The following is a 142,997-nucleotide window of genomic DNA, read 5'->3' as shown; positions in this document are numbered from 1 at the left end:
CTCTCATCTCTCCCTCCCCCAGAAGGGACTGGATTGGGTCTCTTCCACGAGGACCCAGCAAGTGAGCTCCGGGTTAGGATGGCATGGCCTGTGAGAGGGCATTGAGCTGGCCCAGCCTCTGCACCTGAGCCTGCAACTTCTGACAGGAAATACAAGGCATAAAAAAGAGCTAGACATCACGTGGCTGCTCCTTGCCCGACAAGCAACGAAGAAATGCTTCTCAGTAAATCCTCAAAAGCAGAACGGAGCAGTGAGGCAAGGGAATGCGGGGCCACCACTGACATTACCTACCTGGATTAGTCCTTCGCTTCCTTCCGCTATTAGTTTTCCTCCCCAAATTTTCAATCCTTTAGAGAAGAAACAAAAATAACTGTTTAATCCTCAACACTGAATTTCTGCTCAACGTGTTTTCATAGAAAGCCAGTGTCAGATGCAAAAAGGATATGACATTAAAAGTGAGCCAGGATCCCAATAGTCCGTTGCTAGCCTTTAAGTTGAACAGACAGCTCTGTCGTAATGGAAACCTCCCCTACCTAATGCGCAGCAGTTCACTAAATTACACTAAACTGTAAAGGTGAATGAAAACAGGAACATACATATGCCAGGTAGTGTCCTTATCCTTAAAATATACATGTACTAAGGGCAACACATATACTGTACTTAGAGTAAGCATTTTTCTTTTCCTTTTTTTTGGTACTAGGGGTTGAACCCAGGGACAACTTAACCACAGAGCCATATTCCCAGCCCTTTCTATTTTTATTTTGAGACAGGGTCTTGTCAAGTTGCTGAAGCTGGTCTCAAACTTGGCATCATTGTGCTTCAGCCTCCTGAGTTGCTGGGATTATAGGTATGTGCCACCATGCCTGGCAGCGTAAGCACTTTTTGAGAGCATTTCTACATAACTCAGAGTAAGTGCTTGTACCTACAAAGCAAGCCCATGCAAAGGGCCAACAATGAGTTCTGTCCTGCCACCTACAAACTTGGAGAACCTGGGCCATATACTCAAGGTCTCCCTAAACTTGCTGGGGGAAATTCAAATTAATAAGGAATGGTAGAAACTTGAGATAGTTGTTAATAACAGCAGCAAAAACTTACATAATGCTCACAATGCTTCAGGTTTATTCTAAATCCTTTTCAAGAATGCCATATTTACAATTCACAACTACCCACCCACACATAACTTGTACAGTTCTCCTGACATCTGTGGGACAGGGACTTACCACAGTCATTGTACAGATAGATGTGGGCAAAGCAAAGTTCAAGTACTAGTCCAGGCCACCTGCCCAAGGAGCCAGAATGTGAACTCTGGGCAGCACTGATCCTGCACTCTTGACCACTAGGCCACAGGGCCTTTCCAGAGCAAAGTGATGCTTGCACACATGGGCTCAGAGTTATCAAGTTTCACACTTTGGTTAAGTGACATGGTACAAGTTACTTAACCTTTCTGTACTGTATCCACATTTAATTGTGATGATTCCAACAGTGGTGCCTACCTTGCAGGGTGGAGAATCAGTATGAGAGGCTTAGGAGAGCAGGGTATGGGATAAGCAATCAATACACTGCCCCCTGCTGTCTTCGTCACAATAGGTGCCAGAGTTAGTTTTACTCTCCCCTTTGTGGTACTGCCTTAAGCTGGCAATTCACATTACCATGCATTTAAGAAAAGGCCATGCTACTAATTATCTTATGAGAAGCACCAAGACAGGGGCCCCGGGCCAGGAGCACGAGCCATGAGCTTGTAACACACAGATCTACTGAACTGGCACCCAGTACCTTGGCTGGTAGTGCCAGGAGCCTGTGCATTAGCCAGCTCTTTAGGTGGCGTCTACATGGTCAAGTGTGCCTGTTCCCAAGGTGTTGGGGTGCTTTATCCACTGTTCTCCCCAAACTGACACCCAAAGTTCTCACTGGCAAAATCTGTGGCACTTAAGATACATACATTGTTCAAAACACTGCAGATGCTCCCTGTCCTTGCCATATGAAGACAGTGATGCCAACAAACAGACCCTTAGGTCATGTCCTGCCAGACCAGAAAGTAAAAGAAATTTGCTGCTGGAATATTTTAGTTTCTGCCTGGGTAAATTTTTCACTGAATGTGTGACTGGTTCAGCTAAAAAGGCAGAGAACGAGGATTTCTCTTGATTTCAGCAGCAGTTTTAAGAACCTTTTGTGCCTGTCTGTCTAGTGCTGGGCAGAATGTGATCTGAGACTTGCTTTCTTTAGTAGGTAAAAATGACTTGGTAATAAGGTCACATGGGAGCAACTGCCTCCATCTACTGCAGAAGCTCTCCCAGTCACTTACCAAAGAGAATCCACTTAAGGCATTTTACAACATCTGCATGTTCCAGCACAGTGGTCAGAACCTTGAGGAGGATGTGACTACCCAAGTTACACACTGACAACAACAGTTAATGAGTGTCACTAGTGCCTAGCGGTGCTCCAAGAGTCTCATAAGGGTTCTGCATAACTGCTACCACATCCATGAAGGGTAGGTGACTGTCATTATCCTTCCTCTCTTACAGATGAAGAGCCTGAGTCACTGAATGGCTAAGCTGAATTGCCAACCCAGGAAGGCAGGGGCACAGGAGGAATCTTTGTGTCTTCAGGAATTCTGCTAAGTTAGATAAGCAATCCTGTTGGCAGTACATAACATACACGTTCAAAGGAACGAGTAATGTTCCGGGCCCAATGGTAAACCGGGTCACTTTCCTACGAGGGCGGGGACAGCATTTCAAATCGCAGTCTGCACTGTTCATTCATAACACTCCACCGCAAACACTCAGGACGTTCCCTACCCTGGGGCGTCTGGTAGGTCAGCGTGGCCATCTGCACCAGTGGGTCGTCCTCGAAGGGCTGGTCATACTGCGGGGAGGAAGGGGCTTCGAGTCAGGTCCCCCGGCCGCACGGTCGGGACCCGGGAGAGGAGGTGCCAGCCCGCCCGCCAGCGCCCCTCCACCACCCAGCGGCGGGGACCACCTTCTCTATCAGCTCCCGCATGCGCCTCTGGAAGCGGCGGCGGCTGTCCTTGAGCTTCTGCAGCAGCGCGTCTTCCTCCAGGCCCCGGCCCTCCATGGCGCACGCCGCTCGCCGCCACCAACCGCGCGATGCCGGACGGCCCTGCGCGCCGCTCCCACCGGCTGCCCGGTCCCCGCCGCCTCTCGGGCTCCTATTGGCTGGGGCCGATGGACTGCGTTGATTGGTTCATTCGAAAGTGTTTGCACTACTTTCTCTCCGCCAATCCGCGTCCGAGCTTCAGGCCCCGCCCCGGGCGTTGCGTGGAGCGGAAAGAGAGAGGGTGGGGTGAGCTGCGGCCAGGCAGAGAAGTGGCGGCCTCAGTCCTTGGGTGCTGCTGTCGTCTCTGCGCTCCGAGGAAGCCCGGCCTGCTCTGTTCCTTTCCCTCACTCCCTCGGGAGCGCGTCTGCAGGACACTCCTTTATAAGCTTCCTGTGCACTAACTCAGCTTGGTTGCGCCCTGGGGAACCCGACCTACTGCAAGTGGCCACCAAACCTGTATAATGTGCAGCTTTTCCGGTGTCCTGGAGCGGATGAGGCACCTCCTCCTCCTTAGGGGCTGTTCTTTTTCTCCACACATAAATTAGTTTTTAGACATCTAATGCCACACATTTAGAGACTTGAGGCCTTGGACAAGGAAGTTTCCTTTATGTTTTGGAGAACTTTCTCTTCTGTGCCTCACTGGTGTGATAGTGCCACTTTTCAGAACTGGCCTCTCCCAAGGCTTGTTCCTCATCCCTGGGAAACCACCCTCAGACTCCAAGGCTTTTCTGACTGGTTTCACTGACAATCCAAGGATCTGCCTCTGTCCAGGGGATCCTGGGCAGCTTCAGGAGAAAGACTTCTCAAGTCTCAAGCTCAAGACTAATTGAAGTTTAAAGCAGGTGTTCTTGCCAACCCTTCGTGAGCACCCAAAGCCCTTGTCCCATTCTGGCCTGCTAGTCTTTCAGGTCCCTCTGACTGGCTTTCCCCATCCCTTGAGTGGTGGTCCAGCAAAGGAAAGAAGAAACCTAGTGATGCTTCTCATTTGATGCCATCCCTACAACTCCCTACCCACGCTTGGCAGCCTAAACATGTGCCTTCAGGAACCCAGGCCTGCTAAGCAAACTCCTTCGCCATCACCTCCCACTCCCACGTAGAGGGGAAGTATCACAAGTCAGCTTCTTCCCCAGGAGCAGGAGTTCCTGGGTGTGGCACTGCAGGGTCTCAGGGTTCCCATGGGCAGCAGAGTTCAGGGCAAGAGGGTGTGGCCCTGGCTTCAGGGTCTTTTCTGTCTGCACTTGCACCCTGCTCTCAGCTAGCCAAACTAGGCTTTCCAAACCTCGAAAAGCCATTTACAATAACTATGCCTAGAAAATCGTTCTCATTGGAGTTATTTTATGGCTGCTCTCATAAAACGTGCCTGAATTTTGCTTCAAATAAAATGGAAGGAGATTTATTCTGCATAGAGTTGCCACATAAATAATTTTATGTTGGTAAGGTGTAGAAATATTACCCCTTTGTATTTTTTTGGGAAAAGCACAGCTTTTGGCTGGTCCCAGGGTTGACACAGAAATTGCTATGTAACAGTGAGAACCGCAGCCTGAGATGAGTTATCAACCACAGAAAGGAGGCCCCAGCTGATGCTAACAGAGACTGGGAAATAGCTGGTAACACTTGGATTGCCACAAGATGTCAGTCAAAGCTCATACAAATGTGTTTATTCTTTGATTTAATGAGTCTACTTTTTAAAATCTGTCAAAGTAGTTCATGATTTTGGCAAGGATTTAGCCAGAGGACTGTTAGCAAAACAATTGGTAATGTCCAGTAGAAGGTCACTTGAGTAAGTGATGGTGGGTAATATCTGCAGTCCACTCACCACAATTGTGAAGTACTATAATTATTGACATCTAAAATGTATATGATATTTTTATAAAGAAGGCTATGAATATATGCTTTACATGCCTGCATTTTAGAAATATACATTATATGTTTTAAATGTTTATATACATATGTATATATATGTATATATTTATACACATACCATAACCACGTGTATATATTTATACATGTGTACGTACGCTTGTGGTGTATATATAAATATATGCACATGTACATATGTGTATGCATGTGTATATTTATACGTATGTGCACATATATGTATATATGGATGGATGTGTATATGTATATTTATTTTAGAATTATCTCTAGATGATGTCTGATGGGTCATTTTTAATATTAGTTTTCATTAGTTGCATTTTCTAGAATAGGCATGTACTGTGCAAGTATAAGTGCATCACTCATGTAATGAAACAATCAATTGTTTTAGTACATTTTGTGCTGCTGTAACGTGACCAAGACTGAGTAATTTGCAGTGAACAGAGATTTATTTATAGCAGTTATGGAGACTGAGATTTCCAGGACCAAGGATCTGGCACTGGTAAGGGCCTTCTTGCTATGTCATCCTATGTGGAGGACAGATGGGCAAGAGAGGACAAGAGAGAGCAAGGGGGCAGATCTGTCCTTTGAGAAGGAGCCCACTTGCTTGAAATGGCCTGGTCACCTCCCAGCTCTGTTTCATTGTGAAGTTTCTAAGACATTCTTCTGGGGGACACGTTCAAACCATGGCACCAATTGTGTGCTTTTACCTTGGTGCTACAAATTCAGAAGCCACTTATCCAATCAGGACAGATGTGGCTCCAACCACTCTAGGTCAGCAGGGAGCAGCACATTGCAGGTAGAGCCCCCTCCAGCTTTGCCTTTTGAGCTAGATAGTGAGAAGGCTTCTTCTAGGGCAACCCAGAGTGTCTGCAGAGGCTGTTGCCGAAGGTGTGCATCAATGGGGTACTTACTCTCTAACTTCCTCTCTGTGGCCAGGTCATCATTTCAACAATGATCCGAGTTCTCTGAGCTCTCATTGGTGAATTCATTTTGCTACCTTATGATTTGTGACTGCAGAAGTCTTTGTTTAAAATAATTAGATCATTAGACCTTTTGGTTTGGAGATAAAACATTTGGAAAATACCTTTGTTTATTCGGCTGCATAAACAAAGTGCATGCTGGGGCTCAACTATCTTTTTTGTGTGGATTTGTCTATGTAGAAATCTCAGATTCCTGCAAGAGAGTCTTCTTCCTATGGGAAGATTCACTGTGATCCCAAGTCTTGCACTTTTTTCTTGGATGCTCTAAGTGGGAAGTTTTTGAAGTGCTAGGTTTTGAAGATATAGTATGTTAAAATGAAGGTAAAGGATCTCATTAATAATTTTCAACATTGTTTATGTGAAATTGATCATATTTCAGATAAATTGGCTTGAATAGAATGTAATTCAAATATGTTTACATATTTCTTTTTACTTTTTGAAACCATCCCTGCATTCCACACTTCCTCAAAACTCTACATACAGTCAGAGGGTACCCTCCCTGGGCAGCCCTCTGACCAGCACTGCTCTCTGTCACCACAGTTAATCAACTTCCAGCTCTGTCCTTTTATTCAGTACTGAGCTGTGGCTCATCCTTGCACATCCTCCTCCACACTGCCGAAGCCATAGCTGGCAGATGTGCCTCTTGGGATCTATTAGGAGAGCAGAACGTGTCTACATCCCTAACATGGCAATCTGTGGGCTACACCTGAGAGAGAGGCTCTGACCCCCTAATAAATTAATAATAATAATAATAATATTTTATTTTATTATTTTTGGTGCTAGGGATTAAACCCAGGGGCAAGGAACACTGAGCCACATCCCCAGCCCTTTTCATATTTAACTTTTAGACAGGGTCTCACTAAGTCGCTTAGGGCTTCACTAAATTGTTGAGGCTGGCTTTGAACTTGCAATCCTCCTGCCTCAGCCACCTAAACCACTGGGATTATAGGCATGTGCCACCATGCCTGGCCTAAAATTTAATATATATCTGTCACAGGGTGCACAATCCCAGATACGCAGGAGGCTGAAGCAAGTGGATTGAAAGTTCAAACCTAGCCTGAGCAATTTATTCAAAAAATAAAAAGGGTTGGGAATGTAGCTCAGTGCTAGAGCATTCCTGGGCTTAATCCCTAGTACTTAAACAAAAAGGGGGGGGGCAGCATATGTGGGTTAGTTATAATTTCTACCCTTGGGGCTGTCAGTTACCACAGTCAGGAATGAGGAGCCAGCTTATATATACATACATATATATTCTAAGTAATCATTCATCTTGTCAAGTTTTCAAATGTATTGGTTTAAATGAATGTACAGAGTTCTCTAACATTCCGATCTTCACTGTATGTGTGGTGATGACTCCCTCTTAGTTTCTAACATTATTTCCTTATACATTCTCTCTCTCTCTTTTTTCCCAATAAACATATTTTATTTTTAATGTTTTTCCAAATGTTTATTGGTACATTATAGTTGTACTTAATGGTTGTATTTGTTGTTACATATTCATACATGCACACAATAGAACAATATAATTTGGCCAATATCATTCTCTAGTATTTCCCTTTTCTGGCTCCTCCTCCCACCCCCCAGTCCCTTTCCTCTAGAGATCTCCCTTCGATTTTCATGAAATTCCCTCCACCTTTCTTTTCCTCCAATAAAGATATTTTTTCTTGGGCTGGGGTTGTGGCTCAGTGGTAGAGTGCTTGCCTAGCACACGTGAGGCCCTGGGTTTGATCCTCAGCACCATATAAAAATGAAGTAAAGATATTGTGTTCACCTACAACTAAAAAAAAATTCTTAATTCTAATATTTGTAGTGTAATACCAGCAGACATTGAATATTAAATAATTAAAGCTTACAGTCCTGGCATTTGGCTTAATAACAAATACTAGAAGCATTTGTCAAGAATTAAATCATTTTATGTCTAATTTTTAAATGAAATATGCAATACATATATAAAAACTTTTGGCCAGCATAATGTATAAAGATTAGCAAACAGGTGTGTATGTGAATTTTTATCAGCCCACACTCCTGCCAACACTTAGCATTGGATTTTTGCTTATAAGTGCAAAATAGTATCTCCTTGTGGTTTTAATTTGCATTTCCTTAATTGCTAACAAGACTGAAACACAATTCCACATTATATTTAAAGTTTCATTTTTCTATTTCAGTGTTTCGAACCACATTTAATTGTTTTTAATTGAATTTTTATTGAAATAATTATTGACTTATATGTAACTGTGAGAAATAATGCAGAGCTATTTCCTTAACATTTTGAATAGTTTCCCTTAAGGTAACAATTTACTTGTATTGACTTTAATTTACTCTTATTTTTCTAATTTCTTAAGGTAGGAATTTAGATTACTGATTTTTAGCATTTTAATGCTGTGAATTTCCCTTAAATTACTATTCCAGGAGCATCCCAAATATTTTGGATATGTTATTTCTTTCCACTCGATTATGTGTATTTAAAAAAAATTTACTTTGAGGCTTCCTCTTCGATCATGGATTACTTGAAAGTGTATATTATTTAATTTCTATCTGTTTAAAGATGTTCTGTTGTCTTTCTGTTATTAATTTCTAGTTTGCCAGAGAACTATTGATTTTTAGTTTGATTACTGCCAGCGAACAGAATTGATATGATTTCAATGCTATTATATTTGTTGATTTTTTTATGGTGGAAACGGTTTTAAAGTAGTAGTTCAGTTATTAGAAAATTAGTTCAACCAGGTTCATACACATAACAACAGATTTGAGACTTGGGCTCAAATATTATTATATGGTGGAGCACATGAAATGCAGGGATCTCACAAAGTTTTCTTCATAAAAGCTGCCTTAAAATCTTTTATACTCTTTCCAATATGTATGTCACCAATTATTAAAATAGTTTTATAATAATGCGATGAGAAAGTTTATCATGAAAGTTAAAAACTGAAGTAACATGCTTTTGGATTAGTGGTTCAGATCCACCACACAATCCCCATGTGGCTGCCCAGTGGCCCGCGATGGAGCTCTTCTCGTGCGCTTGGACCCTGGTTCTTCCTCAGATCATTCAGTTCTCCATCACCTGTTAAAGGATAGAGTTCCAGGATCTTTCTAGGGCCTCAGCACTTGGTAGGATTGTGAGTTTGTGACATGTCATTTTTACTCCACACTATGACCTAACTCAAGTAAATTCTTTGACATGATTCCAAAAATAAGGTCCAAATCATTTGTATAAATAATCAAAACTTCCCAATATTCTGCACTTCATCCATTTGTAATTTTCCTCATCATTTTTTTCTTCCTTCAATTCAAAGTATTTCTTTTCTCTCTTATCACATTCACATTAGCACAGCCTACTATCAAAGAACATCAGCTTTCCATCCCAGTATTCATCAGTACCTCAAGTTTTTAATATTAGTGTCCACTGGTATCTCAGATACTTAATTTTCTGTATTTGTTCATACAGAATGGATTTTAATTTTCTTTTTCTTTTTTTCCCTTTGGTGGTGCTGGGGATCCAACCCAGGTCTTGTGTATGCTAGGCAAGTGCTCTACCTCTGCCCTATGCTCCAAACCCCTCTTTTCATGACAATCTTAACTGCAGCTGAGCTCAGGTATTTATATTCATAAATACATATTATTGCATCATGAATCACTTTATTCCTCTTTTATATTGTCATTCATTGGTGTAATTTTCTGACTTAAAAAGAGTTTGTATCTTTATTTTATTTAGAGTCCTTACAATATAAAGGAACTTTTTTTTTTAACGATCATTTTGGTATCATAATGAGGTCAGGGAAGTCTTTTCAAGGATGACAGCTAAGGCAGAATATTTTTTTTTAATTTGTTTTTAAAATGTAAAAACATAAAAATGAAACATTTTTGTGACAAAAAAAAACCTAAGAAAAATTCAACAGGCAAAAACAAAATGAGAAGAGTAGCAGAATTAAATATTACGAAGGATTAATAATAAAAACATGTAAAAGAATATCATGAAAGCCCCTAGTGGGAAGTGGGCAAAGTTCTTAAAGTGTTGCCAACAAGGGATGGAATTCAAACGCATGCAGGCATAGAGAGTGTTCCGACTCGAAACTAAACAAAACGCCACAAGCTGATCAAATGAGTAAATAGAACAATAACAAGTACCAGCAAGGGTATTTGTTTTATTCTAAGACTTCAGGAAAGCATCAGTCATGCTTCCAAGTTCCTTTTGGTGGCATGTCTGAAAGGGACATGTCTGTTTGGGCATGGTGGTGCACACCTGTAATCCCAGGGGCTTGGGAGGCTGAGGCAGGAGGATCTCCAGTTCAAGCCCAGCTCACGTCTCTTCTTCCCTTTAATGAGTCTGCTTTCTGAAATCCATTCTAAGTCATTAGCCTGATGGCGAGGATGTGGCTGGAGGCCTTCTAGTGAAGCTCCGTTCACAGCGTCCAGCACAGGAAGGGTAGTTAAGCAAATGGTGACAGACACCTGTCTGTGCTCCATTGATCATTTTGAAGAACCGTATTGATTGGCATCTAAAATGTGTGTATAAATATACATCATACATTTAAAAAATTTGAGTGTGTATATCTCAAAGTGTTTCCAGGGTTCTCTCTGCTGGGGGTATGATGGGTCGTTTCTGACACTGCTTTTCTTGAGCTGGTTTTCCAGAGGGAGCATCTCGTGCAGTTGCACAGTGTGTGCCTCATGAGTACACACACATGATCAGTTGTGTGTTTTTACCTCAGCTCTGCAAAATCAGAGACTTTTTATCCAAACAAGACACGGGAGGCTCCAGCGTTCCCAGCTGCTGCCCCACAGCTGGACACGGCCTTGCCATCTGGATGCCCAGAAATGGGTTTTCCTGGGAAAAGTGGGGTTGCAGCTGTCTTTGTGATGTTTCTGCTCCAGTTTCATGTGGTGGGAAATTGCTTTTTATTCTTCATCTTAGGCTTTTTGCAATACAAATACACTTTAGGGTCATGATTAATGTGTTTTAATGGGCTACCCTTTTGAAAATCAATTAAAAGAATTTATGTTAAAAATAGAAGGCAATTAGATTGATTTGAATGACCTATTTTTAATCAATCCCAGTATTTATGGATCTGAAAACTCTCAGGACATCTTTCTCCAGAGCATTCAGGGATCAGCCCTTCTGCCCTTATGTGTGAATGATTTTAAAACAGGAGGCACCAGGATGATGGATAATTTGCTAAATCAGTCTCTCTCTCTTTCTCTCTCTCTCTCTCTCAACCTTTGCAATGTTCTGGACTTGCCCTTTGTTCATCTTTCCTCCCCTCGGAGCAGCACCTCCTCACCTCCCGTGATTTGCTGGAATGAGCTTGAAATGTATACCAGATGTTCTGTTCTGTTTCATGCAAAGTTTGGGTGCCTCTAGTTCTTATTTAAAACTAAGTTTTAAGTTAAATAATGCTAAATCTTCTCTCAACTATCTTTATCTCTTTATTCTCAGTTACTTTCATCATTGCTTCTAAAGTTCTTATTTCTGGCAAGAAATATCTATTTGCATCTCTTTTATTTATCAAAATTAACTTTGTTATAAATCACAGGATTAGGCTCTGTAGGGATTCACTTGCTTTCTCATCTTTGGTATTTTAAATATTTTGTTATGTCCAAGAATTTTTTAAATTGTTGAGAAGGATGTATATTTAGAATTCATATATATATATATATATATATATATATAATGTCGGTGGACCTTTATTTTATTCATTTATTTATATGCAGTGCTGAGAATCAAACCCAAGGCCTCACACATGCTAGGCAGGTGTTCTACCACTGAGCCACAGTCCTCTATTTAGAATCTTTATGAATTTTCTTAATTCTATAGATTCAGAAAAAAAAGCAGTAACTCCATTTCCTTACCTTCTCTTTTCTCTGGTCTCTGCATGGTATTCTTACTATGTTTTTGCATTTGTATGTAAAAATGCTGGGCTTGGTATTGCAGTCATTTCTCTGAAATTAATAGTATAATTTGCTAGTGTGCTGAGGAGAAGAAATTATAGAAACCAATGGAACTGTCTCCTCTACCTGGAATAATCAATAGCCGCTGGCTGTGAAGCCTGATTGGGGGCCTCAGAGGAGCGGTGAACTGAAGGCTCCTGGAGGTCAAGTTAGTGTGGCCAAGGACAGACACATGTGCAGACCAAAGCCAAGCCAACCTCGATCCCCCAGGAGGTGGCAGCAATGGTTCTGCCCTCCTGGGATGATCCAGCTAGTATTTCCTGAAGGTTCACAGTTCACCAGGCTGCAAGGTCACGTACACCCCGTCACTTGGTCCCCAGCACAGTTCTGAGGGTTGACACTAGTATCATCCACGATTTACGGAGTGGAAGCTGAGGCTGGGGACGGGGTGGCAGAGGTGATGTGACTAGTCCGGGGTTCCTGAACAGCTGTTAGTGGAGATGGAGTTTGAAACTAAATAATAGGTTTTGGGACCCACACACCTATAACCCATGAGTACCCCTGGCATATGTCTTATTTCAAGTTTTCCAGCGCTCATATGACAAGGAGACTGGGATTCTCAAAGCCAGAGACTCATAGCCCATCTGTTCTCTCCTTACATCTAACACAGGACTAGCAGAACCAGGGCTGTGGTTGCCTGTCTCTTGAAACAAGAACAAAAACACCAACATTTGCCTTTCTATTATTCCAAAGTCCATGGAGGGAGATTCCAAATACTATATGTAATGGTCTGATGAGGAGAAATCAGTTGCTTTTGTCATTATAGGAAAGTTGGCCAAAGATCAGGAAGGAATCTTCTTGGGCTCTAAATTGACTATTTTTTTTTTTTTTGCTGGGGGTGGGGGGTACTGAGGATTGAACTCAGGGGCATTCATCTACTTAAGCCACATTCCCAGCCCTATTTTTTTGTATTTTCTTTAGAGACAGGGTCTCACTGAGTTGCTCAGCGCCTTGCTTTTGCTGAGGCTAGCTTTGACCTCAAGATTCTCCTGCCTCAGCCTCTGGAGCCACTGGGATTGCAGGCTTGTGCCACTTCTCCTGACTCTAGATTGATTTTAAGATCAGTATTAGGTTCATAACAAAATTTAGCAGAAGGCACAGAGTTCCCATGTGCCTGTCACATTCTCACTGGAATACACTTTTCATAGCTGATGAACCTGCTGTGACACATCATTATCGTGCAGTGTCATAGGTTCACATTGGTGTTCACTCTTGGTGCATGCCTTCTGTAGGTTTGGACAAGTTTGTAATGGCATGTAGCTACTCTTTCAGTATCATATGGAGGAGTTTCATTGCACTAAAGGTCCTCTGTGCTTCTCCCATACATTTCTTCCTTTCCTGTAACCCCTGGGCATTGCCAAACTAGAAAAGGCAAAGGCCAAAGAACTTGCCACCAAACTGGGCTAACTGTACATTATTGCCTTTTTGGTGAGTTTAGCCATTTATATTTAGTGTAATGATTGGTAGGGTTGGAATACCATCTACCTTCCTCCTAGTTGTCCTGTATTGTTCCATCTACTATTTACTATCTTTTCTTCTATTTCAGTCTACTTCTAGATTATTTTCTATAAAAACATCTTATCTCCACTCTTGGCTTAAATTTTTTAAGTGGTTTCTTGGGGGTTTATAATGTGCATTTTTGATTTATCAAAGTCTATTATCAAATGATATTACACAACTTCAACACAGCATTAGAGCCTCCCAACAGTGTGATTCCAGTCTCTCCCTTTTGTTCTTTCATTCTTTGGCTGTTGTCAGAAATTTCACTCCATAATACATTGTTCCTATTTTTGCATCTTTTAGAGTAATTAAAACATGCACTTTTTTATGTATCTTCATTTTTGTTATTTCTGTAGACATTCTCTGTGCCTAAAGGATTTCCTTTAATATTTCCTATAATATGCCTAATGGAAAGAAATTTTCTCAACCTTTTTGTCTGAAAAAGTATTCAGACTCTAAGCACCCTTTTTGGTAAATATGAAATTCTTACATCCCCCCTTTCAACATGACCTCATTGTCTTCTGTGTTTTTAGTTTCTGATGAACTCTCTCTCATAATTTGTATCTTTGTTCCCTTGAATCCTGTTTATCTTTTCCTGTCTGCTGCCAAGATTTTTTTCATTGATTTTTAATAGCTCAACTATAATGTGTCAAGTTTTGCCTTTTGCTCAGGGTGTAGCTGTAGCTGTGTTGCTACAGAGTTGTTATATGTAAATATATATACACACATATTTACATATATATATATATATATATATATTTATGTGTGAATATATGTATGTGTGTGTGTATGTGTAAGCTTGCTTGCTTGCTTATTTATTTATTTATTTATTTATTTATTTCTCTATCTATTTGGTGGTGCTGGGGATGGAACCCAGGGCCTTGCTTATGCTAGGCAAGTACTCTGCACTGAGCTAAAGCCCTGGTCCAGATTTTTTTTTTTTGTTACTCTGTGCTGGCCTTTTATTGTGGGTTCTCTGTTGTTGTGGTCAAGCTCCCTTCTTAGGGAGAAAATAAAACTTTTACCTTAGAGAAGATATTGTAAATAAAATAAATGTTAAGCCTCAGACTCGGAGAAGATACTTTCAATGCAACAATAACAACATGAACTCCCCCAAACCAGAACAGAAACCCCAACTCATCAACAAATAGTTAATCTTTAGAAAAAGGCTTTTCTTTAAACAAATAAGAAAGTAAATCAATAGAAAAACAAAGGGCAAAAGAGCTGAGCAGGAACTTCATAGAAATAAGTCTTTCTTATTATATGTCTCATCACTGTTGGATTGGGATTTTTTCACAATTAAGAATGGTGTCTGCTATGAAAATATTGTACACAAATTTTGTCTGAATTTGAGATGATTTCCTAGGAGACATTCCTAGAAGGAAAACCATCAAGATATTGAACAATTAAAAGCTCTTGCTTGATGCATGATGCCCTATTACTTTCCAGAACTTGGTCCAATTTGCATTTTCATTACTGATGTTACTGATGTTCAAGTTTTCCTTCTGTTATCAGCACTGAACATAATAATTTAAAAATATTTACTAAATGCAAAAAAGGCATCTCTTTGTGCATTACACTGAGAATGAAATTTACTTCATGAAATCTGGCTGGGCCGAACACTTATCAGGCATTTATTAGGACTTGGTGTCTATTGTAAAGCCTGTTGCTTTTATTTTTTGAATATACTTTTTTAAAAATTTATTTATTCTAATAGTTATACATGACAGCAGAATGCATTTCAACTCATAGAACATGTAGAAAAGACAATTTTTCATGTTTCTGGTTGTACACAAAGTTGAGTCACACCATTTGTATTTTTATACATGTACTTAGGGTGATGATGTCCATCTCATTCCACCATCTTTCCTACCCACTGCCCCTCCTTCCCTTCACTCCCCTTTGTCCTATCTAAAGTTCCTCCATTCCTCCCATGTTCCACCCCTCTCCCCCTGCCCCCAATTATGGATCAGCATCCATGTATCAGAGAAAACATTCAGACTTTGGTTTTTTTGGGATTGGCTTACTTCACTTAGCAAGATATTCTCCACCTTAATCCATTTACCTGCAAATGCCATAATTTTATTCTCGTAATGCTCAATAATATTCCATTGTGTTTATATACCACAGTTTCTTTATCCATTCATCTACTGAAGGGCATCTAGGTTGGTTCCACAATTTAGCTATTGTGAATTGTACTGCTATAAACATTGATGTGGCTGTGTCCCTGTAGTATGCTGTTTTTAAGTCTTTTGGGTATAGACTGAGGAGAGGGATAGCTGGGTCAAATGGTGGTTCCATGCCAAATTTTCCAGGGAATCTCCATACTGCTTTCCATATTGGTTGTGTCAGTTTGCAGTGCTAGCAGCAATGTATGAGTGTGCCTTTTCCCCCACATCCTTGCCAACACTTATTGTTGTTTGTATTCTTTTTAAAAATATATTTATTTTTTAGTTTTAGGTGAACACAATATCTTTTTTTTTTTTTAAAATGTGGTGCTGAGGATCAAACCCAGTGCCTCATGAGTGCTAGGTGAGCACTCTACCACTGAGCCACAACCTTAGCCCTGTTGTCTTAATAGCTGCCATTCTGACTGGAGTCAGATAAAATCTGAGTAGTTTTGATTTGCATTGCTCTGATTGCTAGAGATGTTGAACATTTTTTCATATACTTGTTGATTGATTGTATATCATATTTTAAGAAGTGTCTGTTTATTTCCTTGGCTCATTTATTGACTGGGTTATTTGTTTTTTTGGTGGTAAGTTTTTTAGTTCTTTGTATATCCTAGAGACTAGTGCTATATCTGATGTGTGGGCGGTAAAAATTTTACTCTTATTCTGTAGGCTGTCTCTTCACCTCACTGATTGTTTCTTTTGCTGAGAAGAAGCTTTTCAGTTTGAATTCATCCCATTCATTGATTATTCATTTTATTTCCTACGCTATAGGAGTCTTATTAAGGAAGTCAGGGCCTAATCCAACATTCTAAAGATTTAGGCCTACTTTTACTTCTATTAGGTGCAGGGTCTGTGGTCTAATTCCTAGGTCCTTGATCCATTTTCAGTTTGATTTTTGTGCGTGGTGAGAGATAGGGACATAATTTAATTTTGCTGCATATGGATTTCCAATTCTCCAGTGCCATATGTTGAAGAGGCTATCTTTTCTCTAATATATGTTTTTGGTGTCTTTATCTAGTATGAGATAACTGCATTTATGTGGGTTAGTCTCTGTGTCCTCTATTCTGAATCATTGGTCTACAAGTCTATTTTGGTGCCAGTACTATGCTGTTTTTGTTACTATTGCTCTATAGTATAGTTTAAAATCTGATATAGTGATGCCTCCTTCTTCACTCTTCTTCCTAAGGATTGCTTTGTCTATTTTGGGTCTCTTATTTTTCCAGATGAATTTCATGATTTGCTTTTTCTATTTCTATGAAGAATGTCATTGGGAGTTTGATTGGAATTGCATTAAATCTGTGTAGTGCAATATTAATTCTGCCTATCCAAGAACAAGGGAGATCTTTTCATCTTCTAAGGTCTTCTTTATTTTCTTTCTTTAGTGTTATGTAGTTTTCACTGTAGAGGTTTATACTAAAATGCATATCTTTGTCATATTGTTGCAGTTATTTTTCTATATCATATTGCTTCTTTTAAATTGCTTGCAATTTTTAAAAATAGGCAAAAGGTTGAAATTATACTGAAAATCTGCCCATCTTTTCATTTGCAATATCATTATTGTCTTAAAAATCTTTTTCCATTTCTTGACCAAGATGAATTTACTGATACGTTCCATAAAAGTGCTTTGATTTCCCCCTGACTCTTTATTTGTCTGGAATGTATTTATGTATGTGTTGATAGGCAAGATTTGACTGAGGTTCTTTTCCTCCTTCAAACCTACTCAATTATGCTGGCACTTTTAAAAAAATGAAACTAGCAACCAGAGATTAATTTACTGTGAGACCAATACCTCCTTTGTACAGGCTTCTCTGTAGTATATTGACTTGGCTATAATTTTTATAAAAATTTCAATAATAAGATGTCTTAATTACAATCATTTATGACATCCAACTCTTCACCTCAGTTTCCCCTCTGTCACAACTCTGCTGTGTTGGGTGGCTTTCCATTGGCCATCCCATTTTTGGGTGAGAGAAACAGAACTGGGATAAGGGGCTAGTGGGGTACACCTTGGTGCAGTTGCCTCTGCATATATCTAACTCATTGTTGGTTGTCCTGGAACAGGAAGGTCTTCGGAGAAAATTCTTACTGCTGAGATTCACTCAGGGTCATGTAGCAAAGAACTGCAGATGATATTACATCCAGTACCTGCGTATATGAGAGGAGGTGAGAAATATGGTTGGAAATCCTTCAACAGAAACTTCTTCTAATTATGAGGTATGTTAATTGACATTGAGGATTTTGATCTCATCCATGCCTCATTGAAACGGACATTTCTGTCCTGTGGGATATATGAGATGAGGCAGCATATCCTACTACAGGCATGTCCTCGTTTTTATTTATTTCCTTTTTGATGAAAACTGTGCAAAGTGGAATTTATCTGGATTTATTTTTCTAGCTAACACTAGGTCTAGAGATACTGGGTGGTGGTGGTGATTTTGTGGCTGGTGATGGCCCGGGCAGTGATTCCTTAAGTTCTGCTTCTCTTAGGTCGTAAAATGGTTTCCTCTCTTTCGTGGGTCACAGCTGTGCTCATGCCAGGAGGCGTGGGGGGACAGTGCCGGCTCTAAACCAGGGGTCAAATTTGTGCTTTCTCCATTTATCTGACCTGGCTAGATCATCTAGTGGTTTATAGTTCCTTCACTAGCTCGGAGATTTATTGATTATAAGTATTTTTTTTACATCTGCAATTATGGGGTTTGACTTTCACATTGAACTCATTCCCTTTGCTTTGGTAACTTAACATGCTTGCCTACTTCAATGTATAATCCAGATCTTTGATCTTTGTTAATGTGATAGGTTAAGTCTTACCTTGTTCCGGTTTTTCCTGTTATGTGGATCATATTTTTATGACCATTGTTTCATGGTCATTGTTTTTCCTTTCTTCTGTCAACTCTAATTTTTTGTCCTTTCCCCATTGTGTTAGTCAACTTTCCATTACTGTATCAAATACTAGAGATAAAGCAACTTAAAAAGGGGAAAGGTTTATTTTGGATCACAGTTTTGGAGGTGTCAGTTCAGGATTGAGTAGTCCTTCTGCTTTGGGTCCTGTGGCAAGGCAGCACATCGTGGTGGAGAGCATGTTCTACCACTGTACCCTTCAAGGACATACCCCCCATGACTGGAGACCTACCACTAGGCTCCACATTTTAGGTTCCATGATTTCCTAATAGTACCACTGGCTGGACACCAACCCTTTAGACGTGGACCTTTGAGGGCATTCCAGATCTGAACCATAGCACCCATTACATGCACTTCTTAGGGAGTCAGTGAATGTCCTTGCTTGAATGACTTTGTCTTGAATAATGTGATGTGATTGGGAGACAGATCCTGAAGCAATCCATTTTCTGCAGCTAAATTACTAATAGCAATGATATGTTCATTGAGCAGATGCTGTGCTAAGCAGTTGACATACATGACATTCTTCCAGCACCCTAGCAAAGGAGGAAGTTGACCTGTGTTAAGATCCTAATTCTGCAACCCTGGGCAATGTCTGAAGTAATTGAGGCTCAGTTACTTCACCTACAAAATGGGAAGAGCATCTCTTTTGCAGAGTTCTGGGGACGAAATAAAATTACTTTCCTCTTCTCCCTCTTGAAGGGCAGTACTCCGGCATTTCCAGGTGCTGCTGTGTGCTCTCCTGACCGTCACAGACACCTACTGTGTTGCAGATGGAGACTGATGGACCATTTTGCCCTCACACTTCTTTGCCGCAACTCTGAAATGGCCGGGACGGGGAATGTTACCTTGAAGGCTGTGGCTTTCTTCTTTATGGGAATGAGAGGCTTTTATTAACCTTTCTGATAGCTCTGAGGATTAGGGTGAAGACATTTCTAAACCACTGTGTTTCCTTGGGCTGAGCTCTCTGCAGCAGCTCATCTTGGGGAGAGTAGAGGGTCAGCTCTGAGTCCCATTCACATTGAGGGTTATACATCCATTTTGAGGTCCACATGTTCTTTAATTGAATACAAATCCTGGGAGGAGAGAATGTCTATTGCTGTCACATAGAAGGCTATTTGTTGTGAAATTAACATCCTGAAAGTTGGCTCATATATCCCATTGCTGGGAAGAGCAGGTAATGAGGGAACTCATTTCATCACTCCTGGAAACACTTAGACCTGGTGCAGGTCAGAGGGGAGCCAGGGACTTCGTAAGACCACCAAAAGGGCCCTCATGACTACTTATCTACCTTGTTCTTCTCTACAATTCCACCATGTTGGAAAATGTTGCTGAGAAAGTTTGGGGACACAGTTGTCCCACAGCTGAAGAGCACATGGCAGAGTTTATGATTCCAAGAAAACTAGATAAATGATGCTTCCTTTTCTACGCTTCTGTGGTGATGCTGCTGTCTCAGGTTGGTTTCCCTGGAAAGTGTCTCTGAGAAGGTGTTGAACACAGATGGGGTGCACCTTGAGGAAGGGAAAGGATGGGAATGGAAGTGACAGAGGGGGAACTTGGGGGGTTGGAGACCCAACAAAGCCTGACCCAACAAGGGGCTCTGGAGCTCAGTGGTTCTCCAGAGTTGTCCTGTTGGACTAAGATGGCAAGGTCTTTGGATGCCTACATAGATCAGTCATTGGGTTTGGACCACCCCAGAAAGGGGTACCACTTGGGCCAGGGCACCTCTTCAGCTGAAATCATGCCCAGAGTTGTTGCTGTGGAGGGTGTCTGTGATCTCAGCAGCTGGGAGATACTTCACATCTGGTGGGCTTCTTTATCAACATGAGAGGCAGTGTTAGTGCCTATAATATTTTGGGGTCCCAGAAATATTTTGTTTCCAAAATTGGAAAAATAGATGTAGCCCATCCTGGATTATTTTAGTCTTTATGAAAGCATATGATTATATATTTTTATATATCTATATGTTTTACGGAGGAAGAGGCCCATGAAGACAACAATAACTGGCCATCATGAAAGTCCTAACGTAGCTCCAATCATGAAAGCTCCTAATGTATTCTTTCATAAAGGACAGTATTCTTCACAATCATTGAAGGCAGCATTTGCTTTTGGCCATTCTTGTTATCCTTTTAAGATAATTTCTTCTTCTTCATTTTATTAAATCTTTTGATATGTGATATGGTCAACTTCTATTTTGACATATATCAATATGTTCACACTGTTTTTTGCTTTTGTCTATCTAGTATTATAAATTACAGTTCCAAGTTTCCCAATGTCAAACAACCCAGGAATAACCCAGTTGGTCAAAGGACTTTGCTCTTTTTTTCTTCTGTATTTTATTTTCATTAATCACTGTGAAATTGATCCATAGCACAGATGTAGACTGCTAAAAAAACCAGCCAAATGTATGTTTCTGTGTCTTTGTGAAAATAGTTTATATCTTTAATGTAAAAACTTCTTATGACTCAACAGTGATAGCCCAGCAGGAAAGTACAAAAACGAGTGAAGGTTGAGAGCAGGCAACCCAGAAAGAATCAATAAACCTAAGGACTAGCCATCAAGTACTGTATGTTAAAATAGTCCTACCTATTAAGCTATGAATTGTTAAAAACAAATCCTAGATTCCCAAGCTAGTTATGGATCATAAGAGGGATGTGTGAACAAAGGAATTTACTGTCTCCTGTTTCCACAATCTGGAAGTCAGAGATCAAGATGGCGGCAGCATTGGTTCCTCCTGAGACCTCTGAGGGAGATTCTGTTCCATGCCTCTCTTCCAACATCTGGAGGTTCACAGAGTATCACCCAAGCATCTGTGGCTCATAGAAGTATTACCCAAGTTCTTTCATCTGCATGCCAAGGTTTCCCTGTGTATGTCTGTCTCCAAATCTCTGCTTTTTGTTAAGAACACCAGTCATTTTGGATTAGGGTCCACTTTAGTCCAGCACAATCCTCTCTTAACTAATTATCTGCGACCACCCTGTTTCACATTCTGGGGTCACATTCTGAGGTAATAGAAGGTAGGAGACTTAGAAAGATTGATGTCTAGACAGCTGGACTCCACCTAGATATTCTGCTGTCATTGGTCTTGGGTGGTGTATTAGTTGGGCTTCTCCAGAGACAGAGAACCAATAGTCTGTCTGTCTACCTAGAATACTGTCCTAAGGGGATTGAGTTGTATGATTATGCAGGCCATCTGCAGTCTGGAGACTCTAGGATGCTGATAGTATGGCCCAATCTAAGTCCCCAAACCTCAGAAACAGGGAAGCCAATGGTGTAATTGTGAGCCCAAAGTCAGAGGCCTAGAATCCAAAGACTGGAGGATGTGGAGTTCTGATGTTTAGGATCAGGAGGAGGGTACCAGCTCCAAAAGAGAGGGAGGAAACTCCGCACCTCTCCTTTTATGTGCTCTTTTGTTCTACCCAGGCCCCCAGTAGACTGGGTGATGCCTGTCCATCCCAAGGGTGGACCTCCTCCGCTCAGTCAACCAGCTGGAATGCTGACCTCTCTGGAAACACCCCACAGACACAGCCAGAAGTCATGCTTTACCAGTTCTCAAGGTCTTCCTTAATCTAATCACGTTGACACCTAAAAACCATCACAGGTGGCCTGATACTAGTGTGTGTTTGTTACTTTTTAAAGCTCTCCAATGACTGCAATATGTAGCCTCGCTTGAGAATCATACATTAACTCATTTTATACTTCACAATAGAAAAGTCAAGCACCATTTTATTGGTGAGAGTACTGAGGCAGAGATGCAGCTTGCCTGGGGTTCACAGCAAGACCGTGAGGGACTTAAAACCAGACTAGGAAGTCTGGTTCCCATCACCAGCGTCCCTCACGGTCTTGTGTGATGGGAACCAGACTTCCTAGTCTGGTTTTAAGGCTGACCTCTTGGGCAAGATCTGCCCGGAAGTGTGTACCTGTGCAATGCCAGCTGCCTGGGTTTAGTTTTATCTACTGTAGCATTTAACTGAAACATGGGTGAATAAAGGGCATCCATATTCAAAAGTACTTTGTTACTGACAAGGAACTATGTAAATATGAGAAATTATTATTTTTAGTCTTACTAAGTCCCATTTGCAATCTTGTTCTCTTACTAAAAGGATGAATCTATGACCAACATCATTTGCTTCATCCCTTTTTAAAAAATAAATTAGGTTTTCAGTCCTATTATTTTTTTCAGGCTGTTATTATTATTGCTACCAACTAGCTAAGTTTGAAATGAAACTACATTTGTTAGAAAATTTGGGGAAGGAGTCTAGTGTGAATCATTTGGAGAAAAAGAGTTCACACCCCAGGATTTGAGGCCAGCAAGGCATGTCTGAGCTTGTCCTCAGGTAGGGTCTTCTCACAGGGCTCTCCAGGATTTGTTCTCTAGCTCTCAGTGATGTACCTTAATTACTCTGTGACTCTCTGCAAATACCAGGATGCACAAGACATTGTTTAAACCCTACCAGTCGTGACACAGTGGGAGAGCCTGAGGATGACATGGCAGTTACTGTCACCAGGATGCATGGCCGAGGGAAATAAAAGAAGGGAAGAGACGGGGACCATCTGAGAAAAATTCTCAAAATAGGAAGTGCTCACGATGGAGATAGACCCACCAGGACTGAGTGAGAGACAGCCAGGCAGAGAGGAGAGACAGTGCCGGAGTGAGAGCAACCACATCAAGAGCATGGAGGAGGGAAGATTCCAGGCGAGGGGAGTCCTGGGGTTCCTCTCGCTGAATCAGGTTCCAGGCAACAGTGAAGGGAGAAGGCACTGGTCATCAGTGAGTGGGTCAGGGTCAATGCAGCAGGGAGGTTGGGGGAGGTTGTAAGGTAGTTGAGCCAGCGGGGGGCTTGTCCCCTGGGTGGCCCAGGAAGTCAGCTCATCTTGAGGTCATACGAATGCCCCTGATGCTACACATGCCATTCCTGCTGTCTTGGCACCACCATCTCCATCTGGAATGTTTTTCTTAATTCTTCTTCCCTGGAATTCAGGGAGTTTCTATTCAACATAGAGCTGTCACTTTTTTTTTTTTAATCATTAGACTCAAGAACAGAAAACAGCACAAAAGTAGCAAGAGTAAGACAGCAGGAAGTTAACTATCGCCAACCAGATCTGAGTTTTGAGTTTTTGTGTTGTTGGTGCTGAGGACCCACTACCACCCCCTGTTTTGGTGGCTAGATGTCATGAAGAAGCCTGGGAAAGATCATCTTATGTTGATGGGTGTGGCCAGGGCACCCAGTGGGTCATCTAATCAGCCATATGTCTGAGTCAGGACTGTTCCTACCTTGTCCGTCATTTGTGTCCATCAATATTCTCAAGAATGTTCTCAAGAACAGCAACATCTGTGCAGTCAGAGAAGCTAATGGCAAAAACATTGTAAAAACTCACGCCATAATTTTAGGGGGTGAAAGCTGGGGAAAATAACTTTGTTTTAAGAATCGGATTGATTTTTTTTTATCTTAAATGCTGATTCTTTCTTTGCATGTCAGTCATAGGAAGAAAAAAAAATCTTGAAGTGGAATCTATAATCTGTCCCTTTAAAGAACACGTTTCAGCGCCCAGTCCTAAGTGGTTCTAAGCACACAGCAGCACAGGGCTTGATTAATAATTGATATAAATTAATGGCCAATGAAAGAGACACAGCCAGCCACACTGATCTGTAATTACTGGAAGCAGCCTCATATATTTTTCATTAAAGTGTCGTTTCATGGGTTTCTTTTTCTCTCAAATCCAGTGTATTTAGACTTTAAATTGCTTTCAATAATTGCTTTCTACTGCTTTCAGAGGCAGAGCTCTTCTCCATGTGGGCATCTGAGGAGCCTGGGATTCGTGGTCCTTCCTGACCTTCTCTTCCTGCCTTTCTAAATGGGTTGGTGACACCAGAGAAGGAGCGGGGGATGGCCAGGAGGCCCTGGGGCACCCTTCAGTGGCCTGTCACTCCCAGGAGGCTCCCACCGAGCCTCCACAGAAGGTCCTTGCCTCAGAAACCTGCAGAGCAGAAGCCAGCACTGACTGGCACGAGGCCAGTGGACAGCCCAGACAGTGTGGTCTGCCGGGGAGGCCTGGACCAGGGTTCCATAGGGAGTGAGGCTTCGGCATGCTCTGGATTCAATGAGATAGCCATCGGAAGAACAATACTACGTGCAGGCAAGTGGTAGCAGCAGTAGCAGCAGCAATGACCACCTGGTCCTGATCAAAAAAAGGATTTTTTTCATCAGAAGCACAGTGTCTAGAGCATCAGGCAAACTGTGGTCCCATTGTTTTGGCTCTGACGCTTGCCAGCAAGCTGAGACTTGGGAAAGTTATGTTACATGTTTGAGTCCTGATTTCCTCATCTGTAAACTAGAGTCCTGATACCTGCTTCACAGGGCGATCCAGAGAATTCCATGAACTGAAGTCTAGGGCCTTGGTACATTCCCATGAGCATTTGAAAATTAGTCAGGACAACCTACACTGGAAGTAAGAGAAAAGATCTGAACCCAGGGTGTGCCACCTGGCCCTTTGGTCCGTATGTATCATATAGGGACAGTGATAATGAGCAGAGGCTCTCTGGACAGTTATGAATCATCCAAAAACTACAAAGCTTTAGAAATCAAACCTACCCGTGAAGACTAGTTTGGAAAACACAAGTTACAGATTTCCTTTCAAGCACTATGTGTTAGTTTTCCATTTCTGGGACAAAATGCCCAGTGAACGACTGACCAGGAGGAAAGGGTTATTTGGGCTCATGGTTTCAGAACTCAGTCCTGTTGCTTTGGCCTGTGCTGGCACAGTACCCCACGGTGGGGGCACGTGGCTGAGGAGGCCCGTCACCTCATGGCAGCCAGGAGGCAAAGAGAGGAACAGGAAGGGCTGGGCCCCCAAGGACACACTCCCAGTGACCTAGCCCCACGTTCAGAGGGATTAAATGCTGATTCTGGCAAGAGGCTGGCAAGCAGGCCTTTGGCACACAGGCGTGGGAGGACACGCAGACCCAAATATAGCAGATCATGCTAGACAATTCCATTTCCTGCTACCCAAAATAATTCCTTCTCCTCTCCTAGGCAACTTCCAACATTATAACCTTAGCCCGAGGATTTGACCATTCCTAATGTGAACAGGAATTCCAGGAGACAAGTGTTTGAGCAATAAATTGTGTTTTTTATTCTTATCTTATTTCTTTTTCTTCCTTCATGATTGGCCTGGGAAAGTGAATCCTTGGTATCTAAAGGGGAATTTGTCCTGATGCTGATTTTTCCATGAATGGCGGCTGTCATATTGAGGCCACCGAGGCACAGGTGTGGAGCCTGGGACCACTTGCTTTCTGGCTCTGGTTGGAGACCAGCTAGTGGATGGTGAATCCCGTGTTCCTTTCTTCCTGTTGACTCAGCAGAACTACGTGTCCCAGCCTCTCTTCCAGGTAGGTGTGGACGTGGGCTGAGTTGCGGCCAGTGTGATAGAGTTAGGAGGATGGCTGCCCCTTCTTGGCCCACCTCCTCAATTTCCAGCTCCTCCTCCTTGTCTGCTGGGTGTATATGACCTTACAGGGGCCTCTAAGGTCCTGGGGGTGCCAGAGCCTCAGAATGGAGGATTTTGCATCCTTGAGCACCCTGTGCACAGATGCCTGCCAGACACTCACATTCACCTGGGACGTGAGTGAGAAACAGACTTTTTTGGTGTCACTCTTCAGAAATAAGGATTGCTGTCACAGCAATGAGCCCTCACTGACGATTACAGAAGGGCCTCCAGGTTCTTGTGGGCCCACAAGCCTGTATCCTCCTGAGGTTCAGAACCTTGCCCAAGCCCTGTGATTGATGTTTTGCTAAACTAAAGCCAATCCCCACGTCCCATGGACCCTCTGAGAAGGTTCCTTCCACTTGTTGACTGGTAGATAAAGGATACTAAGGATAGTTCAATACGCATTTTTGTATGTTCCCTTTATGTGAAATACTCTGTTAGGAATGGGGACATAGCAGAATATGTCCCCAGAGATATTTAGTTCAGCTACACTGAATTCTAGACTTCTAACTATAATAGTGTCCAAAATCAAATATCTGCCAGGATCAGAGTGGTATCAGTTTGTAAATCAAACTAAGCAAAAGAAAGAGGTCTTGCTGAGACTGGGGAGTGGAGGAACCAGCCGAAGGTGTTAGATGTTACAAGTAGATATCTCACACACCACACTGACCTAAGAGGACACATCTCTGGGCTGGATTCAGTCCTTTGGCTCCCAGTTGGTAACCCCTGTTCAATAACATCCCACGGGGAGGGCTTGGGGTATTTGAGTTGCAATAGACACGTGACTCCGGCTGGGCTGATCAGAACCCTAAAGAAGTCAAGTCCAAGCCCTCTGTTTGTGTGATCATAGATGGACACTCTTCTCCTTGGTTTTTTGTTTGTCTGTGAGATGATGTTAGACCTTAGCTGCTTTGGCCATCTTGCAGCTATGAGTGGAAAGCTTATCTGAAAATGAACCAGAGAGAGAAGACTGGAGCCAGGAGAGAGAAACCAGGCCCAGGGGTTGGCAGCTGCTCCTTCAGACACCAAGCCTGTGTACTCAAGCTAACTTGGATGGGCAGGTTGTTTGTTTACTTGGAAACCGACATGCTGCTTTCTTTAGAAGATGTAGTGAATATAACGTCTTCACTCCTTAAATACAATAGATACGCCACAGAGGGGCCAACGAGACCCAGCAACTTCCGAGCCTGAGATGAATGTTGGCTCAGTGGTCATACTGAGGTTGACAAGAATTCCGACACATTGATGCAAGTGAGAGGAGAACAGGAACAGTAGGAAATGCTGGGAGGGAGAGGGGACAGGGATCATGCTGGTTGCAGAACTTATTGGAGCCTAGGTTATTTACTCCATTGCAGATGAGCCCATTGCAGATGCCCCTTTATTGATTAGGAAAAAGTCAATCAGGGGTTCCAAAGTAAAACCCACATGAATGCAGCTACTGTCCCCAAGACTCCATGTTGATGTGATTTCTGTGTTGGTTGTCAGCAGAGCTGTGACTTGTCTGGTGTAAAGGCTAAAGGTGGGTAAGCTGGAGCCGATTCTTAATCCACAACCTGCGATTGGCCAAAGACGAGGTATTCAATAGAAAATCTCAAGCTTTCTTCTCCTGTGTTCTGTGGTCTTGTGGTCTCTGTTCTGAAGGACTTTGGAGTGGCTTCAGATCATGGTGGCCCTCTTCCTGTGTCCTCCCATGAATGCTGGGAGAGTCCTGCTGGCGCTTCAGCTGAGCTTGACCGAGCATCTCCCCACCCCCCATGACAGGTGCTGTGCTGGGTCTTTGCAGGTACATGATCTTGGGAGCATAGTGACAATCCAGGGAACAAAGAGAGACCGAGTGAAACAGCATTTCCCTACATGCAAAACTGACCCAATATAGTCACATCTGTGAAGGAGGCAGGTGTCCCTGCTTCTGCTCTGCAGGGGACAGCATGGGTTCCTGGAGCGCTCCTGGGCCACCCACAGCCAGCATCGGGGCAGAGGTGCTCAGGCTGCCGTCCTGTGACCCTGTTTTGTTGACTTCCTTCAACCAAGCCACACAGCTGGCAACAAATGTACTGCCTGCCGTTTGCACACTTTCCATCTTTTCTCGGTTATCACAATTAATGCAGTGATGGCAATCAAGGGGAACCGGCAGAGTTAATGAATTCATTTCACAGAAGCAGTGTTGTTAATTGGCCTCCACTTAGCGAGTCACCAGATGTGATACAGTCTGCAGGGTTTGGCCCATAAAACCCTAAACCTTGGTTGCTACTAGTCGCTCTCCAGAAAGCCTTTGAGCTCTAACCACTTAAAGGGTCTGAGGGGAAGCAAGAGGCAGATATGTCGCTTCCGAATGTCTGTTTCTGCCAGCTTTATTTGATGTTATAGTGATGTAAATTAATTAAATACTCCAGAAATAGATGAAAAATGAACGTGGGAATGAAACCTGCTGCTTCTATGAAACTATATTAACTTCATGTTGCTGCTCCAACTAATGACCACGAATTTGGTGGCTTGGAATATCACACATTTCTTTTTCTTCTTTAAATTCAGTTGGTAAGTATGTACTGAGCATCGACTGTGTGCCAGGCTCTGTTTCGGGCACTGCAGGTTCAGTGGTGAACACAAGGGACAGCTCCTGCTCCAGAGAGCTTGCTGTTGGTGGTGACAGGACGTGGACGGCAGCAGAGTAGTGTGGGCGCTGGTCAGTGTCGTGAGGAGTTCCTGGGCTCTGGGGCCTGCACAGGCCTCATGGTCACAAGTTCCTTTGTGATCCAGTATCGGCCTGTGGCTCTTCGTAGCCTCCACCTTGCCCGATGTCATCACCTCTGTGTGTGCTTAAGGAAGGAAGCAGGAAGGGGAAGGCGGGAGTTTGGAACACACTCCGTCCTCTCACCAGCAGTGGCTCTGCCTCGCTCTTTGCTTGTTAAATGCAGAACTAAATTAAGAGGACATCCTCACATCGCATTGGTCAGCTTTGTGATCCCAGGAAGTGGCCTTGAGTGTGAGAAGGTCACTCGAAATAGGTGAGGCGACGGGGAGCAGGAAGGGCTCTGTGCAGACCAGGATTCGGTCCTGCTCCACCAGGTCTCGTGGGGAGGTTGGGAGGAGGTTTTGTCACTTCCTCATTTGTGAAACGTGATGCGAGAACTGCTCCCGAGTGAGGAGACCAAAGAAGGTTGTGCTGTGGTTGGACGAATGTCGTGTCCCTGGTCCTCAGGGCGCTGCTATTGGGTGGTACCATGGATTGCACGGGAGGTCCTCGGGTCACTGGGGGTCCCCTCAAAAGAGGTTATACGTGGGATCCCCGTCTTTCCTCTATGTTCCCTGCTTGAGACATGACACTCCTCTGACATGTGCTCCTGCCATCAGCTCACGAGAGGTCCAGGGGCTTGAAGCCTCCAATGCTGTGAGGTATTTCTGCATAAGAAGCCTGACTCAGACATTCTGTTTAGTAATGTGAAGATGACTAATTAGGTAACGTGAGAAACCTTCATTAACTGAAACTGACTCAGTGTGAATTTCCCACCGTACAGTTCTACCTGGTGTTAGAAGTCCAACATGGGTCTGGTCGGGATAAAACCAAGGCTCTGGCAGGCTGTGCCATTCTAGAGGCCCTGGGGTGAATCCATGTCCTGGCCTTCCCAGCTTCTCAAGGCCACCTGGGTTCCTGGGCTCGCGGCCCCTCCCCCTCCTCAGAGCAGCCCTGCAGCATGTGGGCGCTGCCAGCTCCCAGGCCACTGTCTCCTGTGTCCCTTCTCACTGTGGTTCCGTTGGATCTACCCAGGTAATCCAGGTAATCTCCCAACTTTAATATCAGCAGATTAGCAACCTTAATCCCATCTGCCACTTTAATCCCCCTGTACCAGGGGGCCTGACGTGATCATGGGGATTAGGATGGAGACACCTCCCGGGACCATGGTTCTGTTAGCCACAGCAATCTACATGGAATGCTTCCCAAGAGCCTGGACTTCTTGCTACTCTGCAGAGAAACCCAACCTCCCCACAGCTTTGGTCAGAGCCTTTCTGCCTCGATTGCCTTCAGCACCGTGATAGAGAGTGAGAAGGACCTGGGAGCAATCCCCCTGGGCACGGAGCAGCCCTGCTCCCCTCCTCTTCCTAGGTCCCTCCAGCAGACCTCCAGTATTTGAAGCCCACCCCTCTCTCCATCATGACCCCGCTTCCCTTTCTCATTGGGACCTATGTGCTACTCACAGGGTAGATTCCAAACTTCTCTGGCAGGCTCACAAAGCCTCCCCCGCCCACTCACGGTGCTTCCTCCAAACACCCCACCCTACTCTGAGCTCCAGTGCACCCACCTGGTGGCTGTCCTCCTCCCGTGTCTGGTTCCTGCCCAGTGGAGGGGCACTCTTCTCTCATTTCCCTGGAGGTTGCTACCCCTCTGGGGACTCCTACGCAGCAGCCCACATTGCCGTCAGTGCCCTTGGCCTGCTGCATTTCAGGTGTCCACTTCTGAACCTTCTCCTGGGCTCTGTGGAAACTCCTTGCAAGCAGGCCCCGAGTCCTGTCAGTCTTGGTAATTTCAGTGCCCTGCGTCAGGCCTGTATTAACTAATAAGATGTATCCATGTATTAAGTAATGAAATCCTCACAAAATACCTAGGGAATGTGTAAATTATCTGCATTTTATAACTGGGAAAACTCTGGTCTCTTGACACTGGGCATACTCTCTGTGACAGTCACTGATACTTGCTGAGTGAGTGTCTAGTAAGTGCCAGGCAGCTCCCAGTGTTGCACATGAGCTGAGTCACAGAAACTCCGACAACCCCCCAGGTGGGTGCCCCCAGCACTGCCAGCCCTGTGCTACAAATGATGCAACTGAGGCACAGAGACATTGAGTGACTTACCCAAGGTCACATGAGCAGCAGGGGTGGATCCAAGACTGGAATGCAGGCCGTCTGTTTCCAGGGTCTGAACAATGGTCTGAACCTTCAGAGTCCAAGGTCATAATCAATCAAAATGATGATGATGATGATGATGATGATGATGATGATGAATGATTCTAATAGCAACAGCAAACATTTCTTCAGAAAAGCATTGCTCTAAGTGTGTAATGGAGTTGAGAGGAGCTGAGAAAAGCATCTGAGACAGCTTTGACTTTTATTTGAGTTTCAGCAGGACCAGCCTGCCCCGGTGTCTTACTTTGAGTAACTCTGCATGCAAATGTGTATGTGTGTATGCCTGCATGTGCCTCTGATGGTTCAGCAAAGGGATTAAGCAAAAGCTCCCTGGAAACAGACGGCCTGCATTCCAGACTTGGATCCACCCTGCTGCTCATGTGACCTTGGGTAAGTCACTCAATGTCTCTGTGCCTCAGTTGCATCATTTGTAGCACAGGGCTGGAGGTGCTGGGGGCACCCACCTGGGGGGTTGTCGGAGTTTCTGTGACTCAGCTCATGTGCAACACTGAGAGCTGCCTGGCACTTAGTAGACACTCAGCAAGTGTCAGTGACTGTCACAGAGAGTGTGCCCAGTGTCAAGAGACCAGAGAGCCTGTGGCTGAAGTCTTGTTTGAACAGGAACTCCTGCTTGAGAGCGCTCTGGTGAAGTACGAGTGTATGTGTGTATACCCTTAACAGAAGCCTGCCCTTGGTCGTTGGATGGGATGTCCCCACATAAGAGACCAGGATCTTTTAATGCAGGCACCTGTTTCTTCCTCCCTATGGGTTTGGCCTGAGTTCCCTGTGTGTGGGCTTCCTGCAGGTCTGTCTGAATCTGCAGCCCCCAGCCCAGGGCCTGCACCAGTCCATACTGAGCTGATGAATGGGGACAGGGCTGTGAGGGCCAGTGGACCCGATGCTCCTTCTCCTCCTCTTAAAAAGTGTCTTTCCCGTCAGGTTACTTTGGGGGCACGTGTTCAATCACTGTCTGGGGTCGCTTGGCTATTTTCGTCTCTGTCATTTGAACCTTCTGTACCCAGAGACCACTCTGTGGGCTGGTAATACTTCTAATAATCCTAATTGTCCACAGCTCCTCCTGTGCCCTTCCCATTACCCTCGCCACCAGCCAGCAGGCTTTTAAGCAGCGATCGGCCTCTGCTGAGTGGGAATGGGTTTCTCATGGCCCGGCTCTGAAGACAGACGCAGCAGTGCCGCTGTCGGAGCTGGCCTGGCCGCGCCATGACCACACAGGAGTGGTCAGAAGTCGCTCAGAACTTACTTCACCTTCTACAGCCAAGTTTCGGTCATTTGGATAAAAGGGAAGAATGTGCTCTTATTGTCTGGGGCTCTAAAGTGGGACCTGCAGGTCAGATAGGGCGAATTGACCACGAGTGAATTTTTAATACACAAAGTAGTTTCATTTTCTGTCACGCTAAGAGCACTTGGGCTGGAAGCAGGGCAAAATTAGTTCCTCAAAAGCCGGCTCCCCCCACCCCCTTGGCTTTGCCCATTTGAAGCAGGTATCTGAACGCCATTTCCTCTGAAGTCCCTGCTGTTGGGCGAATCTATTTTCTCTCTCTGTGTCTCTGTCCCCCTCTCTTCCTTTCTCTCCTGGGTTTCTGTGTGGACATCCCCCCCTGTTCCTTCTCATGTCAGTTTCCGACCCCGGGCTCACAGGAAAACCGCAGGAACTGTGTGGCCTGGGTCTGGCGGACCTGGGGAAGAGTCCCCGGGAGCATGGCAGCTGGAAGCTCCTGCTTCTCACCGTGGCCTCCTGCACCCGAGTCTGCTGTCACGCTGCCCCTCTTCTGGGCTTTCCCAGCTGTCCCTCCACCCCCAAGCCCCCAGTGTCCCTCTCCAGCCTATCAGCACACTGTGCCGGCTCTCGGCCTTCACGATAGTCCTGATCTGAGGACATCACATGCCACATGAGCCCACCCTCGGAGGTCCCAGACACTCTCCTCTGGAGCCGGGACCACTGCAGTAGCACAGAGCCCTGTGAGCAACCCCCCCCCCCCAGTCACCTGTGCATCCTGCAGTCAGAGGGCTCTTTTAAAAACTAACCAGATCACTCTTTCTCTAATTAGAAGCCCCCAGGGGCTACTGATGTTTACCAGAATAAAAGAAAAATCTTTCTAAGGATCTGTCGTGCTCCACACAATCTGACCGTGTTTATTCTATCGTGATATGTGTGTATTGGTGTATTTTTTTCTCTCAGAGAAACAAGTGAGTGGGTGAGAGATCAGCTGTCCTTTGTGCTCGTTGAAGGAAGGAAACAAACTCCAAATTTGTTTCAAAAAAGGGTTTAGAAATAGAACAGCATTGAGTTAAAAATGAGAGGACAGGGGCGAGGGGACACTTCTGTGGGTGCAGTCATAGAATTCAGGTACATTCTGAAGAGTAAGTCAAATTTGTCAAGCTTGGATAGAGTAGGAGCCGGAAGACGTTGTTACACTATCACTTGAAAGAAGAAATTGTGAAAAGCTCATTAAAATGACAGCCATTCTACAAGAATAAAAGGACCCGTCTCCTTCATGTGCAAGTGAGAATGCCATACTTTATCCTTCAGACTCACGGAGAGGGCTTTTTTTTTTTTAAAAAAAAAAAAATATTTATTTATTTTAGTTGGACACAATACCTTTTTAAAATTTTTTTTTTTATGTGGTGCTGAGATCAAAGCCAGGGCCCCGCACGTGCTCGGCGAGCGCTCTGCTCTACTGCTGAGCCACCCCCCACCCCCGAGTGCTTTGGCACAGGTAGAAGTATATTTCCCGTCAAGGTTCCCAAATCACACAGCGCAATCTATAAAGAGACGCTGCCCCTACGACCCCTGGTCTCACCCGGGACGGACTTGGCAACGGCAAAGTTTAAATAAGGGGTGGGGGAAACCCAGGACCAGGCTGGTGATGCTCATCTCACCCTGAACCTCAGTCAACACTGGAGCAGGACCATCCTGCTTGAGCCCAGCAGGGACTAGAGAAGGGGCCTGAAGCCTACACTTGAATTTCTCAGGGAAAGCTCAGTTCCTAGGGTCGAGGAAGCTTCTGAAGGGCCCCAGAACCCAAGGGGCCTCGTTTCCCCTCGGCAGGCAGAGAGGGTTCTGCTTCACCAGCCTCTTTCTCTGACCACTGTCCTGGCTCCTGCCTTTCTCCTTGCTGCCGGCCTGGGAGCTGGCCATGGTGCTGACAGGAAGAGGGCGCTTTCCCAACCTTACTGTTGAGCGTGTTCTGTGACCAGCAGCTCCAACTGGCAGCCTCCTCTGTCCCCCTTCACACCTGCTGGGCCCACATCTGTATCCACCAGACTCTCAAGGGATTGCAAGAGAGGTTGAGAAGCACTGCTCTCTTACTCCTCTGCAGAAGCCCTGGACTTCAAGGGAGGGCTGAGGGCACGGGGTGTGGAGTTGATTTTGCTCGGATTGATCCCGAGGGGCCTGGTGTGGAGGGTCCTACGGATCTGTGTTGGCTAGAAATTTGTCCAGGTTCAAAATCAACACGTTTCAGAGGAGGAGTTGGGATGGAAGCTACCGTTCCTATGGGATGGTGATTTTGGTGGTGAATTTGCCTAAATCATAAATGATTCTGAGCTAGTGAGATCTGCCATATGGATCTCGGGAGCAGGGCTAAGTATTTGGCTTCTTTTTAACCATCATTGGAGGGATCATGGGTGGAAAAGGGAGGAGCACTTTCTGGGACCCAGATGGTGAGGGCTGTGCTCAGCATGTCTCTCAGGGTTTACTACACCTTTTACTGGGGACCATGAAAGGGATTGAGGAGCTGTGACTTGGGGACTGAAACAAGCAAAGAATAAGAGAAGCTTGGCCACCAGGGGACACAGAGGGTGTTGTTGCTGTGGGAGGGAGGAGCTCCGAGATAGGACACAAGAGCCCAGAACCTCAGGGTGCTGGGGGCGGGGGGTGATGCTGCCAGCTTCCTGCACCGTGGTCATGCTTGGGGACCTGTCTGAGTCCCCGCCAGTGCAGTAGTCTAGCACTTGTGATCGGCTCTCTCAGCCAGCCCCCTTGGGGGAGCAGATGCCTATGCTTCCTGCCCTCAGGGTCACGCTGAGATGTCACAGGTTGTGAGTGAATACACTCACCGGAAGGGACTGCTGGCCCCACGCCTGTTGGATGTTTGCGCTTCTGGTGCCATGGTCACCTTTCTCCTTCCTCAGGAGTCACACCTCCTTCAGAGGTCGCAGAGGGTCAGTGGCTGGAGGACGCAGGTGGGCCAAGCCTGGCAGCTTGCAAAGTGACAGCCATGCTGCTAACCATCCTAGAGAAGGCAGGGTCTTGTGTCTCCTGCCTGCAGATGGCTGAGGACAGCACCACTCACCCTTGCTCTAGGGGAGGGGTGGATCTGTGGGTCAGTGGGCTCCACAGTTGGTGTGCTCGTCGGCTGCGCCTGTTCTCCCTGGAAGTCGGTTTGCAGCAGGTGAGAATCCATGCCTCTTGAGCAAGGTGACCTCTTATTACCGGTGTGCAAAATCCTCTCCTGTGTTTGGCCAGAACTAAGATTCAGTGGGAGAAGCAGAATGGGCCAGGTCCTCCCTCTGTCACCAGACTGTGGTCTTCCACCAGTGGGAAGTAGCCTCTGGGCCACAGGCCTGCTCAACTAGACCTGAGGCTTCTTTCCTTGACAAAGCCTCCGGGGGCAGGAAGCCTGGGCTCCTGGGAAGGGCTGGGCCAGGGCCCATAGGGACCTGGATCGAGAGTGACATAGCTCATGGGAAGTCAGAAGTGTGACCTCTACATGAAGGACAGACTTTTCACGTGACCACCAAGGGGGGAGCTTCCCTGCCCAGGACCAGAGGGCCACATCCTTTCAACCAGCTCCCATGGAGCGAGCTCAGCCAGAGGGTAGGAAGGCTGTGCTGACCGTGGGCCATCTCCACGGTGGGGAGGAGTCTGGCTTGGGTGCCTGGGGCAGCGGGGAGCCATCAGACCCAGAATCCAGGCCTGCAGTGGGAGGTAAAATCCAGAGGAGCAGTCTGGGGAGTGGGAGGGGACCCCAGTGAGCATCTTGATCCCTGCTTGTGTCTGGCTCCTTCAGGGCCTGTGTCCCCTACAGGGCTAGTGGCGTGGGAGGCCCCTGGCTCTGAACTGCCCACTCAGCAGAACTGGAGAGGCCATCTGCTGCTTTCTAGAGGGATTCTGGGGGTGTACAAGTGGCCTAAGAACATTTCCTGAGACCCAGGGGTTTCAACGCTGAGACGCATCGTGCAGAAGAACTCCAAGCTCGGGTGAATCACCCATGTTGACCTTTTGGTTCTCTTCTCTCCCCTTTATCTTGGCCTTCCCAGACCTTGAGTCTTGGGGTGGAATTGTGGTCACTTCTCTGTCACTGCCCAGTTCCTTCCCGCTCTGCCCTTACCCCAGGAAGTGGGCCGAGCTTTGCCTCCTTCCCTCTGAGTGACTGCATTTCTCCTGATGGCACTGTCTCGGAGCTGTGGGTCTTGGACCCTGCTGAACCTGAGCATCATCAGGTCCTTCAGGCCACCCCCTCCCCAGAGGTCCTGCACGTCCAGGGTGAGCCCTGGGGCTTTGTTTTCAGCCCACGTTCCCTGAGGTACTGGTGAAGGTTGGCCGTGGGCTGCTTGGGGCTCACAGCTGATGGCAGGCGGATTCCTCACTGTCTCAGAGTGGTGCTGGGCAGCCGGAAGGAAGGCCGCTCTCCCTGCTACCCTCTGCAAAACAAAACCCCAACACACAGACACGGAATTGCAGGGGACAACAGAAATCAGGGGGAGGAGGGATTCTAATTCAGAGTTTCACACAAAATCTTAACCTGGCCTGAGACACAGGTGACAGGGTCCCCTCTTATTGAGCTCTAAGTTACTGACTATGAGTAAGTCCTGGAGGTACGCAAGTGTCAGAGCCCAATTCAAATCGAGAGCTGATTTCGTTCAACCTTAGAAAATGTTATTTTTAGCTGGGTGTGGTGGCACATGCCTGTCATCCCAGCGACCCAGGAGGCTGAGGTAGGAAGACCACAAATTTGAGGCCAGCCTCAGCAACTTAGCAAGGCCCTAACCAACATAGCAAGACTCTGTCTTAAAATAAAAATAAATAAATAAATGAAAAGGTCTGGAGATATGGCTCAGTGCTTAAGTACCCCTAGGTTTAATCCCCAGTATAAGCAAACAAACAAATAGATTTATTTTCATTGTAGTAAAACATGCATAGCTTTGGCCACGTCAGCTAAGTGTGTAGCTTGGCAGGATCCCGTGTGTTCTCATTGTTCTGCCATCTCCAGTTCATGCAGTGTTGACAGGTGTCCTCATGGCACAGACACAGGGGAAGCGAATGCAGAGCCTGGCTCTAGAAAGTTGGCAGGGAGCCAGCTCAAGGCTCTGCTGGTCTCAGAGGGGGAACGGGCTCGAGAGAGCCAGGCCAGTACCTTCCCGCCTCTGAGAGCTGCTTTGAGGATGTTGGGAGTGAAAATGGCTCTCTCCACTGACTTCCCTGGGGGAAGCCGCCTCCCGGCATTGGAAGGTAGCACATTGAAAACCTCTCCTGTCGCCCTGCTGGGTGGAGCTGGGCATTCTGTTCAGTGCTGGGTGAAATGGCAAACCTGTAGGTGACCTGCCTGCACCTCCCCTCTCTGCCTCTCTCCTCCGTCTCCCACTCTCCTGCTCTGCAGATGCTTGCTGGCTGCTGGGATCCCCTCACACACCACTCTCGGGGTTTGCTAGAGACCCTTGGTCGGACCTTGTTCAGGCCAGAGCATCTTGTATTTGTTGTAGAAAAAACAAGTTTGGAATTAGACTGAAACCTGGGATAGAACAAAGAGCTTGACTGTTCAGCAACCCAAAAATGAACGAGAAAAGCCCATCCTAGCTTAGCTAATTCCACTTTGAGAACAAGGGGGTGACGCTGGGCTCCTGATATTTCTGTGGCTACGGTGAAAGGCCACGTCTCTGTTCTCAGACGGAGGTGCCCCCTGTGAAGAGGTGGCAGGGGATGGTGCCAAAGCTCCCATTGTGATCCTTTGCCTTTCTTGGGCACCTCTGGGGGTCCTGGCTGTCCCACCGATAGGCTTGGTCAAGTAACCTACACTTGACCTTGGAGCTGTATTAGTTTGCTAGGGCTGCCATAACAAAACGCCACAGACGGGGTGCTTAAAGACAGGAATTTTCTTCCTCACACTTCTGGAAGTTGGAAGTCTGAGATCAGGTTGTGGTCAGCGTTGGTTCTGCTGAGACTCTCCCCGTGGCTTGCAGATGTCTGTCTTCTCCCCGTGTCCTCACAGGGTCTGTCTGGGTCAGTCTGCCTAGAGGGTCTCTTCCTATTAAGATAAAGCCGTACTCCATCAGGACCCAAGCTCATGGCCTTAGGGGTCCTCAGTCACCTCTTTGAAAATCTTGTCTATAAATACAGTCACAGCCCAAGGTTCTGTGTCGGGCTGGGTCCTCTCCATGTGACTCTCAGAGGACACAGTTCAGACCATACGGGGCCACTCCAGCATTCTGGGGAGCAATGAAGCTGAGCTACATTTGCAGGAAGCGTGAGGCGGGTGTGTCACCCAGGCCTGGGGTTGATTTGACACACCTGCCTGACTTGAGTGTGGACCCTCCAGCTCATCTCCAGGTGACCGTTGGTGTACACCCCGCAAATCAAATCCAAGTCCGCCATCCAGTCTCCAAGTTCTCGTCAGCCTTTGATTCCTCAGAGCCACGACAGCCTCCAGACCCCGCTCCAGAGCCCCCAGCAGAGCCCCCATGTTGCGGACCCCAGGGATAATCTCCTTTTCTTTCTCTCTGCGTTATTTTAAACCTAAGGTGAAATTGTGCACCTTGTGTCGTGACCTGCACCTCCCACTGGGCACCTTCCTTTGAATCTGTCTTGGAAATGCAGCTGCAGATCAGTGTGCTCGGCCTTGCCTCGAGCAGGAGTCGTTCTTTGGCCATTTCTCTCACGCACACCTCCCCGTTCACTCCCTTCCCACCACCTTGGGCCCGTTGCTCACTGGGAGCGTTCCTTGGTTTAACCCGATTTCGTTTTCATGGTGCCCCAGCCTGCAGTGTAGATGCAGGGCCTATTTGTTTCTTTCTCATCCTTTATGGCTCATTGGTTTGTTTTTCAGACTGGGGTTTGGGTTCTGCCTTCTAATTCCTAGGCAGGATCCCCGAGGATACCTGGTGGGCGCCGGCACATTGCAGGCCAGGGAAGAGAGGCCTGGTCCACTGCCTGGTCAGAGCATGCACGTGCAAGAGGGTGTGGAGGTGTGGGAAATCAGGGGGCCATGGGAGCTTTGGGGCCGAGGGTCTACTTTGAGGCTGATGTAGAGATTTGCTGATTCTCTCTCCCCCTCTCTGGCAGGACCTTTTCTCACACGGGTCTTCATTAGAGTGTGGCACCACTGGTTCCTGATCAGCACTGTCCCCACCCTGACCTGTTGGCCTTGCACGTGGCCATGGCCTTCACCTCCATGTCCTGGAGCATGTGAGTCGCAGACCTCTGTCCTAAGTCCTTCCTCTGTCTTCAGGGAGGGGTGAATTGGAGAACTTCCTGGAGGGGTTAACACCAACTTCCCACCCTTCCCTTCAGCCCCTGCTCGAACCTCTCTTCACTAGAATATCCCCTGACACTCATCCTGCTTAACCTGTCATGTTTTTGCAGCTGTATTCCCTGTGTCATTGACTTTTAAATTAAACCGTCCTTTGTGAACCTGGTATAGTGTATGCTTCACAGCGTGAGAGAAGTAACAGCCGACACTCTAGAAATAGTAGCCAACACTCTAGAGATAATAGCCAACACTAGGGCCATTAATTAGAGACAAACTATTATGTTCATACTGCATCATTTAAACTGAAAGTCACCACTGGCAATTATTTCTTCTCTTCTGGAAGAGTTTTTACAAAGAAAATAGTTTAAAGGGGACCTAGAAATAACTACAAATTAATAAAGCCAGTCATGGCCTCCTCTCAAGCCCTGCCCAGCTAGCCCCATGCTGAATATATGTTGGTGTAGAGAAAGTTAACAAAATCTGGAAAAAAAAAAAAAGAAGAAGTCAATGTTGTTATATTTCCTCTACTTAAGAATTTTTTCCTAACCTGTATTAAGATTTTTTAATGTATTAATTAATCTTGTCATTGCTTTCCAAAATGAGCATTTTCCATTTCATTTGCGGTTTTTAAAATATGCCATAACTGTAGAAATTAAAACGTGGTATGATTTAATACTATAGTGCTACTAGCAAGCCAGGGTGGGGGTGTCACTGCCTTATTAAGCATTTAAACTGCCACCTTCTTGACTGTGCTGCGTGCTGTGGCTGTAAGAATCCTCTCTTAGAGTGTTCAGTTTTTTTTTTTTTTTCTCTTCTTTAAAGGAGAAGGCGGGGCAGAGAAGGCTCCAGTTATAAAAGCCTCCCTCCTCCTGAGAGGGAGCAGACAGCAGGCTCCTTGGGGTGAAAGGAAATCCTGCCTGAAGCCACCACTTACGGTAGGTTCTCAACTTCTGCTTTTCTTCTTTCCATAAGCATTACCCTCCCTGTTACTTGCAGCATTGATTCATGTTTAATGTCTCTGGGAAGGATGTCACTTAGTTTTCCTGTGAAGATTTGAAACGATTTAAAATTCCTCAGAGATGGGGGCATAAGCAAACTGCAGCTGGCAGACACCTCTCCTCATTTGGACTTCTTTAGAAGTACATAAATCTCTGCTAGACTTATGAATGATTTTAAATATGCCTACAGAGTCCTTTTTCTGATTGACAGAGTTTGACATTTCCTTAAGTGAGCTCTAGTACAAAATTCACCGTCAGCTTGGCGACTGACCACCTCTCAGTCTATGTTCTCACATCAGCTGGGGACAGAGTTTAAGTTTTTCTTAAATCAAGACCACGGTGAAACATAGTGACCTTTTTGATGACCCGGGAGAGGGGCATGTTCACCTGGCTCTCACGTGCTGTGGTTCCTGAAGTCACTTTTGTAATATTTAGAAACAAGACCGAAGCACTTGCTTGGATGAATAATCAAAGGTTTCATCTCGGTGTGTCTCAAGTGCTCTGTGGCTGTGCTCGCTTTTTTGGTGTTAAGCTTCTGAAGCCGAGCGTAGAGCTTGTTCCTGAAGTCTCTTCTCTCTGCTAATAGAAGCAGACCTGTGTGATGGGCAGTTCAGCTGATCAGATCTTGAGTGGGAAGAGCTTCCTTTCAAGGTTGTGGCTTTGGGTTGATGATTCTTTAAAATCTGGAACCAAGTTGTTACCGTTTGTGATTAATTTTCCATCTTGCCTAAGGATTGATGTCATTCTCGGCTCCCGTGGAGGCCGGAGGGTCCAGGCTCCTTGGGGACCCTGCCTTTCCCCTGGTTCCAGGAGGCTGAGGCCTCTTGAGCTTCCTCTGCCGTCTGTCCCCCTCCTGTCCCCTGCCTCTCTCTTTGGAGCAGGGCCTCTTGGGGTCAATGACCTTAGGAGCCTCCACCGGCTCTGGCCTTGCTCCAGGTTCCACCCATTTATTCAAACCTCAAAATTTTGGCTGCCAGAGGTAAGTGGAAAGCCAGGTTCTACTCCTGCCAGGGGACAGAGGAAGAGGCCAGGTGCACGTCCACCCTGCGGGTCCCTGTGTCACACCACCACCATGTGTTGGGATGGGGAGGAGGACAGCTCCAGAGGGTGTCATTGTATTTGAAATTCTGCAAGTGTCCCATTCACCATCACCATGAATAACAGAAGGGAGTGGAGGAGGAGAAGGCGCGGTTTGGTGCTGGGCCCTTTGGAACACCCTCCCCAGAGCTCTGTTCAGCACTATGTAAGGACGCCTTTCTTATAAAAGGACTGTGTGCTTCTTGCTTGAAAGCAGCATCTTGGGACTGGTTTGGTCCCTGTGAGGGATGAGATAAAAGGCAGTTTTAAAAACATGCCAAATCCTATTTCATTCTGGGACAGTAACAAACCAGACTAATTTTTCCCTGGGCTTAAAGAATGCAAGAGTCTGCTGTTAATGGTGACTTCTAGATTATTGAACATTATTTGTGAGCACCAATAAAAAAAGCAGCAGTGGCCAACCTTTGCTCCAGCAAACAAATGAGGTTCCTAATTATTTAGAGTTTGGTAATATATTAATACAAACGAAATCACAATATATTCCTTCCAAAAGAATCATGGAAGTGGAACAAAGTGACTTAAAGTTTAAAGGTTGGGCCCTCAGGTCAGCCTGCATGGATATGAATCCTCTACTGGATTTGAATCCTGTGACTTTGAGAAAGTCACTAGCCTCTCTGTTTTGTTTATGAGATAATAATTCATTTGACTCACAGGGAGATTGGAAGAACTGGTGCATGAAGAAAGAGCACAGGGCTTGGCACACGGAGGGCGTAACAGGGAGGGTTTGGCACATGGAGGGCGTTACAGGGCACAGCTGCTGTTGGTGCCTGAGGTCTGGACGTGCTCCTGTCCTGGTGGAGGTGTGATTTTCTGTGCTAGCAGAACCAATTGCATTGTTCATAGATCCAGGCTGGATTGCAGAAGGCCCCTGTGCTGAAGTTTGCCCGATGCTGCCTCTTCTGCAACCCTTTAGTTTCGTGCTTGTGTTTCTGAAATATTTGATCATGAGTCATGAGAGCTTTTCATGGCAGTCCTACAATGAGGGGGTGGCTGGCATTACTTGTAGCACCCTGCTGTGGACCATGTTCTCTAAGTGTGGCCCCGAGACCAGTGTCCTTGTCAGCGCCTGCAAATGTACTGTAGATGCTGACCTGGGCCAAGCCCAGAGCTCCCGAGCACAGAGGGGGCCCAGCCATGGGGTTCAGTGAGCCTGGGGAGTGAGCCTGATGCACTTACCTGCGTCCTGGGTGGAGGTTGGGCACATCTTCAGCATCTGGATTGAAGCTGTGAAGACCGTGGATGGTGTTTCAAGAGCCCATTTGATGGCACTTTGACTGAGGGCACCCACCTTGGTGGTGGGTGATCAGATTCCGCTAAATGCATCAGACACATCTGCGGTCCTTGAGACAGAGGTGTGGGGTGAAAACAGGAAAGCAGAGGTTTCACATGTTTCGATAAGTCCCAGGACTGGCAGGGCTCTCAGGTCTCTCCTTGGGGACCCCCTGCTTGGGCCTGCTATTGGGAGGCACCCACTGAGTGTGTCAGTGAAGCCGCTTCAGCCTGTGCTCAGGGTGTTAGAAAAGACAGCCTCGCTCTAGGTAACCCACGGTGGGGCCTAGGATGTTTCTCACCAGGAGACCCAGTGTGTTGGACAAGCATAATTTCCTTCCAATTTCTTATTTTGAAATCATAATAGCTTCACAGGAAGTTGAAAAGAGAGTGCACTGGCGTTCCCTGGACCCTTCACCCAGCAGTAACATCCCGCAAAACCACAGTATTGTGCCAGGACCCAGGGTTGTGCGACTGGCACCACACAGCCCCAGACAGTTCCTCACGTGCTCGTGGTGTGAGCAGCATTTTACCCACAGGAGGAGGAGGTCTGGGTCGTCCCCTCTGCAGGCCTGAGTGGCGTTTGCCCATCACTCAGAGCCCCTGTGTCACCCCTGTGTGCTCCCCAAGCACCTGGTCCCAGCTGCAGGTCTTCCCAGCTGGCCTCTCCAGTGGCCAATGTGGGTTTCGTGTTCCTTTATCGAGGCCCTGAAACTTGGCAGTTGACCATGTCTATCCCTTTGTTTTGGCCACCAGCCAGGTTAACATACAATTTCTAGCACCTTCTCCTCCCCAGGTCCTTAAAACAGGCTTCCCATGTGGCTGGGTGAGCCCTCACTTTCCTGGTCTCTTATTTTACCCTCTGCTCATTTCTTTCCCTCTGGTTCACTACAGGCCAATGAAAATTAATGTGAAGATAGCTTTACTCTCAAAGGCAAAAATATGTATTTTAATCATATGTTAATAAAATACGATTTTAATAATATATTTATAATATAATTTTAATCATATGTTTAATAAGAATAGCTTTATAGTACCAACATGGGCCTAATCCCAGATGAACTGACCACTGTAGGGACGTTGGGTGACAGGAATCAGAGACTGTGACAAGCAAGCACTCCCCATCACTGACTCAGCCTCAGGGGCATGCAGTGAGATGAGCTTGGGGCCTTTGGAACACAATGTTCTGTGTGAAAAAGATACTCAGGTCAGACAAGACAAGAGCCCCGGAAATCCACTGAAGATAAAAGGCGAGGTAGCTTCCAAGATGGCCCCAGGGACGCCAGTGGGGTCCTCTCCTTGAGTGCGGGCTCTATCTAGTGAATTCCCTCTAATCAGGAGGCTAAGGCAAGGGCAATGGCTTTGTGGCTGTGTCTTGCTGGCACACTCTCTGGGCCTTCTCAGTTCTGGGCTTTGACAACCCCCTGTAGCCAAAACCCCCGGGGAAAGCCTCAGGCCCACAGCTGGTGAGGTCTGAGGAGGCCCCCAGCCCTCCAGGAGCCGCGTCCTGGGAAGCACGGCTGTCTTCGTCAATCTGTGCTCCGGCCTCTCCCTCCCACTCACAAAGCTCTTGTGCTCACGGGCCCCTTCCTCTCTCACCACCTCCTTCCCCCTCCACACTTCTCCTATGACTGCTTTTGCTCCTCAGGGAGCAAATCTACTTGGCTTCTCTACATAACTGACACCTCTTCACTCCGAGGTCAGACAAGACAAAAGCCCTGGAAATCCACTGAAGGTAAAAGGCAAGGTGGCTTCCAAGATGGCCTTGGGCGTGGAGAGGGTAAAGAGCAGTCTTTGAGGTCTGTTGCTATGAATTTCCCGACCCCTGGCTTTCCCCAGACACCTTACTTACTGTCTCAAAGTCCTAATACTAGTAGAGCAGTAATGCCAGAGCTCTGACTTTCCTGCCGTTCAATCCCTGGGCCAGGTCTGTGCAAGCTGCTCCCTCGGCTCATGGGAAGCTGCCGGGGTACATGGAGAGACTCTAAGAGATCAGGAAACCGAGACCCCAAGAGATTCAGTTGGGGGCTGGTTGGCCGTGGAGCGCAGCCTCCCCGGCTGATGGAGTAAGTCCAATCAGCTTTAACTTCTGGAGCCCTGTTCTAAGGAAGCCACTGACTGGCTTTTTTTTTCCCTGGGTAAAGCAGTGGTTCTCTTATTTATTCCAAGAGACTGGAGCTGCAGGAGTCCCTCTGACTGCCGGGGCAATTAGGTGACCAGAGTGGACCAAAGGCTCCAGAGCAGAGGTCCTTCTCCAGGAGGAACCTTCTAGAACCACAGATGCATAGCTTGATAGACACAGCACTGCTCCTGTATGGGGTAGGGGTCTGTGAGTCCCCAGCAGTGGGGTGGGGGCTGAGAAGCTCCTTTTAAACTGCTGCTCTAGTCCTGGCTGATGACCGAGGCCCCCAAACCTTGTAGTGCTCCATCACGCCTCTGCTGTGGGCAGACTTGCGGTTCTCTGGAGTAAGAGTGGGATGGTCCAGAGGAAGGTGTGGAAGGAAAGTGGATTCCACATCCAGGTGAAATCTCAAAGAATATGATATGGGAAAAATCCAGCGTTCCCCTCAGTAATGACTGTGCTGGTGTCGACCATCTTTCCCTTCATCTTCACTTTCTTTTAGCTCCCTGCTCCCGTCCACCCCACAGACTCCTCCTCTATGCTCTGCCCTCTGCCCAGTTATTTATTATATGATGTCTCCCCTCCTTGGTCTCTCCCTCTGCTAACATTCAGACACCTCTTCACAGCAGACAGAGCAGCCTCGACCCTCAGCACCCCAGCTCCACCCTGCCGTTGCCCTGGGGAACGAGCCACCGAGGACATGAGGGCGTCCATGTGTTATCCCCATCCTCTCACCTGCTGAGAGGGACACTGTGAGGTCCTGGTTAACTCCACCTGGCCCAGCCTCTAGATATACTTCCTACTTATCCATTGTATTTTCCAGATGACATAGCAAGAGATTGGGAAAAAAAAAACATAAAAAGTAAAAGGATAAAGTTAAAACCACTCGTGGTCTCACTCGCCCCGTGTAGTGGTGGGTGACCTTTCAATGCGCTGGCTCCACGTATCTGGAGCTTCCTGTCTACATTGGCTTTGGCGTAGTAACCATGGCTGCCTTCACTGCAGGGGCACCGCCTGGGTAAGGAGCTTCTTGCTCAAGGTGGAACCCAAGCTCCAAAGTCAGAGCCTTCACGTACCAGGATTTCCTGCCTCCGTGTCCTCCTATGGCCGCTGCGATACTTGCTGTGACTTACTCATCACAGTCATTTTCCCACATCATCTTACCTCTTGGGTAGAATCCTCTCCTACTGATAGAAACTTAGATCATTTCCAATTTTCCCTTGTACAAATTTCTCAGCAGCGATCATCTTCTGGGTGACCTGTTTATGTGTTTCTTCTGCTGGATTCCACAGCCAATCACTGGGGCGACGTGATCACGTGGCAGTGTCTCACTGCGTCACTGGCAAAAGGCCCTGCACGGAGTGAAGCAGCTCTCCTGGCCCTCCCATCTGATCACATGACCGCTCAGGGTCTCCACAGTCTGCCCATCACCTGCCCCGACAGCAAATGCTGGCACCCGGACCCCTCCTTGGTGTTCACTGCTCACCGGGAGGGTCTTCATGTGGACTGGAGATCTGTGTTCCCTCGTCTGGTGGGCCTGGACTCTGGCCCCCTGCCTGTCTTTCCCGGGGGCGGGGGTTGGGGTCCTGACCTGCGGGGGCTTCTGTTCCTTGGCACAGACAGGTTGCTGGGCTCCTTCCCAGAACGCCTTCCTCTGCTCTCCTGCCTCCTGGCTCCAGCCTTTCCGGCTCTCTCCTTCAGGGAGTTTCGTCCTCTGCTCACCCTCTCCGGCGCCCTGGGGCCCTCTCTTCTCACTCCCCCCCATCTTTTCCCTTGGGCCTGGGGCCTTATGGCTCTTCTTCCAAAGGCCTGGCTTCCCTCACTCCAGGGTCTAAATCCTGGCAGAATGTGTTGGGAAGAGAAATAGCCTGTGCACCTAGAAGCCTGCTGTGGAGGGCGTGGTGCAGGGTGCCCAGACCCCAGGGCAGCGGGCACCAGCTGGCCTCTGGGAGCTGGTGAGAGGCTCATGCCCGGGAGACGTCAGGCCAGGGCTGCGGCTGCAAGTCTTATGTGTCTTATGCGGGCTTTCCCATTTCTCATTGGCAGAAATGTGATTCAAAAGCCAGAACACGCTTTTGCCTTTGTAACAAAATAAGCAGTTTTTCATTGTGAGGCAAATGAAATCACTTTCTAAACCTTGGCATTCCGCTTAGGAGCAATTTGCTGTATGGGAGTCACTGTGAATAGATACCTTGCAGGATTGATTTGTGGTTTTACCATAATGTATGTAAAGTACCAATTAATATCAAGTCTCTTGGAAATGCCTGGGGAGAGAAGTAAAAGAATCACTCAGGGATTTAAACAGTCGGGACCGCCCATGTTGAGTGGGTTTTAAAGAAGAGTCCAATCTCTGTGGCTCAGGAGAGTTTGCACCTAGTCTGGGACCTGCGATCTGCATGAGGAGTCAGGCTTACCGGCCCAGAGGTGAGGAACAGAGTGTGGGTGAAGATGCTTCCTGACGGTCCTCACTGTTCCCACACCAGGATACTCTTGTGGGCGGGTGTGCTCTGCACCTGGAGGTTATGGGAGGCAACGTGAGGATAGTTTACAGACCAAAGGAGGATTTTCGAGGAGATGTTGACTTGTTCAAATGATTCATGCAATAAATGGTGTGCGGATCTATCTCCTAAGCTGTGCTCGGCTCTCGGAGTCTAGTGCTGAGCCAGGTGGACATGGTTTTGGCCTCTGCAAGATAATAGGTCAGACAGATCACTGAACAAGTCTTGATGCTAAGGGCATGCTATCCGCCCAGCATGCACAACCTGGGGCGTCTCCCTGGAGGGAGGATAGGTGAGCCTAGATATGGAGGATGGGTGGGAGATGGAGCCATGGAGGAGTGTGGGCCACAGATGGGGATGAGGGGCTCCGGGGAGAGGAGGTGTGTGGTTTCAGGCTGGGGAAGCAGCCAGGCCCCTAGCTGCATCTGTGGGCAATCAGAGAGGCCTAGGGTGGGCTGAGTGTGGTGGGGACAGACAGGGAGGAGTGTGGTCCTTGGAGGAGGGGATGCAGGGCGGGTGTATAGGAAGGATGATGATTTAGCTCTAGAAATGTCCTGTTGAGAGTAGGGTCGAAGAGCATGAGAAGAAGATTAACATTAAACAGGGATGAGAGGTGGGAGGGAAAGGGAGAGAGAAGGGAAATTGCATGGAAATGGAAGGAGACCCTCAGAGTTATACAAAAGTACATACAAGAGGAAGTGAGGGGAAAGGGAAAAATAATACAAGGGGGAGAAATGAATGCCAGTAGAGGGGGCAGAGAGAGAAGAGGGGAGGGGAGGGGAGGGGAGTGGGGATAGTAGAGGATAGGAAAGGCAGCAGAACACAACAGACACAAGTATGGCAATATGTAAATCAATGGATGTGTAACTGATGTGATTCTGCAATCTGTATTTGGGGTAAAAATGGGAGCTCATAACCCACTTGAATCAAAGTGTGAAATATGATATATCAAGAACTATGTAATGTTTTGAACAGCCAACAATAAAAAATTAAATAAATAAATAAATAAATAAAATAAAAAAACAAAAACAAACAAACAAACAAAAAAAAGAAATGTCCTGTTGACCGCATCTGCTGGACAACTTGGGGAAGTGAGATAGTCTGGTCAGAAGGTTTTTTCTGGAGCTTGGGATGCAGGTCCAAGTTGGAGCTCAGGAGACAAGGGGGTCTCCGGAGCTTAGACAAGAATGTCCTGGTGTGGGAAGAGTGAGGACAGTCAGGAAGCATGTTCAGGACACATGAGGTTCCCTGGCCTGTCCCTGAGCCCAGGAGAAAGTGCCGGCCTCCTGGGGCCCATCCAGCTGCTTCAGAGTCTCAGGTCGTCCTGGGGCACATATCCTCAGGCCCTCTCTGGGGCCCTCTTTCAAGATCCCTTTCCCTCTTTGCTTGACTGGATCAGATCCAGGATTCTCCTGGCCCAGTGGCCATGTCCTCTGTCCATGCAATCTGCTAGGTACATCGCATCCATCGACCTAGCAGGTAGCTGGTGTGAGTCCTGTGAGGTGCTCTAGGAACGAACCAGACAGTGTTCCCCAGAGCGCCCAGGCTGGAGGGAGTTGCAGTGTGGCACCATGTGCTCTGCCACTCTGGGGGCTCACCCAGGGGAAGACGTGCTGAAGGGCAGAAAGGCCAGCTGGGTCTCAAAGCCTGAATAGGAATTGGGCCAGGGGTACAATTTCCCTGGTGGGTCAGACAGAGTGTGGGATGCAAAGAGGAGACAGGTGCTGGATGGAAGGGGTGTCGGGGCTAAGCTCTGAGGGAGACCCTTTTGCTGGGTAACCCACACTAATCCCCAAATCTTCCCAGGCAAGATGTCCTTCGAGGGCGCCAGGTTCAGCATGAGGAGCAGGAGGAACGGCACTCTGGGCAGCACGCGGACCCTCTACTCCAGTGTGTCTCGGAGCATGGACGTGTCTTACAGTGAAAGCGTAAGTCGGGTGCCCGGCCCCTTGCCCAGAGCTTGGGCAGTTAGGATTATTTGGTGACTTGTCTGCCTTCTTTACAAAGAGCCTCTCACTGTCCTCAGGGCGCCATCCCAGCAGGACGCCATCTCCCAACACAAAGGTAGCTCCCTCCCGCAGCCCCTTACTCTCTGGCCATCTCAGATGCTCTCACTCGCCAGGAAATAAAGATAACCCTCCGGGCTGATGTCCAGTTCCCTCTGACTAGAGTTAAAGTCAGGATGTTGGCTGGCTTCGCAGACAAGGAGGAGCAGGAATGGGGAGGGCGGGGTGCTGGTCAGGTCAGTTTGCTCTGCCTGGTGGTCACTCAGGCCTGGCTCTGTGCACAGCTGAAGCCCCTGCCGTCCTCCTCCGGCTGGGGCCCGCCTCCCACGGCCAGGACAGGGCGAGTGCGATGCTCAGGTGTGAAACGAGGGAGGCGCTGTCCTGGGTTGTCTGTCGCCCTGCACTTGCAGCCCCCAGTACTGAGCACCTCTTTAGCGCCTGCCCACATCTCGACTTAGTCCTGCTCTGTGAGAAGCCCAGTACGCAGAGGCTGTGGTGGCTTCCCTGCTGCTCCTGCCCTTTACTCTTCTTCTCTGACCCCAAATAAAGAAGTACCCCCGGAGGAAGGGGCCCTGGCTGGGTCCACTCAGCCTCAGGCATTGGTGCCCTGGGAGCTGGACCAGGGCTGTCTCCTCACGGTGCTCCTGTTGCCCCTGAGGGTGGCCCTTCCCGGGTGCAGGCAGCCCTGGCCGGTGGGATTGCTGAGGCCGCCCAGGAGACTCTCAGTTCTGGGAGCTCCTGTTTGGCCCTAAGCAGACCCCCATACCTCTGCAGAGTGCATTTACAGAGGAAATGATCAGAACCAGGCCATTTTTATCATCCGCCCTCCGCCGTGAGCCCGATTCCACAGCTCACAGGGCTGCTGACTGTTCACATCGTGGGAGGTAGACTCAATTATTTAAGTAAATCAAAAATATTACGAGGAAAAATGGACATCACAGATTTTCAAAATTCTTCCATACAGATGGGCATTGGAACTATTTTTCTGTGAAATTCTCATGAAATTTCCAGCCTAGAGGTCACTGGTAATGCCCGGTACCCACTACCAGCTTGAGATATGGGATGTGGCCGGTGTTTCGGACGCTCCCCTGTGCCCTCCCTGTGGGAGGTCAGGCCTTCGCCTCAGAGGTCATAACCACTGTCCCGAATGTTGGGTCACGGTTGCTGGTTCCTGGCCTTTTTAGGGACATTTAGCTTTGTCCACTTTTTGTATTCATGGGATTGAATTGTAAGGACTTTTTGGGTGAGTTCTTTACACTGGTTTTGAGATTAGTGCACACTGATTTGAGCAGCTGCTGCTGATTCATTTCCCCGCTGTGCAGAGTTCTGCCACGTGCCTTTGTCTGTCCAGCCTGAGGGCTGGACTTCCGGGGTTTCTAGCCTTTGCTATGAGGATCGACACCACTCTTAACACCCTTGGGTGTGTTCCCAGGTCTCCTGAGGCGTGTCCTTTGGTTTGAGACCAGTGAGTGGAAGGTGTCTATTTCTCCTTCACGGGGTTTGGTTTAAGAAACAGAATTTGTGGGGGAACCTAGGTTCAAAGGATGGGAAAGAGGAAGATGTGGTGCCCATTCTCTATTCCTCAGGACTTGCCTGGGCAGGGGATGGGGTGTGAGGAGGGACCTCCAGGAGAGGGCCCCCATCCTTGTGTACTGGTGCTGGTGAAGGCCTTGCCGTGGGGAGGAGCCAGGCCTGGCTCGCTGCCGGCCGTCTACGAGGTGACTGTGCAGGAAGCAGTCTGAGCTCTCTGACAGTCAGCACGGGTGCTCTGCAGGGCGTGGATTCGGAAGAGAAACCCCAGCAGCTCCAGCTCCCAAGGCCAAGATGCTCTCTGAAGTCACAACCTCATCACCAGGCATCCAGAGTGTATGGGTCACTGGGGGAACCCCTGCCTCTCTCCACAAGGGCCTGCTCCCCAGGGAAATGACTTGACAGGCAACAGTGGACCATTTTCTGACAAGTTTGTACCAGTTTCTCCACCCTGAGACCCACAGCCCTCCCCTTCACCCTGCAGGGTATCATTGTCTTTTTCACTGGGTGCATGAAATGAGACCCCACTGTGGTTCACTTCACATTTGTTTCATTAGTGATAAGATCCAGCTCTGTGTGTTCATGGGTTATTTGTGTTCTCTTTTATTCGGTGTCTGCTCTCGTCTCTTGCCATTTTCCCCACAGGGTTATCTGACGTTTTCTTACTGAATTATTATCCTTATATATTCTGCTCACCGATCATATGATGACCAATATATGTTGCAGATATCTTCATTCATTTTGAAGAGTGTGGAAATTTTCAAAGTATTTTTTCATCTGTTTTCAAATAGCTTGCTTCTGCCAACTTAAAGGCAATTTTTGTTTATAAAGGCTTTGGTGTTTGTCAGAATTAGCCTCAGATATGCCTAACCACCTTGCCCACAGGGGAATAAATACAACCATGGAAGGAGGTTTTGAAACATCTTTTAAAAAGCAAGCAGAAACCTGTGCTGATACTATTTTTTTTTAAAAAAATGCTAGACTATTATGCAGTGCTTACTCTTCCTGGTAGCCTTAGAGACAGAAAAACATGATTCCTAGGTACAAGATAACTCTAAGTAACATTTGGAAACATTTGCATTTAGTTATAAAAATTTAAATGTATGCTCCCTTTAAAACGCCACCACCACCAACCAACAAAATCCTAATGTAGTCCAAAGCATGAGCAAACGTTGGCTGCCTGGGGGGAGTAGTTATAACCTTTGAAGTAGCTTGGATGTATTTAGTATTCATTCATCTCATCAGGAGGCATGAATAAAGCAGTAATGTGTTATCCAATGTTTTTCTCCAAAGGACCTGGTGAATTTTATTCAAGCGAATTTTAAGAAGCGGGAATGTGTCTTCTTTACCAAAGATTCCAAGGCCACGTAAGCTACTGTTTCCCTCCATTTTTGCTTCCGTGTTTAAAAATTAATTATTAGCCACCATTACAACAAACAAATAAAAGCCCATTAGTGCATTATAAAGGTTGTTTTCATCTTGTAATTCCCAGAAAGGGTGTGTGATCAAGAGGATCTGGCAAGTACCTTATAGTTCTTCCCTAATTATATCATTTCCTGTGTATTTTTAGCTTTGATGATACAGCAGCTGCTAAGGTTGCTGAGAGGGGCCGTCACCCCCTGCAGTACTCCCAGGAGCCTGGGAGCCCACCCTGGGGACCTTGGCAGCAGACATGGCTCAACCGCAGTTGCCAGGCAACGACACATTTGTGCACATGTGTCAATCCGAGTGGCCCTTGTTCCCAGCTGTGGTCTTTGTGCCTTCCCTTTTTACTGGGCTTTCATCTACTCTGAGTTTGGGCACATCAAGGCTGGGTTACAAAAGGCACCCTGGAGCCCAACACCCATGAGCGAGGGAGTGAATGCATGGGTGCCAAGCTGCTGGAAGACGTACCTGGATCTCATTAAACCATTCTCAGCCTAAACCTGCTCTTCTTGTTCCTCTCTGCTCCTCCTCTTTTGCTAGAGTGTAGCTGGTAATGGACTGGAAGCCATGGCTGCAATTAACTGGAGGACTGGTCCTCTGTGAATGGAGGCAATGAGCAGAGCAGCGATGTAGGAATGGCGGAAGCTTTAGAATCAGCTTTGGTTCCAAACTTGACTTGGCTGCCCCTCACCGTGTGACCTTGAGTCCATTATATTTTTCCTGAATTGAATTCTCTCATCCTAAAAACCTAGCAAAAGCAAACCTCAGGGGTTCTGATAAGGATTCAATGAGGTAGCACATAAAATACCTACCATGAGCCTAATAGGTTTCAATAGGATGTGTTTTCTGACTAGGTTTGAGTTAGAAGATGAACATCAAAGAAACTAGGAGATCTCTGCTTTGTCGTTGGTATAAATTTGCTCCTAATGAATCATTCTGATGAGTATAAATTCTGCCAGCCAGCTATCTGTTCTTCAAATGCTTCCCTGAAGGACTCTGCTGTCAATCTATTCATCTGACTGGTAGAGAACATAGTTTTATTCATTCAACACGTATTTTCTGAGCATAGGCTATGTCATAGGACTATACCTACTTGATTTATAACACTTCGATGCCCCTGCAAGGTAGCTGTGATTATCATTTGACAGATGAGCCAAGTGGGTTCAGTATTCTTCCATGATCACATGGAAGATGGATAGTGATTTGAACTTAGGCTCTCTGATTCCAAGATTGTACCTTTTCTTTCTCCCCAGCTGCCTCTGTTAATAATGGCAGTGCTTCAGGCAGGTCAAATTCATCAACACGGTCTCAGTTCCAGATGTCCAGTCTCATGAGCTTCCATGGAAGTAGAGAGTCTGTGGGGTATGATACTGGTGTCTTATGGCTGAAAATCCCAGCTAGATCCAGGGCTCCAATGATGTCACCCTGTCCCTAATATCCCCACCTGTAGATTTTGTCCTTCTATGGTGAGTAGGCTCTTCACACATGGTGGATAAATGGTCTCCATTCTTTGACTTATATGTTTATAGCTTCCCATTGTATTAGCTGGGGGAAAGGGCCTCGTCCCTAGAGATTCTACCAATGTCCTGGACATATGTTCATGGCTCTCCTTGTCCTAACTTGGGCCTTATGTCCATTTCTCAGATAACTCCTGGGGCTGGAATATGACATATACTGATTCCAAGTTGAGCTTGGGTGATGTGACCTCAATGACTCAGTGTAGAAAGGGAGGCTTCCTCAGATGAAAATCAGGGTGCACTTGCTAGCGGAAGAGGAAGTTGATGTAGGTGAAGGACACGTATCACTGTCCACCTTACAGGGCTGGATTACATCTCAAGTCTGGGTCAGAATGATGGCAGGTGTGCTAAGCTGTCGTAGATCTCAGCAACACAAGCAGACAGCAGGGATACCCAGGGCCTACAGTTCCCATTGTACAAGGAATGCAGAGTATCCAGGGGAAAGAGTCTATAAGCTTTGAAGTTCCCCCTGTTTATTATTTCTAACTCTCCCTAGGTAATGTGAATATGCCATCAGACAAGTGAATCGAGGGAAGTGACTGTAAATATTGACACCCCTATTTAGCTGCAATTTTCCATACTAGCTGACCAGCTGCCTAAAGTCTCCCCAAAGAGACCCTGGGGTTGTCACATATGTGCCAAGCCCAGTCAACTCTAACCCCTTGTGGGTACCTGTTTCTTGAGAGGTCACTGGAGGGGATGATGGACCATTGCCCCTGCTGGGAATGCTCTGAGACGTGCCACCTAGTTAAGGGTCACCTCTTGGCACTCTTGAGGTGGTGTCTCCTGGATCTGGTTGCTCTCCTCAGTTCTCACTACCTCAGCCATGCTGGGTTCCAGGCGGAAACAGGAAGTATGCCACTTTCCTGGCACTGTGCAGCAGAACTTTCCAAGGCAATGGAAGTATTCTTTATCTGTGCTGTCCAGTGTGGAAGCCAGTCATGTGTGGCTACTGACCATTTTAAACGTGGACATTACACCCCAATAACTGGATTCTCTAATTTTATTAAATTCCAATGCAAAATTAACCACATGAGGTTACTGGCTGCCATATTGCCATATTGGATAGCAGAGCTCTGTAGGACTCAGCCTTCTTCATCTGAGACCTAGACCTAGGGTCCTGATGCTCGCTGTTCTCTTCAACTCTTCTCTCCCATCCCTATTCCTCCTTCAGATAATGTGCCCCTCATGACTTTCTAGCAAACCATCTTCTTCATCTGTATCCAGTTCATACAAATTGGTGCTGAAGGCCAATAAACCAGACAACTCTCTTGGTTAAAGTCACCTGAGACTCACTCCGACCTTTAGCAGAGAAAAGGAGTCGTCAAGAGTCTGTCTTCAGTTGTGGCAAAGACAGGAGGGAAGGAATTCTCTTCCCATCCTGCAATGAAGTTGGGTGGGTGAGGACACATCCCAAAGGATGGAGACAGGAAAGGAGAGTTGGGTGTCAGCCACAGCTTGGGAAGTCCCCAGAGACTTTGTAAGAGAAAGGGCTCAGCAAACCGTGCTCAATTCTGTGTGACGTTTTTCTTGGCCAAATGGAGTTGTGCCCTTGGGAGCTGTTCTGGTTGGAGGACAGGGTGCTGCTGGAGAGGCAATTTGGGGATCTGGTCTCTAGCCCAATCTTTATAGCTCTAGCAAATACTGAATATTTTGACAAATATTTTGAATAAAGGTAATTTCCATACTCTATAGTAATTAAGGTTTTTGGTTACAAAAAACTCAACTAGTTTAGCTGTAAAGAAGGGATCTGCTAAAGAGACAGGAATGCCATGTAAGAGAAGAGTGACTGTGAAACTGGACCTCTAGGATGGCTGGGGACCATGACTGTACATGTGGGGATTCCATAAGTTCTGTCTGTCTACCTCTCATCTCCACCTCCTGGGCACCTACAGATTGATGCTGTATTGCCTGGATCTTCCATGTGCCAGGCCTAATCCTGAAGGGAGGTGGGAGCAATTCTTTTGGTCCCATATTTCCAAGAAAAGTACACTAATGTAGATCCCAGAGGAATGTTCTGTTCCTGGGCCTTTCCATTGTGGACAGTTCACAGGATTCAGAAGCTGATGGCATAGATGAGGCTGTGAGTTATTTCAATGCCCCCAGGATCCACGTCAAATGGGTAATCTCCACTAGGAGCCCCCACTGACCTATCAGTGACAGCCTTCCCCTAGCCATTTCCCTTAGGGGAGCCTGTGACTTGTGGGACACCTGCTGAGATGATTTTCCCCCCATTGCTGTATCTCTTCAAGGATGGCTTTGGCAGTGACCCTGGGCAAGTTCTATGACCACACTCTTGTCCTCCTCCACTGGCCCTGGTCCCTCAAATTCCTACTACTCTTCTGAATCCTGTCCAAAGATTGATGAGAGAAAGACCAGGAGAGACAGAACCAAGGGGTGGGACAGGCAGAAAAAAACCAGGAGGAGGGGGAACAGTTGTTTCTTTTTTGCCAAATCACAACTTCTTTTGTTACTGTCCAACTCTTTGAGAATCCAACTCTTAAGATGTAACTAGCTCTAGACAGAGATGTCAAGTAATCATAAATGTGTTTTGGATGTTTTGACTGCATTTTTTGCTTCTTTTGGGCTGTTGCTTCCTTTGTTACTTCTTGGCTTGCATGCTTGGCACCCCCCTCAGCTGAGGGTCACCTGTGCAGAGCACACACTGTGGACCAGGCCAGCTACACACCTGGCCTTGTTTCCAGCCCTCACAGTCAGCCTCACAGGGATGGGATTATGCCAGGATCAAAGGAAGTGTTTTTCCTGTTCCTCGATACACTTGGCCAGGTCTGTGCTCTGCTGTTCCCAAGGGATCATGAGCATCTTGAAGACAGGAATTGCATCTAGTTCATCCTGGAATGTCACAAAGTGCAGTCCGGGTCTGACTCAGAGTGCAGTTTCAGTTAATATTTGTTGAGTGATTACAGTACATTGTGGAAGGAGAAGAGGAAGAGGAGTTATCACTATCTTTCTGTACTCTTCCAATTTCCTGTGATGCATGTGTCATTTAATGGACAATTATACTTAGTTTTGTTGTACTACTGGGGAGAGCTAGTGTTTATTGCAATAGTCTTTGTCTAGCCCAAATTACTGAAAGTCTCCCAAGTAGCTAACATCTGTTATAGAAGGTGGGTCTCTCTGGACTCTGGAACACTTGGGCCCCTTCTAGGGGACTGTGTAAGCCCAGTGAGTACGGCCCTTGGGAAGGACGGCTCACCTCACTTTGGCAGAGCAGTAATGGCCAGAAAAGTGGTGGGGTTGGGGCTGAGGCCTGCCCCAGGGCTCCTGGGTGTTATGACCCAGAGGAGAAGCTGAATAAATTGACCCCTGGTTTCAGAGACCAATCCCACATTAGCCCCATGCCTGCTTGCATGGTCAGTGGGCTCCCTGAGGGCAGGGCTCTGCTCTCCTATCCCAGCTCCTGGCACAGGGCCAGTATGTTGGCAAATGGAAAATAAACAGGAATTAGACATCAAAAATAGTTTCTGTACAAACAACATAGATAAGGAAAATGGTCTGAAAATAAAACATGATGGTAGAATTTCTTTCTGTGTTTAAGTTAATAATGCATGGTTATTCCATGATGCGATACTTAAGTAGACTGAATGAAATCTGCTCCTTCCTATCAATATCATTGGCTCAGGGAAAACGTGTGCAGATGTGGCTACACACAGAGCCACCACATGGAAGGCACCCAGATCAACCAGAGCGAGAAATGGAATTACAAGAAACACACCAAGGAGTTTCCCACAGATGCCTTTGGGGATATCCAGTTTGAGACGCTGGGGAAGAAAGGCAAGGTAAGCGTGGTTTTCTATGTAGCTAGCTAATTAGTATGCTGAGACAACTTGAGCTACCTTGAAGTACTGCTAATTGTCTAATAGTATGGAGGCAGGAGTGTCCAGAAATGACAGCAGAAAAAGATACTTTTTGCAAAAGTCACAAAGTAGTGACCAGATTATGCTCAGCTGGGCTAGGTGGTCACCCAGCTGTCCCTGCACACACACTGTGGGTTTCTTTATAACACCCATGTTGGACCTCATGCCACAAAAGGTCAGGGAATACTTTTGTAAACTGTCCACTTAGCTTGGGTGTGAGAATACATGTGTCCTGACAAGGTGACATGCCCCTCTACCTGCTCCCGTTGAAAGCTCTCACACAGAGTTTTGCACAGGTGTCCAATGGTTAGATGAGGTTGCTCCCTGTCTCCTTGACAGCGCTGTTCTCAGACTGCTCTGGCTGGAAGCCTGGGCCTTGGAACCCTCTCGGTCCCAAATCCCTGTCCTGGTGGCCCTGAAGGCCACGGGCTCCCCCCACTGCTCTCTTCCACGGCCTCTGTCCAGGATGGCCCAGCATGGTCTTCTGCCAGCGCACAGCTCTGCCCACCCCAGCCTGGGCCCCTTGATGTGTACCCCACACTGCAGCGGGACTAGAGATGCAAACCTGCCGCAGCTACCCTGCTCCGGACACCTCCCGGCAGGGGTGGAGGCACCGGGGTGCACCGGGCTGGGCCTCAGGGCCCACCTCGTGCCCTCCACCGCGCAGCCCCCGGGTCCCGACCCCATCCTGACGCTTTCCCTCCCGCACAGTACATCCGCTTGTCCTGCGACACGGACCCGGAAACCCTCTACGAGCTGCTGACCCAGCACTGGCACCTGAAAACGCCCAACCTGGTCATTTCCGTGACGGGAGGCGCCAAAAACTTCGCCCTGAAGCCGCGCATGCGCAAGATCTTCAGCCGGCTCATCTACATCGCGCAGTCCAAAGGTGCCACCGGCGGGGATGGGTGTGGGTGGGGTGTCGCGCTGAGCGGTGGGCTCCCAGGATGAATCCTCCGTGCAGCCTCGCGATTAACCACCGCTTTAGAACTAGCAGCATTCTCAAATGGACAGACAGGGCGCTCAGCAGGGCCTTCCCCAGGTAACCCTTTCTATCCCCCTTAAGGGGCTTCCTTAGGTTGATTTTATTTTATTTAAATCTAAAGGTTTCATATTATTATTATTATTATTATTATTATTGGTTGTTCAAAACATTACAAAGCTCTTGACATATCATATTTCATATTTGATTCAAGTGGGTTATGAACTCCCATTTTTACCTGTATACAGATTTTATTATTTACACATATAAGTTTTTACCCAGAATATTCTGGTGCACCCAAAAGGAAAATTTGATTGTCCTTTAATTTTTGAGATCAATGATACACTTTTGGAAGAAGAGAGAGTGCAAATTCTAAGTACCATGTAAGCATTTGTGATAAAACCATGGTGACTTTGTTACTTGAAATATTCAACTTAATATCATCGTCCTTCTTTTTAGCCTTATTTTGAAAATTTTCAAATCTACAGAGAATCTGCAAAAATGATCCCATGAACATCCTCACAAGCTTCTCCTAGACCCCCCAGTTGTTAACATTTCCCCACGTGTCTGTTCTTATTTCACAAATAGCTACATGTTATGTTTTGGGGGGGCAGGATCTGAAGTAAGTTGCAGGCTGGTGGCCTTAGCCCCCCAGTTCTTCAGCATGCCTCTCTCAAGAGCAGGCACCTCCCTCACCCCGGTGTGGCCTTCAAGCCCTGGACAGTCAACACTGACTGGTACTCTTATTGGATTACAGTCATCCCTCACACTCCTACAGTGTCTTTTAGAGCAAAAGTTGCCTTTCGTCCATCTGCACTCCAGATCCATGGAGCTTTCAACCAATGTCTTTTCAGTTTTCCTCTCTGGCACAGGTCCTCAGCCCTTCTCTGACCTCCATTGCATTTTGCAGAGTAAGTGCCAGCAGCTCAGGGGATTGACCTTCAGTTCAGGCTTGGACAGTGTTTTCTTATAAGCAGGCTCAGTTTCTCTGAGTTCAACATTTTGCATTTTCTTTTATGAAGATAATTCGACCGACAGAACTAAGGAGTCTTATTTAGATGTGAATTTTTCTGTAATGTAGAAAAGAAATTCTGATTCCCCCCATTTATTCTTCTCAATTTCTTCACCAATTTGAGTGGTCACTGTGTTGGTCACTTTGTTAAGGAATTAAGCAGTTTAGCTTCCATCCCGAACACACACACACACACACACACACACACACAACATTCATTCATTCAACAAACATTTATTAAGTGCCAACTTTGTGCCAGAATCATTTTAGGTGCTGAGAATGTAGCAGAAGAAAACAGAAAAAATCCCTGTCAAGGATGAGGGCCCGTTTCTCTTTAGGTTAGTGAGGTGGCCAAAGGGGACGTTAATAGTCTCCTGGTCCTCCATGTTGGTCATTTAGGGGGAACGTCAGCCCTATGAGAATTAGCTGAAGGAAGTGGGTAGAAGACTTGTAAGAGCCACAGCAAGGTTGTCTTAAAATACCGAAAGGACTCCGAAGGGGAAGGGACTGAGCTTGTCCCTCTTTGCTGATTAGATCCTGGAGGCAAATGGTAAACAAAATACCTTCTAACAGCCAGAGGAGAGGCTGCCTTGCAACTCCTGGGGCTTCCATTGCTAGGGCTAACCCCCAGGGGCCGGTCACTACTCTCGGTGGATTCCTGTTCAAGCCGCAGATTAGACCAGTGTCATTTCCATTATGCTAAATAATATTTTGTAGGTATTTTAGGTACTTCAGTTTTGAACACACACACATGCATCCTTTTGCAAATCCCTTGCCATTGTGATTATCAAATATGGACCTGACCTATGTGCAAAATTATAATTATTACATAATTATAAAGCAAAGCAAAATTGCAGACACCAGGGCCATTCCTGGAAGATCCCACTCCAATCTGACCTGCAGGTTCTGCGAGCATAGTAAAACTGCTCTCCTTGGCAGAACCACCTAGCTCACTGGAAGGCTCAGGCCAGGCTTTTACTGCTGGTAAAGATCCCCCTGGACACTGATTGCAGATGCAGACTTGCTGACCCTACGCCCCAGAGAGGCTGATAATACAGATTTAGAGTGGGACCCGAATCTGTTTCCTGAGGAATGCTTCTCAGGAGCCTGGGGGGCGTCCCTCCCCCATCCCATGGCCTGGCTGCCAGTGCTGCATCCTGGTGCTCGCCAGAGTCTGGGAGCACAGCCTGGAAATCTCCCCTGGTACCGGCAGAACAGTTGCTTTCCCCTCGTTGACAGGTGCTTGGATTCTCACGGGCGGCACCCATTATGGCCTGATGAAGTATATCGGTGAGGTGGTGAGAGACAACACCATCAGCAGGAATTCGGAAGAGAACATTGTGGCCATTGGCATAGCAGCGTGGGGCATGGTCTCCAACCGGGACACCCTCATCCGCAACTGCGATACTGAGGTACGGGTGGGATGGGGAGGTGATGTGGGAGAGAGCTAAGGACATGGGGCTGTGGCCTGGATACCAGGGCTCTGGGGTGTCCAGGGCAGCCTTCGGAGGCCTGCCTTACAGGGATGGCCTGTGGGTCTCTGGATTGCGCACAAGCATGGCATGCTTCCGGAACTCCCCAGAACCGCCTGATGGTGCGTGTGCTTTATTGGTTACAGTTCATTCCCAGCAACTTCATGTTAGTGTTGGCTCCTTCATTCTTCATAACCAGGACCTGAATCCACCCCAAAATACTGCAAATGCCGGTGTCATACCTTCATTGCTTGGCTACACCCACAGGCATGCAGGCCAATTACTGTGCTCCCTACTTAGTTTGGCAGTGAGAAGGCTGTGAGACCCACCTGGCTAATGTTTCCTGTGAATGTATCCGGGAGGAATCAAGGCACCTTTCAGGTTCAAAACACAAAAAGGTGGCCGCATGGGGTCTTTATCAAGCGTGGAATTTTTCAGACAGTATTTCTGGTGAGTTGAGGACCTTAAGCAATGGGTGGTCCCTGCCCAGAAGCTGTTTAGAATGTTTAGAAACCTTCATTTATTCTCCACCTTCTTCCACCTAGGGCGCTGTAGAAGTTCACGCAGTAAATATGAGGGAGTTTCAGGATCACTGTGGTGCGCCAAGGAGAGTGGTGCGCCAAGCGTCCCCACGAGGCAGCGTGGTAGAGTGGAGGAGGGTGGAGAGGAGTCTGGGTGTCGCTCCTTTCCCAGGACACAGTCTTGAGCCAGGTCCCTCTGTGACTTGTTCAAATCACAGCCTGCATAGTCACGGGGTAAATTTATCTAAATGTCTCAGTGAATGGTGGTTTCTGTTATTACTAGATGCTCAATAAGCAATGGCAAGATGGTCTCACAGTAAATGGCATCCCCAGGGATGAGGGGCCCTGGATCAGGGTTTGAAGGTGGCAACAGGCTGGGTGGGACTGAGTGCCATCTTCTATCAGCATCGCGTGTCACGCGCAAGGAGTCACCTTAGAGTGGGTAATTATCCCCATGGTGGATACAGTACAGATGTTAATTTGCAACATCTCAAAACATCCCTGAAGTTTGTGGTTTTACCCTTGAACTAGAATGAAAAGACTTCAGGGTTTCCCTGGAGGCCGTGCAGGGGGCCGTTCTCCCTGGAGGCCGTGTCGGGGGTTCTTCTCAGTCTACAAGTAAAACATGAGATGATGTGTAAGGATTTAAGGGAAGTGTCCATCACTCAGAAATGAATAGACAAACAACCAGCCATCTGGAAAATAAACACTGGGTCAATAATTTACTTTCCAGAATATAATTTAAGGAATAAATGGAGCTGAGAAATTAGACATAATATTTAATATTGAGAAAAATTCTGAGAATGCCACATCTAGTTGTATATCAATAAATCTGAAAAATCTCATGAAAATTGATATTTTTTCTATAAAACTATAGTTTTTCCAAAGTTGATTTAAGAAGAATGAGAAAATACAAGGAGAGGAATTATCCCTGAGTGATAGGTCAAGGGCCAGGAAAATTAACCTCCCGTATCACACTGAGTCGGGTGGTTTAAGCCAGTGAATGATGATGATAGTCTAGCCGTTGCTGATTTAGAAAATGTTTAGAGCCTTCCATTACATACAGAAGCATGGGGTCTTCATAAAATTTTGGATAAAGAGCAAACCTGTGCTATCTGTATCTAGAGCATAAACTCTTCATATAATAGGTCCAGCAATCAGACTTGTGAATGTATCACTAGAGAATATAATTCTTGGGCAAAGATGTTCACTGAAACATTTCTTATAAGGCAAGGGTTGGCATAAACCTAAATATCAAGCAATTCTTATTTCTCAACTTCTATTATTATATTTTTATTATCTGATAATTTATTATTAGATGGGGAAATCTTTAGGTGGGTACTTTGCAAATATGAGGGGATAAAATCATGGAACTATTAAAATATATTATTTCCAAAGGTGTTCTGAAAGTATAGGAAGTATAATTTTTTAGTATGAAATTATGAAATATATTTATACATATAAAACATAAATATCATTAGTTACCTAGAATAATACCTGTTATAAATATATGTTATATCTAGAAAGAACTGAACATACTAAGCTATTGATGTGTCTATCACTGGGTCATGGAATTAAGCATAATTATAATTTCCCTCTTTCTTCCTTTATTTCATTTCTATGATAAATGTGTTGCTCTTAGAGCCGTAAGGCGCTAGCTCTGTTAATGACTCTCTTTGGTGATGTCATGTGGATTCACAGCACATCGGACGATCCTGGGGCTGGTTTCCTGGTTTCTTTCCTCTTCCCCTGGTTTGCAGTGATTGGTCTTTGGTGTCCTTGGACCACCTGTTTGTAATAGCTTGGTGGCCACTCATCCTCTGGTTTCTATTCAAGGCTCCATCGCAGAACCCATCACCCGACGTCTAGCTGACCTAAACAATGCCACGCCTCACAAACAGGATCTCTTTCAGTACTCGCCTCCTCATCCCCAGCATCTGCTTTTCCTGAGGCAGTGCTTCACTTTGAAAATCACTGTGGCACTGTGTGTGTGTGTGTGTGTATGCATTAAAAAAGATGGCGCAGGCATTTCCTGATTATTCTTGTTCTGCAAATTTTTCTTTCTTACTCATTACCATGCTTATTTCCACATAAGTTTGGGAAGAACTTTGTCAGATACAGTCATAGGACAAAACAGGAATAATAATGCACTCGCTGAGTGTAATCATGTTAAACCTTAAATGGATACTGGAAAAGTTGAAATTATTACAATACCCCTTCTTATTCCAGTAATATATGTCTTTAAGCTTTTGCAAGTCTGAGTCTTGAAAAATACTTCTGCAGATTTCTTTGTTAGGTTCTATGTTATTTCTAGGGATTTTATATTTTTTATGGTTATTTAGTGTAATTTTTGAAGTAATTTTTGCAGGTACATATGAAAGTATTGATTTGCTTATTGTTTTGAATCAAGAGACTTACTGGACTCTTCCTACTTCTAATAATTTTTCAGCAGATTCTCTGACTGTTCTATGTTTACAACCACATTATTGTAAGTAACTTAAAAATTAAAACAACTCTTCCATTTAATTTTACCCTTTGTCTTTTGCTTATCATCTTGCATTGGCTAGAATTTTCAGAGTAGCGGTGGGGGGGGGGTTGTTTGTATCCTTATACATCAGAGAGACGTATGTATAAGGTCTTTGGCTTTTTCTTCTGATTCTTTTCCAGTCATGGTTTTGGAATCAGGTTGTATTCTGGAAGAGCGTAAAGGAAATGGGAATTATTTGTTCCATGAAAGTTTGTGGGGCTCCTGTTCAAACTCATGGATGTGCCCGTTTTGAAAGTATCATCTCACCTGTCACGGTCAGGAGTTTACTGCTTGGAGTTTCTAACTGGACAAGGGCCCCTTAGAGAAGAGATTATGCCATTGGAATTTTACTTTCTTTCTGTTTTAGCTAGGATAGAAGTGATAAAAAACTGACCCACTAATTTCGTTCTGATTTCATACACATCATTAGTAGAATCAATAGCTTTGCTTTCCACATTGGGTTTCCAACTCACAGTCCATTCTTGGAGTCAAGGTCGTAACACCTTTTACTACAGCCCTGACAACTTGGGTGGACTAGAGAGTCAGGAATGCTCTGGGCAAGGATTCTTCTCCTGTTTTTGTCTCTGGTACTATTGGGACAAAGTATCTATTTAGTTACTTTTTTAAGGGTCTTGTTACTGAGCGCTTCTCAAGTGCAAAGACTTTTATCCATTTCCTAATCCCTTGACCCTGGCACAGGTGCCAGTATATGGTAGATTCCAGACAAACAGGTATGTGCACTTAACAGTGTCTGCCTCTGCTCGTGTATCCTGACACGTAGACACATGTGCACGTGTACATGTGCACACGCTTACACAGTCACACACACATGGGTATGTAATTTTTTTGAATGCTATGCACTCTAGTGAATTTATACAAAGGAGCCCAGGGCAACGGACCAAGAACTGGATTGGGAATCTGATCTTTATAGTGCCACTGGTCATATATGTGATAGTGGGTAAGTTGGCCCAGCCATTTCGAGCCTTTATTTTCCTCTATTTATAAGGAAGCCTGCACCACCAGATATTCACGACTCTTCTGAACCTAGGGATCTGGGAGGAGGCATCAGTGTAGTTGAGCCAAAGGATTAGCTTTACTGTGACCATAAGATGTCATCATGCGTCTCGGTCAATGAATAAAATCTCAGAGACAAGTCCCCTGCACTTTCCAGGGGTGTTTTTCAGCTCAGTACATCATGGATGACTTCACGAGGGACCCTCTGTATATCCTGGACAACAATCACACCCACCTGCTGCTTGTGGACAACGGATGTCACGGACACCCCACGGTCGAAGCCAAGCTCCGGAATCAGCTGGAGAAGTACATCTCTGAGCGCACGAGTCCAGGTCAGTGCTCAGGAAGTGTGAGTCTCGATGTCCATGGCAATAGTGGCGGCACCAACAATCGTGTCTGCCAGCTGTGGAGTGAACCTGAAGACCCCTCCTGGGTGCCTAGGAGGAGCCACGAGGTTTCACAAGGGGTGGCTCTGCCCGGGTCCCTGTGAATTATGCCCTTTGACATGCTGAAGGCATGACTAGTGCTGTCTCCTCCACTCTCCTTTGTCAATATAGAATGTCTGCCATCTTTTCTTCCACTGGACAGCACTTAAGAACAAATAAAACCCCATGATAGCAAATACAGTTTTAAAAGCAATGCCTTTAGTTAGGATAGAAATGATAAAAAAAAAAACTGACCCACTTATTTAACAGTTGGATGGTTTGAATCTTGGCTCTTTCTGTGAATGCAACCACTTAAACATCAGTTTTGAGGGGGACAATTCAGGGAAAGCCTTTATCTGATGTCATAAGTGACATCCACCTTCTCTTCTTGTGGACAAGGTGTTGAGATGTGTCCTGCCATGGAACCAGATTATCTGGTGACTTAGTGACAGACCCCACCACAGGGACATCTTGGAGATGTTCCCACTTGTTTTCCTTTCACAATGGGATGTATTTACATGTACATTAAACTCTATTGAGAGAACACCCCACTGGGCGAATGAGAATCATTATTGTAAGATAAAGTTGAACCTACTCTAATTATATCAGCCAAAGCAAACAAGCACAGACTTTAGCATTTTAAATATCAGTAACAGATTGCAAAATGGCTCCAAGTCATACTATTCCTAGTTTGGTGCACCTAAATTCACCCATTGTGGTCAACAAGTAGTGTCAAGGTCAAGTCCACAGGCTGAGCATCTATTGCCCACATCCTTCCCTGGGCTCACAGGGAAGAAGCTCTGGGTGCACCTGCTCCTCAGGCAAGGGAGCATTTCTACTGAGTCCAAAGTAAAGTTTACTTTTTATGTTTTGCAGATTCCAACTATGGTGGCAAGATCCCCATTGTGTGTTTTGCCCAAGGAGGTGGAAGAGAGACTTTGAAAGTGAGTCCTCGTTTAGTTTTCGAGAAGATTGGCTACCAAGCTTACTAAAAATTTGTATTTTGAGGGCTTTTGGGTTTATCCAGTCTCTCCTGACTAGTTTCTTCTGTGACTACAAGAGAGAAGTGTCTTGTACCATATGCTGTCTCCTTAACAGACACAGGTTGTTCCTCAGCAGAGGAGACTTGGGAGGAAGATTTGAAGTGACATGAGTAGGCTGTGTGTTTAGCATCAGCCTTGACAGTCAGCCTGCCAAAGAGGACAGGTGCCACTCACTCAGAAAACTGAAGGATCGCAACTAGTGTGTGTTTTGGAAAACCGACTTGCGTGGAGAGGAGCTATCACACCCCTACGGCCACCAAGTCAGATATCCCCAGATGGCCCTTCCCATGAAGGGACAGGGCACCTATAACACTGAACTCCTGAGCAAATCTCAGCTTCTCAGCCCCCACGTAGGCTCTGCACATGGCTGAGCTCCTCTTGCCTGCAGCTGGGCTTCAGTTGGTCTTTATAAGAGAGCATCAGGCTGACTGTATTTGAGTCAGTGTTTGAAGAGATCATTTTTCTAGAAATAGGACACTGTGTGAAAGTCCTGTTTAATTCTTATTATTAAGTAATTTCCATGTTGATTTGCATATGGCCCTTCTCCATCCAATTTGTACCCTGATCTTGGGTTAGATTAAAGATAACTCTAGTCGTTCACCTGCTCCCCCCCTTTGGCCAGAGAACATCCCTAGCGTTGCAGGAACTTGCCGGCAGAGTTACCTGGAATCCTAGTCCAGCTCCTCTCTCTATGCTTTTCTAGAACAGTGGTCTTTTCACTCCTTTGTTCAACAGGTATTTAACAAGTACCCCCACTGTGAGATCTGCTCTTGAGGCCGTTGTTGAACAAAGGTCCTTCAGGGAAAGACTTCTCAGGAAATAATTAAAACGGACTTTTTTCCCAATGTGAACTGGTCACCAGTGAATACTAAAGAGCAGGAATACTAAAAAGAGGAAGAGGTGGAGAGAGAGTTACCGAAAGGTGGCTGCATGTATTATGCTTCTCTCACATTTTAGATTTGGAATGAAGATTTCTTGGCTTTGGATGGAGGGGAAGATCAGAGAGCCCCTGCAGGTCCAGGGTGGTATTTCCATAGCATCAGGCACAGAGGTCTGCTTAGCTAGCTCACAACGCACAGAAGGGGCACAGGAGACCCGAGGAGGGGAGGGAGCAACAGCTGGCTGTCTCCAGCTCTGCAGCCAGCACATGCCCTGCACCCTCCTCCAGTGCAGGCAGAGGGCTCCCAGCCTGCTTGCTCAGCCGATAGCTGGGCTCCACACCCTCCTCTCGGGGACACATCTTCCTATGAGAAGCATTTAGTCTTGGAGGAAAGGGTCTCTCAGTATCTCTGTGCCCATGTGCAGATAGATCACTTCATTCTGCTGTCACATGATTAGAATTCTCATTCCCCTATGCTGACCTCTGCAATTACTGTAAAGAAAATAAAAGTAGGGTACGTGGTTATTTTTTTTAATAATAAGGGCAAACTAAATTATTCAAGAAGGGAAATATATAATGAACGGAACACAAAATCTGGGCTACTGCTTTTAAGGTATTTTCAGACCTTCAAAATATGAGTTTTAGTAACTTCTATCAGATAAGATACCAGCAGTAATGATAAACAGAATCTTAGTCATTGTCACTTAGAGCTATATCAACATTTGGAATGACTGGTTTGTAGGTAAGGATATGTTGAAGCACCTGTGGTGTCACAGGAGTCTTTGTTTTGGAAGTTGATGTTGACACAGGATGCCATAGGGCTCCTTACTGTTCTTAAAGCAGGTACAGGTATTTCATTTGCTTCGGATTTGAAATAGAAGTCCCCAAGGAACAAGTGCAAGGACGATGGGTTTTGTTCACTGACCTGCCTTAGAACCTCAGTTCCGAGCTGGGCTCTGGATGACCCAGGTCTCTGACGTCTGCTCAACTCTCTGCTCTCCCAGGCCATCAACACCTCCATCAAGAGTAAGATCCCTTGTGTGGTGGTGGAGGGCTCGGGGCAGATCGCCGACGTGATTGCGAGCCTGGTGGAGGAGGAGGACGCCCTGACCTCTTCCATGGTGAAGGAGAAGCTGGTGCGCTTTTTACCCCGCACAGTGTCCCGGCTGCCCGAGGAGGAGACTGAGAGCTGGATCAAATGGGTGAGCTCAGGGGGAGAGGTGGAGAGCTGAGGGAGAAGAGGCTGAGCTCGTGGGAAGGGGGACCTCACACGTCCCACTCCACTGGTTGCTGCAGGTGTTTGGTCTGTCCTCTGAGACTTTGAGGCTCTGCCTTGGCCCACACCAAGTGTCCTGCTGGAAACTGAAATGTGGATGAGCTAAGTGACTCTCCAAGCGTCCACTCCTTCTAAAGAGTTTAAATGCAGGGCAGTTTGCAAAGCTTGTAATCTGTCTCTTAGGCCATGATGCCACAACTGTGCTTCTGTGTTTTGTATGCAGTGGTGATGGCGAGGGAGGAAATCCCTGGTAATGAAATTTTCGAAGTGCAGACTCTAATTGAGCCTACATCTACTGAAGAAACTCCCTCCTGACTAGTTGCCGTTCTGCACTAACTGCCTGAGTTACAGCTCAGAATCTCTCACCTTTCTTTCTGGATTATATGAGAAAGCTGAACTTATTGGAAAACTTACCAGGCTATTAATGGCTGGGCTTATAAAACTATTTGAACATGTTAGTGCTATACTTTCTCATTTTTCTTTGATTCATGATTGTTGTTGATTTGGAATGATTTGCTTTCCTACTGCTCAGCTTGTTAGAAGGTCCACATAAATGTCAACAGGTGCTTTCACTTCAACCCGTTAAAAAATGGCCTTAGGTATTTGGATATTTTTAGGACCATGAGCTGCCACTTGGGAATTTTCCCATAAAGAAAATAACAGACTCAGACACAGAATCATTTTCATTATAGAGCCCATTTCATCATGAGACTTGAAGGTTAGATTTAGTATGCATCATAATAATGATGATTCTTTCACTAGATTGGTATTTTAACAGTATTTAATCACAAATATCAAATGCAGCAAATCAGCGTCCTGGAATAGGGGAGACACTTTCCTCTTGCTTATGGTGGCCTTTGTCGTTCTTAGGACAATTCAGGGCAAATGAAATCCTAGTAAACAATGATAAGAGTCAACCCAGCCTTCTTGGGACCAGGAAATGGGACCCTAGTGTTCTTCTTTACTTTCACACAACAGGGATCCTAGCTGATCACCCTGATGCAGGGGATATTGAAATGAGCAGGATACGAGTCCTATCTGGATTAGACTTCACTGTCTAAAACTCAGAATGTAGAAAACACAGATGGACCTTCCTCCCGTGGCTGGAAAGTGGCATAGATGCTGAGTCGGGCCTCTCTAATGTTTGTTTATATGATATTTCTACTTGAGATATCATATTTTCCAGACTTTACTAAAGAAGCTAAAATGGGTAGTTTTATATGGAAGTTTTCACTTAGATTCTCTTGTGTCTGATCCAAGTCCAGTTGAGAGATATACACAAGAATCAGATTGAGATGAAAACTGCAGCTTTATGGGTGGTGAAGGCAGAGTTGAAAGATGAGGTGACAGTTGCCTCCACCACAGGCCTCCTTATGCCTAGGCCCAGGTAGGAGAGGTGGGCCCACCCAGCACGGCAGCACCAGGGACCTGCTGGCCTCCCCACCAGGCAAGGCAGGTGGTAGATGCAGACCAGAGCCCTAGCACTCTGCAAGGAGCAGATCCCAACAAGATAAGCATCCAAGGGCTGGGTGGGCAAGGCCAGTGTCACTCCCCACCCTGAGTAGGTGAAGGGTGAGAGTGCCAGGGGACCAGTTCCGATGGTGCTCCCTGTGTGGCAGTCTGCAGAGAGGAAGGGAAGGGTCACCCTCCTCTTGTTGACTGATTCCCTACATTCTCATAACTGAATAGGTTGAGTCAGTTATAAACATATAAATAGACCGATCCCAACGGTCTTGTATCAAAGCAAGATGTTGAATATTGATCTCCAGTTTCAATGTTCTCTGTTGGGTGGAAGAAATTCAGTGGTCAGTGTAAGGATATTCATGGGGAAGGAATAGGCAACTCTTAGTTTATCTATCAAAGGTGGCTCAGCTCCATTCCAGTGACTTTCCTCTTATTCCTTGTACAAGTTGACATGTGGGGTCTGCACCATGTCATGTTGAAGAACAGAGGCTGTCTAATGGGTTCTCCAACACTTTTGAGGGATTCTTATTTCTACTTCAAGAAAACACAGACAATTCATCTTAAACTAAAAGTTAGGCACATTTTACCCCTGTGTTTTTATTATTCTTTCTGGGATTTATATCTAATTCACATTCATATCTAATGAAATACATTTATAATCATGTCAATCAGAAGACATACACCAAAAATGAAAATCATTGCATTTTAATTATACACTCCTAAAGGGTTTCATGGAAACAGATTTCCTAAAAGACCAGGCTCAAAAGTGGTATTATTAGTGAATGAATGTCTACATTTCGTGAAGCATAGAAGCAATCTTCCTGGGTAAGATCAATCTTCCTCACTGATCGTGTGGATGACCAACCTCAAAGCCTGAACTCCTGGTTTCTTGACCTTTCCAAAAAAATCCCTTATATTTCTTCTACTGGGACCACACTTTCTTCTCCTAATACCTCTTCTACTATTTCTCCCATATCTGCTCCTGAAGTTCTCAAGAACTTAATCTTCTGTAGTATCCTAATCCATCAGCCAATCTAGATATTGTTTATTCATTCATTTTAAACTATGTAATTTGTATTTATTGAGCATATACTGTGTGCTATATTTTGGCATAGACACTACAGAAAAAATTGTGTATACAACAGAATAGTCTGTATTCATAGAGGAAGAAGAAATTGAAAAAAAATTATGTTGAGTAATTACGATAAATGCAGCATATAATTTCAAATTGAAATAAATGTTCTGAAGAAAAATAACATGATAAAAAGACATGTGCCAAGGGAGGTGGTCCTGCTGTGGGGCTTTGTGATAGGCTTGCAGAAGAAGTGATATGGGAGCCAGTGTGTGAAGGATGAGAGTGGGTGAGAAGATGGTTGAAATTGTGTTGGTGGGAATGGCAAGGCAAAGGTCCTGGGGTGAGAGGCTGGTCTGACATACCCAAGGAGCTGAAAGATGGAAGTGTGAATGGAAGCCAAAGAGTTCAGAGGGACCCGAGTAGCCAGCTCTCTGTATATTGTTTTGAGGTTTTAGTCTTTATTCAGGTATAAAAAAATGCCATTGAAAGCCTGAAATCAGGGAGACAATATGATCAGAACTGTGTTCATGAAAGTTCAAATTGTCTGTAGTGGGGGCACAGGATTGGAGGAGGCAAAAGTGTATGGGGGATGGAGATACCAGTTAGGAGGTTCCTGCAGTTCTCTCTGGCTCTCACCAATTTGCTCTGTATCCATATTCATTTTCTTTTCTTCCGTTTAATTTCAAAGGAAAAGATATCTCACCCTTTGGTTATTCCCACTCTGAATTGTTCTCTATAATCTTGGAAACTGATCCCTCTTTTTGCCTGTCATATCTAGCTGGGGCCCTTTCTTTCAGCCTGAACAAAGGCTGCAAAAATGGTGAAGATGGCTTTCTCCTCCATGCTCTCATCTTCCCCAAAACTCTTTATGTTTTGTGTTTTCCTGCCATGTTCATTTATTTTCTCATCACATCTGGATATTGTATCTTCTGAACCAAGACCTCCATCTTCACCTTTCCCAGGAAATAGAGGCCTTAAAAGCTCACCTCCTATTTTCTAAATTCAAGAATCCTTCTTATTTCACATCATGCCATCTTCCAACTTTTCTCTCACACCCAGCTGAAAATCTGCATTTCCAGGTTCTCATTTCCAAATTCTGCCAGAAGAATCCACCATCTCTTCAAACTCAGTCCAACTGAAGTCAAATTTTCTTTCTCCTCCAGCAGGAAGCAAGGAGCCCTTTCTCACTGAGCTCCTACAAGGCTCACCAGTGCTCCCAAACTTTGAAAAGGAGGCTCTTTCATTATAAAACATGATTAAAAATTTAAAATTATAGGAAGATCACAAGGGAGAATAAAGAAAGTTATTCATTTCTTTACTTAATCACCAAGTCCCCTTGGTTCTTTTTTGCATTTAAACCTTTTCTGATGCTTACATCTTTATGACCATACTCAGATGTTTTTATGGTTTTCTTTTGCTCTTTCCTCCTTTATTTACTTATTCAACAATTGAAATCTTTAATGTGCTAGGGTTGGTCACACATATATTCATATTTCCCTCTCTCTCTCTTTCTTTCTCTTCCCTAGTAGGCTTTTTTTTTATAGAAGTTTCTATGTGTATTCTTATATAACCAGTACTTTATTGTCTTTGAGGTCAAGGACTCATTATTACAATTTAGAAGTCAGAAGCTAAGGGTTCAGATGTTGGAGATAAGAGAAAGAGATACAGAACCTGCTTTAAGTGGACATTTAAAAAATATGGAATAAAAAGATCTCTCACCAAAAGAGAGTTTATGTTTTTCATGTCTGAAATCAGTTCATTGACAACTTTGTTCTTTAAATGTTGCCAGCTCAAAGAAATTCTTGAAAGTTCTCACCTGTTAACAGTTATTAAAATGGAAGAAGCTGGGGATGAGATTGTGAGCAATGCTATTTCCTATGCTCTATATAAAGGTAAGTTAAAACAGCTCCTTGGGCAGTTTTAGCTTTGTGTTGTTTTCTGTGACTTTTGGTAGCATGTATTTCTTTTTAAAAGAAACTTTATTATTATTATAAACTTATTATACACTTTATTATTTAAAAGAAATTTTATTGAGAATCTCTACTTCAAAATCCCAAATGAAAAAAATCTAAAAAAGCTAAAAAATCTGAAACTTTTTAGTGTTGATATGATACCACAAGTGGAAAATTCCATAATACCATGAAGCTATTTCACATACATATACAAAGCTATTACAAATGCTTCAAATTAAGGCTATGTGTATAACATGCATATAAAACTTAAGTAAATTTTATGTTTACTCTTGGACCCTGGAAAATCTCTTTATATATACGCAAATATTCCAAAAACTGAAAAAAAATGAAGTATAAACCATTTTTGGTTCTGAGGAGTTCAGATAAGGGATACTCAACCTGTATTATCTTGCACTTGATTTTTATTATCATAGTTGGAAAGATATAATACTATTGCTGTGGGGAGGGGAATTTCCTTGAATGTATGTATTTGATGGAATAAGAATTTTTGCATCATGAAAATTCTGACAAAATATGATCACAATACTCTTCAAAAAGTTATTTCTAGCAGTGGTTTGAAATATTGTTTTTGAGTTTCAGACTCCTCTGAGAATGTGATGAAAACTGTGGACATTTGTTCTAGAGTTACACATAGATGCGCACAGACTTGAAACACATAAATAACTTTTCATTCAATTCCTGTGTGGCCTTTGCTGTCTTAGAATTCCATCAGAGTGGATGCTATCTCAAGTAAATAGGCCCCAGGCCATCTGGAATGGAGCTGCATGGTTAATAAGAGGAATGCATACACAGTAGGGTCAGGCACGCGGGATGTGCAAATCAGACCTTAACTACATTTAGAATCATTCTAGTACTTTCCAGAAATTTGGTTATCATAGTATTTACTAACTTGAAATTATGTCTGTATAGACGCCTAGATGTAGAAAAAATTAGATGTGGCAAAGGCATGAAGAGCACTGTTGTGATATGGTTCATTACTTGGTAGAGTCAGATTTAATACATATCAGACGTGACCCTGGAGGCAGAGCTCAGGCTGCATCTGAGTCTATGTGGAATTGTCAGTGTGCTATGGCAACACGAGAGAATATGCGGGGGAGAGGCTGTGGTCTGAGCTGGTCTTTGTTGCATACTTCAGGGCACAGAGGCTGTGGGTGAGAGTGAGTGACAATGGAGGGAGGCTCTGATTCCAAGAGCAGACTGAGAATCGCCTTTGACAAATGGCTCTGGTGGTCGGCCATGTGGAGTCTCTGCTCTCTCTTATCTGTGGGCCTTTGTTCTGCCTGTTCTTTTCCTGCCTTCTTACAGCCTTCAGCACCAATGAGCAAGAAAAGGACAACTGGAATGGGCAGCTGAAGCTTCTGCTGGAGTGGAACCAGCTGGAGCTGGCCAGCGATGAGATCTTTACCAATGACCGCCGGTGGGAGGTAAATGAGGGGCCACCTGGGTCTCCAGGGTCAGGGAGGACAGTGGTCTCAGCAGTGAGTTCTTGTAAGGGTTGTTCTGTTCTGGTGCAGTGTTGCCCAGCCTCATTTTTCTCTTCTGAGTGCGGGATGATAACATGACTTATAGGTTTGTTGTGAAGAGACAGTAAAGCTGAAGGGTGTCATCAGAATATCCACCCACCTCTGCCACCTGAGCCTCCATGGGAGAGGTGGCCTTCTGTCTGGTGTGGGACTGCAGATCTGCTGTTGGAAGTGGATGGGCAATACAGGTGCAGGATTTTGTACTTTCCAGAAATACTGTGATAACCATGGGCAATGCTATGATGGATGGGCAATGCAGGTGCAGGAAGTATGGGAAATACAGGTGCAGGATTTTGGAAAGTAGCTTGACTCAAAATCAAGACAGCAGCACTGTGTTTGCTCACCCCCCCCCCACTTAGTCAAATTCTGAGATGCAGAAGAGTTGATTGAGAACACCCCATGAATGCCTTACAGCTTCTCAGAATCCCCAGAGCCAAGTGAGCATCTTGGATATAGAATTTGCACATGCAATAAAAACCATCTTGTCCAGCAGACTGCCTTTCTTGCTTTTAAATCTGACCCGTGTTTTAGGCCCCTATTTTCTAGTGGGGACCTGTTATGCACAGCAAAAGTTCAATCAGCCTTAGGAGTTCAGCTTGACAGGAATAATTACCAACTGTAGGCTTGCAAGACTGCTTCTTTGAAGTTTAAGTTCTTCTGAATTAATTGAAGTCATTAGTGATTTATTTAATTTTCTACAAGTAGGCATTGATTTGAAGGTATATATACCTCATATCCTTCCTCTTTAGCAGCCAGGTTCAGAAAACACTCTCGGACCTTTGTTTAATCAAAGACTAGGACTCGATTTGTATTCCATGTGATCAGTTTTAATGATGGCAGTACAAATAGAGTAATGGCTCATGAATTTTTAAAGTTATTCACTCCTTTGGCAAATATCATCTTGTATTTGTTCTGTACAGTGTAGCAAGCCCTGTTCCACGTTGCAGGCTTTAGTTAGGAACTAGAAATTGATTTATTAATTGAGTCCTAAATGAATCCCTGTGTGTGAAATGTTGTATTTTGGTAAGTTTAGATGGTACAATAAACATAAACTCAGTCACATATTGAATTGTACACTTAATTTGATCAGCTCAGATAAAGACTGTTAACCATGAAGGGCACAGTGGTTGAGAATGTTCTCTGGAGCCAGCTCATCTGCATGACATGGGCAAGGACAGTGTCTCAGTTTCTTCCTACAATGGTGTGTTGAGCCACTTTGCACTGACTTGAAAGAGCTGGCTGCTAAATATTTAGGGATTTTGTGAGTTAGTTGTTATATATAGTTATCATTAAAAATCAAGTTATGTGAACTTAGATCTTAATAAATTTAACGAAAAAGCAAAGCTTAGAATCAATCAAAACTCAACACTAATTCTTTTGCTGCATTTACCACTATTGTGCTCTGGAGGTTATTTCTGTGTGTTGCTTCTGCCTCCTGGAAATACTACATGTGGTCTACTTACTGATTCTGCAGTCACTGACTTGACACTGGTAGCTGAAACTTTGCCACGGTGGGAGTATTTACACCATAGGAATTGGCAAACACTACAAAATAGGGCCTACAGTTCTTTCCGAAAGCTGGTGTTAAACCTTTACCGGCACACCTTTGCTTGTCTGAAGATGGAGATAACAGCATTACCTAGCTCACTGTGCTGTCATTACAATCAAACCAGACGATGCTTCTAAAGGACTTAGAACACTGGCACTTATTAAGCACTGTATAAATATTTGTTTAAACATAAAATCTTTGGAGTAATGCTGGTATTTGTCTAAGCATCCATGGTGCACAAAGCAGTCTCCTTGTGTTAGCTGATTTGCTGCTCACATTGGTCCATGGCAAGATGATCTCCTTTTGTTGGTTGACAAACCAGAGCTCTGTGGGCATTGCAGGAGGGGAAGTTCTGATGACTTATTCAAGGCCTGCTCTGAACTTGAACCTCTGAAAGGAGCTTGACCCATACAGGGAACGGTAACCAAAAATCTGGTCTAGTGTTCTAGTGACTTAGGGTATGGAACACGAGCAGGTACTTGTTTGGTGGCATGGGGTTCGATGGACCCCATTTTGCCAACTGTCTCACTTCACCTTCACAGCCACCCATTTCAAAGAAGAGCAAACTGAGGTTCAAAGAGAAATCTTACCCTTGGTCACACAGCTGCAAAATGGTAAAATTGGGTTGGAACAAAGACATGTCTGACGGCAAAGCCTTTCCCTTTCCCATGTGCCAGCTGTGCTCGTGGTGTGTCCCAAGGCTGGTGGCAGCATAAGTGGCATGACCCGGGAACTTGTTAGCAGTGCAAACTTGTCAACAGGACTCCACTTCAGACTTGCTGAGTCAGTCCCAGGTGGACTCCCCACGGTCTGTATTTCAGCAAGGCCCCTGGGTTTGAGAGCCACTGTTCACATCTCCAGTCTCTGACTCGTGGAAAGGGAAACGTGTTTAGAGTGAAATATGAAACGCTGGGCACAGGGGACACTTGCCTTGAGGCAGAGGAAGCACAGCTGTCTCGTCCCTGGGGGAGCTGCTTCCGGGCTCAGCCCAGTTGGATGCACAGGGCAGGGACTCTAAGGACCCTTGACGGTTCCCTCTCTAGGCAACATGTGATCCTCTGAGACCAGCACTGGACAGAAACAAAAGCCATTAACTCTGCCATCGGCATGAGATATTCACCCGGATCAGGGCTCAGGCGAGAAACATAAGCAGATGAAGTGGGTGGGTGGGCAGCAGTGGGGAGCTGTGGGGACCGAGGGGACAGAGAGCACTGTCCCCAGACTGTGGCACAGCAGAAGCACTCAGTTAGGGTGTGAGTGCCTGGGAGCAGCAGCTGCCACCGAATTCTAGCTGATGGGTCCCATGTTGTCAGGGCGTCTGGTTTCCACTCCTAAATCTTGATGCTGGAAGTATAGATTTTGATGAATCTTTGAATTTTTAAATGTTGACAATGGAACCAAACTGCCATAAATCCTCTGGAGGACACGGAATGTGTCTGGGAGCTGGCTTAGTCTGCAGCCTACTGGCTTGTGGCTGAAGTCGACACTGATGACTTTTCTTAAGATTCTCAGTAAGTTTCTATGGTATTAGTTTTATCAGGAGCTCAGAAAGTGGAGATAAAGGTAACTAAAAATCAGGTCTAACTGCCACGTGTTCCAGTGACTTGGGGTATGGAACACGAGCAGATGCGGGCTTGGTGGCATGTGGTTCCGTGGACCCCATTTTTCCAAGTGTGTTTGAGAATCGGGTTGCCAGATGAAGGTTTGTAGGCATGTGTGAAGCACAGTAGGTCCCAGGGGACTGGTTGGTCCCAGGCTGCACTGGTTGGCTGATAATCTGTGTCTGTTGTAGACTCCAGAGAGAGGGTTCCGGCTGCACTGCTGCCACCCACCCCTAACTGGGTGCTCCTGCTGTGCCAGACGGTGGGTCAATTCCCACCCGTGTGAACCTCTCTCTGCTCCACACAAGCTGAAGCCCAGGTGGCATCCAATGCCCGCAGTGGGCCAGTGTCACAGACTCCATCCACCATGCTGCGTCCTCCAGGGGTCTAAACTATAATTCAGTGATGTGTTGAAAGAGAGTTGAGTTCTTCTTACTTCGCAGCTGGAAATATGATGTGGCTGAGGGAGGTTGTTGCCTTGTGTCCTCTTTGGGACGGAAGGTGTGAGTGCGCTTTCTGCTTCCTCCTTAGTCAGCGGACCTTCAGGAGGTCATGTTCACGGCTCTCATAAAGGACCGGCCCAAATTTGTCCGCCTCTTTCTGGAGAACGGCTTGAACCTGCAGAAGTTCCTCACCAATGACGTCCTCACCGAGCTCTTCTCCAGCCACTTCAGCACCCTCGTGTATCGGAACCTGCAGATTGCCAAGAACTCCTACAATGACGCCCTCCTCACATTCGTCTGGAAGCTGGTTGCAAACTTCCGAAGAGGCTTCTGGAAGGAAGACAGAAATAGCCGGGACGATTTGGATGTGGAACTCCATGTATGTACTGTCTGCTTAAATTCTCCCATCTTTTTGAGTTTTCTTTGAAAAACAAACAAACAAACAAAAAAACACCTCTATCTCTGTCTTTCCTACTCCCTCCTCATTGCCATAAGGTGGCCAACAGATTGACATAACATTTTTTTCTACTGCCTTTATTTTAGATGCTATCTGGTGAGTTTTCTGATGTTTTGCTCCATGCTCTGCTTTAAACTGGTCGCAGCTTTTCTTAATCATAAAGCTTGGTGCAGCATTCAAGGCAGTTAGTGGGGAGCAGGGGCAAACGAATGGCTGCTGGCTCACTTCTTGGTCTACCGGGCATGAGCTGGTTAAAGTACCTCCCTGCTGCCCACGTAAAGGACTGAAGAACTGCTGGGCATAGAAGGGACAGTGACTATTTCCCAAAGGATAATCCAGGTGTCCACTTGAAAGGGTGTGTGGGTGTGCTCCTGGGCTGGCTTGGGTCCTCCATGTGAAGTGCAGGCAGGCCGGGTTCCACTGACCAGCACCAGCGACTGTGGCTAAACACTTGCGCTGATCAGAGCCCAGTGACTGGCCGGTCGTGCCTGGGGCAGTGTTCTGCTTGAACTTCTAGAGCTGCCCAGTGGAGCGGATCTCCAGTACCCACCATGGCAGCATGCTTGATTCCACACTTTTTGTTGATGTCTCTCTTTTCATGTCTCATTTCCTCACTTTCCTACTGGTTTCTTTGGGATCATTTCCCAAACAACCTACTTACCTCAAATTCTTATCTCGGGATTGCTTCTGGGGAAACCCAAACAAGGTCATTATCTTTTGGAATTCTGGGACTTTTAAGTGTGTGTGAGTTAAAAATCTGAAGAAGCTAGGTGTTCTCAGGAAGTCGAAGTGTCCAGAGAGCTTCTTTTGGACACTGTTTATGTGAAATTTTTTTTGCAGCACAACCCCTAACTACACATTATGCATTTAAGACTTTGGCGAAACATGAAAAGAAGTCGAAAGGGAATATATATATATGTTTTTTATCAGGACAGGTCTTGAATCTTGAAGACCAGCTGGGATTCTAATTGATGTATTAGGAGTCAAATCTTTGAATAAGAATCCAAAGAAAGAAGCACACTTTATGTTCTGATAGTTGAACTTTAACCACACGAAAGTTAGAATTTAATCTGAACAATTTTTTTCCCCCTAGATGAGAAACAGAGTTATATGATGAGAAGGAATTGCTTTCTCTCTGGCTTGTCAGAGGTCTTTTAGTTTTTAAATTGCTCTTAGCACTTTTTTTCACTCTTGATACCTTTTCTTCTAGTTGTACTTTATATTTTATGATAGATGAAAGATTTCACATCAAATTACACCCCCTGGAGGGTGGCAGAGATGGAAATCGCGTCAGTCTGCTATTCCAATGGCCCAGCCACAGAGCCTCCAGCACAGGGCGCTCCCCTGGGCTTCCTGACCCCCTTTTCCTGTGCACCTGAAGTGATTTGCATCTGCACAGCTGACCCTGTGCTCTGCCCCCTCCCAGGATGTGTCTTTCATTACCCGGCACCCCCTGCAAGCTCTCTTCATCTGGGCCATTCTGCAGAACAAGAAGGAGCTCTCCAAAGTCATTTGGGAACAGGTAAATGTCCAGCTTGAGTTCACACCAAAGGCATGCTTGGTTGTAACAATTCTGACCTCAAATCTCACGTGTACTCTAAAACATCACCAAAAAAAAAAAAAAAAAAAAAAAAAATGGCCACAGGCTGCGACTAGTGAGGCCAAATTAGCAGATTCTGGTGAGAGACGATGGGGATTAGGAAAATAAAAACTCACTTTTCGGACTCAGATTTTGAAGATAATGGCTGGGATCAGGTGGAGCTCTACTCTCTGATGGAGAAGCAGGTCTAAGAATTACATCAGCCATCTTTATTTATATGTGCCTCATTATCAGATTAAAGACTGTACAAGCATTATTCTTTGTATTCATGAAAGGTACAGAGTTAGCAACATTATGAAGCTTATTCTGCTGTTATATTCTACAGTTGCGATGTGCAATGTTAGGAGCTTTGTGCAGCTCTCAAGAAAGTCCATTGTTTAGGGGCTGTGGTTGTGGCTCAGCGGTAGAGGGCTCGCCTAGCTCGTGTGAGGCCCTGGGTTCGATCCTCAGCACCACTTAAAATAAAATAAAGATATTGTGTCCATCTACAACTAAAAAATAAATATTTTTAAAAAAGAAAGTCTATTGTTTAAAGTTACCGTTAGGCAGGCAGGTTCAGGAGCTTGGTGACACATTGTGGCTGTCTAGCAAGAGAGTTCCTCTATTCCCAGGAGCTGTGTGCCTGAGAACACAGTTGAGGCTGATAAGACTCTAGCACGGAGCCTTCTCATGGACGGTGTTACCATAGCAACTAGACCTGCTGCCCCTTTGCACAGAAACTTTCCCAGGCACCAAGCATGTGACAGTCATTAAGTCGTCAGAGACTCCAGTCTCAGACACTGCTCTCCCATTCTCTGTCACTGCTCCCGCACTGCAGATGCCAGGTGGTCATGGCTGTGTGTCGTGGCTGGGCTGCATGTTGATGGAGGTGTGTTGGGTGGTTCCCGGAGAGTGGGCTTGCCTTGGGGGGCACCTAGTGGGCACCTGATTCTCAGTGTGTGTGAATATTTCCTCAGTTGGTAAGGATTTGAAATCTAGTTTAAAAAGTTAATTTTTGGCTTTATTGCCTTATGAAGAGGAAATAGGGCTTGTAAAAAGTCTGCTTTGGAAAAATTATTGAGAATTTTATGTGTGATTTAGCACGTGACACCAGCTTCTCCACTTTGAGAGCGTCAGGTTGGGTGTGGACTACTGAATTCACACATATGGCCTCTGGTTACATTGTTCAGGTCCTTTATGTCCTTACCCACTTGTCCCCATCTTGGGGCTCTTTGTGCAGCCCGACAAAGCTGTAATAGAGGACTGGCTGCCATCCCCTCTTACTGGCAATTTCTCGGGGCATTTATCTTGATGTTTTTCTTTTCCTGCGCTGCTTCTTCATCTGAGTAGCTTCGGGCTCGAGGTCGCCCTGTTTAGGACTGACCATATTCAGGTCCAAGACTCTTTTGTGCTCATTACGAATTCTACTTTGAAATGTTACACATAGTTGGGACTTTGCCTCTTCCTGCTCATGCTCTGAGTTCATCCTTGTTCACCATTAGTGTCCACTCAACCGCTTCAAGGGATTCTGAGTTAACCTAAGTTTCTCCACCCTTTGAAAAGACCAGGGGCTGTACTCTGGCAGCCCTGGGAGCCAGCAAGCTTCTGAAGACTCTGGCCAAAGTGAAGAATGACATCAATGCCGCTGGGGAATCAGAGGAGCTGGCGAATGAGTACGAGACCCGCGCAGTGGGTAAGTCACAGCAGAGGGACTCCAGGGGAGGTGCAGGTGGACCAAGGCTCAGACTGGAGTGTCTGGGCTCCCCCTGCTGGCCTCACGGAAGGCTGCAGACCCATGCAGACACCCACGCAGTGTCCAGGCTTCCTGCTCCAGGCACTTGGGACTTTTCCAAGAGTGAATGTGAAAATCTTGAGTACTACCATTGCAAAGCTACCTGGCTCAGGCCTAAGTAGCTCAACACCTCAGGAGGTTTCACGGTGTTTTTTGGACATAGTTAAGACACTGTGAACAAGTGAGTCTGCATTTCGTGTAAACATAAATGCTCTCAGAAGACTTCAGGTCCCTGGGTCTGATGCAGAGTTGGTTTTAATGGCAAAGGCAGAAGTTGGGTTTCTAGGCCTCAGTGTCCCACAGGGCGACTCCAGTGATGGCTGGCGAGCAGGTCCCTGAAGGTAGGAGCCTTGGAGCTCCAGGAGGGCTGGGGGAGATCAGCCACGGCCTGGGATAGCAGGCATTCCTGAGCCGTCCTCTCCTGGATGCCTCGGGACCGGTCATCTGGCTGCTCTCTGCTATCCAATCCTTAATCAAAGCTGGTCAGGGCCCTTTTGGCAGAGGACAGGACCCCGTGCGAATGGGAGAGTTGGGAGCAACTGTCATCCACCGCAGAGAGCTCTGGGTCTGCTCAGTGTCTCCCTTGTTCCTCTACAGCTTTAAGTTTGCAGGGTGACATCTGCATGACACCTTTGTCTACTGTCTAATCTAACGTAGCAATGCGTTTAGCTTCTTGGTGTTGGAAAAGAGGTGTGCAGCCATTTCTTTCAATATATTAATTTCCAGGTGACCTCAGGTGGCCATGGTTTCTAGTATTTTTACTTTAAAACATTTCCTCCGAGGTTCTGCCCAGCGGTCTCTGTCACTGAGCACACCTGAATGCTCCAAGTCAGTGTTTCCTCCACCTTCTATTGTTTATATGCTGTGACTTATCTGTGAAGAAATTTTACCAAGAAAGCACAGAAGCCCAGGGGATGGAGAGTCTGTGCTAGCCAAGGGGAGGCAGAGGGTCTCCTGTCCTTCTGCCTGGACCGAGACCAAAGCCCACCAACGAGGGAGGCTCCTGTGTCTGATCCCCTGAGCTCTGATTGACACCCACTATCACACTGGCCCTGCAGGGTGTGGTGCGTCTTAAAAAGCTCTGTGCTGGGTAGTGACTGTGTTGTGATGGCTTCTCTGTGCCCTTTATGAGATTCTCGTGCCCACGCTGTCCTTGGATTGGGGGTCGGCTGGGGGGCCAGCTGCTCCCCGAGGTGCCAGCCCTGATTCTGGCTTCCGTCTCTGGTGATGGTGCAGAGCTCTTCACGGAGTGCTACAGCAGTGACGAGGACTTGGCAGAGCAGCTGCTGGTCTACTCCTGTGAAGCTTGGGGCGGAAGCAACTGTTTGGAGCTGGCGGTGGAGGCCACAGACCAGCATTTCATCGCCCAACCTGGGGTGCAGGTAAACACCAGCCACAGAGCTAGGTGCCCAGAAATAGGCCTTGACATCAGATGCTATTAGCAGCTTTAAAAATATTGAAAATTAACCTTCTGCCACATAAAAGCCAATGCAGAGATGTTGGGGGATGATGTGGGAGGTGGCTGCCTTGGGTGGGGGCTGCCTTGGGTGGGGGCCGAGATGCTCGCTTCAAGAGGCGTACAGGAGTGTATGAATCAGCTTTCTGTTGCTGTCACAAAATATCTGAGATAATCATAAAGAGAGAATGCTTCCTTGCTCACGGATTTGGAGGTTCCTGACTGGGGTCGGTTGTCCCTGCGGGTTTTAGGCCCACGGCGAGGCAGCATACCTTGGTGGGAGACATGTGGCAGAGGAAGCTGCTCAGCTCACGGCAGCCAGGAAGCAAAGTTAGAAGAGGGGCTGGGGTCCTGCTGTCCCCTTCACAGGGACACCCCTGGAGACCCACGTCCTCTCACTAGGCCTGGCCTCCTGGACATTCCACCACCTCCACTAGCACCAAGCTGGGACTAAGTCGTTAACACGTGGGGTGTGTGGGGGACCTTCAGTGGGTTGGGCCTTAGGTTTTGATGGGCAAGTGGGAGAGCGTGGTGGCTGTGGGGAGGCGTGTGTGCGGGTTCAGCCGGAGACTGTGAAAGGGCTTCACACTAGCTGTTACTCTCACAGTGACGGGCAGTAGGGATCGAGTAGAGAGACCTATGAATGGGCAGAGTCAATCCTGACGGCTTCTGCTCTGAACTGAGCAGCCGCCCACACCTGGTGCCCAGGCTTCCTGGGAGGGGTGTGGGCGTGAGACGGGGCGGGAGGGGCGGAGGAGCGAGTGACTGCCAGGCACACCGTTACACGCTTGGAATCACAGCCCTCGTGGAGGTGGTGTCCGCCTTGCTGATGGGGCTCAGGGCTCAGGGTTCTGGAATGCCCTGCTTGCACAGCTAGGGAGCAGCAGGCTGGGTTTGATCCTACGTGGGTCGCCTACCACGACGCACATGTTACGCGTGCAGCCTACGGTCTCGCCAAGTGTTTATGAGCCAGTCCACCTGCTCCTATGAGGGAGCTGGATCCGACACTAGCCCTGGGCTGGGACGAGGACTCAGGGTCTCGTTGGTCTGTTTTGGCCTCTGCTGCAGGGGGCGAGGTTGGAGTGAGGCTGGCCGGGGCTTGGGGTGTACCGGGCAGGCTGGGCTGGCCGCCCGGGCAGAGTCCCTCTGCTCAGGACCTCTCAGGCCCCAGCCCATCTTTCTGGGGTCTTGGATCTGGAGTCCCTGGGGCGACGGGCTGGTGCTCCTGTCCCAGGGTTTGGTCAGATGCCAGGTCACTAATGTTCACTGGAGATCCACCACTGGGCCCGCGGGGTCCCTGGTGGCTCCACCGGGGAAGGGACCTTGCTTCCTGCAGTCAGGTTGCTGTATGGGGGTCAGACCATCGCTGGTGACCGTGACAGCCAACCAGCGCTGCCACTGGGGCCTAATGGGGCCACAGGGTGATGGCTTGGTATGCTCGGCACCAGCAGGAGCTGGGGAGTGAGGAGGTCTGACCTCTCATTGCCTTGTTGCCCATCCAGTGGGCCCCCAAGCAAGGACTGGCAGGCAGTGCGTTCCACGGGGAGTCCCTGGAGGCAGACAGCCGCGAAGTGCTGAGGAGGAAGCTCACTGAGGCCACCGGGGCTCCACCCGCTGGGACCACTGGAGACCCTGTAGAGTCGGCCTCCGTGTGGCTCCTCTGGGAGTCCTCACCCACTACCTGCACTTGCTGCTCCCTGGGGGCTGCTCCTGGGGTCCAGCCTGCCCCTCCTGAACAGAGGGTCACAGAAGCCCTCTTCTTCCTCTGAGTTTAGTGGTCCTCAGGCTCCTCCTTCTCCTTGAGGAGCTGTGGGCACTGCTGGCCAGTCCCCGCCCTCCTGGTGGGCACCGAGGAGGCCCCAGCTTTCCCTTTGCTCTGCACCCCCCACAAGCTCCTCCCACTGTGGGGCTCTTTTCTGAGAGCTGTGGGTTCCTTGGCTGTCGTCAGGTTCACCCTCTCTCCTACCCCAGCTCTTTCTAATTTCCACCTTGGAGAAACAGCCCTGCCCCACCCCCAGGGGCCGGTACAGTCTGGGCAAAGTTTTGGGAGCATTTTAGCTTGGATTGTCATTGACCTTGGTCTCTTCCTTCCCGATTTCCTTTTAGTTTTCCTGCAAGACTGACACCTGCCTGTGTCTAGAAAGGGATCCCTGGAGGCCTACAGACAGGGTTGGCCATGCCCGCGAATTTGTGATCATTAGAGAAGAGAGTCAGAAGGATACTGGTGTGGACTTACATAGTGAGAATCAGCTGGTTAAAGATCCATCGGTGTATTGAACTCGCACTCACGTGGCTGTTTGAAAGCTCACATACCCCAACTTAGAAGAAAACTTAAAATCAAACAGGATTTTAAGTTGTTCTCTCATAGCCCTCACGAGTCCAGGCAGCTTATAAGAATACTAACGTAGATCTGTTTTGGGGCGGCGTGGGGGCTGGGAGAGAGGTCACCTGCGTGAATCAAATCTGTGTTGTCTTGGGTCCTTGTAGAATTTTCTTTCCAAGCAATGGTATGGAGAGATCTCCCGGGACACCAAGAACTGGAAGATCATTCTGTGTCTGTTTCTCATACCCTTGGTGGGCTGTGGCTTCGTGTCCTTCAGGTAGGAACTGGGGCACCCCCTTGTGTGTGTGTGTGTGTGTGTGTGCGCACGTGCGCGTGTGCGTGTGCGAGTGTGAAGTGTGTATGCGCGTCCACACCTGCGCGCTCTTGGGTAAGGGATGGTTCACTGCAGGGAGGCTTTTCCCGAGTCTGGTTTCAGACGGCGGGTGGTGGGGTCAGTTATCTAGGCGGAGTTGTCTGGCGGGGTCAGTCCTGGAGCCCTGTGTGGTCCCTTCCTGGATGTGTGTGTGTCGTGAGGGCTGGACCCGACCGCTCCACCGCGTGCCTGGACCATGACGTCTGGCCTCTCCTTCAGGAAGAAGCCCGTGGACAAGCACAAGCGGCTCCTGTGGCACTACGTGGCCTTCTTCACCTCCCCGTTCGTGGTCTTCTCCTGGAACGTGGTCTTCTACATCGCCTTCCTCCTGCTCTTTGCCTACGTGCTGCTCATGGACTTCCACGCGGTGCCGCACACCCCCGAGCTAGTCCTGTACGCGCTGGTCTTCGTCCTGTTCTGTGATGAAGTGAGGCAGGTAGGAGGGCTGGAGGGCGCGGGCCACGTCCTCCTAGTGCCCAGCAGAGGGGAGCCGCTGGGGAGCTGGGGCTCAAAGTCAGGACGTCAGCGTCCCTGCTGGCTGGTTGCCCGTGAACCTGGGGTGCATTCGCAAACTGCTGGCGACCTGGGGAGATCTGCCAGCCCCCTCTTCTGCCCTCTGCCTGTGGCTAATCGATGACGGTGGGTCAGTCAGGGGTGGGGTGGTGTTCAAGGGACAGAGACCTTGGTCTGCAGCCCCTGCCATTATCAGGAGTCATCCGCGTTCCTACCGTGACTGTCGCCCTGGGAGGGGGCAGTGTAGCAGGTGGCAGGGTATCGGGGGGACTTTCCAGCAGCTAAGGGCATCATGATGTGCCCTGTGTCAGAGCAACAGCATTTCAAAGTCAGGGGCTCCCTGTGGGATTCAGGGAATCGGTGTGAAATGATGATTGGTTTTTTGTTGGTTTCTGGGCATCTGCGGTTTGGGGGCTTCCCCTCTCCACTGTTGAATCCAAAACTTGAGCCCTGGCCTCACCTGTCGCAGGTGCTTAGTTAGTAATTCTCAAAGAGATCATGTTGATGGTGAAGAACCTGTGGGAAAAGCCATCTGAGAAACCCTTCAGATCGGGGCTCACAGCTTGTTAGGAGCTGCTGTTGCCGCCACTGCTGTGGTCCCTTCTGAGCCCAAGCCTCAAAATGTGTGGGCTCCACAGTGTGTGCCGGGCCCTTAGAACGTACGGGGTGCTTGCAGTTTGGGGACTAGTAGGCCCAGTGATAGAAGATGCTGTCCTGTCCGTCACAGGGCCCTGAGAACCCCACGTTGGTCTGAGCAGCCTTTCCCTGTGTGGGTGTGTGGTTTCCAGGACCCCCGGGTTGGGAAGAGTCTGAGGGCGTCTGTTCTCAGCAGGGAGCATCTTGATCCATGATGTCTGCCAGGTGGGAGGAGTGGGAGGTCCTGTGCCCGGAGGTGGGAGGTTTGGGTGGGGTGGGGCTGGGTGGAGGCGAAGAGGAAGGGCTGAGTGACCATCAGTGCTGGACGTGGCCGATTGCCGGGCTGTCTGTCTCCTGGAGCTCTCCCAGGTCCTGCAGGGGTGCAGCGCGTTTTCCCGACTTCCCCATGGGAGCCCCATGCTCTGCCTCCTGAGGCCATGGCCCTGTCCAGGTCGTGCTTTGGGATGGTTTGTAAGGCTGTGGTGACAAAACACCGTGGCCTGGTGGCTGCAGTGGCACGGGCTCATTGCTCACAGTTCTGGAGCCTGGAGTCTGAGGTCAGGTGTGGGCGGGGCTGGCTCCTTTCCCCGGCTTCTGTAGTTTGGGGCCCTCCTTGCTGTCCCTGGGCCTGTTGGTGCAACACTGTGACCCTGTGTCACATCCCTGTGAGCCTGTCTGTGTTCTGATTTCCCCGATTCCTGAGGACAGCGGTCACTTTGGGTGGGGGCCGTTCTGCTTCACCCGACTCCCTCCTGACTCACTCAGTCACATCACCGTGACCGTCCAGACGAGGTCCTGCTCCGAGGTGCTGAGGGTTGGGACTTCCATTTGGGGTACATGATTCAGCCCATCACACGGTCCATGCGGTCTGCAGTGGCCAGCCTTGTACCTAGTTCTACTCTGACTTACTGTGTGGCGGCAGCAAAGGGAAGCGGGAAGTGAGTCACGAGGACTGGGAGGGAGCAGGGCACCCGGAGGTGCTCCCTGGCATCAACGTGCTCAGGTCAGCCCTCCAGGTGGAGGGGACCTTGGTGCCTCATCTTGGAATGCTGGTAAACAGTAAGAAATGCTTTCCTGCTTCCTCCACCCTCATCTTCTCACACGTCCCCCCCCCCCCCAGTCTCATCCCTGACCCTGCTCCCGTCACATTAGGACACAGAAGCGCCAGGCAGGTCCTTAGGCATCTACAGGAACCATGAAGCTGAGAAAAGGGCGTGTTTCTGTTTGCCGTGGAAGGAAGAGCCCGGCCTGGCTGGGACGGCAGGGAGACGTGCCTAACTCTGAAAGCCCAGTCCCTTTTCATGTGTCCTGTCTTTCACCAAGGATTTAGTGAGCACCTACTGCGTGCCAGGCCCTGCCCGAGACCCTGAAGGTACAGAATGAACCAGACAAATACCTGTGTGCCTGTGGAGCTTTCCCACTTAGGGATGACTGGTGGGGTCACTTCCAGGAGCTCTCGAGGAGAGCTGAGTGGGGGCCAGCACCGTAGGACAGGTTGGCCCAGAGGAACTGCTGCGATCACAGACATCTCCATACAAGCATCATCTGTGCATTTAGCCACTAAATCACCTGTTTGGCCTGTGGGGGGAGACCCAGGCAGCTATCCTGCTTGGAGAAGGCCGGGGGCAGGTTAGGCTGAGAGCAAGGAGGGCTCAGGGCAGGGACATGGAGTGTGAGTGGACAGAGGGCAGGGGGGTAGGAACATCAGAAGGGAAAGTGGGCTAGAGTCATCCCTGGGGCTGCTGGAGGAAGGGAGGCCCGCAAGGCCGGAGAGCCCCTACCCTCTGCATCCAGAATGGGGGTGCTGGGTAGGTGGTACTGAGGGTGTCCAGTCAGTGTTCCTGATCCAACACTGAGCCTGTGTTAACTCAGTGGTCCTGCCCACGGCGGCTGCGTGGCCTTGGATCCAGGGAGTCCGCAGACTGTAGCTGTGAGGGGCTTGTTGTTAAAGAACCTGCCACTTGGGGTCGCTGTTTCTCTTCTTTTCTGCAACCGGTGCCTTTGGACTCCTAAGGGATTAGTTTCCCCCAGGAAGTGGCTCTGCTGGCCGGGTGTGGTCTTCATTAAACTGATTCACACTTGTGAGAGGAAAACAACCCCAAAATAGAGGCCACCTGATTTAAATTGTGTCTGGGAGTCAAAGAGCCTTGCTCTGTAGGTCTCCAGGTGACCTCGGCCTGGGGGCAGATACTGATGTGATGACTTGGGGTTTTTAACCAGGACAGTCAATAGCACGGCACAGTTGCTAAATCACCTGGGCTCTGCTAAGCGGGCACCATGAGTGTTTGCTTAAGATGGGGCAAGTAGCCTGTACCTTCACAGAGAGCACCATTCAATCTCGAGGCCCACCGTGTCCCCAGATCCTGAGAGAGAACCTGAAACACGGTGCTGGTAGTTTACAAATTCAGTCTGCCTCTGCTCTTACAATCAGAGAAGAGGCCTCCTCTCATTGATGATGATGATGATGATGATGATGAAGAAGAAATAAAAAGAGCTTTCTCCCTGCACTGGTTCCTGGAGCCCTGGAACTGGCCTAAGGTGTCTTTGCATGAAGGCCAGGGTGACTTCTGAAGGTGACCTGGGCAAGGTCGTGTAGGCTGTGTAGGCTGCTGGTATCTACCTGGGTCCCGGAGGAGCAGGGGCAGACCAGTGCCAGGGCAGACCCTCGTCTCACCAGGCACAGGAAAAGCAATTTGCAGTTGGAATCATGCTGGCCAGCTAGGTGGACACCCCTGCCACCTCCCCAGTGGTCAGTTCCCAGCACGTGGTCCATCCAGGGCTGCTCCAGCCGTGGCCTCCCACGGGTACTGGTTCCCAGCAGCCTTCTCTGTTGCCCACTCAGCTGCTCTTTCCACTCACTCATGGGGAAGGAGGTGCCTGGGAAGTGGGCTGTGCGTCTTGACTCCTCCCGGTGGGAGCTTGAGGGGCCTGGAGATTGAGAACAGGGAGGCCTTGCTCAGGGCGGCGCCTTAGCCTCCAGGCCTCCGTGTCCCCGTCAGGGTACAAAGCAGGACCCGAGTACCGGCCATCTCGGGTGGAGAGATGAGTGGGCCTCGCCCTTCCGGGCCCTCTTTGCCATGGCTTTTTCGGTGTGCACAGTGAATATGGTGGCCCTTATCTGAGCTTACTCCCCGGTGGACTTCTGTCTTCTCTCCCCTCCTCTTCACATTTGGTTTTAACATGGTTTACACCTGTCTTTCCATGGAACAGTGGGCTCCTTGAGGATCGGTATTGCACCCACTGATCTCTCTGTGTCCCAGGAGGCTGGCCCAGGGCTTGCAATCCTGTGGGCCCTCAGGAAACATACTTGGAGTAGGAGGACAGATGACAGGTTAGAGGACCCCCCTGGGACTCCCCAAATCCAGTCTATGGTGGCTAGAGAGGCGTCTCCTCCTGCATACCTTTAGTTAAGGCCTTTTACTGTCATGTGCCAGACAAATCTTACGTGGATATGGAAGCCGACAACGAGCCCAGCAGGGGTAGCCCCTCTATAACTGGGAGGTGTGTGACTGGGCTACTCACCGTGCAAGGTGGCCCCGTGCTTCCCGGTGCCCAGGCAGGTGGTGCTCGCCCTCTGTGGCTTCATCTTGAAGGAGCAGAAGGACCAGGAGACCTTCCTCCTGACAACATGAATAGCAGAGCCGCTGGCGCCCAGCCCAGCCTCGGGTCCCCCGGGTGGTGGGGCGGGTTAGGGCTCTCTTGGCACAGAGCGGACCTGGGGGAGGACGGGAAGCACACGGTGGTCCCAGGCTGCTGACACCTGTCTCTTCCCCTGGGCTGCAGTGGTACATGAACGGGGTGAATTATTTTACCGACCTGTGGAACGTCATGGACACGCTGGGGCTGTTCTACTTCATAGCAGGGATTGTATTTCGGTGAGTCATCCTCATTGCTTTCCCTGATTTTCGACATTGTGGGCACCAAAGTGGAGAAAAACTCTTGGGACCCTCTGAGCCCATGGGGGCTGTTGCTTGGAGTCGACTGGGAAAGGCCCCCGTCAGCCTGGTCAGCCTGGTCAGCCTGGTCAGCCTGGGCAGCCTGGGCAGCCTGGGGTAGCATTTCCTCTCTTCCCTCCCGGGGGTCTGTGATCTTTCCTTTTGGCCTTCTAGGCTTTGGGGAGAGGGAACTACACACCGAGGAGATAAAGGGTGACGAGGATGCCGAATACCTTAGGCTACTGGTTCATTTGGGGTGTGTAACCTAAGACACGTGTGACCTTAACCTGAAAACCGGCCCCGGAGCCTGTCCTTCAGCTACCAGCACAGTTCCTCAATCCCGGAGCCAGATGCGTCATCAGACAAATCCAACGCTGCCCCTGAGGGCCAAACACCAGCCGCCCTCCCTGTGGAAGCGGTTGGGAAGCCCCAGGCGTGGTCCGTTGCCCACGTCCCTCCAGGCCAAAGGGGAGGCTGCTACATCGACAGGCACACAGGGCGCCACTTTGCAGAGGAGCCAACCTGCTCCCTTTTGTCCCTGTGAAGACGGCGTGCTTGCCCTCCACGGCTAAGGGGCGAGAACGCCATTTCTTCCTCAATCCTTCCTGCTGGGGTTGAGGGTCTCAGTATTGACAGGGGTGTCCTCTGGTAGCAGGGCGGAGCTAATCAGTGTCAGGGAGACCCAGGTGAGTTTTTGAGGGAAGTTGGCAGAGCCAAGTCCAGGGGTTGGGGGTGGGGTTGGCATCATCCTGGACACCTCCCTGTGAGCCAGGAAAGATGGCAGGAGGACGTGAGGACCAGGGACAGGGAGGCAGGAGCCTCCAGAGCTCTTGGGGCCTTCTTTGGCGCCCACGTGGCAGAGGGCAGTGGTGGTGGTCCTGTCCTGTTCCACACGCTCAGCTCCTGGCTCTTAGCCGCTCCCTGACGCTTGGTTACTTTAAAAACTCGACGTTGTGATGCTTTGTCCACATCTCACAAATCTGTTCTCCTTCTCTCCATAGGCTCCACCCTTCTAATAAAAGTTCGCTGTACTCCGGCCGAGTCATTTTCTGCCTGGATTACATTATATTCACCCTAAGGTTGATCCACATTTTCACTGTAAGCAGAAATTTAGGACCCAAGATCATAATGTTGCAGAGGATGGTAAGAGTCAAGAGTCTCTCTAGCCACGGTTCTCTTGCTCCGTTCAGTTCTACTAATGATTGACAGGAGGATTTCTCCCCTAACATGATGGTTGCATTTCTCAATCAGTGATGGTTGCTTTCTTCCACGTGTCCTCATGAAGGGTGTCTCCCAGGTTGAACTTCCAGGAGAGACGGCTGGGAGTAGGAAATAAACACCCATGTTCAGATGCACACTTTACAGTGCGCTTCCAATGGAGTCTTGAACAATTTGCTAAGAGCGTGGGCAGGGAGGGGAGGATGGGAACCTGACCTCAGACCCTGGGACACATGCAGGGAGGACCCCCCACGCTCACATTGCACCAGAGGGGAAATCACACATGGCGCTGGCTCCCTAGGCTGATTCTCCATGTGGCTCAGACCTCCACTGTCTGTCTTGCAGTGAGATGGATCTGGATGAGCTCATCTGGACGTTCCTTTCCAACACTGAGGCTGAACTTGTGGTTTTCGCTCAAAGCATATCTGAGGCAGGGAGTCACTATGAAGTCATGCTGTGTGTGCAAAAACTTAAAAAAAATCAAATTGTCCATTCTTGTCTAATAAGAACTGCTTTTGTTTCCCAAGGAAAAGAAACCTACAGAAATAATTTAGGGGTTTAAAGAATGCAAGTACGTGAGGTCTAGACACAGAGAGGTCCTCCCCATAGGTCTTTGTATGTTCTTGAGCTGGGCTGTCACTCAGCGGCGGGTGCTGAGCTGGTTTGGAGACTGGTGGACACACATGCATCCTTCAGGTTTAATTCTGGAAAAGCGTTGTCCCCAGACCCAAAGGTGATGCCGGCCATTTTTAAAAATTAGCAAGTGAGCACAGGTGACCTAGAGTTTCAGGGCCCTGGGACCAGGGCTAACTGAGAACAGCCAGGCTGCGGGCCCCGCAGCCCGTGGGCTCGGCCCTGACTCTGTTCTGATGTCCTTCCTTGGCAGTTGGTCGATGTCTTCTTCTTCCTGTTCCTCTTTGCCGTGTGGATGGTGGCCTTTGGGGTGGCCAGGCAAGGGATCCTGAGGCAAAACGAGCAGCGCTGGAGGTGGATCTTCCGCTCGGTCATCTACGAGCCCTACCTGGCCATGTTCGGCCAGGTGCCCAGCGATGTGGATGGTAAGCCGACGTGGCTCAGGTGGAGATGGGGCTGGGAGGAGGCTAGCGGGAGGCAGCCTCCGGGGCTGATCCTGACCGCAGTTCCATGTGTTCACTGAGCGGGGGCCAGAGCGACGGACTGAAAAAACAATCCCCAAACCTGCTCTTTACTCCTAAGCAGGATTCTCCCTTGTCCCCAGCGTCTCACTTTTCAAACCTTTTGAAGAATGATTTCAGAGTAACGTGGCGGCTGGAGGAACCCCGCTCACGAGCTGTGCTTTCCTACAACAGGGTAACGGGGCACCTATTTGTTTCAAAAAGAGCAATGTTGAGAAATTTGCTCTGAACCTGGAATTTGAACTTTTACATCAGCCCAGTGCCAGCTGGTTTGGGGAGGCAGCGGTGGTGGCCCGGTGGCTTAATTCGCCCATACCCAGCGCATGCGAGCAGAGCAGGGCGTGTGCTGGTGCTGGCAGTGAACTGTGTGAAGCATCTTTATGGTGCTGACATCAGCCCAGCCATCATTTCCTGTCTGCCCGCCATAGATGATGCTGACGGCCTCTTGGAGCCAGCGCCTGCCCTGATTGGTGGCACCTCTCGGTGTCCTGTGGCTCTCTCTTCTTCAGTCTCTCCGGCCCCCTGTGCTGGAGCCTCTTCCAGGACGTTAGAAACACGGTTCTTCCTCCTCTTCGTCATTATTATCCCGTCTGCTCGCCGTTCTTGCTGTTTCCCATAAGCCATTGCGTTTGTCCTCGGGATGGTCCTCCATGTTGGTGTTTTGGTCCCACTTGGGAGCATACATGGTGGCCAGTGGGGCAGCAATCTCGGCTTTTAGTGTGCTGTTTTGCCCTTTTGGGGGCGACTCCATCTTTCTGTCTCAGTCTCCCCACCATGAGCTCAGCTGTGCACCCCAGAACCTCATGTCATTCTTGACCCTCTTCTGAGTCCACCCCAACATCCATGTCCTCAGCTGGCTGTGTGGACTTTGTCTCTAAGATGCTTTGACATCCTGCTGCGTCCCCGCCCCCAGCCCAACCTAAGCATCCCATTCTGTCTGCCTGCACCCTCCTCCCAACCTCCCAGCTCCCTCTCTGGCTCCCCCCCATCCACGCTGCAGCCAGATGAGGAGAGTCTGATGTGTTGTCCCCTGCTTAAAACAGTCTGATGGCTTCCTGCTGTTTTAGTGTAAAAATTAAAAAAGAAAAAAAAAGTGTGTCCGGTCGCTGGGCATCTGGCTCTCTCGTTTTGGGAGGGATGATGTCTTCAGTGATGCCCACGCGGCAGGCCCTTGGCTCTGTTGGGACGCCCTGGGCACCTGCTCCTCCCGTTCGTCCCCGTGGCTGGCTCCTGCCCAGCCTTCTGCTCTCAGCTCAGAGACCCTTCCCTCTGGGTGGACTGCCCCCGTCTGTGGCCTCAGAGCCCCTGTGCGTGTCTCACCGGCTGCACCTCTAGCTCTGTGCCTGGGTACCCGCTGACCCGTGGAGGCCATGGGGCATGTGCCCTTGCTTTATCTTGACCTCAGTGAAGTCCCTAAGGAGTAGGGAGGTAGCTCAGGAAGCATGGAGTGGAGGGACAGGTGACTCTGAGGTGTGTCCCTTGCTTGGATTTCCATGACCGTGTCCTGGGTCCCCGGTGTGCCAGGGCCCTGGGTCCTCCGGAGGGGCCTCACTGGGCCTTTGGTTCCACCCGCTCAGGTACCACGTACGACTTCGCCCACTGCACCTTCACCGGCAACGAGTCCAAGCCGCTGTGCGTGGAGCTGGACGAGCACAGCCTGCCCCGCTTCCCCGAGTGGGTCACCATCCCCCTGGTGTGCATCTACATGCTGTCCACCAACATCCTGCTCGTCAACCTGCTGGTCGCCATGTTCGGGTATGTGCCCACCCCGCGCCGGGCAGGCCAGGAGGGCCGTGAGCGCCGCAGCCAAGGGCCTCCCCGGAGGGGCTGAGAGCAGGGTCTTCAGGGCTGGGGCCTTAAAGGGACCGTACTTAAAGCACCGTTAGGAGCTGAGCCTTAAGTTGACGCCAGTGGTGAGCACCTCCAGCCACCTGTGACAAATGGAGGCCCGGTGTTCAGCATCCATGAGCAGTGTCCCCGGGCGCCCAGATGCCGGCACCACGGTGACCCCGGGGGCAGCTCTGCTCCGCTCCGAGGTTGCTTGTGCTCTATGGGACTCGCTGGTGTAGATTCTAGCGTTTACAGGAGCTCAGTTGCTGCTTTAAACGGTTCAGTTTAAATGGGAGTTCAGGGAGTGGAGCCCGGAGAGCGTCTTCTCTGGGGCGCATGTCTGATGAGGCTGAGAGGGACCTGCCAGGACCTGACCATGTCTTTATTGGCTTAGGCAGTTCTCCTTCATACACTTAGAAAACGCTGTTGTGCATTCACCCTTCATCTTCCCAGAGGGTTTCAGAGTCCCCTGTGGTGGTGTCAGTGGGGGGACTTGTCCCTTTAGGGTAGGTGGTATTTCAGCCACACCAGTTCAGACGTTTACAAACAAATACACAGATTTAACAGATTATTTATTACAGCTTGATGTGGATCAGAACCCTTCAGTCAAAACCAGAAACCCAGAAGCTATGAATGACAAACTAAATAAACACATTTAGTTTCATAAAACAATTTTTTTTTAAGATAAAAGAGAGCTGAAACGAAGTGGTAAAGACAGACTGGGGAGAATGTTTTTGATGCATATGGTGGACAAAGGCTTTTAATTCCTAATAAAGGAAGAACTCCTGAATTTATAGAAAGATGATCCCAGAGAAAAACTGCTAGAGACAATGACCGTGCAGTTCAGAGGAGGGAAATTCAGGTAGCTAAACGCATGTGAAAAGGAGCTCGACCCTCTGGGAGGGAAAGTTCAGATGAAGACAGATGCCGCTCTTGCACTATGGGATGGGCGGAAGTTGAAGGGAGCCTGTGGTGTCACAGACGGCTGCGAAGTGACATTGCTGCTGGGGCACACATAGCCACCAAGTCTTTGGAAAGTAATCTGATCATAGCTACTAAAGGGAAAAACACACAGACCTTTAATCAAACCTTCTCACACCTGGGAATCTGACAGAGGTGCATACAAAGGTGTTTCCTGGGTCATTTTTAATACCTGTCGGTAGGGGAATGATTGAATAAAGCGTCTTTTATCGGTACTATAGAACATTATGCAATCCTTAAAAAGATAAAGTAAGTTCTGTGTTTATTGAAGGATGGCATTTTTAATATAAAAAACAAATTGCAGACTAGTTTTAGGGTGTACTCTTATTTTCTAATCACTAACACTAATATCTTAAAACTTCAGTTATACATTTCACTTGTTACAACCACATATTGCTTTTTAATTTAGAAAGAGAACGAGGACAGTCAGTTGCTACACAGAGGCCTGAGGCTGTGAGAGGTACAGACTACACAGGAGGGTCACCTGCTCTGTTTGTCAGGGGCAGGCACATCTACGTGGGACATGTGCCTCTGGGGACATCACACGGAGTGGCCTTCTGGTCTCCCATGGTCCAGTGCATCCCTTGCTCTGCTTAGAACCCTCGAAGGATTTTATTTTAATTCCAGTCTCCTCACTCCCCCAGGGGGCTGTGTGACTTGACCCTGGAACACACCTTCAGGTCCCCTGCTGTCCGGTCTGCCCCCCAGGAAGGCCCCCTGTTCCTCCCTAAGTGGGGCCACCTGCTCGGCGCGATGCTTTTGTGCAGGCTCTGTCCTCTCCTTTCTTTCCCTTCATGAGCTCAGCCTCCCTGATGTCCTCTTTCCTTTGTGGAGAGGGTCCTTAGACCACGAAGCACGTTTCTTCTGGACAGGAGGCTCCGAGGGTGGAGATTGCGCCTTGATCTCAGCCCTGGGACCTTGTGGGTTTGGTGAAGGAGGAGGACAGTGTCCTTTGCACGCCCTGTTCACTAATCAGCTAGTGGTCACGAGGCTGCTTCCTGGTGTGTCACTGCTGAGGAGCCTCGTGGTGAGCAGCAGTGCAGGAGCTCCGTCACAAAATGTACAGCATCTGCTCTGTGCACGTGCCTGGGCCACAGAGGCCATGTGGCCACTGGTGTCCCAAGTTCTCCCAGAGGGAATGTGCCACCCTTTCCCTCCCACTCGTGACTAGGGAGGGACTCAGGAACACAGAAGCTTCTCCCTCAGCAAGCCAGACAGTGTCACCGTGTCCAAATGATGTCTACACGTCAAAGGGGCCCACCGTCCCAGCCGGCAGAGACGTGGCAGGTGACAGGTAGCGATGTATCACAAGCAAGGGAAGAAGAGTGGGTCTCAAACCTGAGGAAGAGGGCGGTGGAGTGGGGCTTGGTGCTCTACAGTGACAACAGATTCCATTGAGCTTATCCTGGAGAGGTGCAGCAAAAACCGGAAGTGAATATATCTGCAGAAATTAAACACGAGGCTGTGACCCGTGAGTTGCACCAGCTCAGTTGGTCTCAGCATCTGTGTTGCAAATTGTTCACAAAAGCCGTTTACCAGGGCCTTGCCGTGTTTGTAATCCATTATCTACATCATGATCATGGATGGTAGGATTTGGAGTTCAGAGGGACGTGAGCCCAAACTGACACGGGTGGGTAAGGAGGTAAATCTGCAGCTCACATCTGGGCCAACCCCAGGGGTCTGGCTGGACTCGTCTCCTTCTGTGAGGCCCCAGCTGTGCCCTAGCGGTTCTTGCCCCTTTGGTGCTTCAGAGTGAGAGCCGGGGACCCCGTTCCTGGGAGTCCGGATTAGCCTGGCTTAACCCAGGGCCTTTTCCTATGTTACTCCCTGGCTTGAGAGCAGCTGGAGGGGCCATTGTGGTCCCTGGGCCAAGTCCTCAGAGCGCTGTTTCGGGTCACTTTTAATGTTGCTCAGGGCTTACTGTATGAGCTGTCCCTGACTGTGACCTCCTTTAAAAACTCTACCGTGCCCAAAGGCCACCTTATGAAGGCACTGTACACATACCTTTGAGTCACCCAGGCAGGCTGCAGGGCTCTCGGGACGGTATTCAGTGGCAAAGGAAATGGTTGCAAACATCTGTGATTATTTTACGTTAAAATGCTCTGTCCCAGGCCCTGTGTGGCTTATCAGAGGCGCGAAGTGAACTTGGAGTGGCCCTTGAAGCACTGTGTCCTGAAGGGGAACTCACCCACTGCGGCTCTGGCCAGGACCCATCAACCATGAGGTCTAGACTTATTTCCGAGAATGATTACTTACAAATCTTAGGAACAATATATGCTTATTATCAACATGCAGAAAAGTAGGAGGAAGAAAATAATCCCCCGTGTAGACTAAAGGCTTGCTGCTACTTCAACAACATGAGACCTTATGACATGATATTATATAATATGATATCATAGATATCGTTATGATACGTTATGACATAATCTGATCATCATGGAAAAGCTGTTTACAGGGGAGGGAGTCGTGACGTGAGAGGGAATATTGGCAGCAGAGCTGGTGTCAGCAGTGACCAAGTGGAGGAGCCGTGCTCAGAGGTCCTGGTACCCGGAGCCCAGAGAGCCGTCGGGGCTGGAGAAGCAGGGACGATGAGTGAGGCTGGGAGGAGGTGGAGAGGTGGGCAGTGGATGCAGAAGTTTCTTTCAAAGACCCGGGCATTTCCTGCAGGTGAAGGAGATTTCCTGGGCCTCCACACAGGTGCGTGGCGCCATCTTGGTTGTGATAGCAACACTATGGACTAAGTTGAATTATCACTTAAAATCCAGTGAGTTGACATTGTTGGTGCCACTCCCTGCTGGGGCTGCTGGCTTCCTGCCGGCCCCTCCCCTCTCATCTTGGGATAATCACACTTATTTCCTCTTATCAGCCACATCCTCTCGGATCTTACCCAACCCACTTCACATCCACCCACACCCTTGCCTATCCCTAATATAAAGTCACTTCATTTCAAAAATAGTGAAACTAGGACATCTTCACCATTTTCCCTGACTGTTGCTCAGTTGCCTTTAAGTTTCAGAAAAGATGGCGTATTCTTTTTTCCCAATCCCCACGTGATAATTGTGCATGTTTGTGGGCACAGTGTGATGTTTCACTACGTGTACATGGTGTGTAGTGATCACTCAGGATAATTAGCATATCCAGTTTCTTGATGTTGGTAAAACAAGTTCCTCTCTTTGGTTATTTTGAAACACACTGTTAATGGGAATGAGAGGGAACCGGATGTGTCAACTGCCCCCCACACAGCTGGAGGGCGCATAGGTGGCCCCCAGGCGTGGGGCAGTACTGGATAGAAATGGTGGCTGGGCTGCCCAGGAAGGTTGGGATCAGCTGGGAGCTGGGAGGGGTGTCCACTAAGCCACGTCCAGCTGACCCACTTCTTGTGCTTCGGGTTATCCTGAGGTCCTGCCATGGGATCAGCATCTACTCTTTCTCTGTGAATTTTGCACAGACTTTGCATTCTGGTGTAATCAGTCTTTCTATTCTGGTTTTACTACCAAATGGCTTTCATTACTGAAATGTTAATTTTTTTAATCATTTTAACATCTGTTGTACAAGTTCTCATTATTCCTATTCCAAGCTTTCCTGGCTGTTCTTGTGTATTTAATTGTGTGGAGAAGCTCAAAGCCCATCTTGCAAATCTTTTCTTTTTCCTTCCAAAAGGAAAAAAAAAATCTTGTGCATTTTACTGTGAGGATGCTGACTTTTTAGAATCATTTAGGAGAAGTCGGCCTTACTCTCTAGAGAGAATAGTTGATCTCTGTGTATTCAACTATATACAGTCCTCAGTAAAGTCACCTGGGTTTCTCGTGGGTCTGGCAGAGTTTTGTTGATTTATTTCCAGCCCCTTTATGGTTCTGAACAGAATTGCTATTATGTTTTTTCCAGTGGCTACTTTCTGATGTGTAGGAAGGCTATTAACGCTCTGCTTATTTCTTTTAGAACAAGTCTTCTTCCTGAACTGTCTCTTGTTTCTTTTCTTTTTATCACATTCTGGAAGTTTCTTCTTATTCCCTATTTATTAAGCTCCTTTCTCCTTCTCTCTTTCCTAATCAGAAAAGGGTGTTGGGCATGGCCAGAAGACTTTCTAGCAACATTGGAATCATATTTTCCTTTTGGTCTAGTGTTATGATGTATTATACAAATGATAAATCATAGAACTGTTCTGAATATTTAGCCATCTTTCCACCCTGTGGTCACGGCATATTATTCTTTTAACATACTTCTGGGTTTCGTTATGCACAAGGCTCTCTGAATTCTACGTGTCTGTTGTCTGTTAGGGACATTTCCAGGCTCAGTGGATTTCTAAGAATTTGGCCTTCTGTGGGGTTTTCGCTTCCTTTTCCTGCCCTGCTCAGCTGGTCTCAGCAGTTGACTTTGGTCATCTCTGCTCACCTCCAGCCAACAGAAGGGTTACCACGGGCAGGACGCTCAAGGTCACAGGCGCCATGGGACATGTGGCATTGAAGGGAAAATGGCAGGCTGGGGTCAGCGGTTGGCGGGGAGACAGGAACCATCCGTCGGGCGTGGCTGGTCCCTAGGCCACTCTTACACGTGTGTGGCCCTGGGGTGTGGTGTGCGCGTGCTGGCACCAGAAAGCCCTTCTCTGTGAGTACCCTTTGTCCTCTACAGGTATGACAGTAACGGCTAAACAATATATAAATTACTTGAGCAAAGCAGTGCCCAACTATCAGCCACCCCAGGGGGACCCTGTTCTGTGTGGTTCCAGCTGGAACTGACTGGGGGCTGTGGAAGCTGCCTTCATACCGGGAAGGTGGACCTCAGTGTCTAGGCCAGCTTCCGCAAGGCCAACTAGGGCCCGTGGGGTTTGAGCAGAGACGCTCTTGGGATTGACATCCAGGCCTCTGCTAGCTCAGCCTTACCCAGTGGGAAGCCGAAGCAGGTTGTTACCATTTATGTGGGAAAGGGTGCTGGTTCTGGGATTTACACGTTCCTCTGAGTGCTGCTGTTACAAGACGTCCTTGGAGGTTTCTCCCAAGGAGGAAATGACCCAATGACATGTGAGGCAGAGCTCTTCCAAAAGGAGAATGGAACAAATGCAAAGCCATGTTTTTCAGGCCCTGGGTCAGGGGTGCAGACCTGCTCTGTCTGGGCAGCTGGGGTCTCTGCTTTGTTCCAAGCACCCAAAGAAGCAGTGCCCAGTGAACCTGCACCCATTTGGTCCCTCTACTCCTCTTGGCCATTCTTAACTCAAGGATGGTAAAAAAAAAAACAAACAAACAGGTGAGGGGCTGGACTGGACCCTGGTTACGGTTTGCCAACCCCTCCTCCTGCAGCTCTAGAAGGTGCCCGATGTTTTAACTGACCCCCAGTGACCAGGTAAGCCACAGCGCCGTCTCTTCCTGTGTGGCCCTTCCTGGTAGCAGCTCTATTCTGAGCCCTAAGAAAGGGAGGGAGGCCCACCTGCCAGAGAGGCCAGGGCCCTACTGGAAGCTGCAGAAAACGTGCCTCCCTTCAGCCGGACTCGTGAATTTCTTTCAGATAAAACCTCTGCAGACAGCATCTGACCCATCGAAGCAGATGCAGACCTTTTTCGTGTGCGTTGGTGTTTGGGCAGTCAGTATAATCCATTCTGGATGAGATAGGTCAAATTTTAAGATGTTTTTAGGGACAATAACTTGGGCCAGTTGTTTGGCACAAAGTCTGAAACTGTGATTTCTGGAAAGTTCTCAGGCTGGATGTCATTAACTTGGGAGGTGCCATGGATCTGTCTTACTGCAGCAGCAGCAGCAGCCGTACACGGTGTCCTTTGTGGGCATCAGAACCAGAGAAGGCGGGTAGCGCAGCTTGGTATTAGCTTCCCAGCAGCCTGACCTACATTCGGAAGAAGTGCAAGGCTGACTCTTGGATTCAGTGTGCTGTGCTATGACAGAGCACGGAACTGTCTGTCTTCCACCTAAAAAAATCTACCACATAAGGTTGGTGTGAAGATCAGTCAAGTGACCATTTTATAGGCCAGGCATAGGAGCTTTCACATAGTAGGTGTTCAGTAAACACAAACTCCTTACCCTTAAAGATCTCACACTGAGTGTAAGACACTTGGAAAGCAGAAAAGAGGAGAAAGGACACCAGAGGTAGTGCTGGAGATGCCCCTGGCTGGGGACAGGCCCCTTTCTCCCTGTGTGTGATTTTCATAGATGAGGTGGTAAGAACAAGTTCAAGGCTAGTCATTGTCCCTTACATGAATTGTGCAAACAGCTCTATAAACACAATCTTCAAAGCTGCTTGAAGAATCTTATTGATAAGCTTATCTCACAATATACTTTCTTACACCAGGTGGTTCATTTCTGCTGGTCAGGGACGAGGACAGCGGTCACCTGCAGTGCCGTGGCCAATACCCCTGTGTGTGTATAGCCATTGTCATGTTTTTTTCCTTGGTATCTCCTTCTTAGGTTAAATTCCCAGAAGTGAAGTCCCTGGGTCAAAGGGAAGGTCATTTTTAACAGTCTTGATAAATGCTTCAAACCCTTTCTCCAGACTGCTTGCATCAGGCATGTTTAAGGGGGGCAAATTATTCCTAAGGGGTCGACATTCTGGGCCTCTTTAGCTAACACAATAGCAAACAAGTGGAAAAAGAGAATCCTTGAAAGATCTTGAAGTTAAAGTGATTTCAAAGTTCATTGAACATGTTTTTGTGATTAGCAAAGAACAAAGCAACAGCTAGACACTCTGGGGGCCAGCGTGGACTGAAGGTGGCCTGGTGGCAGGTCACCTGGTCCTCGTGTCAGCGTGGACTGTGTCCCGTCTGGGCTTTGGCAGTGGTGGGAGTTGTTTAATGTCACTGTTACGGGGTTCGGGATGGTGGACACGTGCCGACGCTAAGACTTGCCTTTCCCCCTCCGGCCAGCTACACGGTGGGCACCGTCCAGGAGAACAATGACCAGGTCTGGAAGTTCCAGAGGTACTTCCTGGTGCAGGAGTACTGCAGCCGCCTCAACATCCCCTTCCCCTTCGTCGTCTTTGCCTACTTCTACATGGTGGTGAAGAAGTGCTTCAAGTGCTGCTGCAAGGAGAGGAGCGCGGGATCCTCCGCCTGCTGTGAGTGGCTCAGCCTCAGGGCTTGGGTTCAGGGAGGGACCCAGCGGGGAACGTGGGGTCCACATCACAACAGGAGGGATTCTCAGTTCCCCACTCAAATTAGCACACCTCTAAAGATGAGGCATGGGAAGATTGGGAAGGCATTATGGATCTGCTGGGTAGCCTTATTTGGGGGGAATAACTTTTGGACAGACATAATCATAACATAAATAGTATGTTAATTAAATAGGTAAAACAATTGAACTGACTAAATAGGATATTGAACTAGCAGAGTTCATGGGATAGTATCAAACTGTGACTTTGGTTTTGCATTTCATTGGTACACGAAATTCATAGCCCTGGCTTTAGTAGGGTGCATGACTTTTTGGGTTGCTTATCTTTGTCAGCTTTCCATCACTGTAATGAACTACCTGAGGCAATTAACTTATGAAGAAGAAAGGTTTATGTAGCTCACAGTTCTGGAGGTTCCATTCCAAGATTGGGTGGCTCCATTACTTTGGGCCTGGCGGGAGCACTGGGTGGGCAACGTCAAGGAGCACATGGTGGAACAAATGCCTTACATCAGGAGCCAGGAAGCAGGAGTGATTCAGAGACGGGTGGGTCATCCCCTTGAAGGGCGAGTTCCCAGTGACCTAGGCCCCACCTATCAGAGGTATCCCCACCTCCCAACAGTGCTGCCTAGCTCTGAGGGTCTTGCTGGCTGGACATGGGGGCACCGGGCGCTGGCTTCTTTGGCACTGGTCTCTTCAGCAGCCGAGCCCTCGTTGGCTGTACCTGGAGAGCCTTTTTCTATTCTTGCCTGGCCGCCTTGCAAAATTTCCAAGTCTTTCTGTTCCTTTTTGTTCCTGATTCTGGCTGTAAGTCTGGCTGAAAGCAGCCAGAATGTCCGTGCTCCAGCCTGAGTGCATCTTCCCCGGCTGAGCCAGTTCATCCCTTCCAGGCGTGGCCCCCCTCAAAGTCCCAGGGGAAGACAAACACGCAGAGTCCTTGCTGTGGTGTAACAAGGGTGGCCTCTAGTCTGTCCCAGGACAGCCCCCCTCCCATGTGAAGCTCTGTCTTCGCAGCCCACTGTCTGTCCACATCACTCTGGTTTTCTGAACACCCACCAGAATTGCCCGCTCCCCCGGACCCCTCCAGACTCCCCTGTAGGCCACATCCGAGGGCTGTCCCTCACCTTCAGGTGTGACCAGGCAGTGGCCGCCCCTCCTCACTGGCTTCCTGTCACTCTGAATGTCTGAGGCTGAACCCCAAAAGCTTTATTCATCCCGGTGGTGGTGGGTCTAGTCAAGATGGGGCAGCCCCACGGCTTTGGGCCTCTGTCCAGGGCCCTGGGTGGCTCTGCAGGGACCGTGTGGTGGAGAGGACCACTTACATGGTGAACCAGGAAACAGCGCCTGGGACTGGGGTGCACACCCCCTCAAGTGCGTCCTCAGGACCTGAGGACCTTCCTCCATCTCTCTGCTCAGCTGTCCCTCCACCTCCCGACGGTGCCACCTGGGAGCCAGCCTGCAGGAAGGCGCAGTGCCACAGGCACCTGGGCTTGAGCACCCAGCATGGGGCCCCGCTGTCCCTCCTGGGTCCTCACACGCCCAGCCTGTGAAAGGAATTCTCAGCTCGCTGCCCTGTGCCCCACCTCTGAAGTCCACTGTCCCCATGAGTAGATTGAGGATCCGATTTTATTTCCATCATGGGAAAGGCCTCCCTGGGCAGGACCTGCGGGCGCCGCGGATGCCGTGGAAATGCACCGACTCGAATCCAGAATATGGCCTTTAGCAACTGGGGAAAGAAAGGAGCTCCTTGACCTGCATGAAGTTATGACTTATCCGGTCAGTCTAGTGGCCGTGGAGGAGGAAGGGTACCTTTCCCTCTCCCCGTCTTAGGTAGTGGCTGAGGCTCCTGGGAGAAAACACTGTCCAGCCACAGAAAAGCCCGGGCCTTTATTCCATATGGATTTCATGTGGCCCAGGAGCCTCCGGAGGAAGTGAAGGTCGGGAGAGACAAACTGGAGATTTATTTTTATAGTAGGGTTGATGAAGAGTGGAGGGTGTTAGGGAACAGGCTAGGGCCAGGGGTCTCATCTAAAGGGAATGAACTGGGGGATGTGGCAGGGCCCATGGCTCAGCCTCCTCTCTGGGCCCTCAACCTCAGAGGCTGGGATGCCTCTCTCCTCCCCATGAGGAGGGCCCATCTCACCTGGGCCCTTAGGCCTGCTTCAGAAGTGAGTCAGAGGGTCCTGTCTTGGTTTATGACCTGCTTCGGGGGAGAAGGGTGAGGGAGAGTCAGAGAGAAGGTCCCACAGCCGCTGCTCCCTAAATCCCTCCAGCTTGAAATGCCTAATATGCAAGGTGCTGTACTGGGGCAGCCTGTCCTGACTCCCACCATCGCTTACCCAAGGGCTGGTGGAAATGTTCTCATAAAATGTCAAAGAGGGAGAATTCAAGTTAGAAATGGAAATCGCTGGGTTCACGTACTTTCCGAAAGCAAGAGCCTACCGACTTCTCTTCCCACCATTCTCTTTGGGAGAGTTTTTATGAAACCCAACCAACGTTTACTGAGGATCCGAATTTAAAGATAGACGAAGAACGAGGATGGATGGGAATTGTGGGTAGGCAAGAAAAGCTCAGCATGGGGGGCACACCCCATCAGCAAACAGGAATTGGGTACCCTAAGAGCAGAGCTGCAGCAGGAGGCACCTGGTCCTGCACACGGACCGACTTTGGTTCTGGGGGCACAGCCATGAAAGTGGCCCGTGGGGCTGGGCTCCTGGCCGAGGTCTCATGGGAGCCAAACCAGAGATGGGGCAGAGTACTGTGGGGAGCCTGTGGCACAGGGGGGAAGGGGGCCCAGGGGCATCAGTTCATCCAGTAGCTGGCGCTGTGGACACAGTGAAAGTGAGAGAGAGACTTTCTGTGCCCTCACCCAGGGCCCATAGACTAGGGGTTGGAAACGAAAACTAAAAAGCCTTAGTTGAAAAGCGTGGGAATTGCTCCTTTTGAAGAGTGAATGTGGGGGTGGGATAGCCCGTAAGGACCCTTAAGCCCTGCACTGCAGGGAAGACCTTCTAGAGGAAGGAATAGACAGGCCGAGACTCAGAGGAGGGATTGGAGTGGACAGGAAGAGGCGGGGCTGGGATGGGGCTGCAGTGAGGAGTGGTCAGAGGCAGGTCAGAGGTCAGAGGAAGTGGAGGGCTGTGGAGGCTAACATAAGGTCTATGCGTGTCCCCCAGCCAAGTTCTGGATCCCGCTGCCCCTCCCTGTGCCCCAGGCCCTGGTGCCCCAGTGCATCTTCCTGAATCCCAGAGGAAAAAATGTAGGCAAGAGACACAGCTAGAGATGGTGACAGGGTCACGGAGCGTGCCTTCCAAAACCTGGTGGTCACTGGGCCTGCTCTCTTCAGGTGACGTGAGCAGAGGACCTGCAGGCCTGCTCCGGGGCTGTCACGATCACCAGGGGACATTCTGCCTCTGAGTTCCCGATGCTCGGTCTTGTGACCTGGGAAGAGTAGCCCCTGAGGAGGGCAGGGGCAGATCCTAAGATCTTTCCTCCCCTGGGAGTACTGGTGGGGGGGAATGGTCTTCATTATAATGGAAAAAAACGGGCGTTGAGGACAATTCTTTCTGTATTTTTTATTGGTGCAAAATGGTTATACATAATGGTGGGATTTGTTGCCACACATTTGCGCATGCATGTGACCTGACGGTATTTCCCATCTCAGCTGAGGGCAGTCTGGACGGTGGAAATCTAAGGGAGAATCCAGTCTAAGCCACTGGAGGAACATGGTCAGCGTGTTCTGTCCTCTTCTTGGCTTTTTGCCGGGTGAGCTAGAGTTTCTCCCATTGCTGACTTGTTCCTGCTGCTAGGTGTGCGTCTCCAGTGGCTGCTGGATGTGTCGGGTCCTGTCCCTTCCTTGGTGTTAGGCAAAATGGTCGCTAGCTGCCCTCCCTGGGGTTCATGTTCCATATTGAGCAGAAAGTAAAAATGTGAATTTTACTAACCTAAACATGACAATTGATGACAACTAAGAAAAATTGAACTTGCCAAGAACCATAATTTTTTATAGTTTTTTTTTTACGTAGAAAAAGAGGCCAGATTTACATAAATATGGCCTTAAACATTGGTTTAACATATTTCAGGCTATCCCCAGAGCTCTGACCCCCTACAGACAGGCTTCCAGAATGTCAGTGTACCAATCACACTCCATAACGTCATGGTCACCTTTTATAGCAGCATTATCAAGGCACCAACTGTATCTTTGGGGATGTCATTTACTGTGACCCACAGGAAGTTGCCTTTCTGTAGGAAGGTGTGTTGACAGTTTGGAGAAATTGCTCTCTCTTCCCATAATTCTGCCTCAGAAAGCAAAGTGAGTCACTTCCCAATAAAAGAATGAAGAGTCTTAGCTGAGGGTGGGCATTGGAAGTCCTGGTGTGGAATCTCAGGGCACTAAGACCATATCCAAGTCTCTGGGGCACGTAATGACGTTCCCTGGGCTGATGTGGCTCTGTCTCGAAACCATTTCATAGACGAGCATCTGCAGGACCTGGGAGAGGACTGGGGGAACCAACACATGCCGTAGGGAGGCTTATTAAGTCTCTTTTATTTGTTTTCCTCAGTGAATTCAAATAAAAAACCAAGCAGTGGATACAGGTCGCAGTGAGGGTGACTGTGACTCAGTGTGAAGAGAAAGCAGTGTCTGCGTCTCGTGCTGTCCGGAAATGAGACGAACGGCCCCGAGAGGCAGTGAATGGCCCCCCAGCACCGGGATTCAGGGGGCCGAGGTGGGCAGAAGGGCTCTAGGGGATTAAGGTCCATTCTCCAGAGGTCCTCGGCACTCAGCCCAGGATCCGGGGAACCAGGAAAATCAGTGTGTCAGGAGACCCAGCAGCCCCCCGGTTGGGGCCAGGTTGAGAGAGCAAGATGAGAGCACCACCTTCCCCACGCGTGTCCAGCGCTTAAGCGCCACGTGAGCGCAGCGCGGAGTCCCGTCCCCCAACTGGCCCCAAGTGGGACAGAGCTTCAGCTCAAGGAAGCAAACAGATGGGCCAGAAACGGCCGATGTTGACGTGGCCCGTCCTGTGATGAGCCCCAGGGGAGTGTGACCGACCGCACAGTAAGCGGAGCACCTTTGTGAGCCGCGGGCATTCTGCTTCTTCCAGCAGTTCTTGTTCTCAGGAGGGAGCAAAGAGATAGAGGGAAGGGGAGTCCAGAGCAGGCCAGGGTCCTCTCCACCACAACGGCCAGCAAGGATGGAGAGCCAGTGTGCTGCTAGAGACGCCCAGGCCACCTGGTCCTGCCTGCTCATTTGCTTCTCGGAGATTCCAGAAACCACAGCATTCTGCCGTTGCCAGAGCCTCCTGTTGGCAACTCTCTTCCTCAACGTACTTTGCATTTGCCTCCAGATGATGGGGAAGTCATGGTTTAATTTTGAAATGGCCCTTCTTTGGAGGAAAGTGCAAGATTTGTCCAATAACTTTCAGGAAGGCTGAATCCAAACTTTCAGGTTTGGGAACACTTTAAAGTAATTAAAAAGTATGCTACTCAGTAATCGCATTTCTATAAAATATATATTTTTTGTGATTCAGATAGCAATCCATATTCATTACAGAACATTTGGAAAATACAGAAAATCACAAGTACAGATCAAGGGCACATGTAATCCCCCATTCAGAGATCAATATTTTCAGCATTCTGGCATTTATTCTATTACTCTCATGTGGATATGTAATTATAGAGTTATTCTATGCATATGCACTCTAATTGAATTTGTTTATTTACTAACATTACATGGTAAGCGTTTTCAATATCCATAAATTTAAAATATATAATAATTGTGAACTGTGGCTATATAATTAATTTAACCAATCCCTGGTTGTTAAACATATAGGTTGTTTTGACTCTTATTAGCATATGATATTATGATAAAGGATTTTATGCAATAATTTCCCAGCACATCATTAATTTTCTTTGCACATCATTAATGTTTTTTTCTAGAGTAACTCTAGAAATAATGATTTATAGAACCAGTTTTAGAAATCATTTCTAGAAAAGAAATTTCCAGATAAAGACTATGCATACTTTCAAGCTTGTGCATTGCCTGTCCCACCTCCAGCTTCTCATCCCATCACCCCAAAGGCTGTAGTAGTGTAGACTTTTCCATCCTGTGGGTGGCCTGCTTCTCCACATCCTTGCCAACACAGCACGTAGTCAATATTTTAGACCCTCCTAATTTTGCAGTGGGATCAGAGAAAATGCTATGTCCTCAGGCCAGCTAGCATTTCTTAAAGAGGTTGGTCATTTGTCATTCCTGTTCTCTGCCCACCCGTGGTCAGGAGCCTTGAACCTTTCTGGGTTGATTTTTAAGTATTTCTGTTGGGCTCCTGCATAGACTTTAGTTTGAAGAAATGACATTGCCAACTACTTTGCTAGGAAAAATACAATTGAAGAAAAATTGGGTAAGAATGACTTTGTAAAGTGAGTAATCAGCATCTAGAAATGAATTTGCTGTGGAGGATTTGCTTGAGTCCAGCCACTTGCATAGTGATCCTGTCTTTGGCCCTAATTAATTCTATTTCAATCCAGAAAGATATTATAATCCCTAAACTCTAATATAAGAATTAATACCTTTAAGTGGTAAGTTAAAAGTAAAAACTACATAAATCCAAGTGGCCACCTGCACAAACCTGTGCTTCCTGAATCCATGAGTTTACGAGGAGCTTTGATGTCCATTGTGGCATAGTACCTAAAACCTGGGTGGCATGATGACGTTTGCCTGACATCTGAAGGGCTCAGGCGCTTCAACAAGTTGAACTAAGAATCTTATGGGGACTTGCTCCAGGCCAGTTTGGCAGCATGCCCTGGCTTACAGGGAAAGGCCAGAGGTAAGGGGTTTCTTTGAGGTCCACTCCCGGACTGCATGCTTTGGAGGACAGGAACAGTGCCATGGGCTTATGTTCCTCTCCCTCAAAGCTCCCACCCTGTTTTTAGGTTGAGAATTAGTGAACACTATTAATTATTCAACTGAGTGGTTGAGTGTTGTAATGTCATCAAAATGGAAGAGGAGAACCAAATTCATCAGTGGGATGATTTTGCTGAGTCACAAAACACAAGAGACAGTGTCTGAGCAGATTCCTACTTAGACTATAGATGGCATTCTCACTTCATGCAGGCAGCGCCAATTCCTCAGTGTTACCGAGACATCATCCCTATTGCTCTGCTGCCGCGGCTAGTAAGTAGCAGTCACCAGTCGGCTGGTGCAGGACGAGTCTAATCCTCCTGGTTCCAGAGCCTCCCCAAATGCTTAGCAGGTGTTGATTTAGGAAGCAAGAGGAAAATGAAACAATTCAAACGTTTTTCTCTTCTTATTATTCAAGGTTTCAGAAATGAGGACAATGAGACTTTGGCCTGGGAGGGTGTCATGAAGGAGAATTATCTGGTCAAGATCAACACAAAGGCCAGCGACACCTCGGAGGAGTATGTCTGTCACTCATTTCCGCTCTGCAAGGCCCCTTTTGTATACGTAAGCTGGAGGGATGCAGGCAGCTTATGTGCATGCTCTGTAAGGCTCAGAAAAGCTTTACTGAGAAGCAATAGCACCCATAAAATATTATCCACCCCCTGCCTGGCTATCCTGATAGTCCTTCAGGGCCCTGGGGGAGGAAGAGGTATTTGGAGCATGGAACCAGGTACCAAGAGCCAGGCCTGCAGAAATTGCTTCCAGGAAGAACTCGGGCAATTGGCATTATCTTGCAGGGACAACTCACCTGTTTATCTCTGAGATGCAGAAGTACAGAGATTACAAAATGGAAACGTTTGGTTGATCTGATACAAGCTGTCCCTGAAAAGTCTTGACATCATTTTTGAATTGATGTCCCTGAGATCCACACACACAGTCACTACACATCTCCTAGATAAGCCCCAGCTCAGACTGTAGGTGTGCACAGAGTGTGTGCGTCCACAGAAGCATGCTCTGCTTATGAAGGTCAGCTGTCTTCCCTGACAGCTGCCACTCTTCCCAAGAGTTGAGAACATGCCTCAAATTTGCTCTAACAAAGTGTGAATAAATACAAGCACAACTAGTCCCTTAATCAGGTTGAACACAGCTCTCAGGAGGCAAGGGCAGCTCGCTCTTCTGAACAGCAAGGTAGGCGCCCAGAGGTGCTGGACTCTGAGATCTTGGGTGTGGAACTGGGGACAGACAACAGCAGAAGCAGCATTTATTTGCTGTCCTTCTGATTGGGGTGAGAAAGGAATTCTGACTCGTTTGGGTATTAGGAAGGAATTTAAAAAGGTAAATGCAGTGGACCCTTAATGGAGCTGAAAATGAAGAAGCTCCGGTCCCTGTCCTTGGAAAGACTCACACGGGGCCGAGGAGCCTTTCTCTCTCTCACTCCTCTCCTTTTCTCATTTCCTCACTTCTAGGATGAGGCATCGGTTTAAACAGCTGGATACAAAGGTACGGCTCTATTTGTAGTTTGGGGAGCTGGGCTTTTTTTTTTTTAATCTTTAATATCTTGGGATTTTCAACTAGAGGCAGTGGTCAGAAAACAAAAGAAGTTAATTATTTTTTAAAAAAATCAGATGCAACTATTTCATGCTCAGCTGTCTCCACTCACTGGGTAGAGCTGGGGGCTGCGGCTGGGGAATGGCCGCTCATGCTCCCGGACCCCATGGAGAGAACTTCTGAGTGCTGCTTTCAGGAACTCCAAGATGGCGTGCGTCTTTATCTTTCTCTCTCTGATGTGGAGGAGATGTAGGCCACTCCAGGGAAGCCCCAGGAGCATCTGGAAGGAGCTTTGCCCCCAGTCTGCCTCCTTACCTACCTGACTGGGAGGGACCTGCCAGCCCGTGGGCACACGTGGGGACACACGGGCGGCAGCCGGCCAGGCTGAGCCTCAGCAGGAGCTGGAGTCGAGTCCTAAGTGCAGGATCCCTGCCAGGCTCTGAGGGGGAGATTTTGGGTATTTTACCCTGGTGCTTTGAAAATGGCATCTTGGATGGTGACATCTATGTACTCGCACGGTGTCGGGCCGTTTGAGAGCTGACGATACCCCATCTGGTTTGGCAGGACCCCCAGCACCCGGTAACCTGTTCACATAGGGGCTCAGTAGTGTTTGTGGAATGGAGGATGAAGAAGCGCCGTGGCCCAGCTCATCTGGAGAACTCTCTGTTCGTGATCCTTGTTGACTGATCTGTGTAGCTTCCCACCCTTTAAACCTCAGGGCTGTTCATGGGCCTCTCCTGTTGGCCCCCTTGGGGCACCTCGAAGACCCGCGTGGTGGTCTGAGCCTGGTGCTGGGTCTTCCTGCCTCTCGAGCTCTTCCGTCCCTCCCTGGAACGGTCTCTGTGTTGGAGTAACTACTCAGGCGGTGAGGTGGTGGTGCTGACAGCTGAACGCATTGGTCACCATCTGGTTGTCCACTGCCGCACAACACCTGATTAGCCTATCGTGGTGTGGCTTCAGACAAGCATTTTCCTCATGGTGCTGTGGTCAGGAACTCGAGAAGGGCTCAGCTGGGCAGTTCTGCTTCCTGGGTCCCAGCTGGGTTTACTGGGCTGGGTCAGCCGATGGCCAGGCCAGAAGCTGGTACCCACCACATGGTGTCCCATTTGCTAAGGTCTCCATGTGGCTGGGTATGCCACAGCATGGGGTCCTGGAGCAGCCCCCTGCTTATGGGAGGGACCTGCCAGCCTGGCTTCTAAGAGTGAGAAAGCAAGCCTCCCGTGCTTCAGAGGCCAGGCCTGCACTGTCAGGGTGTCCCTTCCAGTACAGTGTCCCAGCAGCCATGGGTCACCAGAGTCAGGTGAGGGAGGAACAGCTGTGTCCCCTTGGTGTGGGAGTGGCCTGTACATACAGGAGAGTGGGCTGGTGGTGGCCATCTCTGGAGACTTTCTATCACACAGTAGCATGTCTTGTTGTAGCCACGTTGGTTTTCCTCAGGGTCTGGGAAGACCCCAAGTCATTAGAGCTGAGCACCTGTACACTGGTGATCATGCCAGGATGTGCCCCATGATTATAGTCGGAGGAGAGAGGAGAGCAAAGCTCTGCATGTTTTGAAGGAGTAGAGAAGACTATCAAGAAAACACATGAAAGACAGAATAGGAGATTGGATTCTAAGGTTGGGTATTTACATTAGACATTTATAGAACCTTCTATAATACCTGAATTTTTCCACATCACACATTTATATTTAAGTGTGTCATCTGCTGTATCTGCATGTGCACCACACGGCACAGAATGTTTTGCTGAGTACTTGCTATCTACCAGGCATTGGGCTGAGTCTCAAAGCAAACCTGGCCCCTGAATTTTATGAATTAATCCTTTATTAAACGGTTTGGGTAAAGGGGGATCATTTTCAAGTTGACTCATGTAGGAATAAATGGTAATATCAATGCTTGCAGATTCAGGCAGGCATTCAACAGCTTGCCTGGGAAGGAAGCAGGGTTGGGCAACTCTGAAGATCTAGGACAGAAGTGAGGATTGTTCTAAGAGCTAAGGAAGGACAGCAGTGGCCAGGAGAGTGGGGTGGAAGGATGTGGAGAGACTGGGATGATTGCATATGGAAATCCACTTGCTTCTGTGGAAAGTTGAATTTTACTTCCATGCAAAAGAAGGCTCTGAGGAGATTTAACACCAAGAGGAACGTGCCTGGGGTGCTCCTTCCCCCGGCACTGAGTTACAGCGAGGCTGCATGGGAAGGGCTTGGGCAATCTGGTGGGGCTGTCAAGGTGCTAGGCACTTGTCCAGGCCCTGGTGTTCGTAGAGACACTGTCTGTGTTAGTTAGTCGTTTTGTCTTTACTTATGGATTTTTTTGGGTGGAAAGCCAATTTAGGATTGTGATGAAGCTGCCCCACGCCACACCTCATCCAGACCCTCCTCTGGGACATGCACAGAGGGTGCCAGAAAGGAACATGGCCCGGGTCTTCTGAGAAACCCAGTGCCCTGGGGTCAGGAGAGTTGAGAGTGTTGGGGATACTGGACAAGCTGTCCAGACCCTCAGGTTGTTTGTGGAACTTGACCCCTAACCTGTGAGGTCACGGGGGGCGGTGGGTCTGAGCAGTGGGGTCATGGTGGTGGTGACCTGGGGAGTCACGGAGAAGTGAAAGCTGTCCCCATAAACACCTGAGCCAAGGATCTCTGTAGACCTTGAAGACGTGTCCCCCCCTGCATCCACCTGGATGGAGCTCAGCCCTTCTCTGGTTCCCCCCTTCAGCTAAAGCAGATGGGTTTGTTTCTAGGTTCTCTATACCAGGCATCTCATAGGTCTGGGCAGAATGGAGGCTGATCCCAGGAAGCCTCAGCTGCACAGCGCAGAGCCCGAGCTGCCTCGCTGCCTCTCCCCCTCCTCCCGTGTTGCCCTGACCCCCTTTCTTACTTCCTCCCCTGCCCCCCCACCCTGAACAGCAGAAGTCCCCTCCTTTCCACTGGCATAGTTTCAGGATCAGCTTTTGATGTTTTATTTCTTGAGCAAGGTTTTGGAGTCTTTTTTTCTTTTAAATTAGCTTTCTTTTAAAACGGTTTGATGGAGATGTCACTGACCTAGAAATTGTGTCTATTTACGGCAGATGGCTGGCTGCTTGATGCATGTGTGCCTTGTGAAATGATCACCGCCATCCAGCTCTTTCATGATTACTATGTGTGTGTGTGTATGGAGAGACTTAACGTAAGGCCTGCCTCTCGGCAATTTCACATACACCATAGAGTGTTGGTAACTAGTGCCCACATGCTGTCCAGCAGATCTGTAGCACTTCTGCATCTTGCATAACTAAACTTCATGCTGTTGGACCAACATCGCCCCATTTCCCTGACCCCAGGCCCTGGCCACCTCCCTTCAACTCTCTGCTTCTATGAGTTTGATTATTTTAGGTTCCTCATGAGAGTGAGATCATGTAGGTTTTATCTTTCTGTGTCTTGCTCATTTCACCAGGTGCAGTGCTCCCTGGCTCCATGCTCTGCTATTGCAGATGGCGGCATTTCCCTCCTTCCTTAAAGGCTGAAGACTTCTGCATTGTGCACATCCAGCACACTTTCTTTATGCTTTGATCTGCTAATTGTCAGGTTGTTTCATGATTTTGGCTATTGCTGAGATAATGCTGTAATGGACCTGGTAATGCAGACATCTCTTCATAACCCTGATTTCAAATTTTCGGAAACTTACCCAGAACTGGGATTGCTGGATCCTACGTAGTTCTGTCTTTAATGTTTTGAAGAACTTCCATGCTGTTCTCCAAATAGTGATACAATTTCTGTTCCCATCAACAGTGCACAAGGGGTTCCTCGTCTCCACATTCTCACCAATGTCTGTCTTTGTGACGATAGCCACCCTGCAGGTGTGAGGAGGCATCTCGTGTGGTTTTGATTTGCCTTTCCCTGGGGATTTGGATGCTGAGCACCTTTTCACATACCTGTCAGCCATTCAGATTGCTTGTTTGAAGACGTGTCTAGTTGCATGGGGTTTATTTGCATTTGTGCATGGATTTCCTTACAGATTTCGGGTGCTACCACTAATGGACACATGGTTTGCACATGTCCTCTTCCTGGATGCTGCCCTTCCTCTTGCTGACTTTCTTGTGCTGTGAAGAAGCTCTTGTCTGTAATGCACGTGTCTGTTTTTCCTTTTGTTCTGTGCTTTTGGGTCTGTATCCCAAAAACTCACTGCCCAGAAAAAAGATGTGGAGATTTCCCCACGCTTTCTCCCTGGAGCTTTACAATTTCAAGTCTTATGCTTCATTTAACTCTTTGATTCATTTTTAGTTGTTTTTTTAAACCCCAGTTTCATTCTTTTGCTTGTAGATACCCAGTTTCCCCAACATCATTTGATGAAGAGACTCCTCTTTGCCTTCTTGGTCTTCTTTTCAAAGATCCTTCGGCTACAAGTACATGGGTGTTTTTCTAGGTTCTCTATTCTGCCTCACGGGTTTATCTGTCTGTTTTTATGTCAGTCCCATACTGTGTTGATTATTTTAGCTTTGTAATGTATGCTGGAATTAGAAAGAATGTTGCCTCTGGCTTTGTTCTTGGGCAGAATTGCCTTGGCTACCTAGGGTATTTTGTGGTTCCATACAAGTTTCAGGCTTTTCCTCCATTTCTGTTAAAAAATGCTTTTGGGCTTTTGATATGGATTGCTTTGCAACTGTACTTTGAACAGTAGGGACATTTTAACACTATTTATTTTTCCAATCCATGAGCATGGGTTGCTTTTCCATTTGTTTGTATCTTTTAAATTTTCTTCATCAGTTATTTTAATATTTGGTGCACTAACTTAACTTTGGTTACCAAAGTCAACTCCTAGTTGTTTTATCCTTTTGGTTACTATGTAAATGATATTATTTTCCTAATATCCCTTTTGGACAGTTAATTCTTGGTGTATAGAAATGCTACTGGTTTTTGTATGGTGATTTTGTATCCTGAAATTTTATTGAATTTGTTAAATATTTCCAGCCTTTTTTTGGTAGAGTCTTAGGGTTGTCTACATATAATATCACCTGTAAATAGATTTGGATGACTTTTATTTCTTTTTCTTGCCTGATTGCTCTGGCTAGTACTTCTAATATTATTTTGAATAGCAGTGATGAGAGTGGACATCCTTGTCTTCCTTCAGATTTTAGAGGAAAAGCTTTTGTTTTCCCCCACTTAACATGGTATGGTATGTCTCTCCATCAGTCTTTGGAGAAATGTATGTTTCTATGTAGATACATAGATAATAGATATAGATATGCATCCCTTTTATTGTGTCACAGTAAATTCCTTCTATGCCTATTTTGTTGAATTTTTATCATGAAAGAATGTAAAAAAATTTGTTATCTACTGTTTCTGCATCTATTGAGCTTGATTATGTGGTTTTTGTCCTTCCTTCTGTTAATGTGGTTCATCACATTGATTAATTTTCATATGTTGAATCATCCTTATATCCCAGACATAAATATCACTGGGTGTATGATCCTTTCCATGTGCTCTTGAATTTAGTTTGCTAGTATTTTATTGAGGATTGTTGTGTCTTTATCACCAGGGATATGAATCTGTAGGTTTTTTTTCTTCTGTTGTCTTTGTCTGGCTTTGGTGCCAGGGTGATGCCTGCTTCAAACTCATCTCTTCTATTTTTTTTTTTGGAAGAGTTTAAGAAGGGCTGGTATGAATATCTGGTGGGATTCACTCATGAATCAATTTGTTCCTGGGCTTTTCTTCCTTAGAAGTTTTTTTTTTTTTAAATTTTTAATTTTTTTCTAGTTGTTGATAGCTCTTTATTTCATTTATTTATATGTGGTGCTGAGAATCGAACCCAGTGCCTCACCCATGCCAGGCAAGCGCACTACCGCTGAGCCCCAGCCCCAGCCCCATCGGTAGAAGGTTTTTGATACCGATTCAGCCTCCTTGTCTGACATTGGTTTGCTCAGGCCTTATGTTGCTTCTTGATTCAGCCTTGGAAGATTGTATGTGTCTTGAGAGCCCCAAGCTAAACTGAGGCTCAAGACCAGAACTGTTAGGAACCTGCACTAAAGGAAACGGTGAGACGCTGGGGGAGTGTTCACAGACAGCGCCTTGCAGGGACAGCCGATCGCACAGCTGTCTGACCTGTCACCAGGGAGCTCCTGACATGGGGGACTTGTGTGTGCCGGCAGAGGCTCTGTGGGTCTTTGCTGACCATTGCTCTGGGGATGGGAGCTGACTATTCTTTCCAGCATGGGGTCTGGGTTGAGGAAGCCCCATTTGAAGACAAATGGAAGGTGTGAATTCAAGATGCCACCACAATAGGAAATGAGTTTTTTCTTAGTCTGAAAGCTTATCAATTTTTTTAAAAAAACACACACCAAAATCTCTTTGTTTTGCTGATTCTTTTAAAACTGTTTTTCTGTTCCTCATTTCATTTATTTTGGTCTTGAAGTCTTCTGCTCTACTTTAAACAGCTTATTAAAGTCAATTAACTATTAAAAAAAATCTCCCATAGGATGAAAAAATTTCTCCATCTCATTATATCAGAAACAAAGTTACTTACAACTGACCTTAAGTATGTAAATAGAGATCTTACTGTGCCCTATTTTATTTTTATTTTTTGTCAGGTATCCATTAGTCCTTATGGTTTCTGTTTCTTCTTCTTCTTTTTCTAAGTTAAAAGAAGAGGTTATTACTGAAAATAAGTCCAGCTTAAAGAGAGATTCTTTAAGTGAATGGTATACCAAGTTACTAAGCCAGATGTATAGAAATAACATTATGAGGGGCTGGGGATGTGGCTCAAGCGGTAGCACGCTCGCCTGGCATGCACGGGGTGCTGGGTTCGATCCTCAATACCACATAAGAATAAAGTAAAGATATTGTGTCCACCTAAAACTAAAAAATAAATATTTAAAAAAGAAATAACATTATGACCATGAACTTTAATCAAAATACCAATGTGACATGTAATTTAAAATGACTTCATACATTTTGTGTAATAGAGTTGTGAAACATATGTGCATAAGTAATAATTTTATTACACTTTTTATTTAAATCATGTTTTAATGTTTAAACTATTTGTGGGTGTGTTTGGGGAGGAGACTTCATTGACAAAAATTTTGATTTATTAGTATCATCTCATATAATTTTATCAGTATTATACTTTCACAAAGCAAAACTACTAGTATCTGATGATATTTTAGTATAATATTACATATAACATTCTTATTTTTACATCTCACTCCTTTGTATCCTTGCAATCTGTTTTTTTTCTGTGAAGGAACCACTAGTGATTGGCATTTGAGTAAAGATAATATCAATTGGTTTACTAAAATTTATAAATTTCTAGTGCTATGATCTCAGAAAGTAAGCAATAAACAGGGTTTGAAATTTCATGTGCTACTCTCATTCTTCCCTAACCTAGATGTCTGGAATTTGCTTTCAGTGTATCTCTGTTTTATGGAAAAGCCATAGAGCAATCATTTAAAATTGAATGTTGGAAAATTCATCTTAAGAACATATTTTTTTTTTCCCTTTTCAAGCTTAATGATCTCAAGGGTCTTCTGAAAGAGATTGCTAATAAAATCAAATAAAATGGCATGAACGTGTGTGGAGAAAAATCTAATTATGTCAAGGTGAGTTGTTCTAATGGGTTTTTTCTTTGGTCTGAAAATTTATACTTTAAGACGATTTTAAAATCATGATAATAATTTCACTTGCTTTATGTTATGTTATCATATTTGAAAATAAAGCATTGTGCAAAAACCGAAAACCAAATAACTTAGGGCTACAGAGATGAGCATGTGGGAGCCTGTCCCCACGTGTCCCTGCCTACTGCTAGCTGTGGGGCACCAGTAGCCTTCGGGAGCTTTGAAAGTGCTTGCAGCCTATTCCGCTATTTGACATGAATTGAAACGCGGTCACGCTGTTCTAAGACTTGCTACTTTTTTCTCCCTTAACATTATATCGGAGATATCTTTATACATCAGCACCTAAGATGTACATATCTTGTAATTCATTATTGTCTTTCTTGATTTGGGATATATAAATGGAGGGTGATCGTGTTTTCTAGCTCAAAGTGCTTTCGTGTGGTAGTCAGGGGTTTTAGCAATAGCTCCTCTGCACGGTGAGGATGTGATTAGGGGAACTGGGAAGACGGAGCTCAAGGCTTTGCTCCAGGGTCTTACCATGTTCTCTAAGTATGTTTCCTGTTACCTGTCCAAACCCTGGGACCAAATGTTAAAGGACGTGGGACGTTAGGGCAAAATAGCTGTGGGCTTATTACATTTCAGAGAATGGAAACAAAGAATCCCCCCCAACCCCACCGCCATTATTACTCAGCGAGTGGCTGCTGGGTGCCCGGAGCTGTGTGGTCACCCGCACTGACCCTCGCACTGAGGGCTGTGCGTTAAGCACTCAGACCACAGCATTTCCATCTGTGGAGTGGCTGTGCTCCGGGGGCAATCGTGGGGCATTGTGTTCTTTGCCATCCTTCTGGTCACTCAGCTCTTTTCCTTGAGTGCTGACACTTACAGATCATGTTAAAAGCCCTTCATTGTGGAGAGCTTTGTTAGAGAAAAATGGAGGCGTATCTGACATAATCTGAAAGGCAAGGACATCTGGAGCGCTAGGAACCAAGCTGCGGGGGGCTGGGGTGTAGCTCAATGGGAGCACATTTGCCCACCATGGGAGAGGCCCTGGGTCCATGCCCTGCACTGAAAAATGAAATAAAACAATATAAATAAAGGAATATAAGCCTTGCATATTCAGGAATAACATTTCAACTGTTCACTGCAGTGTTCAATGAAAATAATAGTAAACCTGGTAATAAATCATAACTTGGATTTTGAAATACTTGCCATTTTGTTTTATGGTCTAAAAGATAGGGGATAAAACCCAATCATGGACAGATACAACAATTCAGGGTGGTTAAGTGGTGATTAAGGAGTTGTAATAACCAGGAAAGACTCAAGTTCAGACCTGCATCCACCTCTGGAAGCTCTGGCTGTGGTGAGTGGGCGATAGATGGGCTTCATCCCTGTCCACTGCCCTCTGTTCGGCCACAGACCTTCAGTAGTATATTGAGAGTTAATTAAATGGTGAGCAGAGATGAACTGGGATGGCGTCACCTGGTTGCCGTGTGTGCCGGTGTATGTGAGCACACAATATGAAAGACAGACTGGGGTAAGACAGCGTGCGGGAGAACAGGTAGAGAGAGGTGTCCCACCCACCCTCAGCCACTGACATCTTTGGGAACAGTGACTTTGGCGCATCTAATTTTTGTGTACTTTTTACCTCTAGATATAAGATAATTTTTTTTTGGACATTTTCTGTCTGTTGTATCCTTAAGAATTTTGCTGAAAATTTGATTTCATAGGCATCCAGCTACAGGTGGTTAAAATGTTCCTCTTGAGGTGCTTCCTGATGCCTCTGTCTCTGAGGGGTCAGGTGGCCGCCTTTCCCTGGGCCTCAGTCAAGGGAACCAAAGCTCAGCTCAGAAGACCGTGAGCTGGCACAGGTCCAGGCAGGGCAGAGCTGACCTGGGACAGGCCTCTCCCAGTTCTCGCATCTCTATCCCCAAATCAGCCTTTCACCATCTCTTGGGAGGGAATAAACAGAGGGGCTGTGTGTTTCACACTGTGGGTAAAAGGAAGGAAGTCCAGGGTGAGAGGTGGCCATTCTCCACCCGCCTTGTTTGTACCTGAGCAGCGGGGCGTCTCCAGGAGCCGGGGAAGGGCTCCCTGAGATGGCCTCTCCCCACACAGCACTTGCCTTCTGACAGCCAGAGGATCTGAAGTTGTCCTGGGAGTCTTCTAGAGCTGCATTTGGGCAGGTTCTCCCGGGCTTCGCTTCACTATCAACTCCCTGTTTTTCTTGTGCAGAAACCACTGAGTAAAGAACGCGCTCAGAGACTTTCGGGGTCTTGACCTCGCTGCATGAGTCGAGCCTGGGCATCCTACCTAACTCTCGAGTTCACCCCAGCCACTGGCCAGAGCACACATCCTTCAGAAAGAAACCTTCTTGGAGCCACTTCAACACCAAAAGAAACCCCTCGTCTGTGGTGGGACGCGTGGCCCCTGTCCCACCGTGGCATGCCACGGAGCAAACCCGGCTGGCCTGGGAGCGGAGCGGGTCTTCCTACCTAGGATCTGCCTTTGTTTTCACAGGTGACGCCACTCTCCGGCCAGGCAGGTGCAAGGGAAGCTGGTCACCATCCTGCTATTGGCTGCTGAGAGTTCCCAGGTTCCTGGACACAGAGCGGGTGGTTCTTAGTCACCCCAGGGTGCCGGGACCTGAGAAGCAACATGAAGACGATGAAAGTGCGTCTGCCTCCGGTGCCCCTGCTCTGTGTCCCGAGCCTGCTGCAGAAGAGTCTGCCTGTTCTGGACTCATCCTCTTTCCCTCGCCTTTCTTACTCTTGACCATAAGCCTACTAGGAGAGCGTCCCCCGTGCACAGAACAGCTTGGCTGCCTGACTCCATGTGGTTTTCTTGTTTATTTCCAGTTGAGTCCTTACCGTTTCCTTTTTTGTATTGTGGGACTGATTTCTTGACATATTGTTAAAAGTCTCCCAGATCAGGTCAGATTCTAAAACGTGCTGTAGCAAGAGGACCCCGCTGTGCTCAGGGTGGGGGCTCTTTTCACTCCTCCTCCAGCTTCTCAGCACTAGGGCAGGGGCCCAGGGGTGACTCCCTCTCCACCTGGCCGGGGTTGCTGCTGCTGAGGGCTGCACTGCTCCTGACCATGTGAACAGTCACCGGTAGTGGACCCTCAAGAGGCGCTATGATCTCCCTGGGTGCTCCTCTGATTTATTATTTTTTCATTAAAAATAATACCTGGATAGAAACTTTAGACCACACAGAGATGTAGAAAGAACACCAACACCTAAAGGTCATCACCGTTCATGTTTGTGGGAGTTTCTCCAAGTCTAGTTTCTTTCTAAGCACATTTTATTTCCCTTTCAAAATGTTAAATAATGTCATTATATTGCATATATGGTTTTGTATAAGCTTTTCCACATAATATTTCATCAAAGATGTTTTCTTTATATTCATGGTATTCTTCAATGTTGTATCAGTAATTCCATGATATTCCACCTCTAGCGATGCCTCTACTGTTGGTCATTGAAGGCTGTTTCCAGTTGGCCATTGGGATGAACATTTTTGTGCATGAATCTTTTTCTGCATTGGGCCAATTCCTCAAGGCTTAGATTTCAAGGAATATCTTTAGTGATTATCAAACCACTTCCAAGGCTTTCTCATAAATGTATAGCAAATAGGAATTGTTAACTTGAGTATATGATATGAGACACATGAAGCTACAACTATTAAAATATCATATTTAATCCTTAGTTTAGGAAGAAGCTCCTATGCCTATTTAAACATTATGGGTGGTGAAGGCATTGGTATAGAGTTGAGAATTCTCTTACTGAGCACATGTAGTCCTCTCTTTTTCTGAAAGTGGTGGTATCTGAGCTCCAAAGAGAAGCACTGGAGGTATATCAGGCAATTTAAATGCCATAACTGGTTTTTCAGCTTTGAATAGAAAAATATAAATGCCATGGCTGAAGAAGGGAATCCTGGAAGGCAGCTATTCAATGAACAGCTAATTAGAGAAACCACATTGACCAAAAAAAGTTGAGTTTCATTTTGTATGGGCAATATTTAAAATGACTATTCACCACCTTTATAAGGTTTTCAGGGAATGAATTCAAATAGAAGGTGACTTTTTACGCAACCCCAGTAATGGCCTGAAAGGGAATAGTGTCTATCAGTTCATGGCTTCGGTGAGGGAAGTGGATGGGACAAAATTTACATGACAAAAATGGTCAATGAAAAGAAAGTTCAAAATTTCTCCCTTAGAGAGAGAATGTCACTTGCATGTCACCATGGCAACTTGAATACCTGCTGTTCTGAAACTCCCAGGAAGGTCGTTCCTCTCCATGCTGGTTGGAAAAAGGAACGCATTTGGCAAACACAAGACTGTGCAGGCCAAAGAGCGGCTCGGGGAGCCAGTCCCTCAATTCAGGTGGGGAATTTGAATGAAATCAGTAAATCAAGTCAGAACTCCCAGAGGTGAAGGTCAGTGTCATCTATTTGCCGGTCACCCCCTAGAGGACTTATTCATACGGTTTCTAGTGCGTCTCGTCTGCTGGACGTTTCTGCACAGCTGCTCGACGTGATTTTTGCTTATGCGAAATCGTTTCTAGTGTAACTCATGAAAACAGCACACGTATGGAAATTCCTTCCTCATTCAAAGGTGCTACATCCTCGTGTATGATCAGTGTGTTCTGTGGTCTTAGGCACAACTGGAGAACTCTGTGGCTTGATCCAAATGACTGTTAACAATTAAATAACAGAGGAATTGTCTGTCGTGTGTTCCTTTTGCTATTCTACTGAGAGTGGAAAAAATAAAATTCTTATCATTGAGTCCGAATCATTTTTGAAGGGATTTGGTTCTCCGGAGTTACGTGAGCCGCCATTTCTGAGCGGGTGACTGGAACGTTCTGGTTGCACGCCAGTGGAAGGAAGCCCCCTGTGGTTCCGGTTCTTGTCAGCAGAGGCACTCTTTGGATCTTTGGTGGGTTTATGTTTAGGGACACATGTGTAACCTGAGTCTCCAGCTTCACTCACCTAGAGCCACCCTGATGTGACAGCAGTTATTTCTGAGGTTGCAGGGGTCTCACACACAGGTGCACAGGCTCTGTCTTGGGGCCAACATGGAAGTCCATTATCTACCATCCCACCCCACAATGGAGCCTCCTCCAGTGTGGGACATGCTTTCCTTGCTTAGGTGGTGTCCCCCTGAGTGCTTTTAGGTCCTTCTGGTCCAGATCCGTGGATATCCCTGGAAAAATTGGGAAAGCCCGTCTTCCCCAACTGCTCCTCTTTGGTGCACGGGGAACTGAGTGTGTGGTTGTCATGGAGACGATTGCTACCTACAGCCTCTGTCTCAGAAACAAAGGCTCACAAGTCAGGTCCCCCAACCCTGTACCCCAGGTGGGAGCTGGAGATGCAGCCATTCGCTGTCCACTTTGACCCTTCAGCCCATACATGAAGACACATATCGTCCTGAAGATGGAAATCTGCAGAAAAGCACCCTTTGGGACCCGCCCTCTGTGTTGTCACTGAATGTCTCCTGTGAACACTTCTTTGGTCATAGAATTGCAAAATAAATGAAAGGAATTGGCGGGCTCAGTCTTCTACCGTTTACAATCTATGGCGTAGATGAGGTGCGTTTAAAAAAGAGGATTCATGCTGAGAGACACAGGGCCAGATGCCAATGCAGAGGGATCCAGAATCAGGAGGTTCTGGTGGAGGGATTAGAGACGTCCCTGGGGACACTCATCCTGGCTTGTGCAGTGGGTGCAGAAAGTCAACTCCCCTGAAGGGGGATTTCTTCCACTGGCATGCAACCAAATGTCCTCTCAAGGGGCAGAAGTGCCCCACCAACACCTCATGGTGGAGAGCAAGACGTAAGCAGCTAAACATGGTCACCACCTGCTGTGACGGGGCGGGCGAGGCATCTGAGGCTGCTGGGGATGTTGGGGAGGACTGAGTGAGAAGGAAGAAAGAACACAAAGGTGGGGCAGGCTAGAGGGGTGAGTTGAGGAGCATGTGTTTGGGGGACCCCTCTCTGTGATGGTGCAAATTTTCAGAAAAGAAGGATACGAGTCTTGGGCTTCAGCTCAGCAGTAGAGAGTTTGCCTAGTACATGCCAGGCCTGGATTCCATCCTCAGCACTGCAGAAAAACAAGCCAAACACTCAGAGTCTTCCAGAACACGGATCACGCCATGCCTGAGCCTCCTGTGGCTCCCATCAGACCGGATCACAAGGAATCCTTCAGGCCCACGTTTCCATCAGAGTTATCACCGCTCCCATTCATTCTCACTGCGGCCAAGAGCGCCATCTTCCTGGGACCCAGGAAGAGCCTCCCCCTCTTTGCTCATGGGTCATCAGTGGCTCCCCACTGAGTTCTGCCTCACTCCCTGACGTGGGGCCTGCAGGTCTCGGCAACCTGGCCCTTGCTCGTCTCAGCAGACATCACGCGACCCTGCCTGCCTAGTTCTCAACCCTGGGGAAGCCGTGTGGGCAGTGACTTCTCGCCAGCCCCCATGGCGGGCCCATCCTGAGCCACGTGTCTTCTTCCTGGAAGGTTCTGACCCTGGCCATCCAGACTCTGTGCCTGGGGGAGACCAAGCTGCCTGTGTTGTCCCCTCATCATGGGTTTCTTTCTCTCTTTTGTTTCTTGTCTCAGTGGACTTTCTCCTAGGAGCAGTGGAGTACTGTCACTCAGAACCACGGGACAAGTTTGCTTTGCTGCCTGCTGGCTCTGTGACTTTGAGAAGGTCACATGGACTTCGTAGGCTTTGGTTTGCTCATCTGTGAAATGACCGCAGTTCCTCGGAGGGTTGAGGGGATTCCATGGGGGAGTGGAGAGTCCCGAGGCCCAGGCCTGGCCCACTGGAGCTGCTCCGCGAAGGTCAGCATTCCGAATCGTCACTGTTCTCACATGTCCCCTCTGTCCGGAGTCTCCTCCTCCACTCTCTCTTACAAACTCCTGTGCTACTGTCAGAGCCCTGCTGTGACCAGCCTGTGCCTCCAGAGCAGCCTCTAGCACCTCTGTCTTCCACTCCTGGCCCAGGTAGGCCACCTGGGGCTAGAGGAGGAGTCCTTGCCACAGGCCCGGCCAGGCGCCACCTGCCGGCTCAGCGCCAGGCATGCCGACCGGGAAGCTGCGTTACTAGTCACCATTGGTGCCCATGGCTGGGTCTCCCTCCCATACATAAATATCATACATAAATGGAGTGCAGCTTCCCATTCTTCTGGTTGTCCCTGATGTAGAATCCCACCAGTTGTGTAGTCATATATGCCCACAGGGTCATAATGTCTGATTCATTCTGTGTTCTTCCTACCCCCAGACCCCCTCCACTCCCTTCACTCCCCTCTGCCTAATCCAAAGTACCTCTGTGGGAGGCCGTCATGTCATGTGACCAGCGTTTTCCTCTCCTGATTGGTTGAGGCACTGTCGGTCACTCCCCGTGATCTGGCTGCTTAGAAGTAGCTGAAGGTGGTAGCCCTGGTCTTGAGAGTAGTAAAAATGCAACCAAATGTGTCCTTGTGTGTGGGTGCGCCTTCCTGCAGCCCCATGGGTCGAGCTACGCTCACCTGTTCCTTTGTGATATTACCCCTTTGCCCTGTTTGGGATAGAATGTTCCATGGAAACACCCTTTGTGTGTCCCCTTCTCTTACTGTGCCCTTGGGTGTGGCCTACCCAGGTGTCAGTCAACCTGCTGACAGTAGACATCATGAAGCTAGACTCAGCCCCCTGACACCTGACCCCTTGCCTCATTTGAATGGCTTCTCCTCAATAAAAGGGGTCAGCACTCTCTCTCTCTCTCTCTCTCTCTCTCTCTCTCCGGACCCTTAAGTTCAGAGGAGCCGTCACAGCATCCCCAAAGAAAAAGGTATCTGTCTGTTGTGTGGTTATGTCACGCAGCCTAGTTAGCCCAGTTCCCTTGGAGTGACCCTGAGTGTTTAGTTGTGTGGAACGCGACATACCTCTATTCTTCCTTAGCCCCCCCTTATTGTGAGTTAGCATCTGCTTGTCAGAGAAAGCCTTCGGCCTTATTTTCAGGTTTGAGGCAGGAGAATGATGTTTGCAATAGCCTCGCTGAGCTCAGTTGGCCGTTTTGCTCTTCAGTAAGCACCTAAGACCAAACCCCTGCCACCAAGTGCTGCTCCCTGTTAGGTCTATGGTGACTCAGGTCACGCCCACACAGAGCCAGGGAGGTGGTTCAGGGCCTGCCCCACTGGGTGCTCTCTCCCGCCCTCTGCCCTCACTGCCTCCGGCTTCATTTTAGTCCTGGGACACTCACGATGCTGCTCCGTTTTTCTTTTTCTTTTTTCCTGAGATGAGTGAAGAACACAAGAAGCCACTCTTCCAGGTGGATGGAGACGGCTCTTGCCTTCCTTTCACCTCTCCTGTCCTCTGGATGAATCTCCCCGTGGAGGCAAAACCACTGCAAGATGAAAACTCCCCCGGGCTCTCCCTGCTTTGCCTTGAGCCTGCTGGGCCACAGCTTGCTCTGCCGCCCTGCCTGGATCTCCTGGCCAGCTCTGCTAGCTGTCAGTTTCTTTCAGATGCATAACATGATGCAGGATGCTTACCCTGAGTGGTGCACCTTCAGTGACCTGGAACTGCGGAGATGCAGGAGTTCCTGGCCCGGTGAGGGGGAGCGGCTGAGTGCCCCTGCGGGTCTCTGCACAGCCCACCCTCTGGGGAGCACCCAGGGCACCAGCAACCAGCCTGTTTACTGCAGAGGTCCCGTCCTACCCAGCAGACCCTTCAGAGCCCAGCAGGACTCTGGGGCATTGCCCCCTCTGTCCTTTGGAATCTTGGGAAGCTGCAAAAGTCTCTCCCAAGTGAGGGCATGTCCAGGTCAGAAGGCAAGTTTCCTTCCACCCCAGGAGCCCTCTGCACTCCAGCTCCAGAGCCCGGATTCAGGGCTCTGTTCTGTGCGGTTTCCTCTTCTCTCCCTTCTGTAATTAGGTGGCACAGTTTCTCGCCCTATTAAAAACGGGCTTTCATTTTCAGGCCAGGGGTGCAGCCGACTTGAATGGCAGTGCTTCTCAGTGGGGGAGGGAGGATGAGCTCCTGCCCTTGGGGACGCCCTGCTGGTCTCTGCAGCTGGTGTGCCCGTGAGCTGTCCCCAAGAGAAGGCACCATCCCCACCCGAGACCCATCAGGAGCCCTCCCCGGGCGTTAGCTTCCTCATGAGGGAAAGGAGGAGGAGTTGGACTGTGAGCCGCTGAGGCTGTGCCCTCTTGGGTGCCCTCATTTGCTCACTCTCTGAAGGGGGAGTCAGGAGCCCCCGCGTCTGCTCTGCCTGGTTATTGGGGCTCCCTTCCGTCTATGTCTGCCAGTGGGGCTGAGAGGAAAGGCCGGATGCAGAAGAAGGAGCTCTGGAGACGGTCCTCCTGTGCCCTCTTCCAAAGATCCCGGGAGGCTGAGGTCCCTGCACAGTTCATCAGGCACCTTTGTCCCCAGACTGGACCTGGTGGAGGGAAGATGAGGGACGGTCAGGCGTGGAGGGGGAGGAGGCTGCAGTGGGCCTGAGAGCACCCTGAGGGAGTGTGGGGAGGAGTGGCGTGGGCCCCGCCTGCCCGCGTGGGTGTCGGGGCCACGCGTGTGCCACGTGTGAGTGCGCGTGTGGCCCAAAGCACCTGAAACTCCTGCGCTTTTCACCCCCGTTCTCCACTGTCCTGCGGACCTCCTCTGCCCGGTCCCAGGGTCTCCTCCCACACCCCGCAGATACCCTGGCAGACAGCCTTCTCTCTACCTCCGTCCGCGTGGGAACCGCCCAGCCCCTTCCCCCCGCAGCCCAGCTCTCGGGTCTCGCCCCTGGACGGGGGCGCTGGCCCTGGTCTTCACTGAGGTCAAGCCCCTCCTGTGCTGCGGATGCTGTTCCGGGGATGGGCTCCAGGACCTGCGTGCTCTTGACCCCTCCTCGCGCTTTCCTCTCGTCTCTTTTCCTCATCTCCACCGAGTCCTTCCCACGGGCACGATTCCACCTTGTCCAAACCTCTTGCATCTTCAAAATACAAACCCGGGCCCTGCACCCTCCACCGGCCTTTCTGTCTCCTCTGTCGTAGTCTGGAGTTGTCCCGGGCCCCGGTCTCCGTTTCCTTCTCTCTCTGATGAGATTCAGCCTTCAGTCCCCTCAGAGCTGTCTCCCCAGGGTGGCCAGTGATCTCATGTCCTTACACCAACGACATTCCCCAGCATCTACAGACTTTCTTCCTACCTTTCACGACAACTTCCCAGCGCCCTTTGAGACTTGTTCTGCTCTCTCCCTGAAGCGTGGCTTTCCTCCCGGCTCTCTGTCACCCCCGTCATCTCACTCCCTCCCATGGCTTCACTTGCCATTCAGATGCTGGGCATTCCCAGGTGTACAACTCCAGCTCGGATCCTTACCATACCCCACGCGGGGCTGTGCCTGCGCCCCTCGGCGTTTTGGTGTGCTCTCCTTTCTCTCCCTTCCCGTGCGGTTGGCATAATCCTCTGAATTCTTCTGAAACCCACACGTCTCTTCCCCCCTGCGGCTGTCACTCTTGTCCAGCATGGACTGCTATCTTGGCCTTGACCATGGTGATAGACTCTGGCACTTCCCTGTTCACCTGCACCTTCCCCTCTGACCTCTTCTCCAAACCCAGGCCAGAAGCGACACCTTCAAAATGAAAATCTAGTCGCCTGCTACTCTTGTTTAAAACTCTTTCACCGCTCCCTGATGCTCTTGGACCAATGACCAAGGTTGTCATCGGAGCTCTGCAGAGCATGGGGTGGGCTCTGCTTCCCTTCCTGGCCTCTGAGATACCCCCCCACCTCCCATTTCCTCACAGGACACCACTGGGGAGGGACAGGGAGGATACCATTAATGGTTAGCATTAACAGAGGCATGAAATAGAACTACTTTATGGACCTGTCACTCACAGTGACACTTCTTCCTGCTGCGGGGCTTTGGCCATTCCATTCCAGCCACCAGGGACCCTCTGGCCTCTCTTCTTCGTGCCATTAATTCTGACTCGACATTTAGCTCTCATCTCAAGACTCGGGGAGCACCTTTCCTGGCTCCCGACCTCAAGCTCTCCCGAGGCCCCGGCAGCACCTTCCACATACCCTCTAGAAGGCCATGGGTGCTTCCTTCGAGGCTCTTCGTCTCTGTTGTCATTTGGCATGTTTGGGAGACTCTTTGAAGATCATTGATGTTCCCCTGGAATCACGGAGGGCTGCTCACCAGGCTGTCTCCAGCATGCAGGTCAGAGCCTGGCAGAGGATTCCTGGGGAGTTTAACAGGTGGGTCAGGAAGAAGTCAGGTCCCGGTGGGAGAGGAGTCTGCGTTGGCTCCTCACACTTCTGCACAGCTTGTGAGCAGACACTGATTGGCTTCGTTTCTGATTCCCTCCAGCCGAGGATTTTTGTATAAATAACAGGCTTGGAAGAGAGAGATGGGTCCCTGAAGAACAAAGGACAAACATGCTCGCTTTGCCACATAATGAAGATGACATCTTCCTTGGACGAAAGGGAAGTCATGCTCACTAATGATTGGGTTCCTAACGTCAGTGATCTTCCGCTGCAATGTGATTGGCTCTTTCCCTGTTGCTCTGTGGGACCTGTGGCTTGGTGACCACCGCATAAGGTGCTGGAGCTCTGGCTCCTGCCGTGAGTGACAAACTGTCCCTCCTCTCTGACAGGGGGGCTGTGTCTTCTAGCATCCATTCCAGCTGTACGTGGGGACAAATCTCCAACCCTTCACAATTCTTGATATTAATTAGAGTGATAATCTTTTATTCATTCTGTGTATTTCTTAGACTTTGGTATCCAGGTGCACAGAGATGAAATGCTTACGTCTCAGGTACAAGTCCCTATTTTTCCTTTACTGGAATAATAAGGCCTGTTTGCAGGATCGCCACAGTGTGGGAATCTATAGTAAGCACAAGTTTCTCATTTCCTCTCTTTTACTGTGCTGTTTTCCTCCTGTCTTTAATCTCTGTTCTGTTCCCTTTCAAATGGTTACAGCTGTATTTTATATGGGGCTCTTGGAAATGGAAATACACCCACAGTTTAGAAAAATACAGTAGAAGCAGCCCTGGGTCAGAAGTTGGAAGACAGAGCTTTTATATACGTTCAGGTGCAGCTCAGTAGGTGAAATGGTGCAGCCTGGGCTCATTCACTCGCTTGTTCCCTCAAGGTCACTTACTGAGTTATCTGCAATACCTGACGACATGCTGCTTCTGAAGGGCTCAGCCTAATGAGGGAGACAAACTCAGGACCCTCACAAGTGAGCAAGACTTGCATGGAGGAAGTCCTTGAGGGCACAGCAGGGCCCGGGGGAGGGCAGAGGAACAGGAGAGGAGCAGGATGAGCTGGTTCAAGATCTGGAGCCCGGGCTGAGTCAGACGAGCAGGGTGACTGGAGTGAAGAAGGCAGGTGGGGAGTTTTGTCAAAGGAAGGAGAATGTCCCTGTCATTTCTGCTCTGCTGTCCCCACTGAACAGCCTCTGCCTCTGCCCCCAAGATCCCAAACCTATAGTGGTGTCCCTAGGGAGAGTCTCACCCTAGGACCACGGCTAGCACCTAGAGGAGGGCAGCACCCCAAGGAGCCTCTGGAGTGGAGGCCAGAAGTCCACGGGGCTCCTCGCTGCCATCTTGCTTTTGCTTCAGAGGATGATGTGAGGCATCTCTGTGCGTGGAAAAAGGAGAGTCTCTGTTCAATATCGGAGGTACTTCCTCCCAGTCTTGAAAACTTTAATTCCTGTTCAGAATAACGTCTGTCATTGGAAAGTCTAAGGGCACCACCGTGAAAAACAGAGACCCTCGCCCCCCACTCAGACCCAGCAAGAGTCTTTTGAAGAAAAGACTAAACTAAAACCTGAATGTGTTTTATTTTCACGTTTCTATGTAATAGGTGTATCCTGCCATTTCTTGGTTCTTCTGTTCTTGTGAATGCCTGTTGTGGAAGGGGAAGACTGGCTCTTTGTGCCCTGACCCCGTCCCCACCTCTGTGTCCCTGAGAGTCAGTATTTTTAGTTGCAGATGGACACAACTTTGCTTTATTTATTTAGTTTTTTTTTTTTTAATGTGGTCCTGGGGATGGACCCCCGTGCCTCACACACGCCAGGCAAGTGCTCTACCACTGAGCCCAGCCCCCCCCCCCACATTTCCTTTTGCAGGTGTCACTGGGCGTGTGGCAAATGTTTGATTCTCTGGGTTTAAGTCGGCAGGACTTCTTGCCCTGCTCTCTTTGAGGTCAGCTGGGGTCATGTGACTGGACTAGCCGGGGACACTGCTGGCCAGTGCATTCTCTTGCCAACGTGGGCCCTCCCTTGTCCCTCCCTCCCACGTGCACACAGTGATTCCACAACCCTGGGTGGTTCCCTTGGCAAGAGCACCAGGAGCCAGGCCTGGGGTCCTGCACCCCAGCCGAGGGCAAGGCCAGCTGCCTAGAAGTCAGGGATGGCACCCTCTCCCTTCCGCAGGCGTGCCCAGGATGAGTGGGCAAACTGGCTCCCAGCTTCTCCTGGGGAGGAAAATTCTGGACTGTGCAGCTAATGGTCTGGTGGGTTGGGGGTGGGGCTGCCCTGGGGCTGTTTCTGGGTCACTGGCTCAGGTGCCCATGGGAGCTGGCCTATGCCAGATGCCCGGGAAGGGCTGAGAACACACAGAGCTGGGTGCCCTACTGTGCCTCCAGGGGACCTACCTTTGTCCTCTTTGATCTGAACACACTGTGGCTGCAGGGGACCTGCTGTGGCTCCAGGGGACCTGCTATGACTCCAGGGGACCTGCTGTGGCTGCAGGGGACCTGCTGTGACTCCAGGGGACCTGCTGTGGCTCCAGGGCACCTGCTGTGGCTGTATGGGACCTGTTGTGACTCCAGAGAACCTGCTGTGGCTGTAGGGGACCTGCGGTGTCTCTAGGGGACCTGCTGTGGCTCCAGGGGACCTGCTGTGGCTGCCGAGGACCTGTTGTGGCTCCAGGGGACCTGCTGTGACTCCAGGGAACCTGCTGTGGCTCCAGAGGACCTGATGTGGCTCCAGGGGACCTCTTGTGGCTCCAGAGGACCTGCTGTGGCTGCAGGGCACCTGCAGTACCTGGATAGCCACTGGAGCCAGCAGGAGATGAGCTCAGGAGGGTGGAAGCTCACGAGAACACACATCCACGGATGAGGGTGAAGAGGCCCCAGATTCTCAGGCTGATTGTCAAGACAGTACCCTGCGTCCAGTGGCAGGCGGAAAGTCCAGGCAGGTGATTAATAAAGGAGCAGAGGACTGGACACTGCAGAAGGAATGAGCTGAGCAGGCACATACAGAAGGTTCCACACAACAGAAGCGGACATACCTGGAGCATTCTCCAGGACAGAGGCCCTGTAAGGTCAGAGAGCCAGTGTCCACAGGAGGAGGACTGGGATCCAACCAGGCATCTTTTCAGACATAAAGGAACAAAACCAGAGGTCAACAGCAGAAGGAGAAGTAGAAAATCCACAAATGTCAGAACTTAGACAGCACGCTCAGGCCAGCGTCCCTGATGAGGATGGCCAGGGGCCAAAGGTGAGATGGGGGGAGAGTAGGAAATATTGATACTGATGAAAAGGAAAGTGTGACACAGCAGAGGGTGCATGCTGCAGTGATAGCCGGGCAGGGAGGACGTTATGGTGATGACTGGCCACAATGTGGAAGGAGAGCAGTCCCAAGTGACAAACCTAAGTTTACACTCCAGGGGACTAGGACAAAGGCAACCAAGTCCCAAGTTAGCAAAGGAATGAGATAATAAAACTAGCTTCCGTGATGAAAACAATCAGCTAGACAGGAAGGAAACTGCCTCACCATAATGAAGGGGGCGTATGGAGATCCCACCACTGACATTATGCTGGATGCTTAAGGTTTTCCCTCTACAATCAAAAATTAGGCCAAGATGTCCACTTCCACAATCTTTACCCAACATGGTACTCCATGTCTGAGCCAGAGTAACAGGAAAGAAAAAGAAATAAAGATTCCAAACCGGAGGGGAAGAAGCTAAACGGTCTCCATCCACAGATAACCGAAGTAAGTCCTGAAGTTCCAGCAAGTTCTAGCAAGTCCTGAAGATTTCATGAGAGAAACATCAGAATTAATGGAGGAACTCTGCAAAGTTTCACAACACAAAAGCCACGTGCAAAAATCAGTTGTGTTTCCATGCACTTACAATGTGCACTCGGAAAGGAGATTAAGAAGTCAATCCCGTTCAGGATAGCGTCAGGAAACATAAAACTTGGGAAGAAACTTAACTCAGGGGCCAAAGACTCACTTACTGAAAACTGCAGAACATGGTGGACATGAAAGAAGACACAGATAAATGGAAAGATGCGTGGGCTCATGGCCTGGAAGAATTCATACTACATTTTGATCTGCAGAGTCGATGCAATCTCTATAAAACTTCCAGTGACATTCCTACAGAAATAGAAAAGACAATTCTACAATTTATAAGGAATTGCCAAAGACCATGAATGGCCAAAGTCATCTTGAGGAAGAAGGACAGACAAAGCTGGGGCTTTTGTCCTCCTTGATCTGAAGACACTGTGAAGGATCCGTGATCAAAACAGTGGCTCTGGCACAAAGAGAGACGTGTGGCTCAGTGGATTGACGGGACAGAGGGTGCAGACAGACAGATCCTTGCAAGCTCGGTCAGCTGATCTCTGACGAGGGTGCCGGGGGTGCTGCAGGGAAAGAGCGGTGTCTTTGCCAGTGGTGTTAGGAAAAGTGGATATCCACGTGCCAAGAATCACACTGCACCCGAGTTCTAGAGCACACTCAGGAATCAACTCAAAATGTAGTGAAGACTTAGACACAAAACCCCACTATAAAACTCCTGGAATAAACACAGGGAAAGACTTTGACACTGGTTTTTGCAACGCTCTCTTGAATACGAGGCCGAAAGAAAAGAAGACGAGAAATCAAAGTGAAACTCCATGGAATTTTAAAAGAACCTGCGAACAGGGTAAAGGAGATGATTAACAGAAAGAATAGGAAACACACCAAATGAGGGGAAGTATCTGCAAACCATACGTTGGATTGGTCAATGTCTAAAATGTGTAAGGGACGCCTGCAACTCAAAGGCAGAAAATCCCAAACCACCCAATTTAAAATTGGGCAAAGGACTCCAGTAGATATTTCTCCAAAGAAGACGTGCAAATGGCCAACAGGTGTACGAAAAGACACTCGGCATCACCAACCACCAGGGAAACGCAAGTCAAAGCCACACGAGATGTCACTGGGGAAATGGAAAACAGACGGCGAGGAGTTGCTGACTTTGGGCCCCTTGAGTGCTGCTGATAAGGAGGAAGGGTGGGAAGGGTCCCCAGAGCTTAACAGAAGAGCTACCTCATGGTCCGGCCATCTCCTGGGTATTAAAGATTTGAAACCAGGTCCTTGGAGAGATTTTTGCATGCCATGTTCACAGCAGCTGAGAGTGAACAGTGAGCTTCCCCCACAAATGAATGGACCAAGAAAACGTGGTACATCCCTACAGTGGAATATTACTCAGACCTAAAAAAGAAGAAAATCCTGCCATGGGTTGTAAACCTTAGGGACGTAATGCTGAGTTAAAGAAACCAGTCACAGAAGGAGAGACTAGCCCCATTCCATTTATGGGAGGCAGCTCCACCCTAGAGGCAGAAAGCAGAATGGGGATTGCCAAGGCCAGGGTGTGGGGAGAGGAAAAGAGACTCAGAGTCCCTTCCTGCAGGAGGCAAGCTACTAGCCCTGCTGTGCGCTGTGGTTGCTACACTTCGCAGGCTGCGCTGCTTTCCTGAAGTGCTTGTGAGGGCAGCTGTCGCACTACCTGTTACTTACCATAGTGATAACTAACGGTGGCCCTGCACGGCCCTGGGGCCTCTTGTGATCATGACCAGCAGAGCCTCCTCTCCAGCTGTGGGGCGTGACGTAGGCGAAGGATCCTGGAGGTCAACTGCAGCTGCTGCGGTTTGGCGGCTGCCTGCTGCCGCACTGTGACCAAGTCTTTCCTAACTGATCATCATTTCCCAAACAGATGTCTGTTTTTCCTGGAAATAACCACGTTTCATCTTAAAAATGTGCTTTCTCTTCTCTATCAGAGATTCAGACTCTCCACCAGGAATAGAAGCCTCTCTTGCTATTCTTCTGTGGGGACGCCTTTAACTCCAGCTGAACTTCGTAACCTCCATCCCAGGCTGCCCCCAGCCCCCCCGCGGCGCTGTCTTCCCAGAAAACACCCTCTCACCACTCTGGGGTGTAGCCTAGAACTCCTGGTTCCCCCATCTCAAGCCGGCAAAAGTGATTGCTTACTATGCACCATCTCTCCTCCCACGAAGCCGCTTCCTTTCCCAGCCTCCCCACAACACATCAGCTCTGAAACTTAATTTTGACCAATGAGATAAAAGACCTTTAGGAAATGTCCTTAAAGGGAGGAGGTTCACCCTTCTTTGTCTTTTGTTCATCAAGCTCTATGGAATGGAATGTGATGGCTGGAGCTCCCGTGGCCATTCTGGACCAGAACAACAAGAATCATACTAGGCTCCTGATAATGACGGGGTGATCCAATAAGCAGAGGGATGCCTTCTGATTGGTGCAGCATCGTCGTTGGTCACTCTGTGATCTGGTTGCCTAGGTAACCCAGACAATAGCCCCAATTTTTAGGGTGCGAGCCACTGTGTCTTTGTGCATGGGCGTGCCTTCCTACATCCCCATGGGTGGAGCTACGCTCATCTGTTCCCTTGTGATATTACCCCTTTGCCCTGTTTGGGATAGAATGTTCCATGGAAACACCCTTTGTGTGTCCTCTGTTTTTGGGTGTGGCCTATTAGATGTCAGTCAACCTGCTGATGCAGACATCTCAAAGCTAGACTCAGCCCCCTGAGCCCTGATCCCTTGCCTCATTTAAATAGCTTCTCCTCAATAAAAGGGGTCAGCGCATGGGGGCTCTTTCTCTCTCTCCTCTCTCTCTCTCTCTCTCTCTCTCTCTGTCTCTCTCTGCAGACCCTTAAGGTCAGAGGAGCTGTCACAGCACCCCCCCCAAAAAAGGTATCTGTCTCTTGTGTGGTTATGTCATGCAGCCTAGTTAGCCCAGTTCCCCTGGAGTGACCCTGAGTGTCACGTGGAACCCGGCACTTATCTTCACATTTTCTTTATGTAAATGAGAGAAATAAATTTTCACCATTTTTAAATGTTATTTAATTTTTGGTCACACTAGGGTGGAGCTGATTCAAACTCATTTTTGCTTTTACTTCCCCAATTCCCTCGTCTTGGTGAAGCACAAGTTCTTACCAGTCATGGCTTGTTCAGGAAACAGAAGTGTGATTCTATGTATTCCAAGTAGGAAGGTCAACATGGTACGTGAATTGCTAGACCATTATTTCACAACTTATATCAACATGGTTTCAAATGGATTAAATATTGATTGTAGGGGGAGAAGGCATAACATGGAAGTTCACAGTTGTATGATTCTAGCTGGAGGAGGACCTTCTACAGATGTCACTGGCAGAACTCAAAATCAAGTTCAGTGGGTTAAAACAAGATCAAATCTTTTTTAGGACATAAAACACCGAAAATAAAAATAAACTAAAAAGAAAAATTTAAAAAATAAACAAAAAAATTTGGGGGCCAGTACTTAGCACACAATTGACAAAGAGGCAGGTATCATTCATATAGAAAATACTCCTCCCATTACCTTTATTAAAAATATTTTTAATTATAGATGGACACAATACCTTTTTGTATTTTATAACATGGTGCTTAGATCGAACCCAGAGCCTCACACGTGCTAGGCAAGCACTCCACCACTGAGCCCCAGCCCCAGCCCCCTGCAATTAGCTTTTAGAAGCAGAGCAGGACATGTGAAGCCACGGGCAATTCAGTGCTAAGGACCATAGTGGACAACACTCTGGAAAAAGCGTTAATGATAAGTGATAAAGAGCAATGCACACAAAGCCGGCCCTGATCGGTGTGCCCACTGGGCTGATTGGGTGTTTGGGCTGTTTGCAGTCGGTTGCAAAGAATGCTGGGCTGGCGCTGGTGGCTGGAAAAGCAGCATCTCGCCCACTCCTGGCTCTTCTAGAACTCGGCAGAGTGGGGACCTCAGGGCTGGCCAAGGGATTTCTGGTCCCTCCTTGCAGCTCCTCGGGAAGCAAGCCTCCCGGGAATTCTGGGGATGCCCACCGTTAGGATTCACTGCAGACCCTGCATGCGAGTCGCCCAGGGGTCCTAGAGGAGAAACTGCTCCCCTCCCCTCCCTCCGCTCCCAGGATTCCTGAGCTCGCTGGGCTGGGGGACCCAGGTTGTGTCTGTGTGCACCACGTCACCTTCCACCTAACAGCTCCCCAGGACCTGGGCCAGCCTCTGGGATTTCATTCTCAGTGGCATTTGGACCAGAGACCCCTGCTGTGGGGGCCGTCTGTGCAGGGGAGGCCGTCCAGCAGCACCTCCAGCTCTACCTGCTGCATGTCACTTGCACCCTGTCCTGCAGGAGTGACCACTCAAGGCGTCTCCAGACACTGCCGATGCCCCGGGGATGCTTCTCGAGCTTCAGCCGGAGCCGACTCCCAGCACCAGGCTCCTCTGGCACTTTGGTCTGGGGGTGCTGGGTGGGGGTCGAGGACGTGCCTTCTCAGTGAGTCCCAGGTGGCACTGGAGCAGCTGGTCAGGGTGGCATTTGCAGAACTCCTGCTCTGCACCGCAGATGAACACCTCATCGTCTCCGGAATAAATGCAGCGGCGGAGTTGACACTGGCAGGGCACAGAGAGGGTGGCTCCAGGTCGTCAGCGTGCGTCTTGATGGTGGCCCTTTGGGAATTCAGAGTCTGCCATTCTAGGAAATTGGAAGGCAGCTACGGAATTTGTGATGTTATGCGTCGGATCAAGATTTGGTTTTCATTTGCTCTAAATTTAGTAATTTTTCTCAAATAAAATCAGCGTGCAGACGACCAAGATGAAAAGAAACAGCCTCTGGAGAAGTGATGGATGGAGATGATCACGAAGAACCTCAGTCTGTGCCCCAGCTGCTCACCACCCAGCCTCGTCTCCACGTCCCTGGTCGCTCTGGCTAGTGGCTTCCCGTGAAGAATTTATATAAATTTCCAGGGACTGCATGACCAAAAGCCAGACAACACTCTTCACCGAATCATGCATAATTTCTAATCCCTTAACTTAATAATTTGTGTCAGCACAGCAGAAAGTGGCTGGAATTAGCACTGCACACATTTGTGCAAATTGGAGAAAGAATAATAGAAGAAATCATCGCGGCCTGAATGTCAGTGGAGGGCTCGCGCTTAGTCTTCTGGGTTTGCTGGCTGTGACAGGACCGTGCACAGGCCTTTGTAATCATAGGTGCCTGTCCTGGTGCCCAGAGAATCTGAGAAACACAACCCTCCGTGCTGGACCAGCAAACCCATAGCCCTGTGCTGCTGAGGGGTTCTGCTGTGTCTTCTTCACCGCCGCCCCCCCACTCCTTTGCAATTAGTTTTATTACTACTATTCACTTGGTGAGACCGTGGAGTTCTGTGCCAGCCAGTGCCATGAGTTAAATCTGGAAGACGCTGATGGTTGAAAGTCATAGAGTCACACATTTAGTGTCCACCCCTCATGGCATGCTGGCCCGTGTACCCATTGCAACCCAGAAAGGGGGCCAGCCTCAATGGACAGATTTGGGGAAAGGCTCAGAGAGACTAAGCAGATCACTACATTCCTATCTGGGTGCTTTAGTACAGTACAGGGAGACAGTCTGGTCCCAGGCCCCTGGACCTGGAGTCCATTAGGGGAGAAAGATGGGGGCAAACAAGCAGGCAAGGGAGGGAGGAGGGGCTGGCGTGGGTAGAGGGCAGCGGGGTGTAGGCAGGTGGCAGATCAAGGACCCTCTCTGAGGAGGTGCTGTTTAAGGTGCCACCTGACTGATGGGGGCAGCTGACCCTGGGAGTTGCCGCATGTCAGAAGGGATGGCACATGCAGAGGCTTTGGGGTGAAGTCCTCGGTGTCTGCGTTAGCCAGCTCTCCTGTCCTGTCACAAGACACCTGAGGAAACCAAATTATAAAGACGAAAAGTTAATTTGGGTTCATGGTCATGGAGGTTTCAGGCTTGTTGCTTGGGCCAGTGGCAGCACAGCTTCCCACGGCGGGTGCCCGTTCACAGGGAGAGGAAGTGAGAGAGGGAGGGCAAGAGGCTGGGATCCTCCCGTCCGCCTCAAGGACACACTCAGTGAACTAGTACCTCCCACCTCGGCAAGGCTGCCACCCTTCCGATGATGCTGCAGGCTGCGGACGCGGCCTTTACCACATGGGCTTTGGGGACTCTCCAGATCCAAGTCTAGCAGTGTCCTGAGGACACCTGGGCATCCGGAACCTGGTGAGGGAGGAGGGGTGGCCCAAGGTGAGGCTAGAGGGTGGTCAGAAACTGCGGGGCCACCGTGGAGGTTGAGAGGGACGCATGGCACTGGACACCAAGGTCATCCAGGGATTTGGAATGCTCCTTTGAGCCAGTGCGAGGGGTACATAAGGAAAGATGCCCGGGCACCAAGCTCAACAGGAGAAGGGCAGCGGCCCGTGGCCCCGGCTCGGAGAGCTCGTCCCTGGCCCTCTGCGTGCCCGGGTTTGCACCTCTGTGGCTGGGCGGTGCCTGAGTGCAGGTGAGCCAGCTCTGAAGTCGCCGGAGAAAATCTCTCCACCTGTTACCGCGACAGAACAGACGCCAAAAAATATCTCCTGAACTCCTACCAGCAGTCCGTCCTGAGCAATGAACTTGCCAAGTAATACTCTCAGGGCTCTATCCTGAACCCTTTGGTGATGGCTAATAGTGGGTGACCACTTGGCTGGACGTACACATCGTTCTCATCCAACACTTTTCCACCTGTTTTAAAATTTTTTTTCATAAGTTGCTATATTTTTAAATTTATTTTTATTCTAATTTGTTGTACATGACCGCAGAATGCATTACAATTCATATTACACATACAGAGCACAATTTTTCACTTCTCTGGTTGTACACAAGGTAGAGTCACACCATTTGTGTCTTCCTACATGTACCTAGGGTAATGATGACCATCGCATCTTTCCTACTCCCACGTCGTCCCCTCCCTTCCCCTCCCTCCCCTGTGCCCTATCTAGCTTCAATGTTTATAGCAGCACAATTCACAGTAGCTAAACTGTGGGACCAACCTAGACGCCCTTCAGTGGATGAGTGGGTAAAGAAAATGTGGCATCTATACACAGAGGAATATTATTCAGTATTAAAGAGAATAAAACCATGGCATTTGCAGGTAAGTGGATAGAGTTGGAGAATATCATGCAAATGAAATTAGCCAATCCCCCCAAACCAAATGCTGAGTGTTTTCTCTGATTTAAGGGGGCTGACTCATAATGTGGTTGGAGGGCTGCGTGGGGGGATTAGGTGAACTCTTTTCCACCTTTTGTGAAGGTGTTTTTAAAATGAGATGAGATTTTGGGTAAAGCAAAGGAAGGACTGTCCACTCTGTGTGTGAACCTCAGCCAATCAGCCCCAGGTCTGAAGGGAAAGAGAATGACCCCCTGTTCTCCCCAAACAGGAGGGGCTATGACAGCAGATGGCCTGTGGCTCCAAACTGCTTCACTTCCTGGTTCTCCGCCTGCTGCCTGCAGATTGTGGACTGGCCAGCCTGCCCAGCTGGTTCCTTAAACTGCATCCCCTCTCTCACTTCCTCCCTCCATCTTCGTGTTTCTCTTTCTCTGGAGAACCCTGACTAATACACACCTGACATCTACCCATTTATGCCCATCTGACAGAGGAGGAGACTGAGGTTCAGAGGTGTTTAATACCATGCCCAGGGGCACAGAGCAGTGAGCAGGGAGCCAGGATGCCGGGGCAGGTCTTTCTGGGCCACCACACAGCACAGCTTCTTGTGTGTTCATTTATGAATGAGAACGCAGCAGCCTACCTGTAACACACTGCGTTTCCCATGAAGTACTTTCCCATTTTAGTGATTCACAAACCACCGTGGCATCTCATGGCGCATGAGAATCGTCAGTGTTAATACCTTATCAACCAGGCAACAGGCAAAAATGCCCGACAGCAGAGAAGGTTGCCCAACAGCACGGTGTGTAGAGGCTTCCCTTCACTTTGCTTAGCATATTTAGGACCCTATAAGATGCTCCTTATATTCATAATTAAAAAAAAATACTCAGAGTACCCATATCATTTCATACACATCTCAAGCACCATGAGAGGGAATGACACTTTAACACTTTAAAATGACACTTTAAAATTAGATGGTCACACTTTAAAATTAACCTGTTTTGCTGGGTGCGGTGGT

At 48.0% G+C, this 142,997-nt stretch overlaps 2 protein-coding genes across 2 annotated transcripts in view; one reads left to right on the top strand and one right to left on the bottom strand.

Moving 5' to 3' along the window:
- The window catches only part of Hjurp (Holliday junction recognition protein), a 16,071-nt gene extending 12,968 nt beyond the window's left edge, over positions 1-3,103 (bottom strand). The window contains exons 1-3 of the mRNA XM_027956209.2: positions 2,977-3,103; positions 2,796-2,862; positions 292-347 (exon numbers count right to left, since the gene is read on the bottom strand). Coding sequence (XP_027812010.2) covers positions 292-347; positions 2,796-2,862; positions 2,977-3,072 — 219 coding nt within the window. The 5' untranslated portion in view covers positions 3,073-3,103. The remainder of the gene's footprint in view (positions 1-291; positions 348-2,795; positions 2,863-2,976) is intronic.
- A 45,994-nt stretch (positions 3,104-49,097) lies between these two features.
- Positions 49,098-119,745, top strand: Trpm8 (transient receptor potential cation channel subfamily M member 8). Its single transcript, XM_027956199.2, has 24 exons — positions 49,098-49,214; positions 52,116-52,189; positions 57,408-57,564; positions 58,354-58,531; positions 60,876-61,048; positions 65,328-65,502; positions 66,472-66,539; positions 68,523-68,720; positions 73,123-73,225; positions 74,612-74,730; positions 78,511-78,801; positions 80,306-80,401; positions 82,022-82,151; positions 83,487-83,632; positions 86,194-86,306; positions 86,622-86,838; positions 91,335-91,426; positions 92,488-92,629; positions 93,591-93,762; positions 95,436-95,613; positions 103,535-103,725; positions 111,095-111,194; positions 112,143-112,176; positions 119,695-119,745. The coding sequence occupies exons 1-24, from the start codon at positions 49,098-49,100 to the stop codon at positions 119,743-119,745; spliced, it is 3,315 nt and encodes a 1,104-aa protein (XP_027812000.2).
- The last annotated feature ends 23,252 nt before the right edge of the window (positions 119,746-142,997 follow it).

This window comes from Marmota flaviventris, chromosome 11 (genome assembly GCF_047511675.1).
Source record: "Marmota flaviventris isolate mMarFla1 chromosome 11, mMarFla1.hap1, whole genome shotgun sequence".
NCBI lineage: Eukaryota > Metazoa > Chordata > Mammalia > Rodentia > Sciuridae > Marmota > Marmota flaviventris.
The sequence above is the reverse complement of the archived record's forward strand: the minus strand, read 5'-3'. Positions and strand labels throughout refer to the sequence as shown.

Bases quoted from the DNA above. Each gene is read 5' to 3' on its own strand.
- Trpm8 (XM_027956199.2), top strand. From the start codon at position 49,098: ATGTCCTTCGAGGGCGCCAGGTTCAGCATGAGGAGCAGGAGGAACGGC. The intron at 73,226-74,611 runs GTAAGTTAAAAC...GCCTTCTTACAG, and splicing joins TTCCTATGCTCTATATAAAG to CCTTCAGCACCAATGAGCAA. The intron at 86,307-86,621 runs GTAGGAACTGGG...CCTCTCCTTCAG, and splicing joins TGTGGCTTCGTGTCCTTCAG to GAAGAAGCCCGTGGACAAGC.